At 42.4% G+C, this 136,113-nt stretch overlaps 11 protein-coding genes across 19 annotated transcripts; 6 read left to right on the top strand and 5 right to left on the bottom strand.

Moving 5' to 3' along the window:
- Positions 1-2,102: 2,102 nt before the first annotated feature.
- foxd2 (forkhead box D2) lies at positions 2,103-4,221 on the bottom strand. Its single transcript, XM_028403807.1, has one exon. The coding sequence runs from the start codon at positions 3,760-3,762 to the stop codon at positions 2,665-2,667; it is 1,098 nt and encodes a 365-aa protein (XP_028259608.1). The 5' UTR covers positions 3,763-4,221; the 3' UTR covers positions 2,103-2,664.
- Positions 4,222-7,784: 3,563 nt separating this feature from the next.
- On the bottom strand, positions 7,785-9,038 carry foxe3 (forkhead box E3). The gene has a single exon (XM_028404343.1). The coding sequence runs from the start codon at positions 9,036-9,038 to the stop codon at positions 7,785-7,787; it is 1,254 nt and encodes a 417-aa protein (XP_028260144.1).
- A 6,807-nt stretch (positions 9,039-15,845) lies between these two features.
- haus8 (HAUS augmin like complex subunit 8) lies at positions 15,846-20,027 on the top strand. Of its 3 annotated transcripts, none has more exons than XM_028404295.1 (10): positions 15,846-15,977; positions 16,313-16,365; positions 16,784-16,845; positions 16,927-17,050; positions 17,169-17,279; positions 17,375-17,478; positions 17,665-17,823; positions 17,998-18,139; positions 19,538-19,679; positions 19,790-20,027. In XM_028404295.1, the coding sequence occupies exons 1-10, from the start codon at positions 15,913-15,915 to the stop codon at positions 19,914-19,916; spliced, it is 1,089 nt and encodes a 362-aa protein (XP_028260096.1). In that variant the 5' UTR covers positions 15,846-15,912; the 3' UTR covers positions 19,917-20,027. The 3 variants fall into 3 exon arrangements, with proteins under 3 accessions (XP_028260096.1, XP_028260098.1, XP_028260097.1); XM_028404297.1 differs by having other exon boundaries at positions 17,172-17,279; XM_028404296.1 differs by having other exon boundaries at positions 16,316-16,365.
- A 330-nt stretch (positions 20,028-20,357) lies between these two features.
- On the top strand, positions 20,358-23,663 carry sac3d1 (SAC3 domain containing 1). The gene is made up of 4 exons (XM_028403561.1): positions 20,358-20,401; positions 21,212-21,635; positions 21,812-22,094; positions 22,329-23,663. Exons 2-4 carry the CDS (start codon positions 21,276-21,278, stop codon positions 22,769-22,771), a joined length of 1,086 nt encoding a protein of 361 aa, XP_028259362.1. The 5' UTR covers positions 20,358-20,401; positions 21,212-21,275; the 3' UTR covers positions 22,772-23,663.
- Positions 23,664-24,022: 359 nt separating this feature from the next.
- cpamd8 (C3 and PZP like alpha-2-macroglobulin domain containing 8) lies at positions 24,023-56,331 on the top strand. Its single transcript, XM_028403560.1, has 44 exons — positions 24,023-24,633; positions 26,184-26,335; positions 26,761-26,783; positions 27,320-27,485; positions 27,745-27,797; positions 28,193-28,210; positions 28,852-28,906; positions 29,076-29,189; positions 29,370-29,454; positions 29,589-29,697; positions 29,785-30,012; positions 30,102-30,272; positions 30,364-30,492; positions 30,576-30,774; positions 30,906-31,072; positions 32,310-32,459; positions 32,576-32,737; positions 32,838-32,980; positions 33,707-33,769; positions 34,648-34,879; positions 36,210-36,363; positions 37,327-37,457; positions 37,560-37,611; positions 37,699-37,997; positions 38,638-38,706; positions 38,794-38,950; positions 39,077-39,253; positions 40,211-40,292; positions 43,356-43,512; positions 43,852-43,926; positions 45,188-45,353; positions 45,869-45,955; positions 46,073-46,209; positions 46,324-46,479; positions 47,202-47,264; positions 48,308-48,567; positions 48,652-48,739; positions 50,767-50,841; positions 50,918-51,023; positions 51,138-51,248; positions 51,329-51,541; positions 53,186-53,257; positions 55,054-55,255; positions 55,350-56,331. Coding segments are annotated over exons 1-44 (5,604 nt in total). The 5' UTR covers positions 24,023-24,538; the 3' UTR covers positions 55,351-56,331.
- A 1,474-nt stretch (positions 56,332-57,805) lies between these two features.
- On the top strand, positions 57,806-59,556 carry cimap1d (CIMAP1 family member D). Its single transcript, XM_028403984.1, has 4 exons — positions 57,806-57,845; positions 58,339-58,449; positions 58,713-58,826; positions 59,049-59,556. The coding sequence occupies exons 1-4, from the start codon at positions 57,806-57,808 to the stop codon at positions 59,534-59,536; spliced, it is 753 nt and encodes a 250-aa protein (XP_028259785.1). The 3' UTR covers positions 59,537-59,556.
- An 81-nt stretch (positions 59,557-59,637) lies between these two features.
- cks2 (CDC28 protein kinase regulatory subunit 2) lies at positions 59,638-61,435 on the bottom strand. Its single transcript, XM_028403985.1, has 3 exons — positions 61,263-61,435; positions 60,804-60,931; positions 59,638-60,160 (listed from the first exon to the last, which is right to left on the bottom strand). The coding sequence occupies exons 1-3, from the start codon at positions 61,319-61,321 to the stop codon at positions 60,117-60,119; spliced, it is 231 nt and encodes a 76-aa protein (XP_028259786.1). The 5' UTR covers positions 61,322-61,435; the 3' UTR covers positions 59,638-60,116.
- Positions 61,436-62,127: 692 nt separating this feature from the next.
- shc2 (SHC (Src homology 2 domain containing) transforming protein 2) lies at positions 62,128-77,380 on the top strand. 6 transcript variants are annotated; one of them, XM_028404257.1, is made up of 15 exons: positions 62,128-62,303; positions 62,390-62,503; positions 66,018-66,281; positions 69,494-69,564; positions 71,415-71,475; positions 71,727-71,846; positions 72,104-72,157; positions 72,337-72,388; positions 72,644-72,770; positions 73,482-73,662; positions 74,269-74,365; positions 74,668-74,847; positions 74,937-75,283; positions 75,361-75,512; positions 76,137-77,380. In XM_028404257.1, exons 2-14 carry the CDS (start codon positions 62,495-62,497, stop codon positions 75,487-75,489), a joined length of 1,692 nt encoding a protein of 563 aa, XP_028260058.1. In that variant the 5' UTR covers positions 62,128-62,303; positions 62,390-62,494; the 3' UTR covers positions 75,490-75,512; positions 76,137-77,380. The 6 variants fall into 6 exon arrangements, with proteins under 6 accessions (XP_028260058.1, XP_028260054.1, XP_028260057.1 ...); XM_028404253.1 differs by lacking the exons at positions 62,128-62,303; positions 62,390-62,503 and adding an exon at positions 63,495-64,134 and having other exon boundaries at positions 65,468-66,281; XM_028404256.1 differs by lacking the exons at positions 62,128-62,303; positions 62,390-62,503 and adding an exon at positions 63,495-64,134 and having other exon boundaries at positions 65,484-66,281.
- A 1,007-nt stretch (positions 77,381-78,387) lies between these two features.
- On the bottom strand, positions 78,388-89,166 carry ankrd24 (ankyrin repeat domain 24). The gene is made up of 22 exons (XM_028404281.1): positions 89,095-89,166; positions 88,749-88,879; positions 88,502-88,590; positions 88,337-88,401; positions 88,192-88,249; positions 87,990-88,060; positions 87,420-87,526; positions 86,746-86,918; positions 86,178-86,200; positions 85,847-85,939; positions 85,557-85,676; positions 85,351-85,470; positions 85,058-85,181; positions 84,751-84,929; positions 83,736-83,899; positions 82,704-83,482; positions 80,687-81,003; positions 80,312-80,545; positions 79,406-79,582; positions 79,165-79,332; positions 79,014-79,079; positions 78,388-78,633 (listed from the first exon to the last, which is right to left on the bottom strand). Exons 1-22 carry the CDS (start codon positions 89,164-89,166, stop codon positions 78,565-78,567), a joined length of 3,399 nt encoding a protein of 1,132 aa, XP_028260082.1. The 3' UTR covers positions 78,388-78,564.
- A 4,926-nt stretch (positions 89,167-94,092) lies between these two features.
- On the top strand, positions 94,093-112,409 carry shdb (Src homology 2 domain containing transforming protein D, b). Of its 2 annotated transcripts, XM_028404059.1 has the most exons (8): positions 94,093-94,286; positions 94,910-95,284; positions 96,973-97,123; positions 99,450-99,671; positions 107,193-107,270; positions 107,942-108,116; positions 108,949-109,068; positions 111,216-112,409. In XM_028404059.1, exons 2-8 carry the CDS (start codon positions 94,955-94,957, stop codon positions 111,400-111,402), a joined length of 1,263 nt encoding a protein of 420 aa, XP_028259860.1. In that variant the 5' UTR covers positions 94,093-94,286; positions 94,910-94,954; the 3' UTR covers positions 111,403-112,409. The 2 variants fall into 2 exon arrangements, with proteins under 2 accessions (XP_028259860.1, XP_028259862.1); XM_028404061.1 differs by lacking the exon at positions 107,193-107,270.
- Positions 112,410-119,995: 7,586 nt separating this feature from the next.
- s1pr3a (sphingosine-1-phosphate receptor 3a) lies at positions 119,996-123,087 on the bottom strand. Its single transcript, XM_028404702.1, has 2 exons — positions 122,830-123,087; positions 119,996-122,306 (listed from the first exon to the last, which is right to left on the bottom strand). Exon 2 carries the CDS (start codon positions 122,174-122,176, stop codon positions 120,977-120,979), a length of 1,200 nt encoding a protein of 399 aa, XP_028260503.1. The 5' UTR covers positions 122,177-122,306; positions 122,830-123,087; the 3' UTR covers positions 119,996-120,976.
- Positions 123,088-136,113: the final 13,026 nt, after the last annotated feature.

The raw sequence follows: 136,113 nt of genomic DNA on the forward strand, positions 1-136,113 counted from the left end.
GTGAAAATATAAGAGATCTGAATTTATGTTGACATCTAAAGTCTATAAATAAATTTGAGTGGCACGAAACGTGTTTAAAGCTGCTTACGCCCAAACAGGGCATATGGAAGCTGTTAGAAAGAGATGGGAATTGCCTTGAAATTTATAAATGTGTTTATGGTGACTGTTGAGTCATTTGACTGTCACTTCACATACCACTCAGTCCTGATTTCCTTTGAGAAAACGTCACGAAAAAATGACAAATGTGGTGGCTAAATAGGCACACTGGTGCTTAAAACTGAGGGTGGTCTCCAAGTGGCAACCGCGCGGAAACTATAAGAGCTTTATGAAGCATTAACCCGTCAATGTGATCATGTTTGGACTTACATAAAAAAAATGAAAGGGTGTTTTTAGAGATGCGCTTCAGATATCTAATGTATCCGCTGTGGTGGTTTGAGGAAGCGCCAGTTCCAGGTCTATTCCAGTCACAAGCCTGTAATCTTGGAGCAGAGAAGGTCAGTGTTTGTGCGCGTTCGGGCTGAAAATCCATATAAATGAGTTCAGTCTCAAATCGTCCTTTTTCAAAGCTTTTCGCTAAAACTCCCCTCGCACGGATCTACTGCTTTGTGTTAATGATTTTTTATTGGCTTAGTTCTCGTTCCCCTCGTTACTTAAATGTTTTTAACCGCCTCTGCAAACGCTTGATGTGGATTTTAATGGTCTGATGCGGTGCGTAATGACGCCCTGTCAGCGCGGGTGTGCAGAGAAAACTTCAATAGTCTGCTAATGTTTTTTTCCGCCTCATTTACTCTGCAAATTATACGTGGAGCATATCAATTAAGTGGCGCTAATCAAAATTATTTCCTCAAATCCTCCTGCGACTTTTATCAGTTGTCCAATTCCCACTAACAAGCAGAGCGACAGAGAAAAAGAAATAAAAGCCGAGTCTGGATAAAGAAAGTTGTCATGTGTTGGTTTTCGTTTCAAAGACTTTCAGTGAGCTGTGCTGAGGGGAAAACAGAGGAGTCAGCCCTCCCACCCTTCATCCTTAATAATCATCTGTCAAAACACCCACAAACTAATTTAACCATTTGCACACAGATCTGGTAAATAAAGGAGGCTTTTACACCCCCTCCTGTCTGGAAACATGTGCTCCAACAACTCTGAAAAAGACCAATGGGCCTGTTTTCTGTAGCCGGACTTGTCCCACTGCTTCTTTTATATGTATCCCGAGACAGCACAGATGACATGAAAGCGAAGCAAACCGAGGGCCTTTTGAGAAGATTGCTTTTCAGGCTCCTAAATGTGTGTGGCTGGTCTCACAGGGGACCGCTCGCTGCGCGCACATTCACTCTCTTGGGCCAGGGGTCCACACTGACAACATCAACAAACGGCCAAAAAGCCGCATTATGGTGGATTAGGGAGCCTGATGAAAAATGCTGCTACAAATTAGCAACGAAAGCCCCAAAAGACCGTGGGTATATCCTTGTTCACTTTCAATTACAGACCGCCGAGGCCCGATAACGTCCCCCTATTCATTTAGGGCCTTTGTAACTTGCTAGAAAATGGTCCCTTTACAAGCGAGCAGGAGCCACACAAGAGGAATACTTGCCCACTGTTGCGTGATATTCATGAACGTTATGTCGTGTTTGACACATTTAAAACGAATTTCTCACACCTAAAATGCTGCAAGCGTGTGCGTGAGGTTACATCTCAGAGCAGTTTTTTGTGTTTTAAATAGATTAGTAAAAAAAATCTGTGCAACCCCTAAAATAAATAAATAAATAATGACTGCAAAAAAAGCCTGAAAACAGATTGAACTGAATCCAGCTGTTGTTTGGTCTATTTCATCTTCCCATGCAATAAAAAATAACGATTTTAGTTCACAAACATTTATTATTCTTGTCATTACAACAAAAAATGACCTATGAACATTTAAGTGTTTATCTATTGGCAACACATGACATACTGTATGTTTCACAGATTAAATTGTGGATAGGTAGGAACGAACAATTAAAAGGTTGAGAGAGAGGTATTGCGCTCTTTAATACCAAAATCACACAGCCTACGTGTCCACTGACGACATGAAATGGTATTGTCACAACTTCACCATGTAGAGAAGATTTTTTTTTTTTTTGGGGGGGGGGGGATTTTTTTTTTTTTTTTATACGTCAGAACCCCCCCCCCCTTTGTCTCCATGTGCTTTCTAAGTAAAACCTGAGTTTGCCGTCTCGTGTCATCCTATGTCAACAACAACAGAGCCACTTTCTCACGACGCACAAAATAAAAACAATATAAATCATAATAAAATTATCAATTAGATTTTTTAAAAAATCGGAAATAATCCCCGCAGTCATTGGTGACAACTTTAACTTATCTTAAAATAACAGAATTCTTTTCTAAATTTTCGCCTCTGACAAGTGAAGGCCACATAGCAGACTGCAGGCCAGCGCTGTTTAAAAAGATCCTACAAGGTTCTCTTGCTTCTGTCTCTTAATATTATACACATATTTACAACCCATAAATAAACACATCGCTCCTCTTACACTGTTAAGGAACCCGGAGAGACAAAAACACTCTTCAGCAAGAATGTTCACCCTACCTTCACATAGCAGGACGCCACATTGGCTTTTTTTTAATAAAGGATTATCAGCGGGCATTCTTGCAGGTCTTTGTTTGTTTTCTTTAGAAAGGACAAGTGTTCATATTCGGTGTTTTGCTGGAAAAAGTCTGACTTTGTGGCCCAGGTGGTATTATACTGTCTTGTGATAAGTTCAAATGACTGGAAGCAGAGGCCAGTGCTGGGGTTAACATGGCCAGGATCTGAGCCTGGCTGCTCGGCTGCGCGCTGTAAGAAGAGGCGGTGGAGTTGGCCGCTCCGATAATGTTGTCAATGGAGAATGAAGGACGATTCGCAGTGCTGGAGTCCGTCTTCAGGGGCGGCAGAGAAGGGCTTAGCTGAGAATAAAAAGGTTTTCTTAAATCGGCCCCTAAAAGGGAGGGCAGGTGATGCGGTGCAGGGAATATGGAGGCTGATGAGGGCAAGGTGCAAGGGGCGTTAGGGAACGGGAATGAACCACCTGTGTGGTGTGGGTGATAAGGGTTGTGGGCTGCGTGGAAGTTCTGCAGCTGAAGTCCGTAGTTGTATCCATATGGGCCGTATCCAAACCCGGGTAGGAAGCCGCCGGCGTCCCTGAGGATTTCATTACTCTGGAGCCTCTTGAAGCGCTTCCTTCTGCGCAAGAAGCTCCCGTTGTCGAACATGTCTGCGGAATCCGGGTCGAGGGTCCAGTAATTGCCCTTCCCGGGGTTGCCGGGCTCCCGTGGGATTTTCACAAAGCAGTCGTTTAAGGAAAGATTGTGACGAATAGAGTTTTGCCAGGCAGGGAATTTCTCCCGGTAGTAGGGAAATCTATTGCTGATAAACTCGCAGATCTCACTCAGAGTCAGGCGCTTCTTGGGACTCTGCAGGATGGCCATGGTGATCAGGGCAATGTAAGAGTAGGGTGGTTTCACAAGTGCACTTTTTCTGGGTTTGTCTCCGATCACTGTGCCAGCCTCTACACTGGATCCCAGCTGTTCTGACGGGCAGTCAGAGCTGCTCAGTCCGGGAGAGGAAGCCCTCGCGTTCTGGGAGTAATTATCGTCCGAATCATTGTCCAAGTTGAACTCGTGGTGAATGTACTTTCCGTCTTTCCCAACGGATATGTCACCACCAACAACATCGATGTCCACATCTTCGGACAATACAGAGCTGTCGGACATATCCGTCCCTAAAGTCATCCTTGGAGACGCCGATTCTCTTCCTCCTCTCTCGCAGATTTCCTCCTTCTCTCGTCCTGTGAGGCTACTTGAGCGCGCACACACCCTCCCTTTTCCCTTACAACCACACCGGGCTCTGCTGCAGCTTTATCTACAACTACTAAATGCACACATGGCTAGAATCTATTAAAAAGACAAACAGCTCTTTGACCTGTAGCTTTGGTGATCCTTGGCGATCGAGGCTGGTCAAGCAGGGCCGTGAGACGATCTCATGGAGCAAACTTCTGATTTTCAGGCGTAAAGAGACGGTCAAAGAACATCGATCTGCACCGATCTGAAGTTGTCTTTTCTTCAAGTGCGATGGTTTCCGTCTGAGATCACTTTACGCTACTGATCATTTAAAAGGCTACTTTTGGTTATCCAAATGTGTTTCCAAAATAGCTTTTACGCACGGGATTGGGTAGGTATCCAGCCAGAACTGTCACACTATCCTCCTTAGCTCTCAAAAGGTATTTATAGGGCCACACTGATCACGTGGTCTTTGAGTCACTGTTACCAGGAACTAGACTGAATTACCCTGCGAAAAGTAATATCTGGACTTTTATTTGAATCACATATTTCGTTATAAAAAATCCAAATAACAAGAACACGTAGCCTATACATGACCATAAAATGATTTTCCCACTTGTATGCATTTGTTTTAAGACATTAATTAATTCAATAAATTTATGTGAAAATGTAATCGTTTTGCTCAGACTATTTTTTTTTTTTTTGCAGCAGTGAGCAAAATACAAAATGCACTCCACTGATGGCAACTGATCTCAATTAAACAACACATAAAGACAAACGAAGCACATTACCCAAACGTGCGTTTTTATTATTATTATTCTTTTGTCATTTCTGGAAGTGGAAAAACTGATCAAAAGAAAGTAACATCCATCCATAAACCATCCATCAATCCATTATTATTATTATTATTATTATTCAGAAATAAATTGCATGATTTAATATATTAATATATATAAATAATAACATATTATTATTAACATTTATTTGTTTTCGTTTTGATGTTTGATGTGCGAACGCGCTGTGGTAAATAACACGTAATTATAGAGTTTCTGATTTCTGCTACATTCTTTGGTGTTTGGATTCATTTTCCTCTCAATGGTTTTGGCCAGAGCTCCTTAAATCCCCGTTAGCTTGTCACGGGTTTTCCTTGTCAAAGATGTCACAACATTATCCGTCTGCATTGTCTGCATAATTCACAAGGCAGCACGAGCACGCGGGTTTGTAGTCAGCTGCAACCTGCTCCAGTTCTTCAGCAGACGACAATGTGTGCAATGTGTCTGTAATGCAGGCGAAGCAGGCGGGCATTCCAGTTAATTATGCTGCAGAGAGACTGCGTTATTGTAATCCATTTACATCAACACGCCATAAATCCCATTAAATATAGGTCAAACATCCTGCAGACTGTCATCCTTTATTTCTTGCTTTATTTAATAGCCCTGTCAAAGACACTGACTTTGGTGTATTTTCATCCTCAGTACCTGTTTGCTTTTGTTGTTGTGTGTTAACCTGTGGATTTGATGGAGACACAGCTCCATTGAGGCCACACTTTAAACGCTGATCCGTGTGTCCTGTGCTCTGACCTGCCTGTCATAGACCCTTTAAAACTCTGAAATAGACGCATGAGAGCTGACAGCTGGCCGGCAGGCAGACATGACGCAGTACGTTCTCCTTACAGGACACACAACAACTCATATCAGTTGTCGTAATTCTTATTTTGTCACTTCACGAAACGGGTCCATTTTCAGAACTAAATTAATCGATTCATTAATTCATAACTGTCGAGACTCACTCATCTCTCACACTGTCTGACACGTAACGGACCTTATGTTGTAGACTGCATGATTTATGTGAGGGACAGTTATTTATTTACTGATTTAAAACAATTGCCTCCATTTCAAATAAACACTTAAAAAATATAGCGACATACACACATGAACATAATTGTTCACTGCCCAGTGACTGCCCAGCTCGTTACATTTGTTAGGGCAAAATAAATCCAAATTTTATATATTGATTAAAATGTCCAAATTACACAATGTATACTTACATGTGTAATTTACTTATGTTACTTATGTTACTTATTTTTTAATGTAATAAGTAACAAGAAAGCCATAAGAAATCAGTGAGGCACTTGTAAGGGTTCAGCAGTTCACATGTGTAAGGACAGTTTGAGGTTACTCGTTATAGTATTTTGTGATGTTAAAGCGCCCCCTGCTGTTTTAAGATGAAGTTCTTTTACCTGCAGGTAAACCATCCACATAACGCTATTGATGTGTTCAATATAGGCCTATAAAAAATTCCAACTGTAAAGGATCAATTGACTCACAAACAGAAGGCTGATGATGATGAAAAAAAAAAACCAAAGCATTCTTCCTTGTAAATAATAGCAGCCATTACATTATCATGCCGAGAAAGGAAAATATTTTTTACACCTGTGAAAATAGGCTATGTTTATCAATTACAATCAAATGTGTTAATGCACAACAACAGCATTAAAATTAGGTTTTATCTGAGGCTAAATGCTGTCAGACAGATTACCATTATCTGAGCTGGTTCACAACAACGGCTCAGGGCAGCCTTCTATTCTATAATGGATCCACTGCACCAGCTGCCCATGGTAATCATGGCATTAATAAGTTACAGCAGGAATAAACACAGTTAAATGTGCTGCCTGGAGATTTCCTGTTCACTTTATTGACTCCTGGTAATAGCACACATAACAACACAGTGACTGTTTTCACAACAGAACTGAATAAATCCAAACCAAATGCCTCTAAAATGTTACCTCGCCTTTGCTTCCATCTAGTGGTGGACTAATCAGGCTCAGCATGATTACATTCCTCTGAGGGGGACAAACACTGAAGCTAACAGAGCTTGTTCAATCACACTGAAACGCAGCCTAGTTAAAAACACCAGGTATTGTTGTGTATGGTTTTTTACTTCATTCGTTCCATTTACACATGTTTTCTTTGAGATTTATGTTTTTTGTTTTTAAACAATAGCCTACATATTTTACATAGTTAAAATACGGCATTTTCCGCATCTTTCCACATATTGATTTCCACAAATTAGCATCATATGTCATGAAAAATGTTAGTTTTGTTTCTATTTAGTTTTTTATTAAGGATTCAATTTCTCTAAAGTTTTTCCTAACTTTTTTATTTTCTGATAATTTTAAGTTTACTCAAATTTAAGAAACTTCATACATTAAAAAAGTGTGTGTTAATTAAAAGTTAACACACACACACACATCACTTTTATTTGATTTCTCTGCTGTGATGACTCAGGGCCTGAATGAGTTATTTATATTATGTCAGTAAGTTTAATTGATGGTTCTGAACATATCATTTCTATTCAAATCCACCTGTGAATATTAGTTTTTTAACTTAAATCTCAGATTTATGTCACTTAATAAACTGGCCAACTGAGGCTTTCGAAATTAAATCTTAGAAAAGACAGTTTTGACGTCTTTAACACTTACACACAAACAAATGTGTTCTGGTAAAGGTGCATCATTTGTGAGCGGTTAGACTGTTGTTACTATATTATTCACCTTGGATTGTGTTTATATAGCATGCAAACTAAAATCACAACAAAATCAAATATTAGTTGATGCATTCGGAAATAAAGACCTCATTTATTTACCAGTAAAAATCATTTTATTTCAAGTCAGCAATGATAACACTTTTTTAAAAATATTTACACACTCAACAAATAAAACCAACATGTACACGTCACACTTTCTGAAACATAAAATATGAACGCACTGTGGCACAACGTTAAACTCTGAGTTACAGTCATGGAATGTGAATCTAAATGGCTTTAAACCTTTTAAATAGGAATGTTTTATGATGAGGCTCGGTCATGCTGTGTCAAAACAAACTGTCAAAAAGAGGGTAATTCAGGGCATTCTCCTTTAATATGGAACTCTAGCTTTCCTTTCAATTTATTTGTGTTTTCCTGTAAATTATATCTCACATATACCGCTCTAATCCTGACGCAAAGTTGGCTTGTCTCATGTATGTGTTGTTGTAGGAGTTCATGGGGCTGGAGAGGCCCAATAGCTGCTCCGTGTGCTCCGCGCAGGAGCTTGAGCGCAGGGCCGGCAGAGACAGGCGGTTGCCCGAGCAGTACACCTGTGAGCTCCCCGGGGAGAACCCGGACTGACTCATGGTGGGCAGGTTTGGAGGAGAAGCTGAAGAGGAGTAGGGGTACCCTGCGGTTAGGTTGGATGAGAGGTTACCGCTGTTCCTGCTCAGCATGTTCGCTGACGGGTTGACAGTCTGGGTCTGGAAGCACGCAGACGGGTCGGTGCCGGTGACAGAGCAGCTGGAGGTCATGGCGCCCATTTCACCTGCGCCTAGGCCCAGCGAGTGGGAGTTGAGCTCTCCACCCGGGCCGCTCTGCACCACTGTCTGCTGACTGATAATGTTGTCGATGCTGAACATGCGTGGCTGTCCTTGGCCGACCCCAGCAGAGGTCTGGTATGGATGCAGCATGGCGGGATGCGGGGATGTTGCTGCCAGCTGAGAGCCATAACCAGATCCTATCCCTGCATACAGCGTGTTTGGGTACGATGACCTCCCCATTGGTGTTGGTGTAAAGGCACTGGAGCTCTGCATGTAGCCGGGATATGTGCTCACGTCTGTGCGCTTGAATCGTTTCCTTCTCCTCAAAAAGCTGCCGTTGTCAAACATGTCCTCAGCTGCAGGGTCTAACGTCCAGTAGTTGCCTTTGCCTGGCCTGCCAGGCTCCCTGGGGATCTTCACGAAGCAGTCGTTGAGGGTGAGGTTGTGGCGGATTGAGTTTTGCCACTTCTTCGAGTTCTCCCTGTAGAAAGGAAAACGCTCCATGATGAACTTATAAATGCCCCCTAAGGTGAGCTTCCTCTCTGGGGAGTTGGCAATGGCCATGGCGATGAGAGCGATGTAGCTGTAGGGGGGTTTGCCCCTCTGCACGGGCCTCTTCCTCCGGCGGCTCCCTGTGGGCAGGTGCTCCTCAGTCTGACCCAGAGCGGCTCCGTCCTCCGTGTTGGGACTGTTTCCTCGAGGCTCAGACTTGATCAAAATATTGTCCTTTGACCGGGCCTGCAGCATCAGAGGCGCAGGAGGCAGCGGCGAGTCCAGGCTCACATTTGGGGACATGACAACAGGGCTTGCCTCGGCGGGCGAGTGCTCTGCGGTCATGTTGCACATGCCAGAGAAGTAAGAATAATTTGCTAGATTCATAAAAGAAACACTGTGACTATCGTTGTCTTGTCGAAATGATCAGCAGGGGGAAGTGCCCGAGAAGACTTTGCTCTGGCTAAAAATAGCCCGGGTGCTGCGCTGGAGTTTGTGGTGTGTGTGTGTCAGTCCAGGTGAGAGAGAGGCGTTGACAGTTTTATAAGACAGGGCAGGAGTGACGCCACTGCCTCACCAGTGACGATGGGGGCAGGAGGACCCAACCACCCACCCAAAAGTTTAACAGATATAAGTTCAGAGATATAAGTTTATCTAAATAGCTTTCATAAAACCTAATTACTATGACCCTATACTTCTAGAGTTGACTTTTTTGCCTTGGACTTGTGATGTCCTAAATCCTAACAGTGACACATTATTAGATGTCAGGTTAAGGATACTAACAGAGCTTTACTGCTTATCCCTCCTCTGTGCCTGTATCTGTGCTGCTCCCTGTGGCCTTTCACTGACAAGCTGTGTGTATATCCAGGACAGAAACAACACTCGCAGAGCTGCTCCATGCTACTCCAAACCCAATGGCCAATCCACCAATTGAAAAATAATAACAAGCCACTGAAAACAAGCAATTGAGCTATCAAAGCTTTGGGGCAAGAAAAGTAAATATCCCTTCATTTCATTTTCATTTTTGGAGAGTGATAATCAAACAGCTTCTTTGCCGCAGAGGAGAGGTGTTATCTTATGGATTTTGAAGTAAAAACAGTGTTGTGCACACAGTTGGTGCAGACATCACCCTTTAAACACCAGAGTGTGGTTTAATTAAGAATTTAGGCAAACAAAGGGATGAAGATAATTACAACGTAAAGATATGTATACATCTCTGCTGCTGTTACTTTTGACAACATGAGGAGAGATGTTGAGTGATATCTAAATCTCTGAATCGCCTCACATGAGCATTTGATGATGTGATGACACACAGGTGCCTTCATGCAGGGCCCAGAGGTCCACTTAAAATAAATAATGTGTCATATATTATTATGTAAATAAGAGCTTTGAATAACATTGAATCAGATTATTAAAAAAAAAACCTAATGCAATTGGCGGCCAATTCTTTGCCTTATTAAAGTTTTTGTATCTGGTTTACCTTCTCCCATTTGTAGACGGGCAGTACATTGTCTACAAATGTGTGGTGGAGGAGTTGGAGAGTGATGATTTAGGACCACATTTTCCTCCCAATGGAATATCCAAAGTTATTAATCATCACTGCCTCCCGTTCTCCCAGATGCCTGTTTCCCTGTCATCCTCACAACACAGTAGCTGGCACCCCCCACTCCCCCCAACGACCCAGCCACAGCTCAGACAACACTAAGCCCAGCTAGCTACTCACATCCAGTGGCTAACAGCTTCAGACAGGCGTGGGAGCGGGATGTATCCAAGCAGGATCTGCCCTCAGAGCTGCCAGGTCAGGCAGGACAAACAGGGGCTCAGGCCAGGAAACGAGGCCCTCTGCCTCGGGGCCTGCGGCCTCTTACTAATCCCCTCCCTAACCACCCCACCACCCCATCAGAGCCTCCCTACACACCTCGCTGCACCTCTACACTACACGTACTTGTCAGTCTGAGTACTTGTTGCTCAGTCACATGTATAGAACACACATTGGATCCATATTCATGCTCCCATATGCACAGTATGTTGTGTGTAGTAAAAACTCTAACATATCAGTCTCTGCAGTTAGTTGCCATTTTCAGTTGTGTAAAATACCTAAGTACAATAAATTTACTGTATTACTAAAGTTTATTTCTACAAGTTTTCACCAATCATCTTTTCACCAATCACAAGTGGAACATTACAAATGACCATATCCAAGACAGTCCTCAAATTAGCTTGATTGTACTGTAAGACTTATTAACAATTTACCACCTGGCATAAAATGATTTCAATAATTACAAGTTCAAATTATAGGCCCAAAGAATAAATCTTGTTGTTTTAGTTTGATAAAGGTCACTTATTAAACTATCCGAGGGGCCAAACATTGGTTATTGGATTATTACTGTAACCCCACCATACATGTCAGTTTCATTACTGATACCCAGAAATCCTCCAGTGCTCTTGAGCTGACATGTTTTACTCAGCCTAAGCTTTGCCTGTATAGGACATATTAGCTATTAAAGGATGCATCTGATGCAGTCACAACTGCTGCAGTGGGAAATACACCACATGTTCTGCACTTTGTTGCTAGTTTTCCTGAAGGTCTGCAGGTTCTCTTCTGCTTTTCTGATAAACTCTGAGAAGTACAGAGGGCAAGAGGGACAGACGAAGTTGCTGAGTAAACACTTGAAGTCCATTCATTCGCAAAGTGGCTCCAGGGGATAGAGAGGAGGGGGGGGGGCATGAGAAAAAAAGGGGGAATGAGAGAGAGCGAGAGACAGAAAGGGAAAGAGAGAGAGACAGAGAGAGAGAGAGAAACACACGAGAGAGCGCAACCTTTTTCTTGCTCAAGCTCATCAAGTACGGGCCAGGGCTCCTGAAAACGCAGGGATTACCAGGGTACTGGGGCTGTACTGGCCAGGGCTGCCTCTGCTCACTTCTGCACTGCACGCTACACTGCTCTGCTATAGCACAGTGCATGGTTCTCACACACACACGCACAGTCATGCTTGTTTATGTGGAGAACATTTCTCATTTAGGATTCACATGGGTGTTTAACACATAAAGCCAAAGTATTCCTTATTTACTTATCCTGCCTCATAAATACCATGTATCTAACAAATGTGTCACTCTGACTGTGCTTGGGACACAAAATGCAATCATTCTACAGCACAAACCTCTGACCTGCAGTAATACAGATTAAATACAGGTTCTGGAGGTTCCCTCCAGCCCCTGAGACACCCAGGAAATCCCACATGCAGCCTCCAGCAGTGCAGCCAGGGATGTTATAAGGTTCATCCACAAGAATGAACACATCCTTTTAAGAGATAAGCACAGTAATGAATCAATTAGAAAGCATGATGCATGCACGAGGTGGAAAAAAGCTCCACACTCTCTGATGGAGTTTATTTAGCAATACTTGTTTTTTTTCTGCGGTTCAGGAAAAAACTGCTGTTTTTTTGGAGGAAATCCATGTTCACCAATAATTTTATTGTTTTTATTGTTGGTGAACATCATTAACAATTGCAAATTGCACTTCACCAAGGGCCCCTGAGCCAGGAAGAAACACAGGAGCGCACAGACCCGTCTCCCCTGAGAAAGCTGAGGTGGCCTAAACACAAAGTTTCAGGATGCAGTAGATGTTTTGTCCGCTTTGTCACATGCACACATTGAACTTTCATTCATGTTCTATTTAAAAACACTACATAAATAAATTCCAGTACCTCTAAGGCAGAATTATATCTTCAAATGTAACACAAAAAGTTGGGACCCTGTGCAAAATGTCAGTTAAAAAAGACATTTTAAATTAACAAATGTAATCAACAAATTCCAAACCTGCTGCATTGTTTTTCAACCCACTGTTTGTTTGAGACAATTGTTGCATTTTTGATGTAATTTCAGCTGCTCAACAGTAATTTGTCAAATGTTTTCAGTAGGTGGCAGGTTCAGAGAACAGGCAGGTCAGTTCGACATCTGAACTCTTTTACTATTGTAATGAATTGCAGAATATGGTTTGGTACTGTCTTACAACAAGGCAAAAAAAAACTGCATAAGTTAGTCCAAAATTAGCACATATTGATCTGCACTAAAGCCTGCTCAGATGTCTGTGGAGTCATTTAATGATATTATTTGGTGAAATCCACAAATTCTTTGAATTGTACATCGAGAAACATTTCAACGACATAACAACTTTTCCACTCTCATCTAAAATGTATTTGAATTAGGATTCTAGCTTTAGTTTAAAGGATTTGCGTTGGTTTGATTATGCAGTGCTCCAACTTTTTTGGAATTGGTGTACTGTGATGGAGCACTATGATCTAATTCAAATTATCCAACTGAGTGCTTCAAATACTGTTTGTTGGTTTTACTGCATGAGGCACTGTATATTTGAAGCATTCCTGGAAGGCTATGTGGACCAGACTGGCAGACTGGGTGATGAGTAACGGCTTACTGCAAAGGGAAGGGAGGCACAGCTGGGTGGTGCCTGTGTGTGTGTGTAAGCATGTCCACACATGCATTAGAATTAAAAAAAAAAAATCCTTTTACACATTTTTATCCCCCCAAACTGCTGTCTTCAAAGGTGCGGAGCAGAGTATCAGTGAGGTAACAGTGACATAGGTAAGTCCTTCATCAGACGTCAGAGTTTCGGAGCAGTGAGAAAGACAAGAGAGGTGGGGCCAAAAAAAGAGACAAGGGTTTTCATTCAGAGACTCCATGTCTTCTTTCATGTCTTTCAACATGCACTTCTCTGTCTTTAACTTCAGAGCCCTCTGTATGAGAAAAAATGAGAAAGCCACATTACCAGCAAAAATTCATATTATTTAATCAGACTTTTTACTGACTGAATCCTAAAGAGTCTCATAATGTCACCACTATTAACAGAACTCCATCCTCAAAGCAGCCATTGGTACTAGCATTGCCTGGTGCTGAGAGACACACAGCAACCAGCCTCAAGGCTTTATTACACTGAGAAAGAGGAGAGAGCCATGATAAGACCCGGCCTTTACACAGACTGATAATGCAGGGTTAGAGTATCACACACACACACACACACACACACACACACACACACACACACACACATAAATACAGGCATGTAGTTGTGTGAGAGATGCTTTAGTGCCAAGCTCAAATGTTCAACCTTTATCATGAAAATTCATTAAAGTAGAAAAGGCCAGAATAAAACTGGGCTCAAAGATTGGAAATCCACATGATGGAGTGTCAGGCCCCTGTAGGGCCCCCTCTGTCCTTTTGTATGTGATGTGAAATTGTTTTATTCTTGCACAGGTTGTTGATGCACACTTGAGCCACCAATGTTCTCTCCCTCTTGGTTTATCCATCTGTCTGTGGAAGCAACTTAGGACAGAAGTTGCTGACCTGTTGTTTACATTGAAGCACCACGCCTGCTCTACCTATTGTTCATCCCGTTGTCTGAGACTGGCTTAAACAGGTAGGATCAGCATCCATTATGTCCTTTAAGACCAGAGCACACAGACTAGCACCAGCTAAGAGGATACCCACATATAGAATGGAGACACACACATGCAGCTAAACTTGCAGCATGCTTTGTGTCTTTTTGGGCTGCTGCTGTGTGTTCCAGCCTAATCTGTTTCCTAAGTGTCTGCATGGGTTGCTGTCAGGTTACCTTTGTCTGAAGGAATCAGCTCCACCCATCCTGGGGCCATAAGTAGAAAAAAAAGAACAAATATTGCAAATGTTTATTGTATTTTCAACAAGCACACAATATATATTAACTTACATGCAGTCTGCTAATAATGCTTTAAAAATAGATTAGGTTTTGGCACCTTATACAGCGTACAGTGATAGTGTTCACAGACTCTTACTCCCATCTAGTGGTTAAAGGATCTGATGACATTTGAGCATGTTAGGCTCAAACTAAAGAAGAATTAAAGCTTTGGCTAAGCTGTTTAGATATGTATACAGCCTGTTATCTGTATGGAAATGAAAACATACAACAATGGTAAATTACATGTGAAGTTAAAATATTTACTGGCAATACTAACATTTGCAAAATATCAATCCAAACCTCAGAGGGCAATACACTGGAACTTGATGAGGAAATTATTTGTGTATCTCCAAACCATTTAGCATCACTGATCATTAGGTGATAGTAATGACCGTGACCGTATAGTCCCTAGTTCCACAGATGTCAGCAGACATTTGACCCTCGGCTTGTTGTCCGCCTCAAGAAAAAGAAGAGTGGAAAGTGTCACCTGTTCCATGTTAGTAAAAGACAGATTAGAAAGAGTGTAAAAGGAGTATATTGCTACAGATGGTTCAAAAGATCCAAATACAGGGAAAACAAGTTTTTCAGTGACAGTTATCAATAGATATCAGCAGCAGAACTCCAGATCATTTAGCAGTTTTTACAGTAGACATAATGGCCATTATTTGCTCAGATTCTCACTCAGTTCTGGAATCTCTTCAACCGTCTTCATCTCAAGCTAGACAGGATATGTTAAATGAGGCATATGAAGCTCTGTTTAGGATAAAAAAACTTGAATATATCTGTTTTATGTGGGTTCCAGCACATCAGGGTGTTATGGGTAATGAAAGGGCAGACAAACTATAAAGGGAGCACTTAAACTGGATAATGTCATTGTGTCATTTAGTAAACTAGAAGCAAAATCTATAATCAAAAGGTAATTCCTGAAAGAATGGCAAAGGCAGTGGGATGAGGAAGTAACAGGGAGACATTTATACTCAATTCAATGGGAAGTGGGCGCAATGAGACCAGCAGGGGGCAGTATGAGGGAAGAAACGAGCATTACAAGACTAAGACTTGGACACAGTGGACTAAACAAAATACTGAAACTAACAGGTAAACATACATCAGGACTATGCGAGAATTGTAATGAAGAACAAACAGTCCATCATGTATTATGCACATGTCCAGCATACAAAATAGAAAAAAATAAGTTCCAGGTGGACCTAAGCAAAACAGGCATTGCAGAATTTCAGATACCCTAAATAAAATAAAATAAAAATACCATATACTAAAAGGGAAACCTTGGAAATATTTGCTAAGTTAAGGGAAACAGGTTTAGTATTTAGAATTTAGGTTTTTATGTCTTTCCCACTCAGGCTCCCGTTCCAGTAGGTGGCGATAATGCACTTGAGAGGAGGATGTCACCCGCCAATACACTAAAAGAAGAAGAAGAAGAAGAGGAAGAAGAAAAAAGAAGAAGAGGAAGAAGCGTCCAGTTGTTTCTCTCCGGTTTGTAAAATTGACGTACAGGCGGGTTGCTTCAAAAAAATGGCGTCCAGAAGAACAACAGTAGCGCCAAGTAGTTTTAAAAATACCTCCACTGAGGCTAAAAGGTAGTTGATTAATTTTATTTTTTTTAAACGAGTATAGAAAAAAATTATCCCTGCACATCTCTAGTCAGTTAGAAAGCAGGTGAATTTTCCTGTTAAGGTTTACATGTCGTTTAGTCTTCTGATATTATCACGGCCCGGACATCTTCTGCGGTTGAAATTTTAATTTAAAAGCATGTTAAGACACACACCTTTAGTTCGTGTGAATTCGTTCAATCAAGCAAGTTGACAATCGCGAAGCTAACATTATAACTTAGCCAGGTGGTCCGTTCTGCAGTTCTTACTTATCTTTTCATTTCAGATGTGTGTGACTTTGTTTTTACTGTCGTCCCTAAAAGCAGCAGCGGTGCAAATAAAGCGAGCAGTGGACCCGGGAAGAAAACTACTAAATGTAAGTATTCGCAATAGTCCCGTATGCTGCAAGTTGTATAAGTTAAGCTCCTTTACATTACTGACACTAACTCACTTTAAACGGTGTTACTGGGTTTTTAGTTGTTTTTTTTGTTTGTTCTTGCATGATTTTGTTGATGTAGTTGTCTTTCCTGTAGGTCTGTGTTCTATTACTGTAACCAGGTATCAAAGCAGAAAAATACATATACAGCATACAAAATAATAGTTAACGGTCAAATAGAGGTGGTGTTGTCCACCTTAAAACTTTATAATATAGAATGAAAAATATAATAATCTTAACAAGCTATATTGGATCATGTTTCAGCTGATAACATGGATGCTTTCGCTTCTAATTTGCGAAATTACAGGGACAGGAAACAGGTTGTTTTTTAATTTAAATGTTGTTATTGATTTTTCAGCGAATGCAACTATTGTTAAGTCTCGATATCTACAGTCTGCTGAGAAGTCATCTCTTTCAAAGGTAATGCCTTCAGATCAGGTGCTTCAGTTTCATTCTCTGTGTTGTTTTTACATTTATGTTTCATTGTATCCCTATAAACAGAGTAACTCACTGACTGAATCATTTGCTATGCCATTGCGGCCTTCCTCACCGAAATTGAGCGGCGTTAAACCAAAATTGGGCACTCCACCCAGGCGCTCAATAGCACCACGGGCTCTTGCAACATGTAAGTTCTTCCAATTGTGATAGGAATAGCTTATTTCCTTCAAGTTGTGATAAGGCCCATGCTGTGTTAAAAAGGAGCACAACAGAATGTTTTAATTGTTTTGTCATCTTTCTTGCAGCAGTGATTTCACACGATAGTGAACCATCACTTCTGGGGAAAAGTGTTCTTCAATCGACTTTCACAGATGGCCATTGCTCTCGACCAGATTTTGATATTTCAGTCATTAAAGGTAAACCGAACAAGACCCCCAACATGGTTAGAGTTAATTACAGATCAGGATGGGGTTGTCCTCTGACATTTTTTTTTTCAATTTATCTCTTCTAGACAAAATGGTGATTGAAAATGCAGCCGAGCCCAAGAGAAATCCAGAGACTGAGAAGAGGGATATTGAGATGCAAACATTTTTACTGGCCTACCTCACAGCTAAGGTTAGATTCTAAGAAAGATCAGTGTGTGATATGTGCATTCAGAAACATGTTGATCTAGGTCAATTTTTGTAACTTGTTTGTTGTGCTTTCACATTACCAGCATGTTTCAGCTGGAATATAGCAGTATGTATAACATAATATAACTATTGTAATATTAAAGAAAACATGTTGAATGTTTTATTCAAGATGGAGCACAACACTGCAAAACTTAAGGCTAAGGCAGAGGCAAGACTCCTGCAGGAGATGAATGAAGAGCAGATGCTGCGTGCTGAGGTCAAGGAGAAGAAGCGCCAATACCTTGTTGCAGAAAAGAAAAGGCTGGTGAACGAACTACTGGATTTGCAGGTTGGAATTTTATCTGTTTTTATTGAGACCTTTAAATGTGTATTTGGTTTAATTACATTTTAAACAGATCAAACATTATCAGGGTTGCAAAGCTGTCAAGCAGTAGTAAACATTGTTAAACCTGAATCCACTGCAGAACTGCCAGTACCAACAGTGTACTGTTTTTTCCATCAGATTGCTGCTCTGACTCCAGTGGCAGACGCTGCCAAGCAGTTTACACAGGACTACAAGTCTTTTGCAACTGCTGTTGACACCACAAGACACGAGTTGCCTTACAAGAATTTCTACATAGATGGAGACAGAAGGGAATTTCTAGGTTGGTGTTTTTTTCTAAAGTTTTTTTTATATAAGTTACAGTTTCTTACAAAAGTGAGCACACCCCTCACATTTCAACAACCATTCTATTAAATCTTCTTAAGGGACAATACTATAGAAATTATCTTGCATATAACAGAGTAATGAGTGTACAGCTTGTATAGCAGTATTCATTTGCTTCCTCTTGAAATAACTCAACACACAGCCATTATTTTTTAAATATCTGGCAACACAAGTGAGTACACCTCAAACTGAACATGTCCAAATTGTTTCCAAAGTGTCAAGTGTCAATTTGTGTGAGCACTATTGTTATCTATCACTGTCTTAATCTTCTTGGGCATGGAATCCACCATGCCCAAGAACTGCTCAGGCTGTTACTGGAATCTTCTTCTGTTCCATTGCTCTCCTCCTTGAGGATGCACCACAGATGCTCAATTGGGTTCAGGTCTGGAGACGTACTTGTCCACTGCATCACCGACACCTTCCTTAGCAAGGCGATTATCATCTTGGAGGTGTGTTTGGTGTCGTTATCATGTTGGAATACTGTCATGCAGCCTAGTTTCTGAAAGGAGGGTATCATTCTCTGCTTCAGAATGTCACAGTAGTTTCATGTTTCCCATCAAACCACACCTCCCCAGTGCTGGCAGCACTCATGCAACCCCAGACCATGATGCTACAACCACCATGCTTGACTGTAGGCAAGACACAATTATCTTGCTACTCTTCACCAGGGCGCCGCCACATGTGTTGGACACCATCAGAGCCAAACAAGTGTATCTTAGTCTCATCAGACAACAAGACATGGTTCCAGTAATTCATGCTCTTGGACTGCTTGTCTTCAGCAAAATGTTTGTAGGCTTTTTTTGTGAGCAAGCAGTGTGATACCCTGCTTTTTCAGCTTCTGCAGCAATGCTGGCAGCTCTCATGCATCTGTTTTTTGAAGCTAACTGCTGTAATTGTTGCAGTACTTAAGGACAGAGCAGAGGACCAGAATGAGAGAATTGTATTCAAAGCACACAAAGATACACACATTTGTATAGTCCAGTCAAGCAGGCAAAAACGCTAACATGATGAATAGGAGCAGGTGGCTTTGCAGGGGTGTACCCACTTGTGTTGCAAGTATTTAAAAAAAAAAAAAAAAAAGAAAGAAAATTCAGTGGATAGTAATTGAAGTTTAAGTTCTATAATATTGTTCCTTGAAAATATAATAAAATGGTTGCTGAAATGTGATGGATGTACTTACTTCTGGGAGATGCTGTAAAGTTACAAAAAATGAAAGTGATGATATTTTGTCCTTCAAACATCAATATTCTAATGCTGACCCGCTATAAACACCAAATGAAAATGAAATATAGTTGATGTATTTTTCAGGAATGATATGTTTTCTATTGCCTTTCAGACAAAGCTGAGGCCTGCCTGAAGGAGAGTGAGAAGTTGCTGTTGCAGTGCACAGAGGGAGATTACAAGGACAACAGCACATCTCTGGAATGTCTTAGGGATATTAAAACAACATCGAAGGACATCAGTCAGCAGCTGTCTGGGTATGCACACATTTTCTTTATATAATAAAGATCTGCTCTTTCGGTACATACAGTATCATATGCTTGTTGTGATTGCCTTTAATAATAGATGTTTCCCTTTTTTTTAATAGTGCATTTTCAGACTTGCTGGAGCTGTCAGCATCGGTCAGCCGCCATACTGTCCATGTCCAGCAGGCCCTGGAGGAGGTGGAGCTCGGCAGTTCAAGAACCTGTGAGCTCTACGGCTCCAAAGAGTGACGAATGCCGTGCAGCATGGGACAAACAATACATGCACTTTAAATATGTTTGCAGCTTATTTTTGTGACTAATAATTTGTATTATGATAACTGATATTGTTAATAAATAAAAGACCACACAATATATATACATTTGTCATTGGCATTTCATTGAAAATCAACAATAAGAGCAATTTGTTTTGTTTTTCTTTGATATCATTAAATTGTTTAATATGTATAATATATAAAACGGTCAATCCTTTTGTGTTGCCTCGTGGTAAATAGATATTTGTGCAAAAGTCAAAGGCACAAGCGAACGTTTTATAAAAGAAAGAGTACTGTTCATTCATCCTGCCTCAACAGTAAATAACCATTGCCGCCATTCCCGGAAGTGACGAAACGTCAAACAATGACGGCTAGTTTTTATTGGATAATGTTGGAAAGTGACGACCTAACTGTTCTAAAAAAAAAAAAAAACACACACCGCCAGAGAGCTCCTCGTCGCATGTGAGTACATCCATGATATATATTGTGTATATAAACTACACATTTCAAACATAGTGTTCAAAACCAAAGCTATTATGATACAGCGACCGCGTTTATTTCAGAAACGTACGTAGTGTTCGGTCAAACAATAGTAGTGGTACGTTTTAGCTAGCTATCTAGCCAGCTAACGTTCGTGTATAGCTCATGTTAAATATTAGCACGGTAGTCTGCACTGCGCCTGTGGGACTTATTAATGCAGTAACCGGCATTAAAGCTGTAATTACATCGTATATATATATATATATATTATATATATATATATATATATATATATTTTAAAGATAGGGCAGACATAAAGGGTAGTGTCGGCTGTCTTTGCAGGAGAGAGTTGAACACACGTCCCACTTAACGACGTGTCAAAATGATATAAAAAGAGCAGCATTGAAGAATGACAAAGGACAGGCGCCCTATATATACACCAGCTAAATCCAGTCATTGGCCAAACGTAGTCTTTGTTAAGTAAAAGCTGTCAGCGGGCGAGAGGTGTGGTGCACTCTGGAAAGGTTCCAGTCTATGGCAGGGCTAATATAGAGAGACAAACAACCACTCACTCTCACACCTATGTCCAATTTAGGGTCCCCAGTTAACCTAACATGCTTGTATGTTTAGTTGCACATATGAGAGAGGAACCAGGTGATTGCAAGAGGCTTGTGAGTAGCAAGTGCACAGTGCCTGAAATCAAGTAGCAACATAAGGAATGTGTTCATGAAAGCAAAGTACTAAAAGGAGACCACATATTGAACTACTAATGGAACTACTTTCCTCTAACAGCTCTCACTCACAGAGGAGGGGAGGCACCATCAGAAGGACAGTGGAGGCAGGAAAGCAATGAGCAATGGCAGGCCAAAGACAACGTGCAGGTCAGGAAGGTGGAAGAAGAAAGGGGCAAATACCTAAGCAGCAGCTAAAGGACTCGGTACCCAGAGGGACCTGCCAGACAATGTGCCCTGCTAATGAGCTGCATGACCGTGAAGCTCAAAACCGCCTTCACCGTTTTGAGATGATAGCCGGCACAGAGAGGGATCGGCGGCCAAAGGGAGACCCTCTGCGTGCTGTCAAGGAGTATTCCAGACCAGCAGCTGGAAAAGATGCAACAAACCCTACTGACCTCAGACCACCTGCTGTGTTGCGGAAAACCGTGAGCTACCTTATTGATGATATTGCAGGCTCGTCTAGTCTGCATCCATGGACTGAGGCAAGTGGTTTTTACACATTCCTTTGTTTTTTAAAGGTTTGGTAGGAAATCTTTGGCACTACATAACTTACTCCTTATGAAAATAAAATTAAAAAACTGCAATGTTTGCTTTTTGCTGTTAAATTTACTGTATGTACGCTACCATTAAAAGTATGTTTTATTTGTTTGCCCTCCAGGTGTATGACTTTGTCTTTGATCGGTTGCGTAGTGTGAAGCAGGACATGATCATTCAGCGGGTGTCTGGAATGGACTGTGTGGCCATTTTGGAACGAACAGTGCGCTTCCTCATCTTTGCTTCTTATCGTCTTTGTGGTGAGCCACTGCAGCTCTACAACCCGTGTATTAATGACACACACCTGCAAGAGTGCCTGAGCTGGCTGTTGGAATGCTACGCAAATGAAACAGGACCACATCCTAACCAAGAAGAATTCCAGGCCCTCGGTTTATTGTACAACTTAGGTTGGTTACTATGTTTAATACTTGGCATATTCATATATGTATAGTTGTATCATATAAATATATAAACAGTCAGTTGATGCAGAGATTAGTGAACACCTATTACTAGCAGCTGTGTAGTTCTAGTCAGTGGTTTTCATACCCTTCTGTTGTCTGTAGTTCTTACTGCTCTGGAGAATTATTGTCACCTGAGGTTGCTCTGACAGTGTGATGATTTCTGTGTGCTTGCTGTCGCAGGTTCAGGCCGCGCTGCACAGCACGTCATTGAACTCCCAGAGCAGCTCCGCAGCACTCCTGCCATCACTCTTGCGCTTTCTATCAACCGAGCTTTTGTGGAGCGTAACCCAGTGCGTTTGCTCAGATTGTCTCAGCAGCTGAACTTCCTGCAGAGCTGTGCTCTGCACCGCCACCTGGTGGCATGTCGTAAAGATCTACTCCTTATATACAGCCATGGATACAGCAGCCGCAACTGTCGCTTTCCTCTGGACAGACTGGCTCAGCTTTTGTCCTTAGACAGGTCACGTACAGCTCAACTTTGCCAGGTTTATGGAGTGGAGGTCAACCAGGACAACCAAGTAGTCTTTTCCAAAGCTGCTTTCTCTGAGCTGGAACAAGGGAAAATGCAGTGTAAACTGTATCACAGCACAGTGTCAGAGAAACAGAAAAGACCTCACTGTTGAGAACATCATCATGGATGCGTCTAAGTCATAATTTTATAAACATATTATGATGCTTTGTTAGTACACAGGGAGGTTGTCTGCAGAGGAATTACTGTGAAATTAGCATACAATTCAAGACAAGTTTTTGTTTACTAAGCAGTGTTTTGACCTTTAAAGATATGGATGGCTATCTGAGCCTCTTTCTAGGAGCAGTTAGTCACATAGGCTCATCTCATATGGTCGATGATTGAAATGCTGTAGGTTGTATGGATACCAGCTGGCTGATAACTGTAGCAGTGTCTCTGGGGGCTGCATGGAAAGCTTGGCTTTTGTGAAGCATTCACCAACTGCTGCAAAAGGAGACAATCTTGCCGATTTCCTGTTTATCACAACACACTACTGTCGCCTAGCAGCTGCATTAAGAAGTTTACGTTTCGGCCATTGGACTATTATTTTTTCTAAGTCTGCTGAAATCTCTTGGAAACAAATTCAACCAGCGCACAATAAATCTTGGATATTGTTGGGTGGTAAAAGATTGACCTGTTGCATCTTTCGCTAAGAGGGAAAACCTTGTTTTTCTCAGGTACATTTAAAGGAGCCTTCCAAATGGCACCGCCACAACCTCACCTCACAACCACAGACATGATTTGTGGAGCATCTTGAGTAACTGGGTCATGGTGTTTGGAAAGAATCAGTAGTTTTTTCTTTAACAAATTTGATTCTTACACCACCACAACCCAAGAGCCATGTGGTTTATTTATACTGTAAAGAAATTACTCTCTGGAACTCTCACAGAAAAAAAAACTGTGAGAAATTTGAATATTTAATTTTAGACAGTGCCTTTAAGATGTGAGTTACTTTTGTGTTGTTACTGTGTATTGTTACTCTGATTTTAAGGTGATACTGTTATAAACAATATGTATGTGCAGCAGTGTTATTTTTACCTATGAATGCGTTCAAAACATTTCAATAAATTTTGTTACTTAAGAACTGCTTGGCCTTTAGTTAAACTGCATCTTCGCCCATGTCCCACTTGGGGGCAGCAGAGAACTAACAGGGCATCGACACCGCAAAAGTGCCACAATAAGTGACTTAAGTTGACATAATGCTGTTTATAACAATGAGCAATGTGTTCTTCAAAGTGGTTTTCAGCGTGCTGTGCTCTGATGATTATAACACTAAAGGAAGCAGAGTGGTCGGCTGGTATTTGGCGTGTCAGCATGTGAAATGTACAGGTAAGCTGTGCCCGGGGCTCCTTACGGTGGTGGAGTCATGCTCTCCCAGCAGAGACGTGAGAGGAGGTGTTCAAGTGAATGAAGCGCAGACTGACGCCGCTCGGTGTAGGAGCAGGAAAGAAACATTAGGATCATCACCAGGAAGGGCCGGGACAGCCAGACGAGTTATTTTTTTTACATGTGAAGTCTTTACAGTGACATTTGTGCGCGCTGCAGTGGGAGGACACTTCACAAATTGTAATGCTGAAACATGAGAGAACGGAACCGGGGCGGGTGAAGGCACATGGGAGAGGACTGTTCGTGTACTCTGAGCTCTAAAAGAGGAGAAAAAAGGAAAACTCTGGATTTGCTTGGAAGTGGATTTGGCGCAGAGAGGGATGATTACGATAAGTTGATCTTTGGGTCCGGCTCTTGCACACCTTTCATTCCAAGCAATCTCAATGGAGAGATAGACCGAGAGGAGCTGTAGTATCGCTGATACAGTTAACTTCTCATCAGAGTAAAGGAGAGCCAGCCGCATTCAGGAGACTGTCCAGGAGGATCTCGGTCACCGATGGTCAAAATGTTGCGTTTGTCTTTGACAGCTTTAAGTCTTGCTTGGACTTTATTGATCTGCAGCCTGGGCAGGAGTTGTGCACAAGAAAGACAGTAAGTAGTCTGTTGCATGTGGTGTCTTTGAGGTGCAAGTAGTCCTGCTCTCAGCGGGAAGCTCAACTTATATTCAAATGTATCAGTAATTATAGTAACAAGTATCAGAATTGCTGCATAAACAAAGTGTCCTTATGTATCAGATTACTATAATCTCGTAAGGATTTAATTGAGCATTGTATTTTAACGATTTTGTTAATCCACTGTGTTATTAACACACATACTTGGAGACATAGCCTGCACCACTGATAACTTCTGACCTGAGTGTGTGTTGTGATGATGGCATGTTTACATGGATAAATGGATAAACTCCCTGTTTTCCTACCATCAGTCTGCAGCTAAAAGGGAATTTTCTAACCCTGCAGGGTACAATGAGCTCTAAGCAGGTAGACAATAAACAAAAAAATGCTGATTTACTGTCAAATGCCCTGATTTATAAAAGAGAGCTTAATCAAGTCTGAGTACATAAAAACCATGTGACCGACTGTTAAAGGCTTCACCTACAAAGAAGCACAAATCCTTCTCAGCTCTCAAAGGGACAGAAAGTTGGGCGAAAGAAAAAACAATGAGAACTTGGAGCCATGTGACTGAAATAAGCATGGTCTCTCTACCACCTGATCCAGGCTCATCCAAGAGCTGGTCAAACTCACTGTAGATCAAACGCACAGAGTCAATTTCCTCGTATTATCTTCCTTCTCCTGAAGCCTTATTTTCCAGGGGGGATTTTCTCATGACTTTCTCTCTCAGGAACTGCAGTTGCCTCTGGCTGTAATGCTGTAGTGCTGTAATGCCAACCACCTGATCCGTCTCTCATGCATGCAATTGGGTTTGTGCTGGAGGCTTTGCTCACCCCTAATTTGTGTGATCTTCATGTAGGTTTTCAGAGAGGAGAGAGGAGGCCCTTTTGGATCAAACAGAAGGAGGTGCATTCTTTGGTGTTTTGATCTGCGCTTCAGAAATCAAAACACAAATATTTCCCCACACGCTGCTAACAGACCACACTGTAACAACGTGCCTATTATTCGACCTTTGTTACCTGAGAGCGGCAGCCCCTCTGTGCCAGATGGCATATTCTTTCGTCCATATAAAACTTAAATTGTGGCTTTTTTTTCTGCCCCCCCAACATCGCTGTTTATAAGCATCAAAGAATGACCTTTGCTCTGTGACCTCTGTCACAGCCTCCTTCCTTCAATTAAATGTCAGAGTGACTGTGTGGAATCTCAGTTGTTATTTTTCAAAACAGACGGCAAAGTTCTGTCAGAGGTGCCAGACCACCCAAAGAAACAGAAAGCCGTTTGGTCGACAGGTACTGTGTCCCCGGTAACTACTGCAATAAGACCTGATCTTGCAGCACAAATCCAAGTGCAAGGTCCCTGTTTGCATGTGTGTTTGTGTTTGTTGTGTATGTTGTATTAGTAAGTGGCACTTCAAACCAGGAATAAGACACGGATTGAAAATCAAGCCCACTCAGATCTCTGTTTGACCCTTGACCCTCTCCCTTTTGTCTCCTGCCACCCCCCCAACCTCTCCTCCTCTCTGACTTCATTCAGGGGTTACTTGGTTGCTGCGCCGTCTGTGTTTCGAGCAGGCGTGGAGGAAAGCGTGAGCGTCACCATCTTCAATGCAAAAGCAGAAACACGCGTCCAGGTGCAGCTGTCGGTGAAGGGACAGACGGTCGCCCACAGCCACGGCTCAGTGCTCGGTGAGAACAAATTCTTCAGCTAAGGTTACACTGGCACAAAGAATTACATTTGGAACTTGCTCTGACAAGTTGAGCTACAAGATCCTCCTGTTTCTGTGTGATTTATTCATGTATGCTGTCAAATCACATATAGTATGAACCAGATTGACCTTTAGTCATGACCCTGTCTTCGGATACCAGCTTATGGTTTCCATAGAGGTTGTCTTTGACTGGAGGCATCAGTTCAGCCCCTCAGTGTATACAGTGTGTGATTTGTTTGACAGCAACATTAATAGACGGTGTTAGCTCTGCCTATAGTGGCATGGAGACAGGGTGCAGCTGGATTTCCTGCTAACCCAAATGTGAACACCTCCAGGCAAACCCAACATTGAAAAGACTGTGAAACCAAATCACATTTTACATCTCTCCACTTGTTTCTGTTTTAGACAAAGGCACCATCAAATTAAAGGTGAGTCTAACTTATTACAGTACACGCATGCTGCTTCCCAGCTTTACACTGCGCTGCTTAGCGGTGACAGCTGCACAGTAGTGAGAGCCCCTTGTCTGCTGTGTGCACATTCCTCAGGCAACATGCAAATCAACACTAACATTATTTGTAATGCAACATCTGTCTCTGCTCATTCATTGGGAATAAGGTAACAGCCCTCAATATAATATGCAACAGCTGTTGACGTGCATGTATGGTCCGCCGCCCCCGAAGGCTGGAATAGATCAATCTAGTATACACGACTCGATCCTTCACCTCTCTTGCTCTCTTTCTCGCTCTCTGTCTTTCTCCCCTCCCTGTAACCTCCACCCTCATTCCCGTGAAATATTGTCATGTCATGTGTAGTGCGCTGTGTTGTAGCCTGGCATCAGCATCATCATCTGGTCTTTAAATGTGGTTCTGTTTGTAGCCCTTGTTCCCCAGAAAATAATCTTAAATCAAGATGAATGAATTTGAAACGTCCCTCTGTTTTTTGTGTGTGTTAATGTGCACCTCAGGTTCCCTCTGGGCTGCGAGGTCAGGCCCATCTGAAGGTGTGGGGGAACCGTCACCTTACAGAGGGAGGATACATTTTCCACAACTACACCACCGTGACAGTGGAGAGCAAGGGCACGGCTGTCTTCATCCAGACCGACAAGCCCATCTACAAACCCAAACATAAAGGTTCCCTCATAGTGCACCTGGTAGTTAATTGGTTAATCACACAGAAATGCAGAGAATTGAGGCATAGACTAGGACTCAGTGTATGAAGGTCAGTCACTAGATAGTCATGGGAATGCTGAGTTTGAGCATGAGAAATAATAGGTATTACAGTGTATTCAAATAATTTAGAAATCAATTAAGTTCATAATGATATTGATGATTTTGATATTTGATAATATATTTGATAATTACAACATTGTGTTTTGTTTTTCCTCTTTAGTGCTCATCAATGTTTACACAGTCACCCCTGACATGAGGCCAGTGGATGACAAGGTAATTCAACTTTTATGTCATAGTAAAGCAAATAATGTTTTATCTCCAACAATAAAAGAGTTTAAATCTGCATTGATGATACAGTCACATTTATTCCATAGTTAAATGTAGTCTGTGCTGAGCAATTATCTATTTACAGTAGCCCAGCTACAGTCATTTCACTTGAAATTATTAGCAATGGCTCCAAATATACTGTGCAACTGTGCAGAAAGGCAGTTTACTGATGTTTGGTGCTATGAAGGTGTGTTCAGGTAAAGAGCAGCACTTTCACAGATGGATGATTGTTGGATAATTGGGAGGAAACTTTGGGATAAAGTGTAGGATCCTCTGTAGGCATTATAGTTTTTATTTGATTCATACCATCTCTCTTTCTGTTGTTTTTCAATTCTTTGCAGATTGAGGCGTATGTTTTGGTGAGTGGAGACTGGTGGGACCACCCAGGGTTGGCAGAGCTGTGTCCGGGAGGGGACAGTGGCAATTTTATTTCCCAACGTTGGTTGGAGATTACATAGCAGACGTCAAAGCAGCTGATTACATAGCAGAAGTCAGGGCAGCTCGCCTAGATAACAAAGCTCTCTTCTCTTCTCTTCTCTTCTCTTCTCTTCTCTTCTCTTCTCTTCTCTTCTCTTCTCTTCTCTTCTCTTCTCTTCTCTTCTCTGAACTTCTCTGAACTTCTCTGAACTTCTCTTCTCTGAACTTCTCTGAACATCTCTTCTCTTCTCTGATGTCTCTTCTTCCTCTGACCTTGTTTTTCTTCTCTTCTCTGAACCTCTCTTCTCTTCCCCGAATGTCTCTTCTCTTCTCGAAACCTCTCTTCTCTTCCCCGAACGTCCCTTCTCCTCTCTTCTATGACCTTCTCTGACCTTGTTTTTCTTTTCTGAACTCCTCTGAACTTGTCTTTTCTAAACTTCTCTGAACTTGTCTTTTCTGAACTTCTCTGAAGTTGTGTGCATAGCTAACATAAAAAAATACAGATGTTGTTTCATTTGTACCTGAGTTATAAAAGGGCATGGTCTTAACATTAGTGAATCATATCCTAAATCTTAACCTTCAGGATCCAAGAGGATCCAGGATGGTGCAGTGGAAAGAGCTCAGATCTGTCTGTTGTGGTAACCTTCTTCTTCTTTTACATTACAGTGTGCATTTAACATCATCTTTTCTGTAACATGGTTCATTGTAGACTTTGAAGAATTGTCATGAATAAGTGGTTAAATATATATATATAATGTATATGGTTTGTCAATATGAATGTGTTAACATGCTTCCTACCTTTCATAGGTGTTGTGAACATGAGCTTCCCTCTGTCAGACCAGCCTGTGTTTGGAGAGTGGTTTATCTTCGTGGAGGTGCAGGGCCATACCTATAACAAGTCCTTTGAAGTGCAGAAATATGGTGAGGACCTGTACTGCTGAGACACACTTACAGCCCCATATTGCAATTTTTATTTTCTTGGTGTTATAAAACACACACTTTTCAAATCTTAGTTTGAAAAAATATCTTCCATCCCAGCAGAGGAGCTTTTATACAGTGTTGTATAAAATAAAAATAAATAGCCTGTTCCCTTGTCGACAGTGATGCCCAAGTTTGAATTGGTGATTGATCCACCATACTACATCCGTGATCTCAACACATGCGAGCAGGCAGCAGTCAGGGCCAGGTACGTCTCCCAAAATGTAGCATTATAAGAGACTCACCATCTATAGTAACATGATATCCATTGACCACACTTAAGACTGTATCCTCTCCAGAATAGAAACCTTGTCCATGTTGTGACATGTTGGTGTTGCACAGGTATACGTTTGGGAAACCGGTTACAGGGAAGTTGATGGTGAATATGACCGTTAATGGAGTTGGCTACTACCGCCATGAGATGGGCCATCCTGTTATCAAAACTATGGAGGTCAGTTTACTCAGCCAGCAGGTGACAGGCCATGATACTGAATCTTATACTGCTGTGTGTGAATGTATTGTATCGCTCTGCCCTCAGATCAAAGGCTCTGCAAATTTCAGTCTGTGTGTCAAAGACATGATGCCATTGGATGTGGCCGATCACTTCAGGGGGACGGTTAACATTTGGGCATCAGTCACCAGCATAGATGGAAGTCGTCAAACCACATTTGATGATTCCACGCCGGTCCATAAACAGCTGATTGATATCAAGTACTCCAAGGACACACGCAAACAGTTTAAACCTGGTCTGCCTTACAAAGGAAAGGTGAGCCTGTTACTGTGTACACACAACAAATAAAAAAGAACAGCAGATTAGATTGTCTCTTTTCATGTTTTCCTACTCCTGTTCTGTAGATTGAGGTCACCTACCCTGATGGGAGCCCAGCTGATGGGGTGAGGGTGCGTGTTAAGGCAGAGCTGACTCCCAAGGACAATGTCTACACCAGTGAACTAATATCCAAGGACGGCCAGGTCACCTTTGAAATCCCATCCATCCCTACTGCTGCCCAGTATGTCTGGCTTGAGGTCAGTGGTTGTAGCAGCAGTCCTTTACAGAATCATGTGATTCTGATGTTTTAGGCTAATCTTATAAAGATTCTTGTTTTGCTTGGCATAGACCAAAGTGACATCCATTGATGGGAAGATAGTGAGTGACCAGTATTTGCCCAGCTACCTCTCTATCAGCAGCTGGTACTCTCCCAGCAGGTGTCACATTCAGATCCAGAGCCCCAGCACCTCACTTAAGGCAAGTTTAATCCGTTTTTATTTTTGTCCAAAAGTACACTAGATCTGGACTGGAAATATATTTGTATGTTTCTGTGTGTACAGGTTGGTCAAGAGGCAGAAGTGGCTCTTAAGTCCACTTGTCCCTGTAACTTCACCCTGCACTATGAGGTGGCATCCAGGGGGAACATCGTCCTCTCAGGACAGCAGCCTGCCAACCTGATGGGCTCGCACCGAGGAAAGAGGGCAACAGTTACCTTCGACAAGAACATTCACACCACCCACCTGCCCCCTCCTGCTTCTGGTAGGATTTTAGATCTATGTCACATTTATACTTTTATAAAAAAGTAGTCAGACACACACTTAACAACATCTTCATCTCACTTTGTGAAAACTGTGTCACCCAAGTCTTCTTCCTTTGCCGTCATTCTGCAGGCTCTTCCTCGCAGGCGGAGATGGACAGCTGTGTGTCTTATCTACGCTTCCCTGTTAGTCATAGCATGGCACCCCTCAGCCGTCTGCTGGTCTACTATGTGAGGGAAAACGGCGAGGGCGTCACAGACAGTCTGCAAATCCCTGTTCAGCCTGAGTTTGAGAACCAGGTTTGGAAACATAATTATTGTCATTATTCTCTTATCCAGAGAAAAAGCATTGGTACACATGTTTACATTTTAATGTTATTATAACTGTAGCTTAAGTATCCTGCCAAAACACTGATGTTGTTGGATATAAAGTAAATTTAGGGCTCTTTCTGTTAAAATAACTATTTATTAGAACCTGGAAAAAGGGTGCACACTGTATACATTTTGGAACTGAGCCTAAGTATCCATGCATCAGCCATTACACCACAGTGTAATGACTGTAAACAAACAGCTGTGTTGGCCTGGGAGAGCTCCCCAGTTCCTGCCTGCATTAGGTGGAGTTAACTCCCTGAAGTATTTACAGCTCTCTGGTATGCCCTTACAACACTGTGTGTGAGTGTGTGTATGTGTGTCAGAGGGAGGGGGGTTGTGAAGGCAGGATGAGACAGCGGCCATGCAGGCCGCAGGCAGATAAGTGGGGTCATGACAGGAGAGGATGACAGGTTACCGAATGGTGAAAGGAGAGCAACGGAAACGGTTAACAGGGCTAATTTATGACTGCATGCTGCTGAGAAATAGTCTTGATGTGTGAAAGTTTATGGTCGACTCTCACCATCCCTCCCTCTTTCAAAGGCTGTAGTTTTTCCACTCTGTGTCATGTTGTTTTTCAACAAATCTTCTTGCACAAATGCTGTTGGACTTTTTCCAATGATACATATATTACCACTGTGGATCTGTCAGGCAATACTGCCCACTAGTGCAGAAATAATTTAGTATTTAGTTAATTGATAGAAGTAAAAATAATTCAAAAACTATTTTTGATAGTTGGTCTATCATTTTGTTTAATTTTTAAATGTTTTAATTTTGGTATGAGGCTAAAATTAGCAATTTGAAGTTATCCATAGAACTGTTCGGTGAGAGACCGACTGACAAGGACAAAGGGGATCACAAGATCAAATACACAAGGGGTAACGACACACAGGTGAGAACAATCAGGGCGGGGCAGGTAATCACAAATGGAGGGAACACAGGAGGAAGTAAAACACAAGGAAAGCAAGACTTTCAAAATAAAATGGAAAACAACCAAAACAGGTCAAAGTAAACCAGGAAAACCACGATTTAAATGAGAACAAAACCAATTGAACAAGGGATCATGACAAGAATGAGTTCAATCTTATCAACATACACTTCTGTGGTTTGGAGTGTCGAGTGTTTGTTTGACTATCAGTTGTGTGTCTTTTTGTTGATTTGATTGCAGGTGTCTGTTTCTATGTCAGCTAATGAGTCGATGCCAGGGGACCGAGTCACCCTGCGTGTCAGGGGAGAGAGGGGCTCCTGTGTTTGCGTGGCCACTGTGGATAAGAGCCTATACCTGTTGAAGCCCGACTTCCAGCTGAGTCCTGACAAGGCAGGTTCCCGTTCATTGGCTTAAAGTAAAAAGTGGATGAGAGTTGATTCTGGCACTTAATGCTGTATTTGTGTGTGTCACAGTGTTAGTTTACATTGTGTGTTTCCACCCTGCAGGTGTTTAAAGAGCTGGCAGACTTTGACGTTTCAGACGCCTTCGGCATTCCTAAAGATGATGGGCACTTCTGGTGGCCTGGGCTGTCATCAAAGAGACGCAGGCGGTCGTCTGTGTTCCCGTGGCACTGGGACATCACCAAGGACGCACGCTTTGCTTTCACAGTGAGAACACACACATAGTTAAACAGCCCACAGTAATGTTACTGGGACGAATAAAAATAATCCTAACGTGCATTTTCATTTCTCTGTATGTTTACAACAGGAAACGGGGCTGGTTGTGATGACGGATATGGTGAGTTTGAACCACAGACAGAGTGGAGGCATGTACACGGATGAGGCAGTTCCTGCCTTCCAGCCGCACACCTCCACTGTAGTGGCTGCCATGCACTCCCGTCCCACAACCAGGTAAATAAAGGCAGTCTCTCAGTGCATCGGCTCAACACTCTAAACTCTGACCTGCTGCAAATAAAAGTTGCTTCAGCGTGGAACTCTAAAATGTAACTGCAGCAAAAATTCTTACTGAAAGAGTGGAGTGGTGAAAAATCCAAAACAAGTTAGCAAGGGTATCTGTCAACAACCACTTGTAATGAAACCCTAACTGGGAGGATTAAAGTAATGACCTTTGTGTGTGTGGAGGTTCTCCACTTAAAGCATTACAGTGGTGAATGCATAACTTTCTCCACTCTCCTGAATGTCAGATGGAAGAAAACATATTGTTGAGGAAAATTTATGAGGACCACACACAGCTATATGGGTATGTACTGAAAACAATGAATTTGAAAGCAAGCCCATAAGAGAGCAATAATTACTTCAAGACCTAAAAAAAACTATTCTCATTATTCACTTTGAAGTATTTGTCATCCATGGGTTGAATCAGGGTTTCTGAAGTGAGTAATAGACAAGCACAGAAAAACATGACAGAAGAAATTATTTTCTTCAGATTGCCCATATTTTAGTGCTACATTCCACAATACCATGAATACTTCTCATTCTAGAGATGAACATTAAGCACATGATGTGACTTAGTGGATATCAGTGTGGAATTCTGAATAATACATTTTCCAATTATGGTGTTGTTTTATTAGAGCAGCTGAGACTCCTTACTGATGTCAGATTGTGTTTTCGTTGCAGAGCAGAGAAGCGGAGGCGCACATTTTTCCCAGAGACCTGGGTGTGGCACTGCCTCAACGTCAGGTATTTAGGTCTTTATATAAAAAATTCTCATCTGTGTGTGTGTGTGTTTGTGTGTGCTGCATGCCTTTGTTGAGATATATCAGATGCAGCAGACTGAGATATAGGAGACAAGAGGAGATGAAAGTAGGGAAAGAGAAGGAAGGGAAAAGCTTTGATGGGCAGTTTAAGTAAGGAGAAGAAGAAGAAAAGTGTGGGTAAAGATGGAAGAGTGCTTAAAAAGAAAAGAGGTGATGAGAGAGTAAAGGTGCAAGGCCACACTTTGTGTGAGAAAGCTGATGTTCCATCCTGTAGCAGCACCCAGCCTCCCCCTTTCTGGGTGTGAAGGTGCCTCATTTAATCTTGGAACAGACTCTTATTTTCTTAAAAGCTTCTTGTTCTTGCCAGTATAAATTGCCCATAGATTTCCATATGCTTGACTCCTTTGGATGGGACTTTGGCTCTACCTAATTTCTTATGAAGTGCAAAGCACAGATTTTTTTCCTCAAAAAATGCCATTAAAGTGGATTTTGGGGAACTTTGATCAAAAGGAAAGGCGTACATGCAGTTTTTAATGTCCTGTGACAGTTTGCCAAGACCAACATTACATATGCAGTGCCAAAAATGACTTCAGCTCATTTAATTCAAAGAAACAGATTGGGTCAACACCTGAGTGTCCCTCACATCGCTCCATTTTAGTTTGCTGTAGTTACTTGGGTGCAGGTGTTGTTGACACAGGTGTTACCAACATAAAAGTAATCTTCAGTGTTTCATCAATCCTGTCCTTGTACTGTAGCCAGTGTCTTTTTATTGCTAGTGTGTTAAATGCTACCATTAAACCATTGTTTTCTTCATTTAACTATCCAAAACACTTAAGCTGTATCTGAATGTGTCACTGACAGCTCAGACACCGGCGAGGCCGAGCTGCACCTGGATGTGCCCGATTCCATCACCACATGGGTGGCAGAAGCTGTTGGCCTGTCTGAGGAGAAGGGCCTGGGTTTAGCAAACAGAGCGGAGCTTCGAACCTTCAAGCACTTCTTTGTGGACTTCACACTGCCCTACAGCTTAATCAGAGGGGAGCAGACCAAAGTTCCCCTCACCGTCTACAACTACTTACCCACCTGTTCTGAGGTAAGAGAATGAAGAACAGCATTTACATATTACTGAAGATGGGGTGGATAAGCAGCACTTCACTGGGTGGAGTTCAAAATGCCCACCCAATACAGACCTCTGTTTCAAAATAAAGTGACTTTCAGAGAAGTCAATATATGATTTTATAGATGGGTTTAAATCTCTCTGTGTAGGGTACAAAATACAGCCACAATCATCCCACAGTACAGAGAATACATGAGGTCTGGATTCCCTTGAGGTTAAATACTAACCCGGAGAACTCAACACGTACACATGTCACTTAAAAATGATATAAAACACCCAGTTTTATATCATTTTTAAGGCTAGCATTAAGAGCAGTTGTGCAGACAGGTTTTACAGTGTTTATAATGTAAAACATTGTATTTTTTGAAAGGTCGGGCACTGTTGCATTCATGTTTTCAATCAGTTAACATTCAGTTGCTCTATGTTACCCATGGTTCCCCTCATGCTGCATAGGTGCAGACACACAATATAAAAGGGGGATTTCATTTACCAGAATAGACAGACAGTAGCAACAAAAACTTTGGATAAGGACCATCAAAACATCAACTAAATAGACATAAACAAAATCCACAAAATAAGTCAGCAAAAACAACATTAGGTGAATCCATAACCATAGTAAAAAGGCACAGACAAGTGCTTAAAATGAAAATGGCCTTTATTGACTGTAAAATGAAAACAATGTCTTATATAAACTGGGATTCTTATGGAGTAACTGTAAACAGGTAGGTCTCAGGGATTTTCAAAAGAAGTATAGGTCTAAAGATATGAGATTAGCCCAGAAGTATGTTTCGGCACTTTGAAGAACGCTCCACGCTTCATCCTGGCCTTAAATGGGTCCATCCTGCACTCCACACAGATGACATCATGATGTTTGCAGATGAGCCTGGTAAATGGCCTGTGCGTGTGCTGCCCTGATGTCATGTTAGGTGAATATGCAAACCAGAATAGCCCTTTCTTTGATGTCCACCCCAGCAACATGTGATTCCTATATTTTCTGCTCAGTTATTTATGACTTGTGGCATGTGGATAAAGAACAGTTAAAAGATCCCACTGCATTACTGAGCCCTGTGAAAATTGGACGATGAGTGGAGCTTAATCCTTCAGGGAGCTTGAGAAGCATGAGTCAGTCAGCATGGAAAATTCACAATGTGATTTAAAAATTCTCCCTCGCTTTCAGAGCTTTGAAGGAAACACGCTATGTGACGGAGGGGCGTGCCGAGCAGATATGATGTCATTGTAGACTGTCAGAGGAGATCAATTGCCTGTAATTCGTCTCCTCTCCTCTGCTTTCTCCTCCTCTTCACAGGTTCATGTTAAAGTATCAGTTCCAAAGGGCATCAAATTTGTTGGCCATCCTGGAAAGCACCACCTCACCAGAAAGAAGTGTGTCGCTCCTGGAGAGGCTACTCCTACATCCATTGTGTTGTCTTTCACTGAACTTGGATTGGTTAACATCACAGGTACTCACAGAGAACAATCACTCGATAAACATTTATCTGTTCAGTTTTCAGTTCGGAAATCATGAATATGTTTCATGTAAATGTTGAAACACTGTCCGGTTGAGGGGCAGAGCCAGGTTAGCTGTACATTGGTCTTTTTTGGTCTTGTCACATGTTTAGAAAGAAGGAAGCGGGTCAGCATTTGTTCTGAGGAAATGATTCAGGGTTTTGATGCTGTGTAAACAATACAGATTAGATACTACTGGATCATGGAAATAGTGTTATTTGAATTCTTAAGCAGTGTGGCACTCAAAGTAAAAACAATAGCATCCTTTCACTGGGACATCTGTCCCCTCAGTGTGGTGCCTTACAAAAAGGCAAGCCTTTGACTTGGGAGAGCTCTGGTGGCCAAGGAGCTGAGCTGTGTGTGTGATCTGGTCACCCACCCAGGTTACAAATAGTCCCCTCCAGAGCACATGTGACAACAAAGCGGGCCAGCAATGCGGGGGTAACCAGAGCTGCGCTGTGACACTCAGTGGCATGTTGATGAGTTTGCAGGTCACTGGCGGTCAATGGGCCCCCCATGGCCCCACTCTTAGTCCTCTGGCCCCTTGTGTTTCCTTCTCACTACACACACACAAAGAGACGCCATTGGCACAGGGCCACATTTCCAATGTACTCCCCAGCAAGAGAACTGGGAGTCCTTTTGTAGACATATTTGTCCTGTGTAATATATGTTTCTGTCCAGTGTCCACAATCAACATTAGACATATGTCCTTATCCAGGTATTTGTGACATCACAGTGCTCAGCATCACATATTAAAATGTGAAAGCTACTTAGTTTATTGGCAGCTCATGTTTTTTTTACCTGCGTCTTTGAGCTCCAGCTTCAGTGTATGTGTATTAGGTGTATGACTTTGGATTGACTTGATGGCTGAATTTAAATGAAAGGAAAGCTGATGCTGTTCTGTGTTGCCTCGATAGCTCGTGCCATTGCCTACAGTGAGCCAAGCTGCTGCTCCGATGGAATTCCAACAGGAAAAATAGGAAACGATGTGGACGACAGACGGATCCCAACTGGATTGGACTATGTCCGCAGGACTGTCCTGGTGGAGGTGAGAGACCTGACATTCATCAATGTTGCGTGATAGTAAAGAGCCTCTACATATATGCATTTGATGTATGAGTTTCGATGAGTGACATTCTCATGCTTGCAGCCAGAAGGCCTGTCCAGAGAATACACCTACAGTGTCTTCTTCTGTCCCAATGGTCAGTACAAATATATATTTTTGCTAATATCACATTGCAATCTTAATTTTTCAGGAGTTGAAGTGATTTGTGTATTTCTGTTTTCAGAGAGGATCCACATTTCTACCCCTAACAAGTATGAGTATCAGTATGTGAAAAAACCCGCCAGGATGAACCAGTTCCAGGTGGCAGTGAAGACCCACAATGATGCCCACTTTGCACTGTCTGCCAGTCCCCATGACAGTGCAGAGATGCTGGAGATCGTTCTCGGGGGTAGACAGAATACTCGTTCCTGGATTTCCTTGGGCAAGATGGGTGAGCCCCTGGTCAGCGTCCCCACACCAGGTATCCTCTCCTGGGATGAGTTCCGCAGCTTCTGGATTAGTTGGAAGGAAGGCGTGGTGCAGGTAGGAAGATAAATAAAACATTGAAATGTTGTGCACAAACAAGTGTAACACATCTGAGTTCAGATCGTTGACACAAAGGGAAATGAGTGAAAAACACTCACCCGGCCAAGGGGTCTCTGTGTTAGGAGACCTGGCGCCAGTTTTACTGGTGTCTTGTAAGGTCACGCTTAACAGGCTGATGTCGCTGAGGACACTCTGTGATCCGTGGCAGTCAGTGGCTGGCACGCTGCTCCCCGGCCCCAGCCCCAGCATTAGCCTCGCATCATTCACCAAAGGCAGTAATTAAAAGCCCGCACATTACAGCCCAAAGCGATTCATCTGTTTTCTTGGTGGACGATGGCATTTTGGGGTGGATGAGTTGTAGGGCTCGGCTTTGCATGGTCTTTGGTTTAATGTGATTACGAAATTAAACCCTTGTAGCAGAGAGGAAGTGTGCTCTACATGGGGCTGTTTGAATGTTTGTTTTTGTGATTGTTTAGGGGAGGTGCATGAATCACACTGGCCACACCAACACTTGGCAGAAGGACCAGCTGTAGGGGAACTGTATCAGTTTCCTTATTCATGTTTTTTTTACTGCTGTCTGTTAAAAGGAGTTGTATGAACAAAGGATAAAACAGCCTGTCTGCATTCATCTTTCCAGGTGGGCCATGGTTTACATCCATCCAATGATTCAGTGATCCTCCAATGGGCAGGCCAGTTCCCAGGACAGGTTCGGGTTTTTTTTATAGCCTGAGTGTAACAGGTGTATTTCTTCATCTCAACAAATGATTTAAAAAAATATTTTCTGTCTATCTAGGTGCGACATATTGGCTTCTCAACAGGCTGGGGCTCAGTTGGGGAATTTAAGATCTGGAGGAAGGAAGATTCAGATGACAACCACAATGAAGCCTTCACACTGGGTGTTCCACACAACATGGTGCCTGGATCAGAAAGAGCCACTGCTTTTATGATCGGTAAACCATTTAATAATGTTTTATCGTTTCATCCACATCTACGTTCAGCAGTCATTTAAATGTTTTTTCAGTATGAATGACTAATGCGTTTTTATATGTATGTGTGTATTTGATGACTTATATCAGGGGATGTCATGGGGCCGACTCTAAACAACCTGGACAAGCTGCTGAGGCTGCCCTTTGGGTGTGGTGAGCAGAACATGATCCACTTTGCACCGAACGTCTTTGTTCTGAAGTACCTGCAGAAGACCAGGCAGCTCAGCCCTGAGGTTGAGAATGAAGCGACTGACTACTTACTTCAAGGTACAGTTGGAACCTCTGTTTTAGTCACAACAAGAGTAAACATTGATGGAAGGTGTTTTTTGCCCCTGAAAGTCAAAGATGCCTCAGAAATACCTTTTGTTACTTCCTTTATGTGGTTTACATTGTATACTAACACTCATAATTAGGTGATGTCTGCCTTCAGTACAGCAGATACCACCTCTTCCTCTCTGGTGACATGTTTATCTGAAGATTGCTGCATTCCCAAATACCTGCTGACGCACCTCTGCTTAGCTAACAGCTCTTTAATTTAGTTAAGCTCCTCGAGAGTGTGCCACGACTCTCCACAAATCAAATCCCTCCTGGCCCGGAGGTGCGCAATGTGGCTTCCTGCTGAGAGGAAGGAATGTTTTCTAATTGTTGGCATGTTGTGTACTGTTGTTGGGCTTTCGGGAAAGTATTGGAGGGAAGTTTACCTTGGATAATGTCTTCTGTTTGTGGAACTGTGAACTTCTTGTCAAAGGAACCTTGGCCTTGGCTGGTGCTGAATGTTTTGGATCACAGACTGGAACATGAAGCTTGATGTTGTTTCTCAGGCTTTTCTCCTCTGTTTTCTTCACTTAAGCTCAAAGATCTCCTGTTTTTTTTAAGGAAAACATTCAGTAACTTAGTAAAGTATTTCTACAAGGACATTCATTGATGTTTCATTGATTTAATTTGGTACAATTACAAATCTCCTCATTGTGTATATAGGAACATGGTGTTTTCATTCATTACATTTAAGTGCCCCTCACAGCAAATAATGGCCATACAAGTATTTGAAGGACAGAAAAATACCACACAGTCAAAAGAGAGTTCAGTTTTATCTTATAACTTTAGTATACTCTGCTAAATTCTCAAAGATGACATGTTGAAAAACCTTACTCATCACCTCTGCCCTCTCACTTTAGGACATTAATTTCAATTTATTTATCTAATTTCTTCTTTTCCTTTATCCAGGCTACCAGAGACAGTTGACATACAAACGGCAGGATGGATCCTACAGTGCCTTTGGAGAAAGGGATTCCTCTGGCAGCATGTGGTAAGTCATCATAGGTGTAGTTGTTGACGTTTGCACACTTCGTACCATTCAGGCTGTGTGTGTAGCTGTAGCCACATTCTCCAGCTCTAACTGGGACATACTGTAGGTTCCTGGCCAGGGCAATGAAATTTTTATCAGAATATAAGTATGCTGTGCTCGAATGAATCTATTCCTCTTGGTGTGTTTAAATCACTGCAGTGTTTTTCCTCCTAATGTTTATTTCTTGTTTACAGTCCCTGGGGACAGGCAGGCAGACTGAACCTTCTTAATATTTATAAAGCTGAAATCAGTCCTCTCAATAAGGAGCTCCACTGCTTGTATTTTAAGGCCCATGCACAACGTGCATACCTCTGGTTGATTTATGAGCCGAGGTGGGCATCATGATATTTAATAGAGCTAGCACTGTGAAACAGCAGGCTACATAAATGACAGAGAATCATAAACAAACTGCATAATTAGATCCCCGAGGTAGGCAAAAGTTGTCAAGATTTATTTGCAGTTAATCAGGGTTCATATCCGTGCCACTGAGTGGACCCATGCTGCTTTGGCCCCAATGACAAGCTCTTAATGCCACTTTTGGAGACAGTGTAATGATTTGTCTGGAGCCACTTCACCAAATGGTTCTTTACCTTTTTATTTTTGACATGGACTAGAAAATAGAATTGGTGTGTGCCTCCTAATGACTCACTACCTGGGTGTAATTGGTAAAACGAAACCACCACGGAAAAACCTTGAACTCTTCCCCTGATGACTATGAGAGGATATGAGGATGTAACAAGCAGCGGTTGGGAGTTTTCCTTGGCGCCCAGGGCAACAAGTGTGGTTTGTGGGTACAGCACAGATGGTGAACCTTCAGTAAACCTGCATCAGACACTTTATGAATCCATCAACAACACGTTTGCATCCAACACAAGCCCAGCTTTTGTTTTAGTTCCAGGGTTCATGAGTACAGCCGTGCTTTTACTACCTGCTGTAATGCAGTGTTAATGTATCCCCGTGTGTAAAAGTGTATCTGAGTGGAAATGAACAGGATCTAATAAAAAGATTGAACATAATGACAAGTGCTGGCAGTGCTGGCCTGGTGTGCTATGCTGCCATCTCTGATGCCAGGGCTAGTTAACACTTCACGGAGTGGCCTGAAAGTTCATCAGCTTATATTATTCAGAAGCAGGAGACAAAGAATGAGCAAACGGCAAACTGGGACAGTGTGGCTGCTATTTAATCTACTGTATATGACCTGCATGTTTAGACACAGCTACAAACACTGCCCCTGATACTCTATGCGAGTGGCTGCAATTGTTTTTTCCTGTTTCTTTATTGGACCATGAGTCCTCTGTCCCTTTGTGGCCAAAAACATTTGTCTAATCTTACAAACACTTGTGCAGAAGCACCCTTCACCAATTCTGTACCATGATATATTTATATATAATAATCTTTATGAATGAGGCAGTGCTTTTTTTCATTTTCTCAGACAGTAAAGGTCTTTGGCTCTACATGTTGAGGCTGGCATGGCATTTGTGATCTGACAGCGTTAGCAGGGTTCGGGGGCTGAATACCAGAGATTGTAAGAACTGATATCTACTGCTGTATTAACCTAATACCTGTTTCCATTCCCGCACTGGCATTTCTCACTTTCTTTCAGTGTTTCTTGGCTGACTATGTAGATTGATAAATGTTTCAAAATAAAGCTTCCATGTAGTATTTTGTAGATACAGGCTTGTCGCACTGTAATTATCATAGGCCATTAAAATAAAAGCCTTTAAAAGGAGTGGGAAGCACTTTCTCCAGCTCATAAGATTCCCCCCAAAGCTTAGCAACCCGGGCTTTATCATAGAGCCACCGATGTATTGTTTTTTTCAAAGAAATTCTTCAGATCTACCCTTTGAAGTACGGAGCTGGATAAGGGTAGCTCAGAGCGGGGATTTGATAGGTGGAAGTTTGAAAACAAGAGAAAGAATGACGGCGGGGGGAGAAGCATGAGTGGGAGGCCTGAGTCACTGGTGGAAGTGAGCTTGTCTAGTGCTTCCTTCCTTCCCCAAACTACATCATATTTACACTTTCCAGCACCTTTTCCCAAGGCCTAGCCTTTAGGCCAGTGACACAATATTGCTTAACATTATAAAACTTTCAGCAGGCCTGTGGCTTCATCCATAGTTTTGTCTCCAGGGAGGTATGATCCTGGATCCAGCCGGTGAAGATTTAATGTTTGGGTTTATGAGAGAAAGGTTCTTTTTTCCTCTTCATCCCCACAGTGCTCCTTTCTGAGATTGTGATGTCACTTATGAGCTGTGTTCACATTCTACAGTGTGACCTGTTTGTTTATTCCTTCATTTCAATGTTACGATTTTCTTTCTTTTTTCTTGGTAAACAACTTACCTCATCCTCTAAGTTACTTACTTATGATCAGGGGTGCTGTAATGGAATGTCTTGCTGTCACTGAGCAGTTGTTGGCTAAAGACTGCAGCTTTCAGCCACTACCGGGAGGTCTGTTGTTTATGGATGAGTGTATGTTTATTAGCTCAGCCGTGTCCCCCAGGGCTGACCTTGGCCTTTCTCCGTTGCTCCCCTGGTTCCTCTCCACCGTGGCCCGCTAAAACCATGGCTCATAAACTTTCAGTTCCACTCCCAGGCCAGCCAGATTCACAACCTTCGTCCCTGGGATACATATTTGTATAAGTTGCGGAATGCTTTTGGGGAATCTTCTACTCGCAACCAGAAACATACTTGATTGGCCCATGTAGGATTTCACATTCTCAGCAGCACAGCTGCCGCAATCAAACCCTGCTGCACCCATCTTCTCATCTCTTCCTTTTTTTTACATTTCTTCAGATTTATCTATACATACCAGTCCTCTTGGACACTCAGTCCTTCTATGCTCTTCTCTATCAGCCCCCTTTCTTTCTGTTAAATGGTCAAAATAGAGATACCTCTCACTACCGAAATTGCAATCGCTTACTCAGTGTGTGATAAGTGTTTTGAGCACGTTGACAGGGTTTTATTAACGTTTGCTTTTCGTCCACTAACTCTGTCTCTCTCATCTACCTCCATCTGTTGTTCCTCCAGGCTGACAGCATTTGTGCTGAAGTCCTTTGCTCAGTCTCGGGGTTTCATCTTCATTGACCCTGAGGAGCTTTGTGCAGCCAAGTCGTGGCTCATCAAACACCAGCGAGAGGACGGCTCCTTCCCTGCCATGGGACGCATCCTCAACAAAGACCTGCAGGTAGGCCTAAGCTTGCATGGGTGGTGCATGTTAAGAAAGGAACAGTGGGGTTAGACAGAATATTTGTTACAACATATGTTTGTGTTGCTCTTGAAGGAATTAAATATTTGTGTCTACTATCACCAGATACTGTAACTAACAGTAGGGTAAGCTACACATTCATGAGTAGGAAATGTAATGTAAGCAGTGTGAGGTCAGTGCAAGGCTACAACATATGCATATAGTATATATATTTCTCTATAAATGTATGTGACCGGGTGTCCAGACTGTTAAACAAAAAGGGCTCAGATGTTGAAGAGGTATCTATAATGTGAAATTAAGTGAAACTTTTATCAACAGGGAGGAATCCATGGGAAGATCTCACTTACAGCTTATGTGGTCGCAGCTCTCTTGGAGACAGGGATAAACACAGAGGTAAGCAGTCCAATAACATTGTATGTCACTGCAACACTGTGCTTCTCACTCCTCAGTCGGACCTTAGAGGCAAGCCTTTGAAGCAGCAAAGTGTTGTTAGTGTTTAATTTGGCAGGACTAAATAGAGCCACTAAAAACATATTAAAATGTTCCACTTGGCCCGGTGCGTCACCTTTGCTGGATGCAAACTTTTGATTTATGATTCGAAATGTTTTTTTCATCATTAACAGCAGCACTTAGTAAACCACTTACTCCTGTAGGCCGTCCTACCAGCCCGGGTCGTGCGTGGACGTATTGCTGCATTCCTGATAGTTGTGAAGACTGATGTGCTGGCAGTCAGCCTACTCAAATTTGTTATGCCCCAGTGCTGTTAATGTAATGCCTAATCATGTTTTGGACTACTTCAAAAGTTTAATGCTGACATGCAGAGATAGTTGAGTCATTGTGCCCTCTGCTTTTCCCCTTGTCAGTCCACTCAATTTTTTTTCCGCACTCACAATAATCAAAACAACAAAAAGAAACAGGAAATTGAAACATAAAAGCCTCCAAACCACTGATTGCTTTTGTCTTTGCTTTCAAATCGTCCACTCTTTATTTAGCGTTTCCTCTCTCTGGCTCGTCTCCATCCATCTGCCCCCCCCAAGAATCTGTCCTTTTACAACTGATAAAAACTGAGAAGGCATCCATCACATCAAAGCAGCACCTTCATCTCCCCCCTTCCAATTTCAGTTAATTAAAAGATGACTGCTGCAATTACAGTGAGTGGCTCCTAAGGCCTATCATCTCACGGATGAGAGGGAAGGTCACATCTGCATGAGATGAAAGTCAACTCTCAAATTCTTAAAATGAGTGTTTATTCAATAACTGCATCTGCACAGAGGAGACAGTTTGGATGGGGAAGCTTCTTAACAACTTAACACTGAAAATGATGATGATGACGATGATGATTGTGTGTCTGTACATACCAAGTGTCACATCACGTAAAAGACCTATCTGATGATACCTAAAAATCACTAAACTACAGACATTCTCATGTTGACAGCACATGTCAGAAATTCTGTTTGGTATATATTTAAACAGCAGATACTCAATTATGAGAGATAAAATATACACAATATAAAGTTTATTAGAATACAAACATGTAGAATTTATTTAACTGAAAATACAGACTTCAGTGTTTTCTCTTCCTCTGCCACGTGTTGTATGATAATGACCAGCTCCATTACCACATGTTCACTTGTGTCTGTTCCATTTGATCCAGGAAGAGAAGGTGGCAGTGGCCAAAGCCAAGGATTTCCTAGAAAGCAACACATACTCTGCTGACGATCCTTACACCACCGCTCTGTCTGCATACGCCCTGGCTCTGCTGCGCAGCCCTTATGCCTCGCTGGCCCTGCGCCGCCTCAACCACATGGCCATCACACAAGGTACTACCACACGTCACTGTGAGCGAGTCAGTGGAGTTACATTCGGTCAGAATTTAGCAGCCTGGACAGCAGATGTATAAACAGGTGCTAAGACCAGATGTTAATACAAACTTTTTTTGTAAAACAAAAAATCATTTCAAAGACTCCCTTCTTTCTTTGATCAGATCTTTGCAGCAACACAAAATAGTAACAGATTTACAATTACGGCTTCCTGACCTAAGGCTGCTTGCAGTTTGAACAGGCAGCCCTGCACAAGCTGTCGGACACATTTTGAAAGTAGCTGCTGTGGTTCAGCCCACTCCTTCCTTTCCTTCTCTGTTTCTTATCTCACTGTTGGTTTCCTTTGGCCATTTCCTTCTCTTCCATCTGACTAAAACTTTCTGCAAGTTTTGGCACATTAGAGCATTTTTTAAAATTCAATTCTGCATGCACAACGAAGTCACAGGGTTCAGTAACATGGCTGAACAGGATATTGATGTGAGCCACATAATGAATCAGCTTGTTTATCTCTGTAGATGGACTCACCCACTGGAGTCTGACTGGCAGCACTATGACAGATGAAGACACTTTCATGGGCTTCAGTGATGGCCTCTCTCAGTCAGGTACAACATTCATCGCCTCCTATCCTGCTTATTTAATGCTGTCACTGGTGGTGATAGTCCTTTTAATTCACAGAATCCAAATAAACCTCTTCATAATCAGTTCTTGTTTGTTCCCAGTGGTGTCAGCAGAAGTGGAGATGACAGCTTATGGTCTTTTGACCTACACCCTACTGGGTGATGTGGCATCTGCCCTGCCTGTGGTCAAATGGCTCTCCCAGCAAAGGAATGCCTTGGGTGGCTTCTCTTCCACACAGGTAGTGCTGTTTCCCTTCCCTGATGTTTCAGACAAAACGCTGTCATGACTAAAGACAAAGTATGTTTCATTGATCCCAGAACTCAGGTGTTGCATTGACTTTTCTTGTCTCCAGGACACATGTGTGGCTCTGCATGCTCTATCAGAGTACGCCATCCTGTCCTACGTCGGAGGGGTGAACCTCACCATCTCGCTGGCCTCCACCAACCTCGACTTCCAGGAGACATTTGAACTCAACAGGGACAACAAGAAACTCCTCCAGAGTGCTAAGGTAGTGTTTCTATGTGCAGAAGGCTCCTCATTTTTTCTGTATGCAGATAAATGTACCCTTCTGCTGCATTTAGGCCTTGATACTTCATCAAAATTAATTGATTTCACTAATTATCACCAGTACTTCATACAGGAAATTTCACCATCTGCACTATAATGCAGTTCAGAAATGTTTTCCCTCTTAATTGCTGTGATTGATGAGCAGCAGTGTAGCAGAGACATGCTTTGGCTTTAAACATTCATCTTTGGTTTTCAGCTGTTCAGTAGCCATGATCTTTTCATCCTGCCAAACCAAACCAGGCTTAACTGGGCCGGATTTCTCAAAAGCACCTTGTTGGTCTGTTGATTTAATCACTGGGGTTTATTGGCCTGTTTGCCCACACAGACTTGACAGTGTGGGCAAGACGTACCTTGGCCAGAGCACTGTGGTGTCAGGTCAGCGCTCTGTGTGTGTGTGTGTGTGTCTGTCTGTCTAAAAAGCCAGCCTCAGTGGTTCAGGTGAGAGTGCAGTAGGTTCTGTAGGTTCTCTCTGCCAGGCATGTTCCTCTGTGCTATGATTAGTGGTGTCAGCTTAATTGGGGGCAATTAAAGCCTGTTGGTTAGTAGCCAGGGAACCACTAGTGGCTGTGCAGCAGCCTACAGCATTCATTCACTTGATAAATGACTCATTTGCCTCTCCCTACCCCCTCTGACTCTCTTGTTTCTCTTCTTCTCCTTTTTCAGATCCCCAGTATCCCCACTGGCCTTTTTGTCAGCGCTAAAGGAGAGGGCTGCTGTCTCATGCAGGTACCACAGTACGACACAAACACACACACACACACACACACACACACATTGGGACAGTCAGTTGCCCTAATCTGGAATTTGAATGAAGTGAGTTGGTTCCCTGATCTCTCCTTACCTCATCACAAACATACAGGACTGTCTCCTTTGTGGATGATATTCAGTCCACTCCTCTTGTCATCCACGTTTACATATTTGTCTGCTTTTAAACCAAACACAGCACAAAGAAAAAAAGCATGTGTGATCAAAGATGTTTACGGCCCCATTTTTGGGAAACCTGCATGTGAAATATGACTTCATTTTGAGGAAGGCAGGGCCAGCTGCAGCAGAGGATGTTGTTGTGTGTCTTCCAACTCAGCAGATTTCTCACACACAAACACACAATTTCTTTCTTCACACCTCTCTCTGTCTTTCTCTCTACTTTCCCTCCATCCACACCTCTTCATGCGTCAACACACCTCTCTGACAGCGCCTGGGGCCAGCAGCACCTGGGCTCTAATGAAATACAAGAGCGGGGCAATCAAAGAGTTCTGCCCGTGTATGTGTTTGTAGACATATTGTATGCTATCAGTATGTCCTGTGCCTCAGGATTGTCATTGAGTAATGTTTACAATTCACAGTGTATGATTTGTTTGGTTTGGGGATTAATATTAATAAAAAAGGGCACCAAAACATCAAGTTGTCCTCAGGCTGAACTAGTAGTCTGCTGAATGCCTTGTCTTGTGTCCATAGAATGTGATTTGTGGTTGATACTTTAAAGTCGTTTTTTTCCCCCTCCCTTTTCAATGCCGGGGGTCAGACATACTTTAGTTCTTAGTAGTTTGTTGTCACTCGTTAATGCTGTGTCTGTCAAAAAAAGTATTTAATTAATTTTGTTTCCTTATATTTTTTTAACAAATATCAGCTTCAAACAAATATTCAGGGGAAAGGTTAGCAAAGCAATAGTAACACAAGTACCAGGGAACAACACCAGATCTACTCTGCTCTTAATGTTGTGTGGATCATGTCATGTCATTCTTCTTCTGCTGCTCTCTGTGTGTCTGTAGATCGATGTGTCTTATAATGTACCTGACCCAGTGTCCAAGCCAGCCTTCCAGCTCAGGGTGGATCTCAAAGAGCCTTTTCAGGAGCAACACCTGCAGCCCCCTTCCTCCTCCTCTTCCCGTTATTCTACCTTACGTTCCCGCAGCCGGGCTGACAACCGGTCTGAGCTCAACCGGAAGCGTCGGGCTCCCATCGATGACGACGACCCAGCTGCACACCAGGACAAAATGGACTTCCACATCTCCTTTGAAGTTTGTGCCAGGTAGAAGCTCACCACACACTCATACACAGCACTGCTTCAGATGAAATTTTATATTTTTATCCCAATCTCAACATTTCTGTCTAGGTGGCTCCATTCAGGCTCATCCAACATGGCCGTCATCGAAGTTCCTATGATCTCTGGGTTCCGAGCAGATGTTGAAAGTCTAGAGAGGGTATGTGCAGACACTTAACAACATAAAAAAGTCATAGAAAAATCATGAGCTGTTGTTGTCGGTCACAGAGACTGACAGGCAGGTAGGAATTTATTCGACTCCTCCTGTTTCCTTTGCACACATTCACACCCACACAGGATACATCCCTTAACTTACTCCCATAAACACACACATACCACTCAATATGAATACTATTGTGTTACAGTGGAAAATGTTTTGACGTAAGTTGGAAGCTGTCAAGTGTTTACCTGATGTTCTCCCCATTGTTGCACGAAGATGTGGGACACATCAGTTCATAGGCTGCTCTTGAGTTCTACGCATTATGCACATGTGAAAATATTTGTGCGTCATAGCCATGGGAATGGTCATTAAGGTGGGGGTACTTTTTATAGTGTATTTGCAAGTATGGTGAGAGCAGGAGCAGCCAGCTGAGGGCATGTGGAGGTTCAGGGTCAGGACCACATAAACAGCTTGTTGGCCCTTGTGGGGTACAAAGAAACCTTAACACGAAGGGCAGAGAGAGGAAACAGACAGATAATATCTAATAAACAGGACTGAATTAGGATTTATGTTGATGGAGAGTGTGAGAAAGTGAAGATAAATTAAAGGGAAGGATCCAGATCAGCTCCCCAGCTGCCCACCAGAAGCTTGTCCCTCATTACTGGACAGTTATAGAATCTTAGTCTGCAAGCTTTCCCCTCCAAAAGAGCCATCTCTCTGGCTACCTGGAAAAATGTTAAACATACACACACATACATATACTGCTGAGTATATCAGTTGAGGCTGACCTGAGTTGTGGTGGCTAACAAGCTCAGTTTACACCCCTACTGGCCTCCCTTAGAGTTTTACTGCTGCCTGCACGACTGCCACTTACATTCCTCAATTTATGGTGGCAAGCTTGGCTTCTACAGTCATGTCTAGTTGCTTTCATGGATGTTGTGGTCATGAATGATTAGTCCACTGACTGACTGTGGGAGCTCCCACTGCCATGGCCTCTTATCACCCAATATAATGAGCTTTGTTTAACAACCCAGGACACACTGCAGGTATAACATTTGAGCTAAGGGAGTTCTGTGGCAATTTTTAGTTGCTACACAGACAAACAATGGTTTTCTAAACACAGACCAATTGTATAGTGAGTTTGTGTGTGAGAGGGAGAGAGTAATGTGTGTCTGTGTGCATGTCTCGGTGGCGCCAGCTCAGGCTGAGCACCTCATAAACCCCTGCTGTCCAAAGGCTGCCACCTTTGACAGAATGAAAAATCCCCCTGTGGGGGGAATTAACTGCTGGCTCTTTATGCATGCACACACTCAGATTCACAGTCAACAGCGTCCCCTTTGCTCATTCATATGCTCATATTTATTCGTCATGGTCTTGCATGTTTACATGATCAGCTGTGCACAAAGTTCACAAAGTACCACAAACTTCCAACAGTGTAAGCAGAGCTCAGTGATTACTGATGTGGACAGTTTCATCCCTGGCCATCATTTCATAGTATAGTATGGTTTGCATTTCACACAGATGGGTGGTAACGGCACTGCACAATACAAATCCAATACATTTGGTCTGTACAAGCAGAAAACCAGCCAAAAGATTAATGTGCTGAGGTGCATGTGCCAGTCCAGGATGTTAACCCAGGTTGTCATGTCATAATACTCAATTCTTTATGAGTAGTAAAGGGTTATCGGCATGATGCGGAGCTGTCCAGTCCACTGTGGTGCTGATTACTGTTACTGTTAATGACTTCTGTGTGTGTCTTTTTATAATCACCAGCGTTTCATCAGTGTTTTGTTCCTTAATTTGGTATAATGGAAGAAGGAGAGGGGCGTCTAAAGTCTCTTTTTTTATGAGTTGATTATGCATTGTTATAATTGTACTATTGCCAAATAAATACAGAATCCCAATGGCCAAACAGTCCCAACAATTGCACAAGTAACAATTTGTTTTGATTCTGTTGTGTTTCTACCTTTCTTTTACTTTTACACATAGTCTGGGTTACTTATCCACCTTACTGTCTTTATTACCAGCTGCTAATGGATAAGAGAGTGGGTCTGAAGAGATACGAGCTGGATGGGAGAAAAGTGTTGTTCTACTTTGATGAGGTGAGGTTCATCCAAATTCCTGGAGATGTTTCTGCTGTTCTGTGCTCAGGTTTTTTCTGCGTATCCCATTTCTTAGATTCCCAGTCAGTGTATGACGTGTGTGGCCTTTCAAGCTGTCAGAGAATACATTGTGGGCAAGACAGCACCTGTTCCGGTCAAGATCTATGACTACTACGAACCAGGTGTGCCTCTGCGGAATATTTTTAAGTAGTTACATGACCTAGTTATGTGGAGCATCATCATTGCTTTGTATTTGTGTGTGAATTTGCTGGTGTGTGTCTGTGCTTGTCATGCAGCTTTTGAAGCCACCCGCTTCTACAATGTGAGTGAAAGCAGTCCACTTGCACGGGAGCTGTGCGATGGGCCTACCTGTAATGAGGTGGAGAGTTCGACCAATCAGTGGATAGGTGAGAGACGAGAGAATGCTTTAAAGCTTTGCAGATGTTCTTCCTTCATCAGTCTTCTGAAAAGATTGTTTTATCTGCAGGATTTGTGCAGGCAAACCAGTGCAACAATGTCTTTGGCTGTCTGGAGGAGGAGCAGTTTGAGCGTTGCACATGCTACAGGGACTGTGGTTATGATGGGGAGCCTGTTTGTGGGTCTGATGGGCAGCTCTACCAGAACCAGTGTCAGATGGAGGTCTTTGCCTGTCGGAACGGGACACGCATCAAGCAGGTTCCTCTATCCCAGTGTCCACACAGTAAGAGCTTTTTTTGGCAGTTGGCAATTCTGCCACAGACCGCAAATCTTCAAGCTGAATGCTGACCATTGGCAGTTAAAAAAAACGATAGAAAAAGCTTCCATGACATCACCTGTAGTTTTCTGATGTGCTCTTTTGAGGGCCTGTGGGAGGCTTCATGAGGCTCTGACTGCCGCTTTACAGCCTGCCTAACTCCAAATACAGGCAAAGAGGTGAAGCTGATGTAGGCAGGCAGTCGTGGAAGAAAAACCTCAAACTTACGCTGTGGTACTGCACCTGCCTGTCAGTCAAAGTCCTAATATAATAAAAACATACTTCACCCCTGAGCCAAACACTGCTGTCTGAACCAGACAAACATGTCAATTTTTGCAGTAAAGTTGGTCATTTTAAGATGGATTGACTGGCTTTTAGGGCGAGCCCCTAGAGGATGTGGTTTGAACTGCAGTTTTGAACACTCCCATAGTGGCCTCATCACAACCAACGATTCAGCAGTCTCTCAGCTTCGCTGTCTTATTCCAATGCATCATTCCAATTTATTCCACAGGTGGAAACTTGTACTGGCCTGATGGTGTCGAGCACAGACTTCTTTAAATCATGTTCTGTTATTTGTTTGGCTTCTTGCCAGGCTTCATGGTTCATGTATCTTTTTAGGCGGACCATTACGCGAAAACAGCAGTAACTCAGATGCTAATTCTTCCTCTTTTGTTGGACTGACGATAGACTAGACACTACACTAACTCGCATAAAGGTAGTATAGGAGTGTACTGTCCAGCTAAGATTAACATGAAGATGAAGAATTACTTTATTAATTCCCATAGGGAAATTAGGTAAGCTAGTTAGTTAACTTAAGTAGTGTTTGCAACACAATACATAGACAGCCTTATTATTAACTTTAGTTCCAATTTTAGGTCTGTTTAAACTAACGTCACAAATTGCCCCTTTAAAAACCAACCCAACAAACAGGATGTGCGTTTCTTTTTACAGTACATGTGTTTACTGGATACAGTCTGTTGGCTTTGTTGAAACTTAATAAGTATGTGTAATTGTCCATTGGGCCTTATGCATCTGTGTGTGTGTGCCATGTTTCAAGCTCAAGAAACAGCTGTTCAGGTGTTGAGCTGATTACTGGATGAGTTTTCTGAGAAGAGCTACCCCCCCACCCCCCATCCTCTCTCACTCTCTGCTGTATTACAGGGCTCTCTTCAAATGACAGAGTGCTTTTGTCCAGCCTTTGAAATCCTTGTCACATTCCTTTCCGACGCACAGCCCAACAACAAAGGCGCCTTCATGTTGTGGGGCAGATTGGGGAAAAGGCATAGACAAAACTTTAGTGGGAAAAGACTTTCGTTTGTGCCAAGTGGTTCATGCTGTAGATCATCAAAAGGATCCTATTTTTGTTTTGGGACCCCTGACCTTGTTTGTTTGTGTATGCTTCTGTAGGGGAGATTCATGCCACCATTTCCCGATTTTGAAAAGGAAAAATATACAACTTATTCCCATTTATTGCTTGCTGCTATTTTTTGGAGACATAGACCTTTAAAACAGGATTTAGATGATGCTTTGTTGAATTCATTACTAGTGTTTTAGATGTTGTGTCATCCACATAAATGTGTGTATCTAATGAGTGTGTGTTTGAATTTACAGTGGAGACCACAGAGGACAGACAGCCAATAGTAAGCCAGGAAACAGAGCAACCCTCAGTGCCCGTACACACAGGTAACTTCATCTACCACACCTTGTCTTTTCTTGTTTTTTTTCACACTGACCCACAGCTTTCCCCCCTCTCTCTACTATGTGTTTTTTTATAACTTTATTGTTGTTTAAATGCTGCAGCTTTGGTTGTTCTTGCTGCCCCATCTGCTCCTGCATACACCTTGTGTCAGCTAAATGTAAATGTAATCATGTAGTCAATATTTTAAGGCAGCTGACGCTGGCATGTGCAAACATGAAAATGGATGGTATGTCATCTGCACATCATATTTTATGTAAAGACAGTGTGCAAAGGCAGGAAGAGGAGAGTGAGAGACAACAAGATGCAAAGGTTGTGATAGAGTGCAGAGGGAAAGAAAGGGGGGGAGCATGGAAGAATGGGAGAAATAATGAGAAGAGGAAAGTGGATACATACCGTAGGTGGGGTGTGTGTGGCAGCACATTCCCCTGCCACCACATCATGTCTACAGTCAGTGTGATAAATAGGTGGATAGGTTTCACACTGCAGGCTTGATTGTTTCTCTATCATGAGCTTAGATCAGCTGCCACTTCCAGAGAGGCGGCCAGAGAATTCCTGATATGATGTTTGGCTGCGTGTGGAGGGAGGATGTGGCTGTGTTACGTTTGGCAATGGAAACATAAAAAAGGCATTGCATTTAAGTGTGCACACCTTACTGTGTATCCATGTGGTAATACATGTCAACTGTTCATATAACATCGAAGTCTGCCTGTGTGAATCACCTGAGTTCAGGTGTTGTGTGTGTGTGTGTGTGATGTGGCACAGCCTGCACTGACTTGTTCCCCAGCCTGCAACTCCTGGTAGCTGCAGCTTACAAAGCTGCTCTCAGTCAAAGGTCTCCTTAGTACAAAAGCTAACACTTCACACTCGCCACAGGAATGCTGTTATGCACTCACACACATATATATAGATATATATACTGTATATGCACACACATGCTCATTGCATGCTCACAAAGGCAAACGTGTCCACACAGACTCACACTCTCACCCACAATAAGATAACCCAGGGGAGATTAGATTGAATAAGTGCTGTAAAAACACTGTCATTGTAAACCATTAGAATGTTGACGACATGCCTTCTAAGTGCACCAAGAGTGTAATAGGTGAAGGTGAGTTGTGCCAAGGAGCTGACAGCTTCCACTGGAACAGCAGAGCAAGCTGAAGCTCTGGAATTAGTTTCCCTGTGCAGACTTGTCTTATTAGTGAACTTGTACCAGAGGACAACATACATACACAGACTCAGGCTTAGTTGGCATGATTTTTATTTTATTATTTTATTTTGTTCAGATCTCACCATGAAGCTCAATGTGAATCTTTACAGAAGCTAAACTCTGCTTCTAGGACTCAAAGTAAACATTTTATAAAGTCATACTATTGAGGGGAAAAAAAAGACTTGGCATGCTGTAGCAGACTGCAGTATTTGAAGCGGAGTGGGACATCTACTGTCAGTGATCTGGTATTGCAGCTCAGAAACATCAAATGTGCAGGATATAAGTATATATTAGTTATTAGATTCACACCAAAACAGTGTGTTTGTACAATATTTTTTTGGACATTTTTGCTTTTAATTCATATGATATTGGTAGGACTGTGTATCACCTGATTATTGACACCAAAATAATCCACATGCTCCTCAACATGGATAAAGTGTGTACATTTAACAGGGACTCTGTCTGTCTCCAGGACAGACTTCTTAATCACTCCCTATACATGCATGATGGATATGACCATGAACTCTGTTTTGGTTACATCTTTATGCCCTCCCATCCTGATTCCTGCAGGTGAAGAGGAGCAGGGCTCCATGGCAGAGGTGTCCTACTACTCATATGAATATGACCCAGATTCTGACCCTTTCCTGGCTGATGCAGAGGGAGGGGACCATTCTGACCTTCCTGAAGGCGTGGGGGGTGTACAGCACAAGGTGCTCCTGCCAGTAGATACCCAGTTACCCGCACTGGACACAAAAAACACCCCTGAGCGATGGTAGGAGCTGCTGCATTGATCTTTTTTGTTTATCTGTGTGTGTGTTTGAGGTGAGCTTATAATGAGCGTGTCCTTTTTTTCTTGTCGCCCACAGAAACGCTCACAGAGTGAAGCCATACCCTCCACCAAATTGTACATTATTTGTGAATATGCTAGTGAATGGAAAGAGAAGAGAGACTTGCTTGGGCTGAGTTGGTTGGGTCTGGAGAGTGTGTGTGTGCACCTGTGTGTGTGTGTTTGAGCTTTGAATGGATTGCCTTTTTATGTTTGTGTGTGCAGCTGGGCGTGACTGTGTGATTGATATTAAGCTCCTCCAGACTTTTATTTTTCTTCCTCTAGACTAGTCACCAATAGGCACCATAGCATTTTTGTTATTCACTGTACTGCCTTCATAATCAATAGAAGAAATAGTCAAGTATTTATGTTTGTAATTACACCTGACGTTATGCAAAAATATTTTGTTATATTTTCTATCTGTGGTATTTATTTGTAGCTAGAGGTCATATCATTTTTTTAAGTCATTGCCCGCTTATACAGTTTTTGTGTGCTTCTTTGACATTTCAAAGGCATTTTTCTCTCATAGCAAGCTTTAACCCAATTACTGAAATATTTGATGGAATTCCTGCTTGTATCCTGCTGGAAAAAAAGACATATGTTAAGCATATGCTTTACTGAAACACAAGCTGAAATATTTGACATTTTTAAGACGCTTTTGTCTTTAATAGACAGCACAGTAGAGATTAAAAATTGGACTGACCCACAGCAAAGGACTTTATGGTTACATGAGGATACATTTGTGCCAGTTCAAAATGTTCCTGAAACTATTCTGCCATGATACCAACTACATACTCTCACCATTCACTTTACCTACCTTGAGATTTGATTGTACAGTTCATAAGCTATTTTTGTTTTTGTTAAAAAATTTTGTTTCATGAAGCAATCAAGTAAAAAATAAAAAAATAAAGAATGAAGTTTCAAATTTCTGTAAATGTACCAAATTATGATCAAATGTAACCCTGATTCATATCAAATATTGTGATTTTTTAAAACAAACGAGAATAAAATGTGTATACAGTCCAAGAAGTTTTGTGCCATAGTACTGTATGACTTTAACCCTTACATTTTATAATTGCAGGACGTGCCTCCTTTCCTAGCCGAGGAGCTGCCGTGCAGTTGTTTATAAAAACAAAACAGTTCCTTTGAAAGGCCAGTTAAGTCTGCAGATCATTTCCTGTCAGCAGTGAAGTCTATTATTACCCTGCTGCTTTAGAGGGCGCTCTGCTTTGATAACTGACTCTCTGACCCCTGTCGTGCTCCTGTGTTGGAGACACAAAGATGTATACGAACCATACACCTCTTAAAAATTTGGATGTGCATTTGTGTTACTGCCGACAACAAATTGGAGTTACTGAAGCAGCAGCGGCTGAGAGAAAGTTAGAGCCTGTTAAAGTTTAATGTTTGTTGCACATGTCACTTCTCACCACCCTCTCAGTTACTGCAGGCCTCCTGGAAACTGGCAGCTCAGGCCTTAAAACGAATCATCACTGGGATTAGAGGAGATCAAAGCAAGCTGAACTGTAACATCATCTCGAGAAGTTGTTCGACCTTCGGTTAAAGATGGGAAAGACGAGGGTTGATAGTTTAATTTCCAGCAGTATTCTGCTTGCAATTTATGACTATATCAATAGCTGCTTCAGGTTTTCTGTTCTGCATATGTGTTAGAGGAAGAACATTTGCACAATACAGTAGTGTCAAAGCATATGAATTCAATCTACATTCCCACTTGTAAAGAAGTGCATACTTTACATAAGGAGAGCTGTTGTAAAGTAAACCTCCATCCAGCTATTCAGTTTGAATGGAAAACTTTGTTCCTGTTACAATAAAGCCAGCAGTGCAGGGGACCAGCCAGAGCCACACAGTCTCCGTGGCAACTGCATGCATGGCTGAAGAGTGATATTGCATCTCTACTGTGATGAGCAGAAAGAGTGAAAAGAGAAAGGAGGGAGAGGGGGATCTTGGTTTCATGGTTTGCAGGGGGAGCTAACATTACAGGAGAGAGAATCGGAGTGATGACATTGTTTCTAAGTACCAGCTGAGTGCACCTATACATCTGAGAGACGGCTATTCACCTGTCTGAGCCACCACTGATGGAACATGTGGACATCAGTTAGATACAACCCTACCCAGTCTGCTCTGTTGTTGATACTTTGATGTGTATTATAGGTCTTAGGTTTCCTGATTGTTTCAATGGAAATGAAGGATTGATTCTGGATCGACAGGGCTCTGTGTTTCAGGGCTGTGGGTGATACTGGAGAAAACACTCTGATAAACAAGAGAAAGGACATCAAAATGGATTAAGGAGTGTGGTGGACAATTTCCAAGTATGCTGAATAGTAAATTTACCCGTGGTAAGATGCAAAAGATACATAATAATAAGGTGTTTGTCGGCCAGGAATTTGTCATTCTGAATGATGTGCCTCGTAAATATTTCTGTAGATCTACCACCTTTGCAGAATTCCTGAGGCATCCATCACTTCAACACGGATATAAATGGCAAAGAAATACCCAGTAATTGCAGGAAGAGAAAAAGGTAAGTCTATCAACTAACCACTTTTATTTCATGTTATACTACTTTACACTTTGTCTACAGACATAAATCTGCTTAACATTTTGTTCAGATTTGTCACTTTTGGTCATCTGGTATTTCATAACATTGACTGAAGCAGAGTGGAGGTGTTCACAGTGTGCAGACCTGCCAGAACTCGTTCCACTCTCTGAAAAAATGCCCCCCCTTTTGCACATGCCTCTGAACGCACAGGTTGTGTTCCCATGTTGTGTGGTGTTGCCTGCAGCAATGCTCAGTAGCTGTTTGTCTGAAACACTGTCTGATGGAGCACATATACATAGCAGTATGCTGAGCAATGCAACACTGTATAAGGTGGAAAAATTGGTAACATTACATGTTACTGAATAATTAACCTGCTCCTACTTCAAGTTTTCTCACTTGCATTTCTTTTCCTGTATGCATGTCACAGTGTGTGTGAGGCTAAATTTTTTTTGGTGACATTTCCTCCTGTTTCCAGGGCCAGGACCTGGACGCTATGGGCTTCCTCCTACCATTGGATTTATTGGCCATGACTTCACAAAGCCAACTAGCCCTGCCTACTCTTTCCATGGCAGGATGAGTGATAATAGTGAGCCATTTCTCTGTTTTTATTTATGATTATAATTAGCGATATTATTAGTTGAACCTTAATGCCTGTCTTGATCTGGATTTTGATTTCAAATACATGAAGACTGTCTTCTTATTCCTTGGTAATGTCAAAGTACGACCACAAGGGGGAGACGACACTTCATAATTCATTAGTGATTCCTCACCACTAGTTTGTTAAATTGATTCTAATCATACTGACAGAATATACTAAAACATAGAAACTTTAAATGTTTATCTTTGCAGTGTACTACGTTGATTCCAGTCCAGGACCTCAATATCACATTGATGCAAAAATTAACCGCTTTGGAAAGGATGCAACACTTGCATATTCAATGTCAGGCAGGATGAAAGCACAGAGTAAGTTTTCATTTATATTTCATCTACAGTTTAATAGATAAATTAAATATTTAAATTTCAATAGTTAAATTTCCACCTGACACATGTTTTTTTAACTGCTATACAAAAAACAAAAATCACATCTGCTTTTGACACCCCCAGAGACCCAGTGTCAGCTGTTGCAACTGAAACTCCACCATATGGTGCCGATGATTAACTATAGAACGGTTTTCTGTTCACTAGAGGAGATTTTCCACACTCCTGGACCTGGTGCATACAGCCCTGAGAGAGCCCCACCATGCAACCTGCAGCGCAGACTCCCATCCTATACAATGGGCAACCGCACACACTACCGTGGTACTGATGCAGTCCCTGCTCCAAACAAGTACTGTCTGCCTCCACTCATGGGTCCTCAAGTCCCAAACAAGCCAGCCAGTGCAAGCTACACAATGTCAGGTCGTTTCAACACAGGGGGACCGTCTGAGGATTTAGCCAAGACGCCTGGGCCATGCAGCTACAACAGCACAGACCCGAGTGTTTATCTAACACGGCAGCCAGCCTTTTCCATGTTGGGGCGTCATAGCTTACCTAGAGATGGCACCAAGAAACCAGGTCCAGGAACGTATAATCCAGAGAAAGTCACAGTTCACAAGGCCAGACCACCAGCCTACTCCCTTGGCATCAGACATTCTGAATTTGTGACCCCACTAGTCGTCAACATTTCTGACTGAACTTCAAAGACGAAGAAAATTACAACATAAATCTGTAATGCAGAAAATAATATCAATGAGAAAACATATGAACAAACAATTTATTTTGTTCCAGGTAACAAAGATCTTATTCATTGGCAAGATGTAATAATAGCTCAAAATATATGCTCATAACAAAAACACAAGTTCAAAGATCAGGAACTATTTAAAGACAGAAAACTGTTTTTAGGAGGGGGTGGGGGGGATTGTGGACATGAGCATAAATTCCTATGCTGAAAAAAAAGACACTCAGTAAATACATTTAAAATACATCTTGACAAAATAATACTAGAATATTTTTTTTAAATGTGTTAAAAGTGTACAATTTAAACTTTCCCCTTCACAAGGTTATCATTCACAGTGAAATCACGTCATTTGTCTCTCATTACCTCTGAAAACTGAGGGAGTGTGAGGAACCAAAAAGAAGAACACACCACTTCTAAACAACTACAACGTATCTACACAATACATTAGAACATATGTAGATATACATAGGAGAAATATGTAGTCAAAAGACAATGCAAAGCGGCAAAGATGATAGCAAGTATTTAAAGGTTCCCATTTAATCCTTTGGGAGAGGCCTTCTGAAAAGCAGTATGTGCGGTTCTGAGAAATAAAGCAACAAAGAGAAATCTGTCACCATCATGTAAAATAATTGGTTACACAACACATAAACGTGAAAATACTGATGATATTGTCAGGTCACAGTACATGCTGTGTAACAGCAGTGTCCATGTAGACACCTGGGGAGTATGGGAGACAGTATGGTGCTGCAGTCCTGGTGCTGATGTAAAGGTAATTTGACACATATAGGCACCCAAAGCATGTGGTGATTGATGTGGAATTGGGTTTTAATATTGTGGCTTATAAAACTGTCTGGAAGCTGTGATAGGTAACGTTAAATATTATTATGCTAAAAGCTATTATCGGTTCAGATATGCTTTATGCTTGCTGCTGATTATGCGTTTTCATTTATTTTTTTTCCAAAGGTTATCAGTGATTGCATTTACAAGCACATAAGTATTCAGGATTCATATCATATCCTAGTTTTGATCATATTGAGCACATTATATCTCCGTGTGTAAATGATCACAACAATAACAAGGCCAACAGGTACCTCACTGCCAGGATAAGGTCTAACATGTAGAAGCAGGATTCACCGTTTACACGCACACAATACAGACAGTGGTCTGCCTTTATGATTACAATCAGCAGTAGCTTTGTGGTGCACACTGATTCAAACACTGACCTGGTTTGTGGACCATGTAGTGAATCCAGCCCTGGCTCTGCTGTACCCCGAGTCCTCTCCACTCCTCCTCCGACATCAGGTGGGAGGAGGGCACCAGTTTGGACAGCTCCTTCGGAAGCACAACATGCCTGTGGGGAAGGTAAACCACGGTGAGCCACTAAGCTTTAGAAAAGGGTTCAAAAATGATGTACTGTTAATCCCGTAAAGCCACAAAAAACTCGACTTGAGTTAGCACCGTTAGCTTTTAGCTTTAGGTTCTGACAAGATTAACGTTCTTCTAGCACCACACCGACTTAATAACACTCATTACTGGACTAATATAACGCGACCCATACACTATACGTACGGAGTTGTCAACTGATCGTAATATTACGCTTAAACACAGACATCTAACCACAAGCTGACGTTATCTAAACTGCGCAACAGAAACTTCTGCAAACCTTAACAAATCCCACATACCTGTACTCAAACTCTTCGTCGTTGTACTTGTCAGAATAGATGATATGCTTCTTTGACATTTTCAGACAACAGTAGCAGCCACGGTTGAAATACAAAAGCTGTCTTCGGGTTATGTGAAGTAAACTAGCTGGCGAAATCTACGAGCGCAATAAGCCGCTGCTGTCATCTGCCGCTGTTTTCTGTTTCAAACCCCAACGGTTACCCGCATTCCTCTTATTGGTCAACGCACGCGGACTGAGCTGGGTCGTCTATGAATGGGGTGATGACGCACTCCACCGTTTAAAAAAGCAATTCCTCAGATAGAAAGCTCTGTTTTGCAGCAGTGGTTACATTTTGCTGCTATCATGCTGGGTGGTATTATGAGGAACGTTGAAACAAGTAGTACACCTTGGAACTGAAGATATGTGAATTATCTTCTATTGCCAGGACTTTTGTGAAAGCGAGACGGAGTGAGTGCTCTTCATATTTCCACCATCTTTGTTACGTGTGTGTTTTTTTTTTAGTGACGTCAGAGACGTGTTTGGCTCTTTGGCCAAGCGGCAACCATCGGGCTGAGGCTAATGCGGAAGTGGTTTAAAGCGTTTTCAATTTATCAGATAAAATACCAAGTGAAAAGAAATTGACTCACGGCCACGATGATGTCAATTTGGCAATTGTTTTTTTTTCGTAACAGTGTCCTGGTGGTCCATCTAAAAATAATTTAACAAAAATATATCAATAAGTGGGCGTGATTGGTGTGATTGACAGGCCTGGTTTCGAATCACTGACGGGCTGGTTGGAGGCTCATACACCGCTGCACTGGAGCCACATGCTCGTTGTTTTGATTCAGTAGTGTCTTCCCGTGAACTGATTCAGCCTCTCATCCTTATGATCCTCGATAAAAACAACATGTCAGCTGATCTTTGTTCAGTCTTCGCAGCATGTGCCTGAATGAATGAGGAAGTGAAGCAGCGTGTCTGTAAAGGGGAGGAGTCAGGAGAACCTTCCTCCCATCCAGGTTATATTCACAGACTAAGTTACCGCGGTAACTCATTAGACTTTGTATGTAAAAACAATTCAGTCAATAGTGCAACACTATTTCGGAGAGCTGTCAAGATCTTTGCCTTGTGTTGTTTCTTCCTATATAGCTGAAGCACCACATTAATGGACCATTCACCCAGCCAGCTCATCCAGTGTCTCTGTGATGTGGCTGAGAGGAACTGCTGGAGGTCAAAGTTGGTCAGAACTTCCCAATGACGGAGGTAGCTTTATTCCTACTCTATATTACAGAACACAGATGGCTGTTACAACGTTTCTAGTTGAATTTGAGCTTAATTCCATTTTTAAGGTCTGATCCATCATTTGACCAACCTCTTGTGGCCAAGCAGGCTTTGGACAGGGGCCCGAAGTACAAAGTGCAGTTTATAGTCACACCTGGCTCTGAGCAGATTCAACCATCAAGAGATGGATATGTGAGCGTTTGCACATGCGTGGAAATACACTTTGAGGGAAGGATTGAAGCCTAACTTTGTTTTGTTAACATTACTCTCTTTGGGAGCCAACAATGACTCTAATCAATGACATAATTTAAGAAATTGGTAAATGTATTAATAATGAAGACACAGTGTGTCATAAATTCATCAAGATGAAGTGATAAGTTTACACTTATTCCTGATATTATTATTCCTCACTTATTAGTTCAGAAAGGTTCTTTCATAGACTTGATGACACATAGGCAGTGTGATCAAGCTCATTGCATTTCAGTTACATAAAAGTTAGTTTTGTTGTGGATCTTTGAATCTGGACACTAGTTTGATTAAAAAAGGCTACTGTATAAAAACATGTATGGTTCTCCAGAATAGTTTTATCTCACTGAAATTTGGTATTATTTCAATTCATGTATGGTGCCTTGAAATTATAGTGACTTGGTACATTTTTTTATTCGCTGATTTAGCTGAGCTTTACTTAAGTACCTGATTTGCACAATTATCATCAGTTGTTATACACTGTGGTGTTACTGCAAAATATTTAGGAGGAAACTAATGTAATGAGAAAGCCATTTTGAAGACAGCAGTTCTAAAAATATATCACTGTAGTATTTGGTCACAAACTATAGTAGATGATTTAGATTTTTTTACAGAATTTCATTGAAGTTGTTAGGTCACTATACACTGAACAGGTTTGTGTTATATTTTCTCCACACTGTGGACTCAGTCAATGATTTGTAACCACAGGGGCTCTTTTAACATTTAAACCAAGCAAATAGTTTGAGTTTTTCTGTGCTGCTGCATGTGTTGTTGTTCCAACATGTGTTGTAATCACAGATGTCAGGGTAATGAGTAGTGGCGTATTCACAGCATGATTTGTTCCACTTCCACTCCTATGCAAAGTACCAAAGTCAAGTGGTAAATGTGTTACCTCTACACAAACACAAAGTGTGTCTGTGTGATTGGAAAGAATATTTTGGTGTCTATGCATATTGAAGCAGGATGGCCCCCCTAGGTTATGTTTTTTTTAAATACCTGACTGAGTTTTAAGAAGTACAATATAGCTATTTAATGTTTGTACATGTTGTCAGTGTACACATTTGTCAGAACAAAAAAGGAACAGAACATAGTGAGGAAGGTCAGCTACTGGTGCATCTGTCAACATGCATCGATTACATCTGGTTTATCAGTAACTTTTTATACCCTGTAGCAAATAAGCAAGAACACACTGGTCCGGTAGAAGGTGGGGTTGCAGTGGTTTCTGATGGCAGGTTGATTGTGTGTGTTTGTGTTTTCCCTGTGATTGCTGGTCTCGTCTCTAGTGAAACAAAATTGTTGCATCACACTGACTCTGAAAGTCACAGGACTGGATCTTATGTTCATCCTCAGACTGTTCTGATATTTAGGTAAGATTTCTTCCACCAGTTTCTTTCTGGATAACTTTGTCTGTAGTATCACGCATGACTGATTTGTATATCTATTGATCAGCCCTCTTCCCAAAGTAGCAGTAGAACTAATTATATCCCATAACTTGTTCACATTTGTAGCACAAGTTTGTCTTTGTATGTGGCAGTAGCATCACTCAGTCACTACATTATCCTCTGAATAACAGGTTACATGATCGAGGTGTATATGTGTTTTATTTTTTTGCCTTCTGTCTTTCTTTACTGTTACCTGTGTGTGTGGCTTAATGAGCACAACAAGAAGAAAATGTCCAGATTGGTTTGACAGGAAAGAAAAGCTAACGGCATGAGGGAGGGTGCAAGTGAGGAGCTAAAAGGATCATGCTGAGAGAGGGCTGATTGCTCTCCTGGGAGGAGAAGACGGGGAGAGATTTCAGGCAGATGGGATAGGGTGGATGTTTTCAGACATGTTGTCCCTGATGGTAGTGTGGCTGCATTGTTTTCTTTGTTAGGCAGCAAAGACAAATGGAGTGGCACACACGTGCATTGATTCTTACAAATTCACTTTAACTGATTGGAGTCCCACTTAGATACTCACATTCACATTAGTATATTAGTATGTATGTATTTTGTTGCAGTATGCTGTAATAGTTTTTTATGTGGGGGCCAAATGCCAGACAACTCCCCTTCTAATGTATTCAAATGTTTAGATTTTTCATCTCATAAGTAATGATGTAATGTCAAAGTCAATATTCATTATCTTAAAACTTCATGTATCTTAAATGCAACATTATCTATTATGTCAAATCATTTCTTTCTTTTATTGTCAAATTTAACTTCTATCACCTTCTTCTAAAAATATTACTGCTAATTCTTCCAAAGAATATAGTCCACTGATACAAAGGATGGATTTTCTGATTGTCAGCTATACAGAATCGTACAGAAAAAGTGTGTGTGTGGTGTGTGTGGTAGCAGGGTGGTTCAAGCAGATGTGTTTTAGCTAATACAGTCTGAGAGCAGCTGGGCAGGGCAGGGCTAATAGACCAATGACATCATCCAGAGAGAGAGAAGAGAGTGAGAGAGAATGGGAGTGCACAAGCGGTCTTGCCTAAGGCAGCGAAATGAAGCAGGCCAGCTCAGATAGAGAGGAGAGCGGCATGAGAGCGGGACAGTGTGTGTGTGTGAACGGGAGAGGACCAGACAGCATCCGGCTGACTTTGACAAGGATATAGGACTCTGCCTGGAAGATTTTTTTTCTCTAGTTTTTTCTCCTTTTTCATTACGCCTTCCCCCTTCCCCTTTCCCCCTTTCCCTTTTCCCCTTCATCCTCTGACAGTTATCCCCCCTCTCAGCTCCTGCTTCAGGCGGTTCCTCCGGGCATGCTCCTTAAGCCTAAGTATGGCCGCTTTCGCAATGAGTCTGTGACCTCCTCCGACGACCTGATGCAGAGCTTAGCCATGAGCGGCAAAGTTGTGGCCACCCCAGTGGTCCCTTCCTCCACCCCAAGCCTACCTCTGCCCCCACTGCCTCCTCTGGATCCCAGCACCAGGTCCTCCTCCGCTGCTGGGGCTGCAGCCCTGGCTGACTCCCCTTGCCTGGATGGGGATCAGGATGCCACCACAACTTTCTGCATGCTCATCCCTAAGATGCCCCAGTGGAAGTTCTCCAACTCCCTGCTTAGCCGGAGTCCGTCCAACTCCAGCTCCAGCTCCAGCTCTAGCAAGGACTCGGGGAAGGCAGCAGCAGCTTCTTCAGCCTCTGCCTCCTCTTCTTCGTCATCCTCACACAGGCCCGGTGGTGCGACCTCAGCCAGTGGCCCTGTGGCTAGCCTTGCAGCGGTGCTTAACTCCTGTGACCCTGTGTGTGTCACCCCCTGTTCTCTGCAGGCAATTCGAGGGCAACGGGCAGTAGCAGCTGCAGCAAGTTCTGCCAGTCCAGGTGGGCATGGATTTGGAGCCACAGAGGTCATGATGAGCCCTGGTGTTTCTAGCAACTCTAGATCAGGAATGAATCGCAGGACACGCGTGGAAGGCATGTGGTTAGGAGGAGATGACTTCAACCAGAAGGGCAGTTTCATCCACAAACCCTCTCAAGGCTGGCTGCACCCTGACAAGAAGATTGCAGGACAGGGAGCTTCTTATATTGTCAGGGTAAGTCAGTGTCCACTGTTTTAATGCAACTAACTAACTGTCCTTAATTCCATTATTTAGATGCTCATTTACTAACATCTGCTTTCTCAGAGGAAGCAGACAATTACAGAGTTTAAAGATGTCTCTGTCTGGGTGGAAAACAAAAGGACACCTCTCTGACAGGCAGTTTGTTATGCAGCTCATGTGGCGAGGACTGGGGAATACATAATTTAATCCAGATAGATGACTTGGCGTGGCTGGTTGGGAGACTGCGTAAGGATAGCACACAGGCATCAGGGTGGAGAAAGATAAACCATAAAATGATGTGTGCAGCCTGTAGAGAGGATTGTTGCACTGTTTACTAAAGGTAGCAGGCATCTTGCTGTCTTTAAAAATAATAACCATGTGTATTTATAGAGCACATATACCCTACTGTATGTCTGACTGTAGTGAGCTTGTGGGAGTGGTGCTCTTTGTGTGGTTTTGGATTGTTTACAATGGTTTTTATTTTCTCATTACAGAATAATGAGATTTACAGTCCCTGTGTATAAAATGTTTATCATATTTAATAACACTGTAGTACACTTAAATTAAGCTTTTCAATCATTCTGTACAGTCTTTGTGTTTTCATTAATTAGGACACATGAAGAAATCAGTGGCTGTCCTAAATTGATTACAAGTGAAACAGACAATTCCGTGTACTAAAGGATTATCAGTATGCACAAGTGATTTGCGTTTTATCGTCTGAAGCAGACAACTTGACGTCAATATCAATCATCTGCCCTTCGACATCCCCCCATGACTGTTCACCTCTGCCCCTCCCCGCTCTCTCTCTCTCTCTCTCTCTCTCTCTCTCCCCCTCTTCTCAAACTAATGACATGGCTCTTGATTAGCTCAGTCTGGGCCCCAAGCACGCTTCCTAATGGCATTATACAGGCACCATTCATTCCTATATTCAATTACATTTAATCACAGTCATTTGCATCATGTGATGTGGAAAAGGAAGGCAGGATCAGAACGGGAGGGCTCCAAATGTTCAGCTCTCATCACCCTGCATCTAAGATTCACAATGAGTGCTGCTCTCATATCTGATTGATATCTCCGTTAATGATCAGAGCAGGCTTTTAGCAGCTTATTGTTGTCATCTGAATGTACTGCACTAATTTTAGATGACCTATGCATGCTAATGTTTGAAATCTATTTCATGGCTGCTGAAGCAGGGCTGTATGTGCAACTCTGTGGTAAATCTAGGCAGGGAGGAGTTGTTACTGCATGTATTAGTGTCGGAGTGACAGTGGATTTCTGCTGCACTGGGTCATTTTTTTAAGCCGCATGGCCACCATATAATGAGCAGCTTTCACACACATGCACTTCTTTGCTAGGAAACACACAAATATGTTTATTCGTAATGCTTTTACACTTTCTCCCTGAACACAAGGTCTTGCCAGGCTCTGTGTCTGGCCTGCATCTGCCATCACTGATAGCAGCACTGCAGCAGCTTTTTAAACAAAGCACTGCAGCGCCAAAGCAGCTATCGGTTTTGGTGCTATCTTAAAGTCAGACTGCTATCATTTTATACTGCCTTCTCACATTTTTATACAACAATAGAATAAGAGTTTGCTTGTAACATTGTCTGTTGATCTAGATGGAGCTTCCAGAAAAATGACAATGCATGGATACTTGTTGTTTGTTTTCCTGTGGTATCATCACTTCTCTTAATATAAATTCCAAAAAGAGGACATGTACATCCAGGTTTTTGTATCATCTTTACCTCAGGAGGAAGTTAGTGCATATTGGATAATGAATGAATAAAGTTTCCTGTAATGACAAACTATAATGATCTGTCTCAAAAGAGTCACCCTGAATGAGACAAAGTTTCAATGGGGATGCTAACGTTATTAAAGTTTCTGAGGAATGTTTCTTGGAGATTCAGATCCTTCTAGTTAGAGGAATGGTGTGCTAAAGACAGAATTGGCCAAAGGGACAAGAGTGCAGATAGTCAGATAGGGTGATAGAAGAGGGGATGTGCTGCATCAGCAGATGACTCTGTGACAAAGAAAGCATTGGTAGAGAGCAGGAAAAAAAAAGCAAGGGACAATTTTCCTGATGGAAGACTTCCCTGATCCTCAAATCTCGTTAGAAGGCTCATGAAGTTTTGCTCTCCCTCTCCCTCTCTCTCTCTCGGTCTGGATTGCAGGGCTAACTGCAGTAATAATCCCTGGAAGCTACACTAAATATAACGTTGGTTCAGCTGAACTGCAGGATGCAAATTTGTGTTCAAAAATATCAAATGTACTAATGTTACAATATCATATTTTACTCCATTTTTTATAGACCTTGCTTTCTTCTTCTTCTGTTTCTACTGTGACATTAACAGAATAGCTGAAATGATTTAAAGATGTTGGAATGTTTCTATGAAATGTATTATCCTTTATAGTCAATACTGTTCTGACTTGCCTACAGGGGGTACAGTACAAATGAAGCTGAGACCTGGTCAGACTGCAGACAATATGACAAGTAAAATCTGTGTTACAGATGAAGATGTGGGGCCACTCAACTTGTAGTGCTGTTTACAGTCAGACACATGGATTTATAGTCGCACTGTGTGGCATATTTATCAAGAACTGCGCCATCGACAGGAGGCGTGTTTTCATTCTCCAGATAGATTCTTACTGATGGATCACAGCAGACCTTACTGTACATGTTTTCATGAAAACGCCTCAGATATGTTAATAAGCACTCGGCCGGCCATCCTGAGATGCATTGATTGTGTACATGCTCACACCCTTAGCATCCCCTAGAGGACTAAGAAACTGCAGTTTGTCCATGATTTGGAGCTTTTAGTGCTGCTAATCTAGTAAAGGTGCCATTAGCACCCCAACCTGACAGCTATTAGGAAGCTGCTCAGCTGGGAGCTCCTCACTGGAGTTCACTTTAATGGCGTATAGGGGGATTTCATTTAGATTGTGTAGTATAGTTTTCATGTTTACCAGTAGGAGATTACATATTGTGCACTGTGAAGACGTTCTTTTTGGAAGATATTGCAGAATGCTGTTTTTAATGTACAAGTTTTGTTTTTTACTCACCATTTAACTACCGGTATTCGTTTTCGAAGAGGTGGCACCACTTTTGAGATGTAAAACTTTAATCTAACTTTACTCTTTATTTAATCTTAAAGCCACTTTGAACAAGTGTTTTAAATGATTTTTCTCCTGCTTTGTTTTTCTTTGTAGTACATGGGCTGCATTGAGGTGTTGAAGTCAATGCGGTCCCTGGACTTCAACACACGGACTCAGGTGACGAGGTAAGCTGGTAACCATCTCTACTGTTGGTGATGAGTCAGGGCAATTTGATCCAAGATGCATAGTAGATCTTATCAGGCACTATAATATCAAATTGCTACCAACTTGGAATATGTTTGAGCCAGAGATTGTTTCACATTTTCACATCATTAGCATGTTCATGTGGGATGGTGAAGGCTTTGCTTTAGGGTAGTTGATAATCACAGCTGTTGCTTTGGTTTACTTCATCAACATTACAGAAGTTAAAGCCTATTGTATTGAATTGAGGCAGCAATAGTGTGTCTTTTATTGAGGGGTCATAACTGCTGTATTTATGTCATGACAGATCATTGCATGTTTGTATACCTCAGGGTCTTAGTATGTCTCTCTGTGTCTGTTTTTATGCCCTACATGTGATGTTATTGTTATAAAAGCGAGGGTCTTTACAGTCCTTGACCTCCTGGGAAAAGTGCACTCCCCCATTCCCTCTCTCTCTCTCCCTCTCTCCTCCACAATTGATCGTCAGTAATCTGAGCCCACCGTGCATCCAAGGCTTAAGTGCAGGGGGGAGGAGGCAGCAGAGATGGAGTGATAGAGAGGGAGATCTAATATTGATGATGTTCGCTAATGACTGTGGAAAGCTGCAGTGGACCCTGTGAATGCACCCTGTGGCTGTAACTTCTTAGGAAGGAGGAGGAGTAGGAGGAGCAGCAGCAAAACAAAACACTAGCAAAGGGAGGAGACCTGTAGAGAATAAGCTTGCTACTTCTGGGTTTGTTTTTATGCAGCTGATTGCATGGCATCAGCTTGTCACCATTGTTTTGATGAAGATGAATGTGTTTTGTGGTCAGAATTGAATTCAATGTGGTCATCAATAGTAGCTGACAGTCCAAATTCTTACTATAACAACATTGTTTTTTTTCCTGCATAATTAAAGCTTATAAGATTTATTGCTGGATACAATTCAAACGAAGGAGTTAAGCTGATACATTCATCCTGAACTGTCCGGATCTGTGCACAAGTCTTGGATGAAGAGGTCAAGTCAGAATTTATAAAAAATGTGTACTCCAGCTCCTGGATTTGAAGAAGGTGCTGTCTCTCAACAGTGCTTTCTCTGTCCGGCTGGTTGACAGCAACACTAGTGATAATGAAGCCAAACCTTTTATTGGAGGGAAGAAGACTGCAGACAAAAACAACAACAGCCCATACTCCTCCTCCGCCCTCTGCCGTCTCATCAGCATGAGTCATTCGAACATTGTGTTGTTTTTCAAAAATCCCTGAGAAGACCTTTACTCGAGATGAGGCCCGGGACACTGCTTTTTAAATATTTACGAGCCACTTGATAGGGGCAGCTGGGTTCTTGATTGCTGTCCCCACTGTCCCCTGACAGAGAACAAGCCAGCTCCAGCCACAAACCCACATTATGCTTCACACACACACACACACACACAGGGGATGCATAACTTAAATGCCCATTAGGCAGCCATTTCCCAGTAGTTACAGCAGCGTTATAGCAAACCTGCAACACACCTGCAGAGAATTAATTGATGATTGTTGTCTTTGTAAAGTCCATGATCATCGCTGGTTCATTTAGGTTATAATGTTATGAACAGAGCAGCTAGAAAGCATTTCATGACCTTTGAACTATGAAGGGTCTTTGACCTGTGACCTTGAATAGAAGAAGGGAACACAAAGCTTCTGTTCATGTTTAACCTCAGGGTTTTCAATTGTTGTTATGTGGCAGTATTTTACCCAGGTATGAATAAACCTAAACACTGAAAACTATCTCAGTGGGTGCAGCGTACTGCATGATTTCCCATGATTTGTACATCATGAAGTCTGACCTGCGACCTTTCTTTATTTTCCTAATCAGGGAGGCCATCAACAGGCTGTGTGACACTGTACCCGGTGGAAAAGGGGCCTGGAGGAAGAAGGTTAAGATTAAATTTATAATTCCACTGTTTATGCTTTATTATATATGTGGCAGGTAATCAATAGTATTTCCACATACAGTGAAGTAGTGTTGACTGCTGCAGCTCTAGATCAGCTGAGGTGAGCACATTGGTATTGCTCTGAGCTGGTCTTTTTATTGATCACAAATATACGTTGTGACATTTCATTTCCCATTTCTTTAGATATACAGTAAAAAGAACAAAGGGTTATTGTTTTATTCTTTTTCTTGTAGGCCCTGAACAAAGCTCTTCAATCCATCATGGGAAAGAGTAACCTGCGATTTGCAGGCATGACCATCGCTGTCAATATTTCCATAGAGGGCCTCGGTCTGCTCATCCCTACCACAAGACAGGTCCGATTTTATTAAAATCAGTCTTTTTTTTAAAATGCCACACTCTGCTGCTGATATAAATACGATTCTTCCATGTTTGTGAATTAATTATGTTTTCATAACTTTTTATCATTTTGAGTAAGAAATGTTAAAATCCTCAGTTAAATAGCTGTTAATACATTTTAATAGTCAATGCAGAAAAATACTTTATTGTATGTTCTTACAAAATGTAATTGATAATATCAAAATTAACATACCTTCCCACTGATCTCTTCTAGGTGATTGCACACCATCCTATGCAGTCCATCTCATTCGCCTCTGGGGGAGACACTGTGAGTGCTGCATTTCTTCCTTACTACTTACTACTACACTGTTGACTTAATGGGCATGATAGGCATATGTTTTAATGGGCAGGATCAGCACATATCTGATTATCCAATTAAAAAAATGAATAATTGATTTAGTCCACTTAATATAAGTCTAATTGAACCTCCTCTTCTGTATGTCACAGGACACGCCTGACTATGTTGCATATGTGGCCAAAGATCCAGTGAATCAAAGAGGTAAAACTTCTCCCTCTCAATAATGTGACAAACCTTCCCTTAGGCTAAGAATTTAGAAAAACTAAATAACTTGAAACTAAAATAACTAAATATTTGATGGCATAAATCATAAAGCATGTAGTTTCTGCCTTAAAAGCATACTAAAAATTTGATTTATTTGGAATTTTTTTGGATTTATTTTGGATTTATTTGAACATATATAAAAGTTTGAAGAACAAATTTTAAAATGAAACTAAAATGTACTTTTTTCTTCAGCATGCCATATCCTGGAGTGCTCAGACGGCTTAGCACAGAGTGTCATCAGTACCATCGGCCAAGCCTTTGAGCTGCAGTTCAAACAGTATCTGCACAGTCCTCCAAAAACTATGGCGTCTGTCGAAAGGTAACAAGAAACGCCACCATTTGAAATGATGACAAAACTTTTTTGTTATTTCCTCAAAAATGTGTAGGCCAATGTTTTAAAGTAGCTTACTTTAAAAAAACACATCGCTAGGTCTACTAATTATAAAATCCAACTATACATCATGTTGATATTTGCAGCAAAGGTACAGATCATATTAAGCCTGACATTCAAGTAAGGGTCGTGAAACTTCATTTAGTCATTATTTTACTAAGCATCCTCTCTATAAGAGCTTAGCCAACACAAAACATGATCTACTGTTTGATTCTCAGATTTCTTTGTTATTTATTACAAGGAGATATGAGGAGATGAGTTTGTTCTTGTATTTTCTTTAAATGCATCTTAATACATTGTAAATACACAGCGTGACCAAACATCAGGTGTTGCCACAGTGAAGCTGCTGTAGACACAGCAGGAACTTAACACTGTTAGTCTTTTCTCTTCTGGTTTCAAATGAACATCCTACTTCCTGCCTACAGATCTATATAAATCTCCAGGTGATTTATATAGATCACTTTCGGATGTAGAGATGCCATTTGATCAGAACAAATCCATGTGAGAATCCACATCCACAAGTCATCATAAATACAATAATAATAATGATTAACAGATGCTTGCTTTAGGTAGCTGTTGTGGTATTAATATGTAGTTAATAATTTTCACTCATATAAAGTGTACCCTTTCCTGCTCCAGGTCTGTCCGGACAGAAGAGCCGATGTGGGGTGAGGAGGAGGACTTCTCTGAGCATGATTACTACAACAGCATTCCGGGGAAGGAGCCTCCTGTCGGGGGAGTAGTGGACTCCAGACTCAGACCCAGTGGATCCCTCCTGGGTCACATCCACACCCAGCCACAGAGCAAAACAGCAGCACAGGTGTGTGTAAAAATTAATTTACACTAAATAGACATAAAGAAAAAAAAAACTGTGGTAGCCAAAAAGTAAAGTCTGAAAACCTAAAACCAAACCTGCTGGACATTGTTAACTAATAATACTTTGACCACATTTTCTTCAGCATGATATGCAACTGTACAATCTAATGTGATCACAAAAATAAGTTAATCTACATCTGGTCATTATCAGGTAGTGTGTGATTAACATTTATCTTAGAAGCCAGACTAAACTCTGTGACATCTCCCTCTTAAAGTAAGACTGATGAATGTTCTGCTGCTCCTTCCCTGTAGTGTTTACACAGAATTAAAGTGCAGAAGCATGAAAATATACTCCATAACTGTCCTCATGATGTGCCTGCTCTGTAATCGCCAAAGACAGATATGATTACATAAAGAGCCTCAGCTTCTCGGGTGATACAAACCACTAGCCTCTCCCTTCAGCTCGTTCACAATATGGTGACATGGTGTAGCTAATGTTTCAAATAGAGTGCTTGAAAACAACATTATGCAGAAAAAAACAGATGAGAGTTGTCCTGTCAAGTATATAGAGATACAAACATTAAAATGTGTTTTTCTATTTGTGTATTAGCAGATGGGCTTACCGGCTAGGAGGGAGCAAGGAACCTACCCTCCTGGTCAGCTGTGTTATGAGCTTCACTGGGACACTGAAGCACCCTGCGGCTCAGGTGAGACACCCTGTGGCCAGATGCAGCTACAACAACCAGAAAGATGGATGATAAACAGCAGTTCAGTGCCAGTGTTTTCGTCTGTTTTAAATCCCACATACTGTAGGACATTAGTTAATTTGAGATCAAAGTCGAAGATAATGTGTACTTAAGAAATTTATATATGCATTTAAAATTGATTAGGTTGCATTGTTTTTCAGGAAGTAATGTTCTTTGAATCTCGTGCATGTTGATTCCAATCAGTGTGGGGAATAAACATTTAAAAGACATTCACACACGTGCAACATATCTATCTTTCTCAGGTGTGACGTCCGATGGTTACCTGTGTGCTGATGGTCAGCCAACAGGCAGCAAGGACTATGAGGAGCATCAGTATGTGAACACCCAGAGTCTGGAAAACATGGATTCATTCACACAGGGTGCTGATGGTCACAAAGGGGCCAGGGCACCAGACAGTCCCAAAAAGGACCTTTTTGACATGAGTGAGTCCAGAGATCACATGCTCACACAGATAATGTCAGAATAAACCTTCAAAAACTTCAGAACTTGTGAATAATTTTCATCATTGTAGGGCCCTTTGAGGATGCCTTGAAGCTCCACGAGGCCTGTGGTGGAGCTGTTGGGTCCAGTACATCTGGAGGCTCTGGTGCTCAGGCTGGAGTTGGAGGAGTTCGGGTTTTAGAGGACCAGTGGCCCAGCCCTCCACGACGCAGAGCACCTGTGGCGCCAAATGAGGAGCAGCTCCGCAGAGAGACCTGGTACCACAGCCGCATGAGCCGTCGAGATGCTGAAAAACTCCTGGTCCGGGATGGAGATTTTCTCGTGCGGGAGAGTACCACCAATCCAGGACAGTATGTTCTCACCGGCATGCACTGTGGTATGCCTAAACACCTTCTGCTGGTGGACCCTGAAGGAGTGGTGAGTCAGCAAGCAGTCAATAAAGCAACTTTTTAATTGGTAATTACACTGCCTTACTCCAGTTCTCCTCTGTAAAGGTCCGCACCAAAGACATGTTGTTTGAGAGCATAAGCCACCTTATCTCGTACCACCTGAAGAATGAGCTGCCTATAGTGGCAGCAGAAAGTGAGCTCCATCTCAAACAGGTGGTCAGGAGGAAACAGTGAGTCACCTGGCCCTGCATGGGACGGTAAGAAGACCGTTTTTAAATTTGAAAACTCAGAATCAGAATCGTGTTTATTGCCATGTAAGTGAAGGGATTCACATTACTAGGAATTTGCCTTAGTGATTGGTGCATACATAAAAACATAATAATTAACATGAAATAAGATAAAACTAAGATAATATTAAGGTAAATAAGGTCAAGTAAACAAGGTAAACTAAAAGTAAGGCTATAAATTGACATAACAGACATGACATAACAGACATACAATGAAGAGAACATAAAATGAGTGGTGGTTGTAGTGGCAAACATAGACCCTTGTATGAACGAGTGTCTATGTTTGCCATTACAACCACCACTATTTTATGTTCTGTTCATTGTATGTCTGTTATGTCAAAAACTCCACAAATATGTCAAATCTGGTGGCTATTACAATGCTGTTGAAGCATGAGCCAGGTGCAGTTTCAACAGCATGCTTGTAGTTTCAATTTATGAACATAGATGCCACAAAATAAAGTCAAAAAGGGAGCTACAAGGTCCATTTTAACATACACTGGTATGTATTGGTATTTTCCGAAGACTGCAAACAAGTTTAGGTTTCCTTGTGCCACTCTTGCTTCAATAATTTTAATATTTATTCTTTTTTCCTAGTTCAGAATTCTTTCGTGCCCATGCAACATATAATCATTTGGAAATCATTTTCTGGGATTATTAATCCGGAGAAAGAAAGGACATCCTTGATACTTCCTTTACATAGACAATTCTCCTAAGGAGAGTGACATCACCTTCTCTGACTGTTGGCTGTCAGGAGGAACCAAATCTACCCCATCATCTGTTCATAAACTCCTCAGCATGCAGCTATTAAGCTAACAAACTAACCAGAATCCACCGGTTTTTAATGTGCCAGAGCTGGATAACTACAAACCAAGGACAAGAACATTAAACTGACCGGAGAGGATGCAACCTCAGGAAAATCCCACCAGGTCCATGCACAGTAAATAAATGTCCTACAAAGCCTGTAATTGTGAAGTGCTTCCAGTAATCCAAGATTTGAACGACCAGTCAGTCACACAACGGGACCCCACCAGAAGAAAAACTGACACAGATATCAGGCGCAGATATCAAAACGAGAGATGTGATGTTCCATATTCAGTGGTTAATTTCAGTGTAAATGCGAGAAATGACTTTGAGAGAAATGTCTCTCGCTGGAATGTAAAGACATTGTTACATGTTCACAGGTCTGCACAGAAGATACACACTGAACATGCTTCAGTGCTGGATTTATAGAAGAGCAACATGCCTTTTTTGTTTCTTCATCATACTCTGAGCGTCTATTAAAAAGAGTCATACAGTCATTCTATATGTCCGTCAGTGTTTCCTCACAGTAATATCAGTGTTTTGTCTGTAAGGGCTGCTCATATTTAAGTGATGTTATGTGTTGTAAACATTACTCTGCTGAACACAGCATCCTGGATTGACAACCTCTGCTTTCAAACTCACTATATCCACCCATGCCTGTCTCTCCCTCAGCCCCTCCAACTTCAGTGCCTTATTGACTACACTGACAGGCATTTTGTGTCAGAGTGTATATAATGTCTATTTATGCTCCTATTGCAAAAGACTAGTTTTCTTGCCATGCTAATGAATGAATGAACAAACGTCAGAATAATTAAGCTCTTCTACATGTGAACAGTGATGTAAGCTGCTCTTGTTTTAGAGGTGATAATGATTAATACTGTTTTATAGTGTTCTTGATCATCTTTGTGTGTTGCTGAGAAGTTTTTTTTTTCTTTTAGAAGTAAGCCATACTTGAGGTAGCACTCCTCTGCAGAGGGGACTTGGACTTGAAATTAACAAAATAAATACAAATTGTCCCGGCTCAGGGAAAAACATCACTTTATGGGCTGTCCATATACAACACCTATGTCTGGTTAACACAAGACTTTCTTGTGTGCTTGCTTATTTTATTGCGTGTTAATCCAAGGTGGATTGATACGTTTTTTTGCCTTAGGTAGGAGGAATATATTTTATAAAAACCTTTTCATCATAGTCCCTACCTATGTTTACACAAGTCCTTTGGTTCTGAAACATCTAGGCCCCTTCAACAGCTGTGCTCATTACTGTCAAAATGTTGGCCACTCAGTTCCGTCTTCATTTTGCATTTACCACTGTACACGTGGGCTTCTGAGACAGGGCTGACGAACACAAAAGTTGACTTGCAACTTTCTCTGTTATCCCTTAAAGAGCTGAACTGCTACTTCATATGATGAGAGCTCTGTACCTCTTGATATGCTTTTTTCTCCCATAGGCCACCAACTTATCAATCACACCTCATGGCATTTAAATCTTTCCATAGGTCGCCTGTTATTAGCATCTGCCTCAGAGTGCACAGAGAGCTGAGGTAAATGGCAAAGGTCCAAATGACTTGTGTCTTCTTTATTTTCAGATCTTCCTTTTTTGCTTTCTCAGGAATTTCATGGATCCTCTGTGACTTACTCTTATGCCATTTGTCAATAAAATTAATTTCAAATAGGGTAAAATTAAATGGTGTTTTGTTGTTGTATGAGTCAATATCACTAGCAGGTTGACAGTAAAGCCCAGCTGTTCAACTCTCCATGCACACGTGCTGCAGCCAAATTAAGACTTCGGATTTCCATCACTGAAAATAGATGAGGGACCGTATTAAAGCTGTGGCTGTTTTGTACTCTGTATGCTGTAGCCAGGCAGGGTTCCAGTTATAAGACATGAGCCATAATTTTTCTTTTTTTATTATAACAACATAATATAAAATTCAAGAAGCATTTCACACAATCATTGCACCTGATTCTATCTAAATAACCACTCTGCATCCACATTCATGTTTTACGATCACAAACCCTGGCGGATAACGAAGGCACTCCACGTTCTATTTTTTTTACTGCTTTTTTTATCAGTCAAGCCTTAAGGCTGTTGTTTCGATTACTACATTGTATGCATGCAGCTACAGTATGTCTGGCCACAGATCAGTTGTATTTGGCTTTTTGGACATGGGTTGTTATGATACTGGTCCCACCGCTAGAGCTGGGATGGAAGGCGGACGTCAGTGTCCGTGCTGCGTCATCCTCAGGATCTGCAGAAGCAAGCGTTGTACCTCTTCATCCATTCGACCCTGTATAAGATATAAATATACAGTATACATAAAATTAAACAACATATAAACAATTTATCATTACGACCAGCAAGACAAAGGGAAGTAGCAGATGTGTTAGTGGTGGAAAATTATGAAACTGATAGAGGAGGAGAGTGAGCTGAGCCCCCTTTTACTGCTCCTGAAATTTCATCTACTCTGTTTGGTAAGCAGAGACACTGGACGGGTCATTACTGCTCTTTATTCTCTTTATTACAGAAGGGAGAAAAACTGATTCAACAGTCAGTGTCATTCACAGTCCACTATCTAATGATCTACACAAATTGCTACATACTGCAGACTACAAACATGGATGAATCAACAAAACTACGTTTTTATAAACATATATTCACTCAACTGACCTGCACAGCTGCCAGTAAATGGGAGCGGTATACAGCCACCACTTGTTTGTGTTTTCTTTCCCAGTCCTGCAAAAGAAAAGAAAATACTACAGATTGAAGAACCGGTATCTGTAGATAGATAGATGGACATGATGTCCTGTCCCTTTCTTACCTGGAGCTGCTGAGTGAGTATGCCGACCCTGTTCTGCAGTGCCATTTGCTGTCCAGGGTTACCCTGATGGATGGATGAAGAGGTGGAGGAAGAAGTAATGCCAAGAGGAGGAGAGAGAGCTCCCAAGGCCTCTTTGAGTCGGAACACCTCCTTTGATAGCTCGGTGATCTACACACACACACACACACACATTAGTTTGATAGCCTCAGCAGTTGTTTAAACTGGACCTGTGGTCTCTCACCTTCCTGTCCTTCTCCTTCACCAGACCCTGGGACTCCTGGATGTCTTTGTGCAGCTCCTGGATGTGACTGGACTGGGCCTGTAGTTCAGCAAGCTGCTGCTGCACAGTGGCCAGCTGGGACTCAGCGACCTGCCGCTCACTCTTGTTAAAGAGCGCCTCTCTCTGCACCTGGAACACCTAGATCAGTAAAACCACCAGTGCTAAAGTATCCTGTCAATATGAACGCTGGCCTCTGATTCAGATACTGCTTGTATAGTAGAGAAAAGTGAATGCTGTTCCAAAACTATAGTCAGAGGTAGAGTTAGGCAGCTGCACATTTTAAAAAGGACAGACAAGCTTTGCATTGATTTTGGATTCAATGGGTACCTCTCTTAAATGTTTGTCATGTTACCTAATTTAATGAATAAATATGAAATGTAGCTTTTCATTAGTTATTTCCAAAATGCTGACAATATTCATTTCAATATCTGTGTGTGTGTGCCAGCCAATAATCAGATGTTGCATTAGGTTTTTATAATGCCTCCTACACACAGGGCCATTTTAATAAAGTCAAAGGAAGCCCTTTATTGACCTGGTCTTTGCCATCATTGGAGAGACTACTAGTTTAGAAAATACAGAACACATATTCATATCTACGATATAATATAGGCTGAATACTTTTATAGTGTTTTCCTTAGACTATAGTGCACATTACTCCAGTACATCATCGCACTGTATGCAGATGGATCATTGAAACACTGAAGAGAGGCAGCAACAGATGAATGAATAATGTAGAGGCAGCAAAGAGGCCTTCATGGGACACAGCTTACTTTGTGGCACACACAATACCATCTCATGTAGCTTTAGGTGGCATCAGAAAGGAGAAAGGGCAGATACAGTAACACACAGGCGCACACACAAACACACCTCAGTGCAGGTCTTCTCGTGTTTTCGAGTGAGATCATTGAAACGGGCTGTGATAGCGTTAATCTCTGCCTGCAAAGAAAGACGCAGGGCCTCATGGTCCTCCTTAGAGATCAGACCCTGTTCTGCGGCCTTCTGGGATTTCAGATCTCTCAGTTCCATCTCCTTCTCAGTCAAAGCATCCTGTGCTGCTGTTGCACAGCTCTCACTGGCCTGCAGGGTGCGCTGGAGCTCTTCCTATAAGGTACAGATTAACTGCTGAGTTATAATATTCTGTGGATAATTCAATGTCTGACCCGCCTGACCTCATGTGTTATCAATGAATCAGCTCCCCTATATGTAAAAATCATTCTGACACACCCTCTGTCATCTGCTGACCTTGACTTTCTCATGCTCCTCTCTGGAAATGGCGTCCTGCATGCCCTGCAGTTTGGCCTCGAGTGTGGCAGCCTGCTCCTCGGCCTGGCCACGAAGGGTCTTCTCCTCTTGGAGCTCCTGCAGAGTCTGAGCCAGCTGCTCTGACACTGCAGACAGTGCCTCCTTATGTTTTGAAAGTGGCACAGCATCTTTCAGCTGCAGGGCGTCTTGAGCCCGGCCCTCCCGCTCAGCACACAGACAGTCCAGAGCCTGGGCTGCTTCCTGCCTGGCCACCTCCAGCTCCTCTCTGACTGCTGCTAAGGTGCGCCTGGAGTGCTCTGATCAGACAAAATGAAGTTTAGAACTCTCACATAAATATACTATTTTAGTATATTTATAGATTTTTTTATATATAACAGGGCTCTAGAGTGCGACCATTTTGGGCGCACATGCGACCTAATTTCTCAAAGGTGCAACCAAAAAATATCAGAGGTCGCACCGGTACGACTAGCTGTAAGAGGGATTCTCCGCGACTCTCAAAAGTCTCCAGCAACAGACACACATCAGGCCCATATCGTGGTCTCAACCAATCAGACACGGTGAAGGGCGGGACCTCCGTGTGTGTATCTTTGAAAACGTGTTTGCTGCGGTCAGCAGAGACCGAACATTCAGAGAAGAACGCGGACATATGCTGCACAGAGCTGATGCTGTGTGATAAAGCTTGTTCCATACTGCACGAGAACAGAGATATCTGTTCATGTTACCAAGGTGATGAGAACAAAGTCCGTTTCGGCCCGGACTTTTTAAAACGTGTGTGCAGAACTCATACGGCCCTCTCACTGTAGCGCGCAGTGCGCGCACACAAAGACAGACCGGGTTTAAAGACGTTTCGCTGCAGAATCCGCAGTTCAGGTGAACATGCAGCGGAGGAGCAGGATTTGTTGCTACTATGCGGGTTTTGATAATTTGCTGTTGACCTGAATGAGTGATGATAACGAGCCGGTAATGTTCGAAGAAGGGGGGGCGTGATGTGCTCGTAGCATCATCACAGACTGAACAGCAGGTCTGATGGACAGTGTTATCTGACCTGTGAGGTTCATCCATGAAGGCTGATTCACTCTGACTGACAGCAGTCAGCTGGTTTTAAGGAGTTATAGAACATGGTTACATGACGAACGCCCATTTAAAAAAAGTATTGTTATTATCCTGCTATAGCGGACCATTGTCTGCCAGTATGATATATGCATACAGCTAAACTACAACAGACAGAATGAAAAGTCTGTCAGCTGAAGCTCAGCTTTAGAAAGAGAGGAGACACAGGAGAAACTGAGGAAGAGAGGTGAGGAAGATGAGAGAAAGAGATACTGTAGCTGCAATAGAAACGTGTTGAAGAAAACAAAATATATATCTCAATCACAACTATTAAATAAATGAAGGTGTATATAATTTAAATAATTTTTAATTCCCATTGCCAGATAGATAAGTGAGGAGTGACAGCCAGAAAATACAGAGAAAAAGCAAACAGGGAAATGAAGAGTGCTGTAACTTTGAATCTTCATTATGGATTTCTGACAGGCAGACCTGTTGGCTAGTTTGTCCATAATTTGAATAAGTACTATCAGTACATGTATTATTTTTATTTACCTGTGTTCATTAAACAGGGTCCAAAGTCAGTTTAGGATGATATGTGATTATTAAGCCCGTTCATATTTCCTAGACATCAATTTTTGGACCTCAGTATTTCTAAAACTTTGGCTACAGCCCTGCGAGGCCGTCAGGTAAACAGTAGATGTAGCTGCAGATGATGAGAGAAGATGAAAAAAACTTCTGCATTAAGATAGGTGTCAAGTTAAGGCCTGATCCATAAAATATATGGACAGCATTTAAAAAACAAACTGCTGTGTGATGCGGTGCACCTAACTTTTGTGCCGGTGCACCCAAGAAAAAAAGGTTAGGCGCACCGGTGCAACCAGTGCAAAACGTTAGTCTAGAGCCCTGTATAATATATATATATATATATATATATAACACTGCACACCTGATATGACCGAGGGTTCTGAGCTCACTGAATGCTCTTCCTCCTCCTCTTCTTCATCCTCCTCGTCTCCACGTGGAGGAGGTCTGAGTCTCTCCAGCTCCAGGAGGGCATCGTTGAGCTTCCTAGCCACATCTGCCCTCTCCCTTGCTAACTGCTCACACTGGAGCCCCAGAGTCACCTGCACCTCCTCCAACTCTGAGCGGGGAACGCGCTTTCTCAGTTCTCCTTCCAACTCACTCAAATGCTCCTGTAGGCGACGGACCTTATCTCCATCTCCTGCTGCTCCTCCTTCTTTCCCTGATGTCCGGCTCTCTGCCAGGGCTGCTTCCAACTCTGCAACTTTGTCACGTAGACACTTGACCGTTTCTGACTCCTCTCCTTTGTCCTCTTTGTCCTCGTCCTCTTTAGCAGACTCTTTCTGAGCCAGAGTCGCCTGGAGTTCCTCAACTTTCACTGTCAGCTGTCTGATTGTGTCACTGTCCGTGGTGCTCTGACCCTCAGCCTCGCCCCGTCTCTTAGCAAGCTCCTCCTCTAACTCGCTCACCCTGGCTCTCAGCTGCTCTGCCTCCTGTCTCGAACCCCCCGCTGAAGCCTCACCACCTGCTGCACCGATATCCCCTACACCACACTCCACAGAAAGCACTCCAAGGCGCATCTGCTCTTTTAGCTCCTCCAGTTCAGAATGGGAAGAGGCCAATTGCTCCTCCAGGCCATGCAGCTTCTCCTTCAGAGCTTCTGTACTCTCTGCATCTGCACCTCCTGCATGAGACTCATCACCACTGCAAAACAAGACATGGAGAATCAACGTTACATCTCTCAAAGACGTGAAGGAATCTCTAGTATCATACTGGGCAGATGTGTATTTTTTCACTTAATGACCATTTAGTCTCTAGTCAGAAAAAAAATCACAACATGGTTTCAAATTAAAGCAAAAAGAATAATTTGTGAATGAATCATGAATGAATGCTTCATCAAGATCAAGTGAATGTGAACTCTGTTGGCTGCTGATGGTAAATAATACAAGAATCTTACTGCTCCTCTACCAGACCGGAGGCCGTGTGTGAAGCCTGTGTCTGAGCTAGGCGCTCCTGAAGGGCTTCAAACTCCTTCCTCAGGGTCTCATATTGAACTACGGGGACGAAGTCTGAAGTGGCAGTCTGCATGTCTGTGTCGTCTTTTTCAAACATCTCCAGCATCTGGGCAGGACATAGAGATGAAGTTAAAGCAGTGTATCGATAGCATGCTGTCAGTGAGATAAAAATGTAACAAAGCTTTCATTATGTGTGCGAACCCTTAATATTTTGGCTACAACTGTTTGGCTAGGGGTTTGCCATTGACTTTAAGTCACTTTAGCTACTTCAGTACCTCGCTTCCGTCACTTGACATGTCCTGAGTTAAGTCTCTACTGTGGGTCAATCTCCAAAAATGCTGGCTGAAACATGTTGTGATTCACTAAATCAACTTTCTACATGGAAACCCCACATCCACAGTTTCTCTTTTAGTTTGAGTCTCATGGCAAAAGCAACAGAGCTAAGAGATAACACAGGTGCTGACATAAGCCGAGTTCACCTTCTCCGTCGTCACAAAGTTTCCTGCTTTAGAGCAGCAGAAGACAATGTATAATTGTTTTCACAGGCTCAAATCTTATATGAAGAAAGTTGTATGTAAGCTTCCCTTAACATGAGTCACTATGAAAGCTCCTGCTTCTCGTTCTGGCCCTTTTTCACAGTGAAACCTTTGGACTGGATAAACAACCACACCACAACAAACAAACTTCAGTGTTTAAGAGCTCTGTGTACTTCAACCAATGTGACCCAGTTAATGAAGAATGTCTACAAAATGGTCCCTATATCTGCATCTGATGTGGTTCAGCTCTATTTATACCAACATGAACACAGCTGCTTTAGTGCATTAGTGCCAGATCCTACTGTTTAATGGCCACAACTGACTAATGATGCAGACTCTTCATCCTCTGCCAGGGAACCATTTAATAATCACTTGTTTTGTGTGTGTGTGTGTGTGTGTGTGTGTGTGTGTCTGGCCTCACCTGCACTTTAAGAACGAGCTCAGAGTTCTGTGAGGTAAGCTCTTCTATTTGTTTACGCAGCTCAGCAACAGTTTCTGGGTCTGCAGGCCCAGGAGAGGGGCTGGCTGAGTCCGTGTCTGTTTGAGAATTAGCCCCATTGTGAGCAGGGGAGGCTCTGGAGCGCTTCGAGAGGAGCTTTTCTAGAGGAAGAGGTTCAAAGGAAACCAGATCAAAAGTAAGCCAGTGTGCATCCTGATGTGACAAACGTGGGAATGCTCGAACGCTTGTACAGTCAGAAGGAAAGTTCACAAGCACACAGAGTGCATACCTGGAAAGTCCAACATTTCATCCAAATCCTCAGAGTCACTGGTTCCAATACCCCCCTTCAGCTCCTCAAGTAGTTTGTCCCTCTCTGCTTCTGCCTCCTTTAGACGCTGCTTTAGTTGAGACAACTGGTGCACACATTTAAATACAATGATTAGAATCATTGATTATATCAGTCCCTTAGTCACCTATGATTTAGGTGCATTCACACATTGGTCTTTATTTTAGTAATAAATAAAATGATGCAATGCATTAAAACAGATGAGTGAGGATAGAAAATCTGTTGCTGTTTAGTACCTCTTCCAAGGCAGAGAGGGCGCTCTGTTGCTGCTGCTCCAAGGCTTTAATCTTCTGGAGCAGACGACCTCTCTCCAGACGCAGTCGTCGGATCTCCTCGAACACCTCCTCATCTTCTGCCTTAGACAGACAACCACAAAAATATATATACCGGTATATAAAAAACAAACATCCACTACAAAAACAGCAAAAACCGCAGTGCTAACCTGGGCTGAGTGCTGTGAGTCTGGAGGCTGTGGAGAGGAAGAAGGAGACGGCTGGGGCTCAGGGGACTGGGCAGGGGGAGCTGGACTCCGAGGATGAGGGGAAGGTGGCACGCCCTGGGTCTTAGCAAAGAGGAAAAGAATAAAATCATCACAGATTACACTGTCTCTTAAGAAGCGGTGTTAGACCCTTTACCCTTTTTTGTTCACAATATATATTTTACCTTACCTAAAATAAGGTAAACCTAAGTTATATATACCGACTGCTTGACTGTAAATGCTTCTCACAGTACCTGAAGGGGAGAGCGTGGTGGCGGGGGAGCTTTCCGTTTGCGGGGGGTGGTCCCCCCTTGCACTGATGAGGCGCTTGAGGGGATATGAGAGGACTGTGCGTGGAAAGAGGAGTCACAAGCAAGCAGAGGTCAAGCTCAACTTAAAAAGAAAAATGGCAGTAACTGAGATAAGGCAAATGGTCAGCAACAAAGGGAAAAGACGCCAACAAAAAGAAGGGAGCACACAAAAACAATGACCTCATATTGGAAAACATGCACAATGAGATCGGACAAATACGTCATGATCTCATTAATGGAGGGAGTGATGCAACACACAACTATGCAACATTACCTCCTCGCCTGCGCCTTCAGATGCTACGTATGGTTAAAGAAGGAAACAAGCAGTCAGCACGCTTTCCACTCACTTCTTAATATTCTTACAAGTGTCAGTCATGTATGAATGCAGTAAACCCCCCCAAACTCTCTAATTATAGAACTAATGTGGTCAGGCACCACATGCACATCAAATCCTCTCCTTCATCCTCATCTTCTCAGACCAGCCACACATCTGTTTCTCATATGTCACCAAAGTCTTTGTTGGGAGATAAAAGAGAGAAAAAAGCCTTTCACTTCATTTTTTTAAACTCCACTTTACAATCACACCCAGCTGAACACTGCTTATCCTCCTTCTCCTATTATAGACGTCTCCTCGGGGAGCAGTGGGAGTCAGCACTGGAGCAATACAGCAACAAACGGGAGCCCTTACACAATGTAAGATATTCTTGATACGTGTATTTTATATAAAGCTGCCAGTTTCTATCATAAAAGGGGACGCCAAGGGCTGCTTAGACATGATTTAACAGAACTAACGCAGCATGACTTTAAGGCTTCTGAAAAAGCACTTGGACCTTGTGCTGTACCTGGAGGGACTCCATCCTGCAACATCTGAAGGATGCGTTGGTTGCCTGTGGTTGCACTGTAGTCTGCAGCCTTGTGTCCAAGGGTGTCAACCAGCTGTGTATTGGCTCCACCTCTCAGCAGAGCCTCCACTGTCTCAAAACTGTCACTCTCACAGGCCAGCATCAAGGCAGACCTGTGATGACAGACAAAATGTACAATGACACAGCACCAGATTGATTACAACTAATACAGTAACACTTATTAGATCTACAAAGGGTTTGTCCTCAGTTTCTGCAAACAAACTGCAGAACCTGGTTACAGTTTAGAATAGATTGCATTTAGAAACAATGAACAGTATATTCAATGTAACATTGCAACTAAAAATTATGTCTTTGCCCTTGATAAACTTTTAGGTAGTTCTCTACTAATCCCCTCTGAGGTTAAGTGAAAGCTGTTGCTCCCAGCAGGATACTCTTTTAAGAAGCACCAACCACTGGAGCTTTTCTGGGGAAATCCTTCCTCACTGGAATGAGAATAATACTAAAGAGGTACTAGCACAGCTAAGAAGGCTGTTCCATGCCTGGCACGTTCAGTCATTCCATCTGCTCAAATGTTCAAGCAGGACAAGAAAGCATTTGAAAACCAAACCCTGAGAGGAAGAGGGCAGAGTCTCTTATTGATAACAGTTCAGTACCTTCCTTGGTTATCCTGTATGTTTGCATTGGCACCTCGACCCAGCAGAAAGGCACACAGCTCCACTCTGCTCATCTGGGCTGCTAAGATCAGAGGGGTGGCCCCGTCCTGGCAAACACATGAAACAATTCAAATAACTTCATATAACCTCACAGCAAACATCATATAGATGACGCTGACGTCCACATGCTGATGACTCCCAGTTGTGTGTTCCATCATAGTAAAGGTAAATATGGTAAGCAGCTGCCAGGCTTTTAATGTGTCCTAAGAGAAGTGATCATATTACCCTAATCCTTGCTGCCCTTCACTGCTCACCTGCTAATTTTTAAAAATTAAAAAGATTTGACTGCTTGTTTTTTAAGCCTTGAATGGACATCTGCAATTTACTACCTCCCTGTGAGGCTGATCGCTGCCTGAGACCCTCCAGCTGGGCCCTACTAATGGCTCCTAAATCTATAAACCTCAGGTGTGTGAAGTGGCGCATTATTTTAACACCTTTGTTTTGAAATGTGCTATATACATGTAGTTATCATCATTTTTTATTTACTGTAGCTACGATCTTCACACTTACACTGTCTTGGATATCCAGATTGGCTTTAAAGTCCCACAGTATCTCAGTGCAGGACAAACATCCACTGACTGCTGTGAGGTATGATTGGAAAGACGGTTATGAAAGCCTCAGGATATGACAAGTGCTGATGAAACTTCTTCTTAGCTTACTTTGATACTTAAAAACCATATTGAAAGTGGCGTGTTATTGTGCATGAATTTACCTGCGTGATGAAGTGAAGTCCTGCCAATGCTGTCAGTGCAATCTACAGCCAATCTCTCCTGTTAGTGGAAACAAAAGACTATGTTTACCGAGTCCTTATTTTATTCATGATTTCTCTGAGAAAAAAGAGCGTCGCTGTGTTTTACCTGTAACAGTCTCTTTAAACACTCTGACTGGCCATTTTTGGCTGCGAGGTGCAGGGCACTAAAGCCTGGAGACAGTCACACATTTACAAGCAATCACTCACAAGGTGTGATTCTTAGCTTACAGGATAAAATGTTGCTTTTTTTTAATTAATAAAATGCTCTTACCAGCCCCATCAGGGACATTTATGTCTGCTCCATGAGAGATGATTACCTCCAGACAGTCCAATCGGCCTCGGGATGCACAGAGGTGAAACCTGCCGGACACAAGGCACTGTTGATTGTTCACAATGGTTTAGTTATAGTCCAGGAGAAAGGCAACAAAAAATGACTTATATACAGAACTGCTGCTGAACCAACAACTTGCACTACTCTGAACAAACAAGCCCTTATTAGTATTGTGTGCCATACTTACGCCGACTTGCCCTCAGCATCCAGCTTGGTGGGACAGAGACCTTTTTTGACAATGAGAGCTGAGACTTTGTCTGGTTCATTCTGCTCCACAGCCTGCAGGAGTCTCTCATCACTTTTGCTCCAGTCCTGACTCTGAGGGGGCCAAGCCAGAGAACAGGTCACTACTGAAAACTGATACCACACTGCATATCCTTTGACGTACAAAAACTATAGATGACTGAGGAATATAATGCAAACAGGCTGTGCTACAACCAGCAGTGATGATGGTGTAATACAGCCGCTTTAAAAGTTACACAAACGTAATCAGGGGAAATGATGCTTGCTGGATAGAGAGGATGGATACATACGGGCAGCGGCAGCAGGCTCAGACAAGGACAGAACCGCTTCATCAAGCTAAAAACAGGCTGCTGAGGATCCATACGGCTAGTAGGGCGTCACACACATTTAAACACAGCTGAAGAGTACAAAACCACCTCCATGTGTCCAGCCTAACAACACTGGCTACATCACAAAGAGACCGAAGTTTCTCTAAGATACCCTTTAGAGGTCATAGAAGCGTTTTACCTAAGATCGACATACCAAAGTATTAAGCTATCCTCAAATCTGCAGTGACACTGAACGGCTCACCAACGTAAACTACGACACGCACACACAGTAACACAGCTGTTTTGTGTCCTCACAACATCTCCCTGTGCAGCACACTCTCTCCGCATTCAAAACAGCATCCTCTCGTCCTGATCCAGCTGCTAGCAGGGACATAGCCACCAGATCTCACTCCACCACCTCCCTCTTTTACTCACTGTCCTCCTTTCTCTAACCTATTAATTTCTCTGCCGCCGTCTTCTCTGTAACCAGCTCCCTTCTTTTCTTCATTAGATTTTGTCAGGTCCTGTACAGTAACCCCCCCGGCAGCGTCACATAACTGCTTCTCTGCAGCTACAGAGCAGGGCCTGTGTGATGTGAGGACTCAGCAAAAAAGAGGAGAAAAAAGCTGGCAAGGCTGCACTCTGCTCTGCCAGTTTGGGTGGTCATTTCAGATGGGACATATTGAGACACAGAATGAAGCCCAACACAGAGCTCTATCTATCTGTCAACATCATCATTGTGAAATTAAAGGTAGGGTTCAAGGTAACAGGCTATACTGGGGCTAAAAAGTCACCAGGATGTCAGACCACATCACAAGCCAGTGACAGAGAGAGGCTTCCCTGTGGTCAAAAAGTTGCTGGTTTACCAGGTTGAATCATTGCTTAATACCCACTTCATTGTTCCGCTACATTTCCTGCTGTTGCTCCTTTAAGATACTTTAAGTAGCCTCACAGAGTATCAAAGCATGACAGCAGGAAAGCAGGAATTCTTTGTGTCTGTGTGTGTGTGTATATGTGAATAATTAAAGGCTACCTGAGATCTCTGGTTATAGCAGCAGTCTGCAGACAGCCCTGCTCTCCTGCTGCTGCTGCTCACTGATACTAAAGCCCAGTGCCCCCCATACACACACACACACAGAAAGTGCCCTGGGGACCATATACATGACTAGATACTTTAAGACCAGCTAAAATGTGTCAACAACAAACAGGTGGGTTCTTCTCAAATACACCTGTAAACACTAAAAACTTACCTCATTCTTTTTAAACTTTGCTTTAAGACTTTTCATGATGGTTTAATGGCCTCTGTCTCAGGAACCCTGCAATGAACTTAGAAGTGTTGTTGCCATGTATATTATGATCCAGACATCAACAGCAATGTGTCACAATGTACCCACCACAGGCTAACATAAGATGCATCAAACACACAGCTACATGCCGGCCTGCAGGAGAAGCATGCAGCCTACCTGTGGAGGACCGTCCTGTTGCAGGTGAGTGTTTTCCTCTGTCCCATCAGCTGCTCGCAGCTCAGACACTGAAGTCTCTGCTGCCCGGTGGTCAACAGGAAGGAGCCCGCCCTAATCGTAATTCAACCAATCAGCAGTGCGCAAAACACCGGATCAGCGTCTGATTGGAAATGATGAATGATACACGGTCGCAGCAGCAGCAGCAGCAGCAGCTCAACGTGGAGCGTTTTAGAACAGGAATGGCGGTGAGCACATGTGTTTATTGTGTGGTGGATTGTGTGTTTGTTGTAGCCGGTAAAGAAGCACTGTATGGTATACTGCTTGTTATTTGTTATGTCCAGTTTTAGAAGTCATGTAGCTCACAGTTAAAATGCGACAAAGTTCCTGTACGTTTTAGCCAATCATCGTCACGGTGATATGAACCAATGAGATCGCAGGAGGAAGTTAACCCGGAAGCTTTAAACTCAGTGAAATAAATGAACTTTCTGGTCGTGATCTTTAAGCTTTGAGTGAGCATATTTGAAAGCGAGGGACTGATCTGACTTATTTGCTCTAAGAAAGATCTCTTGCAATAAACAAACATAGGTTGCTAAGAAAAATACTCTTGTGGGCAAATTTTACAGCGACTTATATCTGTATGAACAGCATAACATGCTGCAAGTTGTTGAAATTATATATATGACATAGGGATGAAGTCTTTAAGCCAAACACATGGTGTGGTGATCACCTCAACAAGGTGGAGGACACATAGACAGTTTACAGCTCACCTCAGCATCAGATTATTGATAACCACACATTCAGTGACTGGCTACATAATATATCAAACACTCGCATCGATCAATGACCACGGCTATACATTATAGCACAGTCAGAAAAGGCCCTTACATACTGATGATAGAAAACTGTGTTCTCTGCGGTGGCCATTCTGTGTGTGAAAATGATGTGTCATGAACCTGATTAACCCCTGCATTGTCATTTTGGTCCTGGTCATTCAGTGGACAAAATCCAGGAAGCCAGGTGCACATAACATTGTTGAAGTCAGACCAGGCTAACAGAAGCAAGCCTAGATACAAACACAGCCTCACAGGCTGTTTTCTGATAACATTTAAAAACAAATTTTAAAGTTTTTAATATGTAAATGTTCCTGTGGAAAACTTTATTAACTTCTTTTATTACTACTGTGGAGATTATAAGCATTTTGTATACCTGTTTCCAGGGCAGAAGATGTATGGGATTTCTAAAACAAAAGCCTGCAGCTGTCACAGTGAATCCAGAATGGAGTTAATGGAGGAATCACCCTGTCTGTAAGTCCATGCGTTTGATCACTAATGTCATTTAACACATTATTGTCCTTAGTAGAATTTTACAATGACCTTTTCAGTATTTATAATAGCTGAACCAAGAACCAAGAGCGATCATCAACATCTATTGAAACTCTGTTGATGTTTATATGAAAAATGTAATATGCACAAGCGACCAAAAGGGGGCAGTCAATGCAAAGCAGATAAATTTGAAATCAATTATAACCAACTACATGTTTGCTTTGCCTTTTTCCACCTCCTGATTATATTTGTTTTACATTAATGGCCTTCAGATGATAACTTCTGTTCATGTCTGTACTGTATGTTATCAAATGTCTACAGCCATTGAACCACTAAATAAAATGATCAATGATTCTGAAGCAGCAGCATCTGAGTGAAGCCTGAAGTTCAACGAAAATGTCACATCCATATTTAGCCCTTTATAATGAGGCAGTCTTATTAACTCAGAATAATTTCACAGCGCCTTTAAAAAAAACAAAAAACAAAATTCAATTAAATCTTTGGCTCTTGCGTAAAACTGTGTTTATTTTGCACAAAAACACACAGTGGCTGTGTCTACCTGACTGCCTGTCTGCCTCTCACTGAGAGATCCAGTTTTCCTCTCACTCTTCTTCACCTTCTCCTTCTCATTCACTCTGACAGCTTGCCTGTATGCCTGACTGTCTCTGATTTTTCATTTATTGCTTATTTTCAGCCGTTTCTGGCTCTCGCTCCTGGCCAGTCTGGAAACAAAATTTAATGTATGTTCAATATGCTGCTGGCTTGTAGGAGGGTTAAAGGAGGTGTTGGACTGGACAGATTGTGCAGATGCATGGGGTGGGTGGGGGTGTGGTGATGGTGCAGATGGTGCATTCAAGAGATAAAAATGAAAAGGTGGGAAAGACTGACTGAATGTGCAGGGGGAGTGGGTCCATACTGTAGACCAAATTCATGTGGGGAAAAAGGCTGCAACTTTTGTGGGAACTGCATGTTTTTACTGTGTATATACAAACAAATGATCTTGTAGCATCAAGGTCTGTGTGTTGACCCAACAAGATCTCTATCTACTTAATAAATAAATGCATTTAATTCCCATTAGATAAGATCTTCACCACAACATATTGATCTCATTCCCACGTGATAATGACGGAATATCTGACCTTTGTTGCAAAAACCTTCTTCAGGTGGTGTTTAAAAACACTTGGTGGACTCTGATGTAAGGATGTGGAGGAGGAAAGAAAAAACAGTTAGAGGAGTCTACTTTTTTTCAAGAAGGAAAATCAAATAGTGTTTGTTGGCCGATGTCATGAAATTGATCCACTCCTGTAATTGATTTGAATTGGACACAGAGGCACCGTTGGACTTAATCTTTGATCCCTATGTCCCCTCTTTTTGGTCTGGAGCCAGTGCTTGGTGAACAGTGGTGCTGGCAGCAGGATGGGGAAGATAGTGGTAGAGGTGGGGGGTGGATTCTAGCTGGATGACCTCATCCAGTCTCCCGCCCCTGGGAGAAAGTGAGCTCATGGGTGTCGTAAAGAAAGAGGCATTTACGGTCTTTTAACAGACTTAGATGGTCCTTCTACACACTGTGGCACACAATCCAATTTACCAACCTGGACACTAGACACTGGATAATGTGACATCTGTGAGAGGATGAAACACTCTAGGAGAGAAAGAAAGGATCAAACACACAGGGATGAAACAAAACAAAACATGCTTTATTTTTCAATCAGACGATCTCATGTGTGATAAGCCGTTTTTATGTTCCCCAAAAGAATTATGGGATTAAATAAAATAATAAAAGGCAGAGAACAGTTCTGCTCACCCTCCAGATGCGTGTAGCTGTATGAGGGTTTCCCCCCTTAAAGGCAAATACATTTAGAGACAGACTGAAGCAAAAACATGAAAATTCTCCACTGATGTCATGCAGATAAATAATGCACATCTTTGGAGCACATTCGTGTGAGCTGATTTTTTCCCTTCCCCTGATTCCGCTCTGTATTTGCTCTCCTCCCTCTCTGTAGAGGATGTATGCATCTCTTGTTGCAGCCTGTATGATGTGCAGATATTTCAGTGAATGAACGGTCGGCTGACTACGAAAGGGAACAGGAGGATATTCCACTGGGAGTGAAGCGCCTCCCCTTTAATCGCTCGGTTGAGTTTCTCTCGGAGCTGTTGTCGCTCTCTTCACTCACACGTTTGCCGTCAGCCACTGGAGGAGGAACTCCGCTGAAATTCAGCGCTGTTGGAGCAGAGGGAGTTTTTTTGTTTTGTGTGTGTGTGTCTTTTTTCAATTAAAGGGTGGTGAGAGCGGAAGATTTTCTTACTTATTTGTGTTGTTTTATTGTTACCGACATGAAGAAACGCGGAGTAAAGCATCCAAAGTGGCTGTAGGGCTGAATGGGCTTTGGTAAGTGATTGTGCCTCCAAGCGCTGCACACTCTGATATCTAAACCCTGTTTATTAGTAGTTCTTTAAGGAGAAGTTAAAAAAATGTTTTATTTCAGCCTGTCAACCGAAACTAAAGTTGTTGTATCATAGTGTATTTTTTAAGTCATTGTGTTTCAGTTTAATCATCCGTTTCTCTGATTTCTCATTGCGTTTTAATATCCTCTTCCACTCTTTGTCGTTGCTTTCATATCACCATGTTAACGCGGGACTTTATTGCAGGGGTGTGAAATGTAATTGCAGCCTTGGAGCAAAGTCCAGATGCCAGACGTTATTGCTCCCTGCGTAAAACAAAAGCAGTGCGTAAAGCCCAGCTGTCAGTGTGGCTTAATGTCACATGAGCGCATGTAAAAGCACACAAACTGATCATGACAAGATAGTGCCGCACAAATATTGTCAGAGGATCAGGACTTGTGGATTAACTTTTTTTTGAAGGAATACGGAATAGATTTCTATGCTTTGTTCTGATAAGAACAAAACACAAAAACCCACAGAGAAAATCCAATCCAGAGCTCATACAGCACGATCTAATCTGAAATAAAGTCACGCAGTAAATAACCATGTGTCCCTGTCTGCCCCCTACAGCCTCTTGCTTACACCTCATCAGCACCTTTGGAAGTTTGAGCTGAGATGGCCAAGTGGCTGAAAGACTACCTGAGCTTTGGCAGGAAGGTGCCTCCACAGCCGCCCACACCAGACTACACAGAGAGCGAGATCCTAAAAGCATATCGCCTCCAGAGGGACCTGGATTTCGAAGATCCCTATGAGGACTCGGAGAACAGATCCAGAGGGGAATCGGGGGCATCTGATCCTGCCACGCCGGTGTATGGGTCTCCCATGAAGTCGTCCAGTGTGGATGTAAAGTCTCCCAAACACAGACTGATCAAAGTGGACTCCCAGGAGCTGGGACGCACCAAGATCCTCCTCAGTGCCATCTCACTAGAGGACAAGCAAGAACCTGTAAGACCCCCAGCAGTTCTTTGTTTGAAAAACTAAGATTGTTGTATGTGCAGTGAGGAGGAGGTGAATGAAGGGGAAAAAAACACGCCCCCACTTCTCTCTCATCCCATTTCCATCACAGTGACAGCTTTATTGATCAGGCTTCCAAACGCATGTGACTGGTAATGTGCGTCACAAATATGCATTGTTTACATAAATCACATTATATCTCAAGCAGCACATAAATTTGCTAGCAGAGAAGTGAAAAAAAGGATTATTGATGGCCTGAGCAGACCATTGAGTTGGAGAGGGTCACAGTCCCCTGAGTTTATGTCCTTCCATAAATAATAAATAGGGCTTAGTTTTGCAAGCTGAGAGTGACCCCAGCATGTGCACATGTTAGAGGCCATATGCAGTATACCCTATGGTGAAATGTCTGTGGGCCACAGGGAGCTATGATTTACGCTGTGGTGCTGTTTGTGTCATCAGGACGGTAGATGCAGTCAGGCAGATGTTGAGACAGAGCAAGCAGAGCAGAGCAGAGGAGAAAAGGTTTTACAAGGAAATGGTGTACACATTAAGTCTACTCACATATGCTGAGTAAGTTAAGGAGTATTTCAGGGTTTTCATCACTGCTGTTAAAATCCATGACTCCTTTCATGGAAAAATGCTACAAGTGCGAAAGTCCCGAAGTGGATTGAAGTAATAGTCTTCACTTCTTTGCTGAAGTCAATAGCTCTCTTCTCTGCCCTGCTCTCATTAATTTCCCAGGGTCTGTGGGAACATCCGCACTCTAATTAACATAGCAGATTCCTGTGCATCGACAGATAACCTGTTACAGAATCAACATGGGATTAGGATGTAATTTTGCAAGGGCGTGTTTAGCCGGAATTGGGAGAAAGCGAGCATCGCTTCCTTTGTCAGAGAGTGAGAGACAAAGGATAAACATGTGTCTATGTTTGTGTGTATTTTTTGTGTGTGTATGTGTGTGTGAGGCCATATGGTTGCCTATGTAGCTGTCACTGTGCCAGGTGACCACTGTTTTCCTCCTGCACTTGCATGAAGGAACAAATGTTACAGACCAGATATCTCCCGCTTTAATCTGCGTCCTTTGTTGAGCAGCCAAAAATGGGATCATCCTCAGACAGGATGACATCTCACAGTTTTTGGACATTGCTAAGAAATGACAAATGCTTCCTTCAAGGGTTTTAAAATGGAACTCCATTCATGTAGCTGCTGAATTTACAGACTGTTGAAGACTAAACCACAGATTTTCATCTGAATCTGAGATTCACCAACATGTTTGATCACACGTGTATTTAGGCTGTCATTCAGTGAGGATCTAATTACTTGTGCCACCAACTCTCTCCATCTCAGGTGTTGATGAGCTATTGTCTGTGCAGCACTCCTTACTTTTTAGCATTACAATCAGACTGAATGTCTCTAATTGTGAGAAGACACATGTCCTGTACTTAAAGTGTTTATTTCTAACGTTTGATATGCAGTTCTTGAAAAATGAGAGTTGAACTAATCACTGCTGGTTATTGGATTTTTAGTTCATGTTGCACATGTGCCTGCAAGACAAAACATTTTTCAAATGCTTTGTGTTCATTATATTGAGTCAGAATTTTTCTCCAAGGGGTCGAGTTAATGTTCTGTAACAAAATGTGTCTTCTTCTTCATTGGTATACGTGCTCATTGTCCTTTAGGTGGTGCCGTCTGCTCCGTTGGCAGGAGATACAGATTATTCTGACCCATTTGATGCTCGATTGGACCACCGATCGGAACCAGATCTCGGACCTGTTCCCTGTGAGAACAATGGCTACATGGAACCATATGAGGCACAGAGGGTCATAACAGGTCAGTGGACTCTTTCTGTTCCTCGTGCCTGAACGTCAGGTATTTTATTGAAATTTAAATCATGCATGAAATATGCAGCTATGTCATGATGTGATGTCATCATTGATCTGTTTGATGAATCCCCCAGAGATAATCAATAACAGCTTATTTCTCTGTCATGGGGTGTTCCTGTGAAAATTGTAAACAACAGAGCTAAGCATACAGTACCTCTGATGCGTATTGTCTATTTAACTGCCACATTTTTTAGAAGAAATTTCCATCACCAGAGTGCCGTAACAGTCCAGTCAGGTGTTCACCACAGCAGCCTCAGAAATTGTCTCTTTTAGAGTCCACTATGCACACATGTCCTCCCCTCTGGTTTTCTCCCACATCGTCTAGCTCGCATCTATCGTTTTCCATTTGTCTCTCCTCCTCTAACATCTCTGTCTGCCTCTTTCCCCCCTGCTCTCTCCCTGCTTTGTCCCAGTCATTTAGTGTAAAAGCCTGTCCCCTCCTCTTTCTCCATTTCTCTATCTCACTTCATCTTGAGGGCTCTCCCCGGCCCTGAGGGGAGTCTTTGGCTGTCATTCTAATCTGTGCTCGAGCAAATTTTATGACCCGTTCCCTCTCTGTTGTCACTTGCTTTGCCCTTTTGGCCGCCAAATGAAGTTCATAATATCAGGCATAAGTGAATGGGGCATCCCTTCCTCTACCCAAGTGGAGAAAGCTCAGAGAGAATCCTTTGTGATGCTGCAGCTGGATGGAGCCATTGGAGAGATTAGATTGAGAGCGCTGATGGCGATGCATTTGGCAAAGCATTGTCACAGTTCTGTCATTGACTTTGAATTCAACCTGTCACTCCACAGCTGTCTGCCTGCCTTTGTCTGTCCCTCTGTCTCTGTGTGCTGTTGCTCATAAAAAAAGTGCAAAGTTATTATTATTATTTTTATTTTATATTTGAAATATAATATATTTTCCTCACAAAGACACCCATTTGCTTTCTTTTAGAAAGCAAAGCATATCGTTTACATCTCTTGGGCAGTTGTGTGTCTTGTTTTATGAGGATAAAAGCCTGGTCCTCTGGCGGAAACACATCTGCATGCCCAAACAGTCCTCAGCCCTCCTTCAGTCTCTGTCACTCCTCACCCTCCACCACCCCCTGCCTGTGTTTTCCTCCATCATGTTTCCTCTGAATTTCTCATTTTATTTCCTCCTTGCCTGTTTTTATCTCCCGACCTTCATCTTTTTCATCTCCAGGCTGCCTGCGACACCACGGGTTCCCAACGCAGGTAGAGCAGCATTCAGCCCTGCTGTGCTTCTGTCTCAATGACTTAACATCAAACACTGACAGACCCCGCCACCCCACCCCACCTCTTTGCCATGTCCTTCTCTCTCATCGCTCTTCTCCTCCACTTGTCTCCTCATTGCTTTCCTTTCCTCTTCTCATCCTGCTTCTCACCCCAGCACATCCATTCCTGCTCCTTCCCTCCCACTTCCCTCTTTTTCTCCCTCTCTCTACATTTCCCCTCCACCCTTCTTCTTCATAACCTTAAGGCCTTTCCCTAGGGCTGCCACTTGGTCACCATGGTGATCACTGGGCTGCCCAATAGCTGTGTCTTGTCGTGTGAAGGTGAAAGTTTTTCCCTGCCTTTCACCAGCAACCCATCCATTTAGTTCCATTCCATTCTCATGTGAGTGCAAGGCTGTTGGTGTGGATACAAAAGCTGGCTGCTCTTTAATTTTTCCCCTCTTTTGTACCTCTCTTTAAAGGTACATTTTATGCTCAGTATATTAAATGCCATTGCTGATTGGTCCTGCCGCAGCAGCTCCCCATTGATGCTTTTAGACATCAGATTCCAACCTCTTGCTTGCATCAATAATTTTAAAGCCTTTTATCTCATGGCCATATTTGACTCCACAAAACAGTTGCAGGTGCTGACAAGCATTTGTTGGTTGGAACCCACTGAGAAAGTGATGAAAATGTTAACAAGGGACCGTGGATACTGTTGTGAGGAATGCAAGACTGCTGCTGGGATTCAGGTTGGATGAGAGGGAGGGCGGGAGAGGTGGGGTTGTCTTATGTGTTTCTACTCAGCATCTAGCCTGAGGCCTTGTTAAGCCCCCCATATGAGATTCTGAGCCGATGACAAGCTGTGCAAACATAATTTGTCTCTTTCTTCTAATTCTAGTCATGTCAGAGCTCAACAGGCGTTTTGTTGAAATTTGTAGTTCACAATAATTTTTGTTTGTGTTCAGGAGAACCTAATAGCTCTGATGTGATATCTGTTTTAATAGATTTGTTTTTAAATTCTGTATGAATTATTTTTATCTGTATACGCTGTGACAGAGTTGCAGCGTGGCCCAGGGGGAGGACAGGCACGAGGAGGGGTGCAGCTCTACGACACCCCTTATGAAGATGAACGTGGCCAGTGTCTTGGTTTGGTGTATGGAGAACCTCAGGAGGAAGGCAAGGAGAGCAGCAAGCTGCCGCAGGATGACGAGAGACCAGCTGATGAGTACGATCAGCCCTGGGAATGGAAAAAGGACCACATCTCCAAGGCTTTTGCAGGTACCAAGAAGAAACTGCAGTTTTCAGACAGATAATCAATAAGCTTTCAGGGAATGTGAACTGTCTCTTGGTTTGCTTTTTAAAATGGAAGGATATGCCCGGTGGTTTAGGAATGTCAAAATTGCATTTCCATACGTTCCTTGATGTTTTCTTTAAAAGATCCAATCCACATCTTGCTTTGTGTGTGGATACTCACATACCACCATAAATAGCCGCTATATTAAACTTTGCTTCATATATAAGGTGCCGTATTGAGGCTACATTTTTAAGGAGAATCTCAACCATTCCTCATACATTGTGTCACTTGGTGCTGCTTGCTGCCGGGCTTAATCAATACAGCCAGTCTTCCAGAATAAAGGGTTTAGTGCAGAGTCCCATATGTTGGCAAACACCCCTTGTATTAAGGTGTCTTTGAGCAAAACAATGAATTCCTACCAGCTACAAACAAGAGACCCTTGAGGCTCTGGGTATCAAGCCTGCACTATATGGTGTCCCAGTAAATACATTTTCAAACTCAAAGGGTTTCATTCAATATAATTATAGACCTGGCTCAAAAGGGCCTGTTTTTAAAGGTCAGAGCCCTCCTAGGACCACACTAAGAGCCCTGCTGCTGATACTACAGGGTGAAATAATCATCTAACTGTCCTGACCTTTAATGCATCTCCAAAGCTGTTTTGAACAGGAAAAGGAGAGTGCTGTGACCTTCGCTGTGTCAGCTCAAATGACACATCTCTCTTTTTACATTCAAACACCTTCTGCTGTGTATTGATTTCTTGCTGTCACACACGTGACTGACCACAGTCACAACAAGCTCTGAAATGATCGTTAAAGCTGACAGAGGTGTCTTAATGTGTGTGAGAGAGGAAAAATGAGAACGTTTTACAAACACAGCCACCGTCGTCATACTATCTGCAGTGATTTTCAGATTATTACATTTTTAAAGTTGTGCTGGCAGTGCACATCGCATCCCATCATCTTAAGTTCCATCTACTGAATTTAATTAGAGGGAGAGCGTAAAGTAGAAATTAGTGAGATGGGGAGGTAAAGAGGAACAGAACAGGACTGATAGATCATTTAGGAGTGGATCAGTGTAAGGCATGCCAGGGCCAAGTCTGCTTAATTGAGCTGCATCTCTAAGTCACCAAGGTCAAGGTGATGGGATAATAAATCAACCTTGCTTCATCCTCACTCCTCTTTACTCTCCTCCTTCCCCTCGCTCCTTGCCGTGCACCCCCCCCCCCCTTCTCTTCTCAGTTAATTACATGCCTATGTGTGCGTGACTGATCCAGTGCTAATAAGAGAGTCATGGTCAGTATACCATTGTCAGAATACACACACTTATCCATGCACACAGTGTTCATGCTCAAATCAGACTATTCAGAGAAGCAGGAGAGAGCCACCGTAACTTATTTGAGAACGGAGATGATTTCAAAAGGGGCATGGCAGTTAATTTAAAAGCCAATATCACCTCTTAGCGCTTAGCGCGCTACTTAGCGCTCATTCCTGCTTTATCTGTTGTTTTCTTCCTCTCCAGCTTTTCCTCTTTGTGCCACAGACATCGTGCACTTCTGTCGAGGAGCGCTTACAGCACTATTAAGAGAACGCAACGGAGGAAAACGCTTGTGCAGCCTGAGTTGCCTGACCCCTTGTTTTTTCCATTTGGAGTCAGCACTCTGAGCTGGCATGCTGTCTGTCTGAGCAGACCAAAGCACTGAAGTGTAAACACACAAACAGTATTTTCCATTCTCACATTTAATCCATATTCCCAGACCCTCTCAGCGTTGCTAGGCACGGCCCACATGTGAGGGTGGGGAGTGATGGTGAGGACGGGGACGGTGCAGAAAAGGGAGAGAAAGATAGACAGATAGAGAGAGGGAATGGACAAAGAGTCTGCTGGAGAGAAATAAAAGGGACGTCCAAGGTTATGGTATGTTTGGTGGCAGCTCGCTGGATGTTTGTGGAGGCCCAGTGCCTCAGTGGGGAGGGGTGGGAGACGAGTATAAATGGTCGGGGGCTGTGCCGAGGTGAGGAAAACTGAGAGGAGGAGGGGGGGGAGTCAGGGCCATTGTGGCAGGGTGCAATCAGTCATCCGCTAACACAGGCACACTGTCTCACACATGCACACACACAAACGCAGCAGCGGTGACAGGGCTGTCCCCTCAGCACTCCCTCCCTCCCTCCCTCCTCGTGGATGTGACACACTCACTCAGATAACCTGCTGCAGGGGGCAATGGGGGGCATCGTGATCTGCCAGCAGCTCCTCATCATCACCTACTCACAGGCGCATGCACGCTCACACACACGTGGTTTTCCAGCTCTGATTATCACATGTAGGCAACTAATTCAAGGGTGAGAAGAGGTTATGTGCATGTTGGCACAAATCAGTGTATGGCTGTGGGGGGAGTAGGGGGAGGTCTGCTGGTGCATATTGTATGTGGATTTGCGTGCACTACATGCAAGAGCTTCTCTGATTATGATTTTCACAGCTTTCACAGCAATGTAATCTCTTGGGCGAATATTGAATTCTGAATGTGGCTATTTTTTTCAAATGCTATCAAAAATAAGCTCCATTGGACACCAGCTCCACTTTAGCCAATTCTATGACAGCGAGCCTGGCAGTGCCTGAGGAGTCGAACATGACAGGCCGTTCTCTGTCCAGTGGGTTTTAATTACAACGTTAGTAAGCTGTCACCAGTCACCACAAGCTCAAATTACAGAAATTATCATTACCTCTGGAAGTTAATCTACAGTCCAGCGGTGAGGTTAGCATTATTATTCAGCAGCATTAGTGAGGTAATGAAAGGTATCATCTGATTAGCTCTCTGATGGCTACACCTAATGAACAGATGAGAGGGTGTTTGAGACATTTCATGTTTTCAAGTTTTACAGAACACAACAGGCTGTTTGGGCCGTTTGGTGGTTGTGTGTAGTTTGGAGAAGTGGGCATACGATAAGAGAGCCACAAATCAGCTGGAAATGTAGAAGAGGAAGGTGAATGAATAACACACCCCTAGCAATTACTGTGCCATTGAGCAAAGCACTTATCCTCCACTTGTTCCAGTGCAGCTGCTCATTAGGCAACAGCCAGAGACTGGGGCTTTACAGTAGGCTCCTCTGTATAATTGTGCAGATCTAAAAAGCATGCTCTGCAGCACAGCTCAGAATGTTTTACTATCTTTGCTATCTTAATGTGGTGAATACGTTAAACAACATACCAGCTGTGTTAGTTTGTCATTGGAAGCTTGTTGACTTGCTGATGTAAGCATTTAAAGCACTGCTGTGCATCAGGCCAGGATAATACTTCCTAAGCAGACATGAACAGTTATGGACCTCACAGATGTGCACCACCTGGAGTCTGCTTGGAGACTCAGAAGAGCTGCATCTACAGGAACATATTGCCTGTGCGGACACACATTTTCATGTTTTGTTAATCTCGGCAATTTCTCTTAAACATTTGCTTTGAGTGTCTGATTGTACATTCATTTGAAAACAAATTGTAAAGAAGCTAGTAGTGGTGGACTGTTTCACAAACCTGATTTTATAATTAGCAGCTTTAGTGCATGTGCAATGAATGTAGTGTTTAGTGTTGGCAGATATTCATCAGTTAGCAGTTAAAAACAATTACTCAGTTTTCCAATTGTTCTGTGAGAAGAGAACAAATTATTAGATGTTTACAGCTTTCATGCATTTTCCTGATCTATAAGCTGGAGGCTGAAAGTGCTAATGAAAGCCAAAGTAATGGCTCAGTTTGCCAAAGCTTGCAAAGATACCTTGACAGATGGTGTGTGAGGGTGTATCTGGATACATGATGCATGACACGACCATGTTTTCTGGGCTATTTGTGTGTGAAGGTGAGTGCAAAGTTTAAATCAGGCATTGGTGCCTACAGGTATATTTGTGTATGTGTGCACGCTGGCAAATGTGCATGAATCTGAAAAAAAAGAGATTTCCATTTCTGTGTTGATGCTGCTCTCTGCTGCTCTAAGCGGGCCCTTGGGGCATCTGACTGGCCTCTTCATCAATTTACTGGCACAGTAGAAGGACTCTTGCTGCTCTCTTTCTCTCTCTCACTCTTGCATGCCCTTTTCTCTTTGTCACGTTTCCTCCTACATGTCTCCTTCTCTCCACTGTCACTTGCTGCTTTTCTCTCTCCTTCGGCCTGAACCTTTACTGACAGTAATGAAAAGGCATGTCCTTTGTGTATCACCCTCGCTGACCATTATGAGAGATAGGCAGGGAGATGATAGAAGTAGAGTAGGTCAGGAAAGGAGAGGAGCAAGGGAATATGGAAAAAGCGGTAATGCTCCACTTAGAGAGGAAATAGGTGAAGGAGTGGAGATGAAGAAGAGGGATGTTTGAGACAGTGAGTACACTAAGAATTCACAGGGGAGTGGATATAATGAATGTCTGGAAAATGGGTTCACAAAAAATATGAAGGGATGTGTGATGCTTTTAAGATCAAAATCAATGCCTGTTATCATGAAGATGAACCTGTATGAATACATGTTGTTTTGTTCATTAGCATAAGGTGATAATTGTCAGTCCTTATTAAGGCATTTATCCAACAGCAGGAGGTCTTTGGTGCAGAGGGAAGATGGGATGCCAGGGCCTTTTCAAAACCAGATGCCTTTATTAATGGACCCAATGAAGCTGTTCCATTGTCTTTGTCCATTCCTCTTTAATAATGAGGACACCATAAACAGCTGGTTTGTGATTGAAAAGTCAGTTATCATTCACCCAGGGTGATGTGTCCTCATCAACACAGAGAGAAAACCCTGGTCTGGTCACCCCCCCCCCCCCCCCCCCGATAACCCCGAAGAACACTCTAGGTACATGTTTACATAGAAATATCATACAGTATCAGCCTCAGGCACTGATGCGGGTGTGTCTTTGTCTTTATGCCGTTAGTCTCATTGTCTTGGTTTGAGGAATGAAGCACTGACAGGCCTCTGTGGGTGACAGATAGAAGCCAGATGTTTCCTGCTAGTCAATGAGTGACATGAGTGTGTGCATTTGTTTGTGTGTGTGTTTGATTGGCACTCAGTCTTTTGTCATCAAAGTAAAAATCCCATACAAAGTGTGTGTGAGTGTGTGTGTAAGCCTTTTCATTAGGCTCACATCAGTCCTGGTCATCCATGGTGTGTGAGCCACAAGAGCTCTAAAAACATTAAGCTTAGTTGAAAGATTAGAGTCTGCAAAGATTCTTCTGACAATCTGGATAAAAATATATTCCAGCACAAGTTTTTTTTTCTTTTTATTCTTTTCTTTTACCTGAATGCCTACAGACAGCAAACGAGAAACCCAAACTGGGACTAGGTTGAATATTCAGTGAAAAGATATCCTGAATACAATGAGGTATTAGCATAAATATATCAGTATAGATTCACTCTGGAAAATGGAGGAGTGATTTACCCTGAGCCTGAAGGTAACTACGTGGAAAGGGGAGATTCAAATTATAAGATATGCCAACTTATGCTAACTAGCAGCCCAGTTATCAGCATATTACAAGAAACCTCTGAGCTTTAATGTGAATATAACCTATAAACTTCTTTCTGTGTTTCTGTTAACTACAGGCACAAAATCTGTCATGTGTCTGATAGTATTGATTTAAACATGAATATTTTTCTAAAGACATTTTAACTTCACGTTGAGAAGCAATAAGGCTGCAGTTATGGACACATACCTAACGTTTCTCTATCTCATAGAAAAATCTGATTCTTTGGGGGCAGTTCATATGATGCTGACATAGCTCACTCAACCTCGCCTACCATCAGTAATAGCTATTTTTTGCACATGCTGCACTTGGAACAAAATGCCCCCACACATAAACGGAATAGGTCAACTCAATCTAAACACAACATATTAACCCAACTCTAGACTCTCACTCAGGAGACCTGAGCTTATCTAGTGCGCCGGCTTCATATGGTTAAGGCATCAAACCCACTTTGTTCAGTTTTAAGAAAGATGTTTGATTCAGGCAAAAACATTAACTATAATGTTAGAAGGCACACTTCTCAAATCCTAAACCGAACTTTCCTTCCATGAGAGGGTTTATAGCCTCATAGACTGGACTCCCTCTGAGCATATGATCTGGTATCATAGTAACTCAAACCCCAGATGCAAGATCTTTTAAATATTTCTTTAGGATTCAACAATATTACTCAAAATAACTGGTTAAGTGGTACAAAAAACACCCAAATATTAAAGAACTTTCTCTTTTTTCTGTGACACACCGCAGAAGATAGGTACAAGTTTATCTCCTGCTTAGGTGGCTCCCAACATCTGTACTAAACTGTTGTGGCTGTCTCTGTTTTCTCTCTTTCTCCCTCCTTTTTCCCCTTCATCTCCTTTTTTGTGCTCCTCATTTAAACCTTCTCTCTTTCCAGGCATCTCTTACAGTTTTACTTGAGAATTAGAGGTGTGAAATGTGATGTGGTTGAGAGCTGACAGGCAGCGGAGTGTGGCAGTGGTGGTAGTGTTTTGGGTGTCAGGTGTGTGTGTGTGTGTGTTTGAGTGCATGTCTCCCATTGAAGAGTGCCAGGCCACACTTTAATCCTGGCTTGAGCGGAGGTGCGGCCCGCTCCAGATGGGGCCATTGTACTGTGCCATGCATCAATAATTCACGGAGAGCTAGAGAAAGTGGCGGAGTGTGTCTGCCTGCTCAATTATTAACAAGGGAGGGAGAAAGGCATGTATGTACAGACGGGGTCTCTCTCCAAACGCCCATTCAAATGGCCTTTGATGTCGCGGGCCTGGGGGTCTTCGGATTTGTCGGCTCATTAAGATGTCACCCCTCTTATCCTTTTATTTGTTTTGTAATCCGTTTTTGCAGTGTGCACTGTGAGCGGAGCTGAACGTGTGGTGTGAAACTGGCAAAATGCAAAACCTGTGTGTGTGTGTGTGCAAGGTGCAATAATGACTGTTACAGAAGATGGTTGCACACTATGGTATATAATGAGTTATTTTCAGCTCGTTCTCACCTTCTGCTGTAGGTGGAAGAGAGAATGGAGCTTTATTTTTACCTCTATGCGCCTTAGTTCTTCTGTCACACTGCTCAGTGGGTAGCATTGTGCTTTTGTTTTCATTGCATCTACAGCTAAGGGACATTTTGTTTTCAAACTATAAATAACGCAGCCCCTGACATCTTCTGTTTCATCTTTTCTTTCTTTACTCTCATCTCCCATGATACATTACTTTAAATATAGTGTCTGAAACGCTAAGGCTATGTTTTTTTTTGTACTTGTGTGATAAATTGAGGAGACAGTGTATTACTTCTCCTCATGACAGGAGGTACAGTTAACTACATTTCATGACACCACATTCTTGTCACCTCCACACAGACAGCCTCGAAACAGTGCTCCCCTTGCTTCCACTTCTCGCTTCCTTCTCACTCTGTCCTCCTCACATTAAAACCTTACACCCAGATTCAGTCTCACTCCTCAAATTATCACCATTTCTCTCACCTATCTGCTATTTAGACACGCCCATCTGCTGTTTTTTTTTCTCCCCCCACTCTATTAGAAATGAGGGAGTTGTCGGAGTTGCCCTGGCCTGCCCCAGTGGGTCAGCTGGAGGAGGTCCCCCCTGTCAAAGAGCAAGGTGACCTCTCACCCCAAACACCACCCGCCTCTTCCCCCTTTCCCCATCGTTTATCAGCCCGAACACACACATATGGAGTTAGAACCCTGACCCCCATGACCCAGGCTGTTGTCCTGCATCTGCTCAGCCTCCTCCCTGAACCCTGCATCTGCAGCACCTGCATCACTGTCTGCTTGTTGCAATTGTTAGATGAGGGGTTTGGAGATTTAAAAGTCTTCCCTCATATCAGCCATGCATGAGCTGCTCCATGTAAATGAAGATGTCTGCTCTGTTTCTGTCAGGGTATTGAGTGGTGCTGTTTGTTTCAACAAAAAAAGGCACAAGAGGAATAAATAAAACTCTAGTCTGTTAGTGTAGTTTGTACCATCCACTGCAAGTTACATAGTTGGAGAAGACACCAACTCCCATTCTCCGTCTGCCCTCCTGGACTTATAAAAGCACTGAATATGGTAAATTGGACGATGCAGGTAGTTTTATAATTGTGAGATTCTGACCTGCTGTCCTGCAGCACGACCCCCCCTCCACAACAGGTCTCTACCATTGCATGCATGTTTTTGTAATAGTGTGGCTATCTGTTGTTTACCTCAGTTTGAGTAAGAGGATTAATCCCTTTTAATCATATTGCTGGGTAGATAACATGACTCACTTTTTCTGTCCTTCCCTGCCAACAGTGCAGTTTGATGGCGCAGAATGGGAACGTTCTTCGTCGCCCACAGAGCGGTTGCGTCCTCCCGGGCCCAGGTCCAGCCCACTGGCAGGAGGGGGGGTGAAATTTCGAATGCCGCACGAAGGCCTCACAATGGTTGGGGAGAGAGTGGACCCTACCCTGCCCCTGGAGAAGCAGGTGTATGTATACCATCTTTTGTTGAGGTTTAATCAAAATTAAGTGGTCTACATGCTTTAAGGCAGTGGGTTTTGAAAGAAGAATATTTAGTGTCCTTTTTGTTTTTAATTGAATTACAATTGGGTTAGGTACATAGAACTTATACACGTCAACCCCAAACAGTGTAAGATGTTCATGTACAGTATCACAGAGCTGCAGCATGCAGATGTATAAATCAAACACTCCATCATGTATCCAGTTTAGACTTCATTCCTCTCATATGTGTACGTTTATCACACATGGCTGTGAATGCAGGCTGTTTTAAATATTTCAATACAGATTGCAGATCCCATGACAAAGTCTGCTTCACGGTGATCTTTTTAACTGCTTGGACACATTTAAAAGAAACGGTTATGTGTTCCGCCTAAGCAGCACTCATCAGAACTGCTAAAGGTTAGAATGAGAACTAATTAAGTCGGAACATTAAAAACACACATTTACTTTGGGCTTAATTTCAGACATCATTGGTGTAATTTATGAGCAATTTCTGTGCACATAAAGAGTCGTTTTACTAATGAAATCCAAGCACACGACACCCCTTAAGCACAGATACACACACTCACACACAGGACACACACTGTGCTGTACCGACAAATACACATGTACAAATCCACTTGGGAATGCTGGTGGATTACTATGCCCCATTATTCCCTGAGGATTTTGTAGGAGCTGGTATGAGGTTCCCTTCAGCTAAAAGCAGCATCACCTCATTTTAACCCTTACATTTCTGCACACCTGGCTCAGGTGTACTGATCTGTCTTGTCTGTGTCTGTGTGTGTGTGTCGGCTCACTTAGTTGGTACCATGGCTCACTGTCACGTTCAGAAGCAGAGTCGCTGCTGACGCTGTGTAAAGAATGCAGCTACCTGGTGAGGAACAGCCAGACGAACCGCTCTGACTACTCCCTGTCCATACGGTAAGACACAGACTCACAGCACTCAGCGAGCACCTAAGTATCATCACTCAGACAAACTGCTTTAATTTAATTGGACATTTCTCTTTTTTTCTTCCGTGTGACTGAGGAGTGTGTGAAGTGAAGCCACCTGAGTTACTGATCTCATCTTGCATTCTCCCACACCTCTCCATCTGTCTCTCTCTCTCTCTCTCTCCCTCTCTCTTCCTTTCACTGACGCCTCCACTTAGGATCACTGATGTGCTGATTCCTTTCCCGATACTCATTGGCAGGGCACAATACTGCTTATCTGGTCAAATCTTTCCCTTATAATTACTGCCATGATCCATTGCCCTGCCCTCACACCATACTCCCATCATCACTCCTGTCCTCGCACCATCCTTGGCTTCTCTTTGTGGCCTTCTTTCTTGGTCCCAGTGGGCCCTCTAAGTGGTAATCAGGCAGGTAGAGCACACTTGAGTGCACACATCATCCTCCACATAATCACTAATGAATATGAATTACCTTCTGTGGGACACACAAGAAGGGAATTACGCAGGGAAGGGGGGGAGAGGGAGGAAAAGCAGTCGCTGTGTTGTGCTGACATATAAACAAGCTCATGCATTACTCATTTACATGGACAGAATAGGTTTGACACACACACACACACACACTTAAGCAACAAGGTCAGCACTGCTGCTGATTGCCCAGATGGTGTGTGAGAGATTTTGAAGAGGCAATATATTAACAAAATCTTCCTACCTTACATTCCTTTGGAGGAGCTGGCCTTCATTGGAAATCACCTTCAGAGTCTACACTAAAGTATATCGTGGGAAAAGGAGCTGTGATTAAATTTATAAATGCTGCAGATATCCAAGAGCAAGACATAATTAAAAAAATGTCAGGGCAAGAAACAGACTGATGATCAGGTTTCAAATAAGGTTCTTAGTTATTGTCTTCTTCTGATGGTTCCTACTCATATAGCCTATAGAAGCCTACAGAAGATTTACAGATTTATTTCAGGCTGTCTGCAGGCAGTTGTCTTACACTAGAACAGCATGCATACATATAGGTGGACTGTTCTACTATGCATTTTTACTAGTTAATTCCAATGGTTGGTTTGTGAGGTTAATCATTTCAGACTCCTGAAATACAGTGATGCTGAATCTGAATTTTCTTCTGCACTGAAAGATGCAGCAGTTTAGTCTTTCTCAGGGTGTTTTGGCTGCTTGGCAGACACATTGTCCTGATGCCAGCCGAGTCCTCAGAACACCATGTAATCACAGCGTCTGTATGTTTATTGTCATTGGTGTTATCTGTCCTTGGCAACTGTGAACCAGACATACTGCTCTGTATGCTAAGATTACACAAAAATGTGTTTAATGGAAGGAATGACTAGACAGTAGACAAAATGAGGAGCTACCCCACAGTGAGTCAGCAGTGAAACAGACGGGCCTGCTAGATTTAAACCGACATGTATTATGTACAAGCACTGGTAGGTTCTGATGTACCATAGATACAAAAAGAGACCCCGAACCAAGCAGGGCTGGATGAAAGCACACTAGCGTGATGAAGCATGGAGGCCGGTGGGGCATGTACAAACTCCCAGGTGTTTGGCTGTTTGTATTCACTGTGACAGCTTATTGGTTTCACTGTAAAATGTAATTTGGTTTAGTAGTACAATGACAATTATGGTGACTGGTTTTAGCCCTTGTCTTTCCCTTTGCTTCTATAATTAGACATACATCATAACTGGCTGGCTGGTTCTTAAAGGGGAAGTCCTGTTGTGGCTGTCTGGATTTTAGAATGGAGGCGTGGTTCTCTCAGAAAAAGCCACTATCACAGTTCAGAGCATTCGTCTTTGCCTCTCTCTCTGACTTTGTGTTGTCTTCCATGTGTTATTACTGCACTCGGCCATCCATCATCTTGTCCCTTCGTTCCTAATTTGTGACATGGTGTTAAATGTTGGTTGGAATCATGTTCTCAAAGTGAAAGAAAGGGACCATAAATCCAGGCTGTCACTCTCACTCTGTCATTATGTGACATGTGTCTGAGGCCATATGATGTTTTATGTCACCCACATTTCATGTCATCCTTCTTTTCTCCCTCACGCTTTCATACGGGATCTTTCCTACTCATTTATTTATTTTTCTGCCTCACCCTCTTCACAGGAGCTGCCAGGGTTTCATGCACATGAAGTTCACACAGTGTAAGGACGGCAAGTACGTGCTGGGACAGAACAGCCCTCCCTTTGGCACCATTCCAGAGGTCATCCACTTTTACACCACACACAAACTCCCCATACGAGGTGCCGAGCACCTGTCCCTGCTGTTCCCCGTGCTGGTGCAGACGCTCTGACTGACCTGGGCACTCTTCTTCAGTTTCATTGAGATCGGACACTTAAACCATGAATGTTTGACAGGACCTTCCATGCAGAGTTCAGGTTGGACTGGACTACTTTTGATGACTCAACGTGAGAGGCTAATGCCCTCACCCATCACTGCTGTTGTACCTGTGCCAAGTGTCTCCAGCATCCGGAGGGATCAATTCACATGAAATGCAATACCTGAATGGTGGGCACCTTTGCAGTAACTGCTTTCCCTCTCATCTGCTCGCTAACCCAGGAGAGCTAACTTCAGGACTTCTATAATTCTTTCACAGCTGACCGAAATGCAGCGGCTGTTGGCAGAGCTATAATAGCTGGGAGGAAGTTTGTATAGTTTGAATGTTCTGATGCCCCAGTTTACAGGACACTGAGATTAAATTATTTCTCATTCACAAAACACCTCATCAACACTGGTAAAAAATAAATAAATAAAATATTGCTGTTGTTAGGTGAAAACCTTGCAGATTTTTCATGTTTATACCAGAATCAATAAATGAAATTGTATCGTATGAGACGAGAAAAGCTATTTTCAAAGACAGAAGGTCTTTACCCACAGCAGTTCTATTTTCTACACAAAGCCTCATCTCCATCTAGTCTGCTCCATGCTGTCTGCTGAGAATTGGCTCCACACATTTTCATGTTACTTGTTGATTGTTCTTCATAAACAACAGCTAGCTGTATTGTATTGGTACTTTTCTGTTGACCTTTCCTGACTTGTATCTGCTGGTAGGACAACGTTGGTTTTTGTTAAAAGCAACTTGTCACTGTCATCTTTGTCACCTGACCGACTTAAAGATAAGATAAGCCTGGTAAGAGATTCAAAGAAGCTCTTAAGCTTTATGAATGTCAGCCATATTTTCACACTTCTTTCAGATTTTGGCCTGGCCAAGTCATCGCATGCTGGTTGGTGAGCTGTATTTGAGCTTAAATGCTTGCCATCTGGAGTGGGTTCCCATGTTTGCAGCATTGTGATTCTAAGAAAAAGACAACGTGTACTTTACACATTTATTACCATTGAAAACGACAATCTGAAAATGAATTTAAATTATTGTTTCTTTCACAGCCTGTTTGTCCTCAGTGTATATGTTCATGATAATCAGTGGTTCCCAACCTGGTGGAGAAATTTAAAGGGTTAGGAAGTGAATTCAGCTCAACGTCATAGTTTTCCGGCTTTCACTTAGCTTGTGAAATACTAAGTATAATTTACCTCCACAAATGTACGGTATCTCCAAAGAGCTGGATAGGGGAAATATCTACAGAGCTGTTACAACATGGATTGATACTATAGTGTCACATCTAATAAAGGATGGGAACCACTAATGCAGACAAAAAAACTGTCTTGTTTTTCAATTTAAAAGGGGGAAAAATCAGTTGTTTTCTTATCAGATTTTGTACAATAGACTACTTTGCAGCCCTGAGAGGAGGAAAAGAGGCACAAAGGAGTTGGCAAGATTGCGTGCTTCACATACTCAAACACACACACACACATTTGCTTTCCTTCATCCATTAACAGCAGGGTTGGGAGGGAGAGGGTGAGGACTGGGGGGTGAGGTGTGGCTCAGGGAGGGGTGAGGCAGCCCTCATTATTTGGGGTGTGCTGCACTGAAAAGCGCTGGGATTGCTTTCATTACTGAGCCAAATGAAATAGCAGAGGCTGATTACCCGCGTGACGGAGAGAGGAGACGAGCTGGATCACTCTCCACTGGGGGAGAAAAAGTGAAGGAAGGGAAGAAAGGGGGAGTGGGGTGGGGGGGCAAGGGAAAAGAGGAGGGGCAGGAGGAAGATGCTGCCTGGCTGTACTTCCCCGACAAGGCTCCAAACAAGTGTGCGTGTGGGTGTTTGTGACTGTAAGAGTGAGACGATGACATGCAGGAGGGGGCTGCTATAGTCCCATTTTTCAAACAAGCCTCCCTGGGGAGGGATATGAATAATAATGACAGTGGAAATGCTGCATGTAAAAAATCAAACAAATGCCATGCTCACATTTCCCCAGCTTTTGTACAGTTCTTAGCCAGTCCCTGTGTTTTTATTAGCAAATTTATATCAGACTGAAGCTCTATTTTTATGAGCACATTTGTGTTGATGGCAGTCTCTCCTTACTATGGTTCTGCTTGTGTAAATGGTGTGTGCATGTGCCGCTTTGTGTGTGTGTGTGTAGCTGTCATATCAAAAACCAGAATGTGTGTAATGTCAGATCTGGTGATTATGCAGTGACGGCAGCTGTTAATCCATCAGATAAGCTTGAAGGAATGAACACCTGTGATCACCACGGCTCCAGAAAGCACACATAAAGAAGGACACATGCAGATACACAACACACAGGCACAGAACACACAAACAGAGGTATTTAAGAGACATATTGTCTTCACAGAAGGCATTTTGAAGTGTCACAGTAGGAAACACACAGGTGTAACCAATAAAACTAGTCATGGCTGAGTTCCAATTTGCTGTTTCAGTTTCAGGGTCCTTCAATAAAAGTGAAAAAATTATCAATGGTAGTAATAACTACAGAGCTTTTCCAATATCAAGTGTCTGTGTGATAAATTGTGTCCATAGGGAAAGACAGCCATAAAAAACCTTTTAGTCATCAGACAAAGGGAGTGGACACAGATGGCTATTAGCTCTACAGCCATGTATCTTTATGTTTATACACACTGCACAAAATAATACAGGTAGCATCATAATACATAGAATATTATAGAATGTAGGTGATTATGAAAAGCAAAGAACTATAAATAATATACTAATATATAATGTACTTTCATTACATTATACCATGAAATGATGCACTATGTCATGTTTGCTACAGAGCTAACCAGCTAGTGTTGAAATGTATGGACAAATATGTGCAGTAGGAGACCCAAACGTAAATGAACAGACCTCAAGACATCCAGTTACAAAATAATACCAATATGAGTTACCTTGTTAGCATCCAGTATCAAAAATGGCTACACGCTAGTAAGTCAATAAATGACCTTACCTTTAAAAAATGTTTTTTCATGATCTTTACTTCACCCTGTTTTTAATGTCTTACCTCAACCAGTAGTTAATTATGCCAAATCCAGCTGTGAGTAAAACCCAAACTTAAGCTAACAGTGGGTGAAAACAAAGCAGCAGGTATCAGGGGAACTCAAACCTTGGACTGCTGAGTGATGGTCTGCTGCATTGTATGCACCCCCACCATCCTCAACCTGCATCTTTACTCTTTAGTCAGATTTTTGTAGCTGCAGCAGTCCCATGTTTGGATGACACTACAATCGGATGTTCTGTAAAACATTAAAGCCGCATGTTGCACAATGCGTTTTTATGTTCTTGCATAAACGTAACCTGTCATTTCTGGCAAATGTGCTGTTTCATTAGGACATGCTGATTTTCATAGAAAAATGCTAATCTGTGACTGCAAGAAGTGGAACCAGAAACCTTGACATTTTGAGAAAATGAATGAACCAGCAGCTGGGTCAAATTATCCCATCCAGCTGTTCAGCTTCAAATAAACCCCTTTGACCCAGTATGAGCAACCAAACAGTGTGTTTACAGAAACAACTATTTTTTTTTTTTTTAAATGTGTTTTCCTCAGTCGTCCAATTTGAATCTGAAGCTCAAGTTTACTTATCTTAAATCTTGCAGACGGTTTGAAACATCAAACCATCTCCAAGTTAAAGGGGAAATCTTTCGACTTTTAGTTACACTCCTTTAGAGTAAATTTCTAGAAAGTAAACTTTTGAAACATAGCTTTGTTCAAAGCAACTTTGTGCTTTTTGTGTGGGTCAAGTATCCAGAACACTGGATTCTGTAACTCAATGCACTTATGTCTTTCATCATGCCACCTCCCCCAACAAGGGTGGAGGGTTATGTTTTCCAACGTTCCAAACACAGAAGACATTATGTGACTGTTTTTACAAGCTGACTGGTGCTCTTTGTGACAACCAAACTGGGTTTCATGAGTGAAACTGGTCTTAGTGCCCCATAAAAAGCCTTTTTTTTACCATCTAAGAAATGGGGTCAAAAAGGACACAGGATATTCACACAGATCACTGTGACAACATCTCAAGCAGATTTTGAGACGTGACTAGCTAAAGATACCTTTGTTTGTTATGTTTACTCAATGCTATGGAGAAGTACTAATTCAGTCCCCTGTCCAGCTGTCAGGGCCTTAAACTCATATGAGATGTCCACTTTAAATCAGTCCTGGGCGTCTTCACCTCCAGTTGCTCTTTTCTTAGAACACACACACAAACCTCAGTCTTGCCTGCCTGCGTACAGAGAGGCAGGGAATCAGCCAGCTGTGCACACTCTCGCTCCTATAGTGCCACAAGTGAGAGACAGGACGTGCACGTCGGACCAAGAGGCCTCTCACTTATCCCCTATCCCAGACATGCTAATCCCTACAGTTGTGGCGGGCGGGCGTGGAGGAGATAAATTGGAGGTCAGTGTGAGCAGGTGTGAGCATGCCGTCAGGCCCTGCCAGAGGACTGCAATCAGAGAAGGCTTGGAGAGGAAAGCAGCTGCTGTTTTGAAGGGACTTCGAGGAGGAAGCATTTGGAAGAGATTACTTATCCACTCCTGCCACCTATCTGTTATGATAGGCTGATATTGAAAGGTAGTATGTATAATCAAATATATAGAATAGAAACAGAAGTACTTTTATCCCAACCTGGGAAATGTCACTGTTACAGCAGCAATATATACTCAGCATATTACATAGATCTCTAAAAGTAAATAAAACAGTATAAACATTACTTACAAGAAAAAATAGATATATAATATATGTACAAATACAATAGTGTGCAAATGACAAGCTAAACCATGTGCAAAATCTGCCGGTTACAACGATCAGTCAGATCCTCTGTATCACCTCATCTCTGTATCTATGACACAGAGATGAGGTTTTATACAGTCTTATTGCTGGAGGCAGGAAAGATTTCCTGAAGAAGACAACAAAGCTGCCTGAGCCCTTTAGAAAAAAGCGCTCCGTTGTCTGTCCAGTACAGGGTGGAGTGGGTGATCAGGATTATCCATGACAGGTTGATAACAGATTGTTCAGTGTCCTCCTTTCCATCGCTGCTTCAAAAGTCTCCTGCCTGCAGCCAATGGCAGAGTCAGCCTACCTTATCAACTTCTGCAGAAAATACACAACCAGTATTGTCCAGCAGCCTTTCAGAGATGCTCCGATAAAACTCCCATTTTGTTGCCTGTGATGACCATGCTTACATCTCTATATTAAAGTGCACAGCAATGAGTATAATATTCTATCTCTGATGAAAGAAGCATAGCACACTGATGAAAAATGCATCACGCTTTCAAGGCAGATTGAGGGAAGATGATATCTCTGCAATCAGACATGATGGTCTGATGCAAAATAGATTCTCATTGCTCAGAAGAAAATGATGCTTTATTCCAACTGAATGAACGGTATCTCTAATCTAAACATTCTGAATAATGTTCCTGCTGATAGCTGATAGTCAATTTTAAACAATAGATTCTTAATTTAGATAATTTGTTAAGGAAAGTGCCAAGCTTTCATTGGTTCCAGCTTCTCATATGTGAAGGTTTGCTGCTTTTTCTGCTTCAGACTACTGAAACCGTCAGCAATTTGAATTTAAATAAGCAATCTGAAAACATTGCTTCAGGCTCTGGGGAGTTGAAATGAGCATTTTTCATTTTTTTCCAAAACATTTTATGGAAGAGTTAATATATTAATTTGAAAAAGGAGATAGTTATTAGTGAGGCAAACATTAGGCTCAGTTTGATAAGACTTTAGTTGTGCTATATAAAAGGATGTTTTTGTTGTTGCTAAGAAACCAGACACATAATACAAAAAAAGGACCTGATGATAAAACCAAATCAGAATTCTGTTTTTTCATTCTTCTGCTTGATCAGCACCAGACAGGAGAATTAAAAGCAGTGGGGTGTTTAGGAGAGTGCTGGGAGGACTGTCCACCAATCCAAATCTCAGCTAGGCTCTTCAGTTATCCTCCTATGTGGTGACCTTTGCATCAGCTCCCCCAGCTTCTTCCCAGCTGCTCCCTAGATAAAGCCCTCTGATCCTGGGGAGCTCATCACTAAAGTCTGCCCGGGTCTTTGCTTTCTTTGTTCCACATGTAATTACACTATATTGAGCAGCAGAGGTGAAGGCAGGGGAGGAGAAACCATCGCACACCAGATGAATGTGTCTGTCTCCTCTGGTGAGAGCGGTACAACTCAGCTGTAGAGGGGAGAATGGCTTCAACTCGGAGGCTTCCCAGTGTGAGTGGCTGGTTCAAATGGGACCCCTTGCTGCTCTTAGTCTGGCCCCCACTCCACCTCCAAGCTGCATCAAAAAGGGGACTTGAGAATGACAGAAGTGTTTCATACTGGCACATTCAGCGGCTCCAACCAGATGGAGTCTTTGTTCTCTCTCTCAAACACACATGCTGCAAACATGCTGTGCACGAAATGTGACACATGCATATACACACACACACACACAAACACACACACACAACACACACACACACACACAGAACAGAGCAGCATAAAGCCAGGATCATGATGATGGGAGGGGGTGTGATTCTCTTGTCCTCTGTCGTGTTCACATTAGTCATATGCAAATAGGCATTGTGCACAGAGAATGACACAAATCCACCATGTCTAAATCCTCAAAGAAGGCTGGTGACGGCTATTTAGTTAACATGATTTATTAAGGTGTTTGACCCAGTTAGCACACGGTCCATTTAGGGTGATTGTTTCAGGTGTTTGGAGAAACTGAATGTGTCATAGCTTGAAGAAGATGTTTTAATTTAGTGAATGTCTTCTTCTTCCTGTCCACAAATTCAGGCAACTCATGCTATTTCCTTTATATGGGGGGAAAGCAGAACTCCTCGAGCCTACGGATGATAAGGGAGCTCACTATTCTAGTTTAATTATTTTTTACTATTTACACCAATTTAAATTGGTTTTTCAGGGCTACTATAGAATCATGACAGGCTCCATGGAGGAGGACCTGTGCAAAGCCAGGACTTTTAACTTGTTGTGAAGATTCAAAAGAATCTTTTTTTAATGCAAAGTATGATGAAATGACATACAGCTGAACCTACCACATGTTTTTTATACATGCAGTCCCACTGATGTAGACAGGGCCACGTATCTTCAGTGTTAAATCATTAGTTAATCCAAGTACTACTAAACTGACCATTTCACGAGTAGTACTTTCTGAACATGAAGTCTTCCCATAGTCCTCGGTATCCTCAGATTTAGATTATTAGAACTAGAAACTAGCTGACTAGCTTTTTCCTACTCTTTCCATATTATTATATCAAATTAAAACAGAAGCTTGAAACTGCAACAATGTTTTTTGATTCCTGTGGAATTAGCAGGTATTTTAGCATAAATGGAATATAGTATTCTGAATGTTGTTTCTCTATAAAAAAAACCTGTAAATATAACTGTTGTGTTTTGAATGAGCACCTCTGGTTGGTCCTCTTCAAAAGAGCCACCATGTTGTGTTCCCATGATTTTACAGTAGCCCCGAATAAACAAATCAAACACTTGCCATAGAATTCACATAGGAAATGTCAGCCAATTAGGTGGAGAGAGGGGTGTTCAGCTGGTTGCTACCTCCCCACTAGATGTCACTAAATCCTCCTCCTCCTCCTTTGAATGATTTCTGACTCATTTGAACCTAAATCACATGATCTCACTAGTTAGCAGGGAAGGTGAGAGTATGTGAAAAGCAGAATGCAGTGGATTCACTGACAGCAAATCGCAGCACACAACTCAACATTTCAGCATTTTCAAATGTTCCACATGGTATGAAGACACAATCATCCCTCGGGTAATTCAGGAAGGAGACTGTTCAAACATCTCTGATAGGAAGCAGTCAGTGACCTTTAAGCTGGAAATGCTGGGCTGGCTGTCTTTTCCCATCAGAAGTGGAGGTGCAGAGCAGAAACACATCCTTTAGTGGAGGTGAGTATGAAATGTCAGTCTGTCAGCTCCTGTCTGGTCTTTGTTGTGCAATGTGGTATGAAGCCCGAACTCTGCTGTTATCAGCCCATTTATCGCTTCAGTTTAAAGTAACCTTTAGTGCAGGAGTAATTTGAAACTGATCGTATTTAGTTATCAGCTCCTAGAAGATAACATTCACATCCTGCTGCGGATCATTTCAGATCATGTCTCATTATTCCAACCTTTTGCAGAATTCATATGATGACCGGACGTATTTTCTTCACAGAACATTCATGCAATATACATTTCATGACTAATAGCTGTGTGACCTCACTGACTGGAAACTCCATAAATATGAAGACTTTACTTGCATTATTCATTAATGTCTGACTGGAGGCTGGGAACAAAAGAGCATCAATCGGCTTCACATTAAGATATTGAATGAGTGCAGCAGGTTAAATCGGATAATATTTCTTTCTCATATCCAAAAAGCAGTTAATAAACTCTACTCTATGCGAGTATTATGTCAGGCTTAGACTTTCATTTGAGTGATGACAAAATCACATTTCATGTATGAACTCTCAGACGGAGCACAGGCAAGGCGATTTAATTTAAGAAAATGACACATGAAAAATCTGATAAATGGGAATAGAATTTTATTTGCTATATATATTGGTATCAGGCACTACATCACCCTACAGGCTGAAATGTCATTTACAGTCTACCACCATTAAATAATTCACATCCAACACTCTTATTCACTAGTGGTTAGTCGACATACGCGTGAGTGGTTTCTAGATGTGCTGATGAGAAGCTAATGTCTTCGTTATTTGTCGTGCTAATTCAGCAACCATTGTGGCTAACGCTGACACGGCAGAGCTTAGGCTGGTGAAAGGAGAGTGGTAACGATGAGCTGTCCAAAAACTGGCTATGGTGCAGAGGTTTTTTTAGGTTTACCACTAGTGGTAGGAATCTAATAAGTGTAGTGTGTCATTTTTTAACGGGCATCGCAGCCTCATGAGGCTGCAAGTCTGCCTACAAGCTTCTCTCACAGTGCATTGAAAATAAAGTCCCAGTACCTTGATGGTTTTATGCACACAAAGCAATTATATATTTATATATATAAATATATATACTAGTTAACAGTATTAAGGTGACAATTGTTTTCACAGAAAATAAATATTCTACCAAATCAAGTTGTGATGGAAAATGCAGGGTTTTTTTTTACAGATCCTGCACATAGCACACAGAAAAAAGTGCCACAATTTGATTGTTTCTGGTTATAAAGATAAAGAAGTAAACATATCAGCAAACAACCTTAATGCAATCAATTATACTCTTCAGTCATTGTAGTACTTCTTTCACAAATTTGGATTTAGCCAAAAGATTTCCATGACTAATAATGCCATCGTCTTATGAAACAAAGTTTCATGTTGGAAACTTTCTGTTTTTGTGTGTAGTGGCTTTACATAACTTTGCTGGATTGATGTGGTTCAAATTGAATGTCTGAGCTATTTAATCTTCACTTCATGTTATTCGTGCTTCACTACCTGTAGTGGACAAAAAAGTGGCTGATAGTAGGGCTGTGTCAGTTCTGTGTGTCTGTAAAGCCTCTTTCACTCAGAACTTGCTGAGCTGTTGCAGAGCACCCGCCTTCACAAGCACTGCTGAGAGCAGGTCAGCAGGCCCGGAGGGGTGGGGCACGGCGGGGGCAGAGGGGTCTCCGTGCTTGTTGTCCGAGTTCACAGGTGTAGAAACCTTCCCTCTATTCAGTGTGGACTTGCCAGCCCCGCTGCCCCCTCCTCCACCCAAACTGGTCTTGCTGTTTTCTGCTGTGGGGATGACCGTGCCCAGGTGGGGGTTGCCCACCATAGTAGTCCCAGTAGGCTCCATGCTGGTCTGACAGCAGCAAAGTAGCCGGAAGAAGGCGGCTCTCATCTCCCTGCTGGACAGAGTGTATATCAGAGGGTTGAGGGCAGAGTTGAGCACAGCCAGGGCAATGAACCAGTCCACCTGGTAGAGGACAGGGCACTTATCTGGGCTACAACCTACATCCAGCAGGAGAAGGAGGAAGAGGGGGGCCCAGCACATAACAAACACTCCAAGAACAATTACAACTGTCCGCAAGAGGGCAAGGGATCGCTCTGAGGGCCGGCTGCTAACCCTGCGGCCGCTGGAGGTCACCAGGCGGTAGATCCTTATGTAGAGGATGACAATAGCCACCAAGAGGGCGCTGAACACGCTGATGCAGAAGGCAATGTAACTCTTAGCATAGAGCGGCAGCACTGTGGAACAGGAATTCAGATTGTTGAGGCAGTTCCAGCCCAGGCTTGGCAGGGCACTGAGCAGCACTGACACAAACCAGCAGGCTGCCAGCAGTGCGAGTAGTCGACCTCGACCTGCCGTCTCACACGGACGCAGGCGCACCATTGTCATGTGCCTCTCAATCCCAATGGCCAGAAGGCTAAATGTGGAGGCACTGAGGGCCACAAACATGCTGCCCTCTCTGGCCAGCCACTGCACTGGTGTCAGGAAGAAGGTGTTACGGCCTGAGGTAAAGATGTTAACCACATAAGCCACACCAGCCAGCAGGTCAGACAGTGCCAGGTTTCCAATGAGGAAGTACATGCGGCTGTGGAAGCGCTTGTTCCTCCAGAGGGCGAGCAGCACTGTCACGTTTTCCAAGACTATCAGCACACAGATGAAGAGCAGCACCACCGTCTTACAGGCCCCGCTGCTGCGAGGCCGGTCCCACTTCCCTGAGTGGTTGTAGTGGCTGACAATGACCATGTTCATCCCTTCCTCCATCATGTTCACCATGATGCCTGGCCCTTCCTGACCTTCCTCGGTCACACAGCAGAGGGCGCCACAGCACTGGACACAGCAGAGGGAGGCAGGGCTGCTCAACCTGGCAGGGTCACAACTAACATCTTACAGCCTCTCCATGGACCTGCCAATCAAAATTAAGTTTAGAGATAAAACAGACTCAAAACCAGACTGTGGTTCATTTTGTTAAATCTATATCAGGTTCCCTATAGGCTACAGAAACAGGCATCTAGATAGGATAGATAAGACTAAAAAAATCTACGCTATAAATACAATAAAAGAGATAGAAGTGTGAAAAAAGTGATAAAATACATTCAATTATATTACCAGTTTCGTTTTTAGCCTAATTATATGAATACAGAAAGTTCAAAAGTCAAACAAATGTTCAATCATTTCTGATTAAAATCAATATTTTACTTTGACTCCCTTACTTTTTACTCCCTGACAAATAAGCTCTATTATATGTCAAAGTTTAGGCTGCATTATTCTCCTTCATCAAAACAGAATACATTTTGTTGGCAACTTTTCAGAGTAGCTTTCCTGTTTGGGAAAAGTTCTTAAAAGATTTGTATTGCGTTTGCAAACAAATAAATAAAGTGTCATATATTCCTCTGCGCACTTCTTTTACAATAATGGCTGTAACGTACCATTTGAAGCTGAGTTCATCCAAACATCCCAGCAGCGTGTTGAGATGTGGAGACTGTGTAAGAGGAACGTTCTCTCGTGCGTAAAGCTGCGCCGAAACAAAACGTGTAGTTGCCAAAAACGGGATATCTTCAATGCAGTGTCAGAAGTCCATGTGTTAGTCCTTGCCCACATAAAACCTGGTGTTTATCGAGTCTTGTCCTCCAAATATCCACAGTAAGTTCTGTCCTAAACTTTTCAGCGTCCTCCTCGCACTGCCTCTCCAGTTCCGTCTGTCTCACCCTCACCCTCACCCCTCCCAGCCGGCCGCTGGGGCGGGATCTTCCCTCACCTCTCTGAATGTTTATTTCACCATTAATTATGAGTCAGAAGAGAGGTCAGACCGAGCCAGATGCTGAAATGTTGTACAGATGTATATAACTTAGCATTTTAAACAAGTAGTGCGGGTGGCTTTGAATGTTTGTGAATGGTCTGGCAGGTTTTTTAAGTGCAGGTCAAAGCGTTCTGTTTTTGTCCTCTGAGTAGCTGACTGAACACCTAATTTGTCTGTGTGTCATGAAATTGCTGCACTTACTTGTCCCAACACATGTTACAGTTTTTTTTTGCTGCAGGCCTTATGTGCTCCATGGTGTTACATCATTCTTAGCCTTCATATTATGACCTTGTTTGCACCTCTTCCCAGCTTTCAGTCTTACATTAAGATTTCTCACCATTCCTGTATCTTCCCTCAAAACAAATCTAGATCCAGAAATTGACCTCTTAAAAGAACATAGTCTTTCCCTTCATAGGAATTTATCTCCTTTGTCACGCCATGACACTGGAACCTATCTGTGATTTGATGAATCATTGTTTTCCTAGTTCAAATAAAGGATCTCTGGGTCCCTTCGGTCCTGTAGAGTGTGAGATAGGTCAGACCTCTCCCATTGGAGCTAACTGGAATGGACAGGAAGGATGAGTTACACTTTCTTCTCCTTTTCTGACCTTCTTTGGGCAAATTCTGAATAAATGTATCATTAAAAAAACTTGTTCCTGTAAAGTACTGGGTCCAACTTTGTCAAACCACGTTACTTTTCATGCAAGTCTGTGTGAGGGAAAACTGCCTGGTTGTATAAACAGCAGGTGCCCTCCATTATTAGTGCATTCTGCCCATATCCTTCACCTCACCTGTCATCCTGTCACAGCAGTGAGGCTGTTCTGAAGAACCCTTTCAACAAATATGGACCAGAATTTCAACATGTTTTAGTGACTGGAAACCCTTTATATGTATTGTGATGGATTTTCATTCCAGTTTAGTACGTATTTATTTATACAGAGCCATTCATGTCCACACCAGTCATAGACCGTTTGCTGTTGTTTCTATAGCCCTAAAATGCCACTTCCATCATGGTGTGATAGACATAGGATTAAACAAAGAGGGATTAAATCAGTGTAGGTTGTTTCATGGAGAGCATGAAACAAAAAAGTTTCATAAATGGGTTCTCTGGTCCTAAATTAGCGTGTGGAAATTTTTTTCATCTCCAGAGTGCAGGGGGAACTGCTTCCTCCCACACGTCTCTCCCCACCTCCATCACCAGGCACTGCCTGGGTGTAGTCTATAGTCCCACCTGGCAAACCATGGTTCCATAGCTCATTCACAAAGTTGGTTATTGGAGGATTTCCCAACAAGAACATGGATACTGTTGTTGGACTGACAGCAGAGTTGGCTCACTAGCCCATGTTATGTATTTTTACATTCATATTATTTAAGGCTAAGCTGGTCAGAGTGGTGTTATCACAGTTCATTCTGAGTCTTGTCAGAAATCCTGCCTTAAAAGGAAGAAAAACTTTGGCCTTCGCATATCAGTGATTGAGGCCATTCACAGTGTGTAATGTTACAGGGATACAGGACAGTTTGATCATGTTGCACAGCAACTAGACAATGGCTAGAAAATATCATCTGTATCGACATCTATGGAAATTGTCTCTAAAATAGCACAGAATTCAATACACAGAACTTTCTTTTCTGATTTTTCTCTTTGTTTTCCAGTGTCCGTTACTTCAGTTTCTTTGTTTTTGCATTCTGTTTTTGCTGGATCAAAAGGGTTTGAATAGCATTGGACATGCCAGAAATTGAGAGTGTGATGGATGAGAGCACAGACTCACACAGACTGGCAGCGGAGCAAATATTGATAGAAAAAAAGAAGAAGCAGAAATGGTAAGAAGAGCGGCAGAGCAGACAGTCCTCTCTCACTCTTTTCTCTCTCCTTCTCTCTCTGGTATCACAGACTGTGAGAGGTTACAGCCATTCTGGCCCTCTTACAAATGTCAGGCCAGGCACTGTAGATTAATGAATGACCCCCAGAGCTGTTGACTTTACCCTGAGTAGCAAGAGATGCACAGACACCATTTATAACCTTGTGAAAACACACCAAAAGCCTTGGCTCTGCGTTGTTACAAGCTGGATACAGACTTCCTGGATGTTTGGTGCGCGTGTTGGAAAGAGGAAATGTAGCTCCAGGTCACCAGATCAAAAAAGTGGCCTTGTACTGAAATCCTGTAAAAGCTTGTGTAACAGTAATGCCTTTGGTGACTGGTTTTGCATCTGTGTGTGTATGTGTGGGACTGCTGCATGTGTGTGTGTGTGTGTGTGTGTGTGTGTGTGTTGGGGGGGGGGGGCAGCATGCATTGTGAGTCAGGGCACAGTGACGCAGGCTCTGGTGGTGAGTTAGATGTTTGGGAATGCAAAGTGCAGTGGGAACCAAGGAGGAGCTGTAATGGTGGAAAAGGAAGGCCTCTCAGACCATCACCCCACTGCCCTCCAACTCCTGCTGTTTACCCACACCCAGTAAAAAATGTTAGTGTCATAACTTGACATAAAGCAGACACTGACATACAAATTTATGAAATGCCTCATCAAATATATCACATTTCTTTGGTTAAAACATTTAAAATGAAATTAAATTAGCATCAGAGTGTGAAGAACATACAACATAACAGTTTGTACAGTATTTCAAAATTGTGAGTTAGCATGTAAACCAGCTATCTCTGGCCCAGGCAAAATAAATGTAATGTTCTTTTCTGCCTTTAAATGCTGAATGTGACATTCTGTCTTGTGCAGATGATACACAGTTCTATATGTCTGCCTGATCTCATGATCTGAGGCCAGCTGACAATCCTGCTGTTTGCATTTCAGAAATAAATGATTGACTCAGACAAAAATTCATATTTTGATAAAATGCTTTAAAAATTCATAATTTATAAAAATCACACTTCTCAGCCTCATCTAGGCTTTCAGTTATGAAGGGACAAAAGAGTGTTGTTTAGTTCAAATGACTATTAGGGAAAAGGTCACTATTTTGTATTAGTTCATTCATAAAACAAAAAAATGTTGCACACTCATTAATATAAAATGTTTACACACTTTATAGTTACCGTGTATAGTTCACTACACTCTGACACAATCCTGGTGAAGATTGATGACTTGAGAGTTGTCCACAAGGTAATCATCAACGCCCTGCACGAGGAGTGTGAGGAGCAGAAGGTCATTGCTAAATAGACTGGCTGTTAGCAGTATTGTACAGAAGCATATTAAAGGGAAGTTGTTTGGCAAAAAAAGGTGCAAAAGCAGCACCACAGCCTTGAAAGGATTGTTAAAGGTAGGGTAGGAGATTTCATTCTGATGCACTTTTTGTTAAATTATTGTAACTTCTCTTTACAATCGGATAGCAACCAATTAGTTTGGCAGTTTCGCATTAAAACAAAGAATATTAATCATATATGGAAGCTATAAAACGCTAAAAACATCAGCCAATCCTCCGAGACGACCCTGTGCGGAGTATTGACTGGTTCTCATGCTCTTCCTGCTCTACCAGAGAGGTACGTGCATGATGGTCAAAGTCAGCTCATCTTCAGGTAATGCACGTCCATGTGATTGGGAGGCGTGGCTTCGAGGTGAGCTCCGAGAGAAAGGCTGCATGTGTTTACTTTCAAAATCTGGCTGACGCTCAATGAGTTTTCAAAATCTCCTACCCTACCTTTAAGAGAAGTTAATTCAAGAACTTGAGGGTGCTCCACAAGGAGTGAAATAAGGCTGATGATATTGTATTAAGAGTGTCCATGCACAGACATCGTCAGGAATGGGGCTAGTACTGCCACATTCTTGATATTAGCCCACTCCTGAAGGAGATAAAGAGCTGGTCTGTTACTCAGTGGTCCTTGAACCCCACTGACCATGTGTGTTTTTAAAAGTAAGATGAGAAACGCTTGACACAATTATACAAAAAATAATTTGTTTTAAGATTGTATATATCAGCTTTTGTCTTTATATATCAGCTATTTTGCATGTGCATTTTTGTTTTAGGTGATTTCATGTGTATCATGTGTTTTGGTGTATCTAGTTACATCCTGGCAGGATACAACAACAAAAAAAGAACTCACCTTGTCCAGCCCTGATTGTTGTAGGATTATCTTCAGTAACCATCACATTTTTTCCTGCATGGAACGCGTTACGTCATTGTTGGAGGTCGTCAGTGGAGCTCTGAGGGTTGATAGTTTATCAGGAGCAGTGGTACTGCTGGTGGGGTTATCAGAGGAGCTCTGAAATCTTTAAGGGCACAAGGTGACTGCGTGTCTGAGAAACTGCCTCACTGCCTCTTTCTGATAACATTTGTTATCTGTGTGCAGCTCAAAATAGACTCACCAAAGGATGCAGAGATGAAAAAATAAATGAAAGACAGATAGTTGTACAGGGTATTTGTCCTGAACTGGTTGTGCCATGTTAAAATTCTCTTAATTTCTCACTTTTGTACAAATGACTGAACAAACATTTATAATAGTAGATGTGGGATTACAGGAAGTAGGATCTGGGAAGATAAAAAGGATGAGATCTGACAAAGACATCATTCTGGTGTAAGCAGTTATCAGGAAGGAGGAAGGCAGAGAAATTATCTGCCACAGACCTCCAGTGTGTATCTTTTTATCAGCCCTGAGCTGTTCTGAATGAGCCTCATCTCTTTCTCACACACACGCACACACACACACATCCTTTTTACTGTACACTTCAGAAATTAACAGAAAACAGAGAAAAAGGAAAAGAAAAATCATGCAAGCTGCATTGTTGGTGACAAACAAATGTCACAATTTAGATTTTGAGATTTTTGACAAGATGTGTTTGTAAACACGGTGACATGTCTGGACATTTTATCACGGCTCCTTCATATTTGAAATGTCAGCATCTCTTTTCTCACACAATCAGTCTGGAATTTAGCATGTCAAGATATTATGGTGTTATTTATTTTCTTTACAGACGGGACCTTAAACACTAAATAGACTTCAAGTCATTGCTTTGCCAGAATATGTTAAAAATAACTTGGACCTCACTCATATAAACACACATGCCTGATTTTCTCAGAACTGCCTTTCTGATGTCTGGGAAAGAATCCTTGTGTGTGTGTATGTGTGTACTTTTGGGCATCTGCATGCCTGTGCCTATTCATGTGTGTACTTTGTTTTCATCATGTCTGAACTTCTAAACACAAACATAAGAGGTCTGAATGCCACACAGAAGAAAATGCATGCTTCCTTTCCATGTATTAGTTGTGCATCCTATTTCTGGATGTTTGTATAGCTTTGCTGGCTGTGGTATGTCACTCTGCCGCTCTGTACGATTAGGTCAAAGGTACTTTTCCCTTGAGACGATAACAAAGGGTCACTCGGTCCACACATGTTCTACTGACCCCAATCAGACACCATCCACCACCCCCAACATCTACCTCATCAGCAATCTTTTTAAGTCCTGAGAAACCATTTCCCCTCAAACCCACACCCCCAATCTTCCAAAAAAAATGCAACAAGAGCCTGAGAAAGAACTAACCTACTGACAGAAACAGACCAGCCTCCATCTCCAAATACCGTCAGGGCAGATTTAGAAAGACGTGCACATGTAAATGCAGCTAGCTGCCCCCTCCTGTTTCCACTGCTTGGGCAAAGCTAAGCTATCCTCCAATAGCTTGCTTCACCGTTTCCACATCTGTATGCACATACTGATGCAGATTTTAAGAGAAGACATGCTGTTCATACTAGAAATGTGGGTATGCATTGACCAGCTATGTAAGCAACACATGGTTAGTACAATATATTTGTACAAGGTGTGCAAAGTATCAAGAGAAAGCATCACCAGTACTTTCAGTTCCAGGTCAGTAAGGTACCTGATATCAATCACAGCACTCCTGAAGGTCTGGCTGGTACGTGTTTTTTATCTGCTTTGCAGGAACTTTGCAGCCTGTAACAGATTGGGCTGTAGAACTTCCTGACATGCAATAATGCAGCAAATTCAGCAACCACAAAACACATCATCAAGCATGTATTTGCAAAGACACAGGCATGGAAAATATATATTGGCCTGACATTCATCTTCTTATCTAACTCTCAACTTGTTTAGTTCACACTATTATCTGTACAGATTGATATTATTTTTATTCCAAAAAGATAAAAAAAAATTATCTACAATTTAGTTATAAAACAAAATCAATCATTTCAAACTTCATGTGCATACCTTGAGCTTCTGCTTTTACTGTAAATGATCCACAGACATTTGGAAGACATTATCATTTTGTGTGATTGTCTTATGTGACTCCACTTCCACAGAAATTTCCAGGCTTAGCTATTAAAAATCCCATTGTGGCTAAACTTCCTGTAAGGAGATTTTTTCATACTGTGCATCATTAAGTGTTCTCACTGAGAAATTAAATGCATAAACACAGTGAAAGCTTTCTATACGCCTGCCTGGCCTCAGAGAGTATGTGGACAGAGGCATGTTCCCCGCATGTGACCCTGCTATAGCGTCTGTTTGAAATGAATGGTGCATGTTTGTGAATGAATTACTGTGTGAATGGCGATCAGCTGGGCTACCAGCCTCTCAGTGACAGTGGGCTCTGTGGTCTGTGTGACACGGTGATGCTCCACATAAAGAAAGGCTCGATAGAGATCTGCAGAGGTAGTAAAGGCTGCCATGGTGACCGCTCAACCAGCAACAACAATAAGACAGGCCAGCCATCGGACACGGCCATGCTAAAGCTCCCTGGCTCCAGAGAAATGTTGGACAAAATAAAGGCTAAAAACACACACTTCACATCTCATTAGACTGGGCCTCTGTGACAGCTGACTGTGCGACCAAAACAGGTCGACTCCACCATGTAAACCTGTGAATGAGTGACTGGAGTTGTTCAGAAAGGTGGACTAACTATTGATGATTATAGTATTATCTCTTTAACACTTTAGAACTGAAACCTCGTTAATACTTATATTGTAAGGTTTCAAAAATATCTGTGGAATCCGTAACTTAGTGTGTTTTAGTGCAGTAAATTACTGTATAACACCTGTAAGATATACTGTGTATTCATGTGGACAATGAATACACAGTCATGTAGAAAATACAATATTCAAGAGCAAAGAGAATATTCTCACCAGCTTTTGTCTAAGGACCGAACCTATGTAGGGCAATGTACATCTGGATATCTAGATGACATCTAACAAATGTTCGGCTACAGCTGGAGTAGCGACTGGAGATGCAAGGATGGAGGATTGGAGTTGGGAGGAGATGTTAAAAACTGCTGCAACAACTTTATGTGAAGTATTACCCAGGCAGAAGTGAGATGATAGCTTGATCTCGGGATATAAGAGGACCTATGTGTCCCATGTGTACCTGCATGACACCAAAACTCGCTCAAATGTGATTGGTCAGTACAGCAGGGTTTGGATTACAGTCACTTACCTTCAGGATTCTTGGTTTTTGTATTATATTTATACTGCAAACCAACCACTATACATACCCTGTAGTCAGCCCCTCAATACCATACATGTCTCACAAAGACGAAGACAAATTTGTCTGCATTTTCAGGTTTTAGGACCCTTTTCTGCAGCACTTTCTGTCGTCCATTGCCTAAGAATTATTTGTCAATGTGTATTTCTAGTGTTTAATGTGTGTTGCCCTTGGATTCTATGTGGAGTAGTCAGATTCTGTGATGAAAACCACAAAAAAAGAATCACAGAGGGGCATAAAACAATCTCATGAGACATTATGAATTAAGGAATATGCTTACTGACAGTTAAATAAAAGCTTTGACTAAATGAAAGAACACATTGTGTTTCTGAGATGGATTTATCAGCTAAAAACAGCATGAAGCAATGATTAATGCCGTTTCCAGCCACCACACAGTCGACTTGTTACAGAGGTCCTTGGCATCTGCTGGGCATATGTTGCAGCAGTTTATTAGGCGATTCACAAGAAGACACACATACAGTTGATTCCCTGGTGTTGTAGTGCTGCAGTCCACCTGTGTTTATGAGTCCAACACGTGATGGTCCAGCTAATGGCTGAGATCACAGCAGTCTCCTTCACCTCCTACCCAGCCAGCCACTCTTCCCACACATGTCCTCCTGTCCCTGTGCGCTCCGGTAGAGCCTGAGAGGGTCCAACAGCAGCACGCTTCAGTGGTGGATGGGAAAGGTTGGCTGTGATGGTCATGGTTTGTTTATTGATGGAGTGTGAAGGGAACAAGGGAGAGGGAAGGGGGTGGAAGAGCTGGGCGAAGGTTACACAGAGGGACTGTGATGTGAAAATAAATGGAGTGGGCTGCAAACTGCGAATCCAGCAACGATGTGTCCGAGGATTGTGTGCTCTCTGTATAAACACTAAAGAATTGTCTGCCATGTGAGATCATCTTTTCCAACAAGTTAGCCTTTGCACTGCACCACAAACCCAATATCTCCACAACATCTCAGACAGAGCTAAAGCAAACCTGACATTTGCTCTCACACACAGACACACGCACACACTAAACTGCTAAAACCTTGACCTGGCCCTGGACCTCTGGAGCATTTTCCCTCGAGTCTAAACCAAAACAATCAAACCACAAACACAGGAAAGTGAACATATGTCTCCAACAGAGCCACAAGTCACCATTCCAACACACACACATTCTCCTCTTTAACATAGCGTAGCCTCTAGATGTGATCTCTAAAACATTTAGGTCTGAGCCCAGCCCTGTGACATTCCCCAGTGCTGTTTGGTTCTGCATCTCATCATCAGGCCAAGGTACTAATCAGAACAAAGTCTTATCAAGATGGAGAGAACAGAATATAGCTGAGAGCTCCTTTTCCAAAGAGTTTAGGGCTTGTTAGATAGTAATGTTTTCTCTGCTGATCTCAGCCTGATGGATTGTTTTTTGTGGACGCTGACCAGAAAGATACAGACGTTGTGACCTCTTAGCCAGCCCTGTGAGACCGTCACCACCAAAGAACTTACTCACTTGGCATCCTTGCTCTCTTGGAACATTTCAGTTCAAAAATAGCCATAGAAGGCTGAAAAGAGAAAAACAGTCTTCATGGAAAAAAAAACTTTTGTGAAATGAAAATTGAGTGGGGTAACAGGCCGCAGAGGAAGATCAAGAGCAAAGCTAATGAACGATATGCACAACATGTTTCAGATGTTAGCGGGATTTATGTGGTTCAGTGCTGAAAAGCAGCGACCGTTGAGCAGTGATGTAATATTTCAAACAGCTTGTATCCCGTCTCAGCTCACATGATTGTGCAGAGGTAAAGGGGGCTGGTTATGGTCGCAGATCAACTGTGGATTCAAACAGTGGAGCGGTTGTGCACTGTATCTATGGCACATGTGTGCACACACACCAGTGTGTCCTCGGTGTGAAAGGCACATGTGTCCGGGCGTCAGTGACTTAATGACACCACTTACTGGCCTAATTCACACTCAGGTTCTTGTGCATATTTTTGAAAAAAACAACACGCAAGGAAACTCTCTGAAACAGAGAATCGGTTGTGTCATTCAGATGAGAGGTAAACACTTTTAGGGTTGTTGTTTGACCTTCTTTGATCTGTCTTCTGTGCTAAAATAGATTTTTTGTTTATACTTCAGTCCAACAGACATCATTGGACATGTTTTCATGAAAAGTGACACCTTTTAAAAACCAATTATTTTTCAAGCCAACTCAGCTCTTGAGCCTCTTATGAAGTAAAATGGGGCTAACACAGTGAATGTACACACACCAGAGGCTGGGCCACAGAATCACGGAGAAGAGAGAGCGATATGTGAGTTGGTGGGTGGAGAGGGTCTAAAACAGGACAGGGCAGAGCCTCACACACATCTTTCCACTCCTGTGTTTTTATTTAAACTTGTTGCGTCTCACAGGAAATGCCCTCTGATGTTTCCATGAAAACCTCTTGTTCTACGGTAGAAGTCATGCCCTAATAACAAAACAAGAGAACAGATCACACTGTATGGAGATAAAGGTAACTTCTTTCTTTTGCAGCTGCTTTTGCCATACAGACATTTTTAGTTCATTATAAAAGTTGCTGCCACTAATTAATCATTTGAAATAGCTGAGAGAAAGACAACAAAATGCAAAGTGGGTTCCACCTTTACTGTTTTTTCTCTCCTTACCTCATTGTGCTTTGATAACTCACACTTCAGGGACATTGTTTTGCCAAGAAACAGCCTGTACTCATGATTCAGATCCTGTGCAGCACAAACCGCTGCCTGGTCAGGCATCTGATATTAACTGTGGTGAGTTCACACGCACAGCAGCACAATACACGGAAACCCAAGTCTCCTGAGCCTCATGATATCACCTTTGAATGTAAGCATCTTTGTAGGCACCATAAAACACAGTGCACTACACTGCTCTTCACTGACAATCACAATCAGCACCCAAACATATTTGTTATGGTCTTCGTCTGATAAGAAGCAGGACACTCTTTAGCCATTTCCCTTTTAATACTGTGTATCGTTCTCCTACTGACTGCATATTTTTTCACGTATGATCATGTGGGTGCATCATACATGTGAGGCTGAAGCTTCACTTCACTGAGAGTAAGCATGGCTGCATGACCTCCTGTGTTTTGCTGTCTCTTGCAATGTATTGGTTTAGTGGGGAATCCGAATGGAAGCCCTAAATCCCAGTTAATCTGTCACATCACTGGGAAAGCAGGGCACTCCACAGCCACGCTATCAGATCATCAGCTCTCCACTGGTCTACTGCTGGCAGCCCCACTGAGACACAAACATCCTGTTTGGAGAGGGAGTGGGAGAAAGAGAGAAAGAGAAAGAAACATGGCTGTATATACCTTCATTGAATGAGTGAGAAAAGGCTCTCTGTGCAATGAGAGTCTCACTAGTGTGACTTTTTGTTTTTAAATCTTTCGTTCAGCGCAGAAATGGTAAGTTTAGAAGATGAGTCATATTAGTATGCATGCAGAAATCCATGAGTAAACACAGAAAATTAGCAGACTGAAAATTAGCCCAATTATGACTCCAGTGCACAGCTCGTAATCTCTTATCACATCTGGGTCAGTCAGGCACAGACATATACACCAAATGTGAAACTAACAGGAGCACTGATGGCTAACGTCTCCCTAAATTACTGAACCAATAAACTCTTGTGTATGTTTAACTTGGCAAAGCTGTTAGATGCCAGATGTAGAAAAGCAGTATGTTGAAATATTCAGTTGTCAGCCCATGCACAGCACAGCATTGCCCTCTTGTGGCACAGCAGCGGCAGTGTTGAATGTGTTGAATAAAAGCTAAACCTGAGTATGAATTCAAAAATAATCTTATTCAGGAAAGACATAATGATACAGACACAGAAATCAGCCCCACGCTACGCTGCTCCCTAAAAAAACAAACAACACAAACTGAATGATTTCCCCCATGATTAAACTGCACTGTTTGATTGCATTAAATGTGTTTAAAGTTTGTTTTTGTCACAGCCACAAAACCAGGAACATGTAAATGTGAAAATGTGTCTTAGAAAAACACATGCTAAAGTGGGACATTCATTACACACTGCAGGTTCTGACTGACTGCAGGATGACTCTCTCTCCTTGGACCAATAGCAGTGTGCTATACTGACGATATTTCCATGCTACATCAAAAACATGTTTAAAGACACTGCCTCCATGAAATGAAAACAACACTTAATAGTTAGAATTTTTGTGAGCTGGTTGATGAATGAAACATGAAACAGCAATGCACTGAAATGCAGAGTCATTTCCAGGAAGTCACTTCAGGGGGGAGGAAATAACTCCTTCCTTGCATTCTTTTACTATTACATGACTAAAAAACAATAGGTGTTATTCTCTTTCAGAAAAACATGCAGTGATTACATCACTTTAAACAGACATGTCTCTCGGTGTATTTATTTATTATTTTTTATTAGTATTAGTGTTAAATGCCGCGTACTACAGGACAAAGTGGGATTAACCCGGGATTTTTTTTTTAAATCATGCTGTCAAAGCATGAGGCTACTGCGGAGCTTCTTTACATTATACCCTATTATATGAAATCTGTTGAAACATGTATCACATGGTGCTGTGTAGTGTGGGTGCCACATTTTTCGTGACATATGGATGTTTGTGGTCAGCTCCTGTGACAGCTCGGTGTGGTTACCATGGTGACTCCATGACACAGAGCTGCCTGACTCTCTAAAAGGTCGATGCCAGCTGATTCACACACAGAGAAAGATTCAAAACAGCTCGGAGACCCTTAATTGTTATTGGTAAAAAATAAAGAATTAAAAAAAAACTTGTTCCTATTTGTATTTGATCAATTGGATTTTGTTCAATGTTCACATACAGTACACTCCTCACCTGTATACAGCCCTGCATTCTCTCAGTCAGTACTCAACAGGACATTGGTTAAGTAAGTATCTCTGCTTCACATCTGCCTTTTATCTAAAACTGGAACAGGTACTGATTTGTACTATGGGTGGGTGTTGTTTATGAGTTATGGTTGGGTTCCCAGTTTCCCATGATGCACTGCAGATTCTGCTATATTATCACCACATGTAGAACGTGGACCACATGGACTGAAATCTTTGCTGCTTCATTTCAATGCAGTTACACATAAAGAACTGAGATGTATTCAGGAAATTTGCTACTAAGACACAAACAAATGTTTGGCCTGACATAATATTATCTAACCATCTCAAAAAGGCTCAGGCGCCCTCGCCGTGTTTGATTCTTGATACTCTGAAGTGCCTAAATGTGGTGGAGTTACCAAAAAGTAAGCAAGATGGCAGATGTACAGAGTGTCCATATACATTATCAGACACAGATAATACCTCCAGCAGGTAGGATAGATGAGAGGCCACCTCTGGATGTTGACAAGGACATCAGGAAGCAGAAGTACTGGCAGAGCACCAGTAAAATGTGACATCCATGTGAAAGCAATCTGTGATCCTGTAGGTTTTATACACATATAAAAAACAGTGCTGTTTAGATTTTGGGTTCCTCAT

The sequence above is a fragment of the Parambassis ranga genome, chromosome 4 (assembly GCF_900634625.1).
Source record: "Parambassis ranga chromosome 4, fParRan2.1, whole genome shotgun sequence".
NCBI classification, from domain to species: domain Eukaryota; kingdom Metazoa; phylum Chordata; class Actinopteri; family Ambassidae; genus Parambassis; species Parambassis ranga.

Bases quoted from the DNA above. Each gene is read 5' to 3' on its own strand.
- foxd2 (XM_028403807.1), bottom strand. From the start codon at position 3,762: ATGACTTTAGGGACGGATATGTCCGACAGCTCTGTATTGTCCGAAGAT.
- foxe3 (XM_028404343.1), bottom strand. From the start codon at position 9,038: ATGAATCTAGCAAATTATTCTTACTTCTCTGGCATGTGCAACATGACC.
- haus8 (XM_028404295.1), top strand. From the start codon at position 15,913: ATGGCGTCCAGAAGAACAACAGTAGCGCCAAGTAGTTTTAAAAATACC. The intron at 15,978-16,312 runs GTAGTTGATTAA...CGTCCCTAAAAG, and splicing joins ACCTCCACTGAGGCTAAAAG to CAGCAGCGGTGCAAATAAAG. The intron at 18,140-19,537 runs GTTGGTGTTTTT...ATTGCCTTTCAG, and splicing joins AGACAGAAGGGAATTTCTAG to ACAAAGCTGAGGCCTGCCTG.
- sac3d1 (XM_028403561.1), top strand. From the start codon at position 21,276: ATGGCAGGCCAAAGACAACGTGCAGGTCAGGAAGGTGGAAGAAGAAAG. The intron at 21,636-21,811 runs GCAAGTGGTTTT...TTTGCCCTCCAG, and splicing joins GTCTGCATCCATGGACTGAG to GTGTATGACTTTGTCTTTGA. The intron at 22,095-22,328 runs GTTGGTTACTAT...TTGCTGTCGCAG, and splicing joins CGGTTTATTGTACAACTTAG to GTTCAGGCCGCGCTGCACAG.
- cpamd8 (XM_028403560.1), top strand. From the start codon at position 24,539: ATGGTCAAAATGTTGCGTTTGTCTTTGACAGCTTTAAGTCTTGCTTGG. The intron at 26,784-27,319 runs GTGAGTCTAACT...TGTGCACCTCAG, and splicing joins AAGGCACCATCAAATTAAAG to GTTCCCTCTGGGCTGCGAGG. The intron at 48,568-48,651 runs GTAGAAGCTCAC...ATTTCTGTCTAG, and splicing joins TCCTTTGAAGTTTGTGCCAG to GTGGCTCCATTCAGGCTCAT.
- cimap1d (XM_028403984.1), top strand. From the start codon at position 57,806: ATGGCAAAGAAATACCCAGTAATTGCAGGAAGAGAAAAAG. The intron at 57,846-58,338 runs GTAAGTCTATCA...TCCTGTTTCCAG, and splicing joins AATTGCAGGAAGAGAAAAAG to GGCCAGGACCTGGACGCTAT. The intron at 58,827-59,048 runs GTAAGTTTTCAT...TCTGTTCACTAG, and splicing joins AGGCAGGATGAAAGCACAGA to AGGAGATTTTCCACACTCCT.
- cks2 (XM_028403985.1), bottom strand. From the start codon at position 61,321: ATGTCAAAGAAGCATATCATCTATTCTGACAAGTACAACGACGAAGAG. The intron at 60,932-61,262 runs GTATGTGGGATT...CCTTCCCCACAG, and splicing joins GACGAAGAGTTTGAGTACAG to GCATGTTGTGCTTCCGAAGG. The intron at 60,161-60,803 runs GTCAGTGTTTGA...TTTATTTCTCAG, and splicing joins CTACATGGTCCACAAACCAG to AACCGCACATACTGCTTTTC.
- shc2 (XM_028404253.1), top strand. From the start codon at position 63,800: ATGTTTGTACATGTTGTCAGTGTACACATTTGTCAGAACAAAAAAGGA. The intron at 66,282-69,493 runs GTAAGTCAGTGT...TTTTCTTTGTAG, and splicing joins GAGCTTCTTATATTGTCAGG to TACATGGGCTGCATTGAGGT. The intron at 72,389-72,643 runs GTAAAACTTCTC...TTTTTTCTTCAG, and splicing joins AGATCCAGTGAATCAAAGAG to CATGCCATATCCTGGAGTGC.
- ankrd24 (XM_028404281.1), bottom strand. From the start codon at position 89,166: ATGGATCCTCAGCAGCCTGTTTTTAGCTTGATGAAGCGGTTCTGTCCT. The intron at 85,940-86,177 runs GTAATGTTGCAT...TTCCACGCACAG, and splicing joins CTGAAGGCGCAGGCGAGGAG to TCCTCTCATATCCCCTCAAG. The intron at 81,004-82,703 runs GTGTGCAGTGTT...TTGTCTGATCAG, and splicing joins AGAACCCTCGGTCATATCAG to AGCACTCCAGGCGCACCTTA.
- shdb (XM_028404059.1), top strand. From the start codon at position 94,955: ATGGCCAAGTGGCTGAAAGACTACCTGAGCTTTGGCAGGAAGGTGCCT. The intron at 107,271-107,941 runs GTGACCTCTCAC...CCCTGCCAACAG, and splicing joins CCCCCCTGTCAAAGAGCAAG to TGCAGTTTGATGGCGCAGAA. The intron at 108,117-108,948 runs GTATGTATACCA...CGGCTCACTTAG, and splicing joins CTGCCCCTGGAGAAGCAGGT to TTGGTACCATGGCTCACTGT.
- s1pr3a (XM_028404702.1), bottom strand. From the start codon at position 122,176: ATGGTGAACATGATGGAGGAAGGGATGAACATGGTCATTGTCAGCCAC.